The sequence below is a fragment of the Lygodium microphyllum genome, chromosome 19, assembly GCF_053477565.2.
Source record: "Lygodium microphyllum isolate KBCC chromosome 19, Lygodium_microphyllum_v1.1.10, whole genome shotgun sequence".
Lineage (NCBI taxonomy): Eukaryota > Viridiplantae > Streptophyta > Polypodiopsida > Schizaeales > Lygodiaceae > Lygodium > Lygodium microphyllum.
Window position 1 is genome coordinate 50645005 of NC_141153.1, and position 144179 is coordinate 50789183.

The window sequence follows — 144179 nt, forward strand, 5'->3', positions numbered from 1 at the left end:
ACTCGCATGTAACCTTTCAAAAACAAAAAGAAATCACAAAAAGCACGACACGTTCTTTTTTTGTTTAAAATTTTTAATTTTTTATTTTGAAAGGCTCATATCTCCAAAATCATAAAGAATTAATCCGAGCTTGTGAGACAACAAAATATTCTCCTCGATCTCTTCTTCAAAATCCATGAGAGGAACTTTGATCAAATTCTACTCCATTTGATCACAAATCAGCTTCTAAAATAGGTCATGGCTAAAAGCTAGAAAAAGTTTGACAAAAAATCTTCCATCACCATAATTTTTCAAAACACTTAAAATGACGTAAAAATAATTTCCAAAAACTATCTACACATATGTTAGAGAAAATTTCAATATGACTATTAGGCCATTATCACATATACTCCAAAAGGTTTCTATTTACATGTGTCTACCTCTCCAACAATGGTTGGATTTCCCTCCCATGAATCTTGCCAAACTCTATATTACATCTTCTACAATTATAAATATAAACCTACATCAAAGAAAATATATACGTTCTTTATATTTCTCATTTTTTTAAAGTGGAAAACCTCTGGAGCTTTAGTACCATTAGTTTCTATCCTTCATGCTTATGTAAACACATGGCCGATCAAAATTGTAGTCCATAACCTCACTAGCTATTCTATGGTAACATCTTGTTCTTGCTTTTCTAGATATATTCCTTGTAAAATCAAGAAATTATCCCTTCGAATGCAAATATTTGGATAATCTAACAATGGATACAAGACTTTGGAAAGCTAATAATAGTGCTACTAAATGTACCTTCTTGGTCAAGGGCCTTGCCACAAGTAAAACCTTAGTATCACCTACATTCAAGAACTAATTTAAAACCCATTATATGTAAATTTATCATGAGTAAAACACACCCTTTTCTACTCAACCTTTGAATATACCCAGTAGTGGCTCCCATTTGTATGTAAGAATGCTTTAAAAATATATTTTTAAAAATCCTCGTTATTGATTCCATGTGATCAACATATATATCTATGGATGATACTTGCCTTCCCCCTCCCTCCCTAAGCTTCTTGATAACACTTGGTTTAGTAAATATAAAGTTTTTCTCTCTCCCTCCCTCCTTCCCTCCCTCCCTCCCTCCCTCCCTCCCTCCCTCCCTCTCTCTCTCTCTCTCTCTCTCTCTCTCTCTCTCTCTCTCTCTCTCTCTACATAGTACACATGTCTGTGTGTACACACACACACACACACACACACACACACACACACACACACACACACACACACACACACACACACACACACACACACACACACACACACACACACACACACACACACACACACACACACACACACAGAGCACATATCATGATTCTCACTATTGTTGACTATCTATCCTAATGGGAAAAGGCCAAGGTAGTCAAGAATATTCAATCCACCAATTCACATATCATGATATATATTGTAAATATAGGACATCTCTTGAGATTTTGTTAGATAGAAGGCACCTTTGTAAGAGAATGAAAATTATCAAGTGCTTTGCATCCCCATACTATGCACAATGTAATGGGGTCAATAAAAGATAATATGAGAATAATCTTTTGTACCCAAAATATATTGAAAGCATCCTTTTTATGTTTCTTACTTTTTCTCACATTGCATGACTTGTTTTTTGTGTGAATAAATCAAAACACACTCTATTCTAATAGCTTTACAAAAATAGTGTTTTATCTTCTCTAATAAATACATAAAATAAATCTATTGCACATATGTGCACACAAAGTTGCACTAATAGGTGCATATAAAATGAAATATTGATAATAGTCTTCCATGCTATAAAATGTGCACTCCAAAATAGTAATTATGCTTAATTCTATCCAATTATCTACTCACCATAATGTAACACACACATTAGTATCCTTTCATCTATCTACCAAGTATAATACCATTAATGTCATACATGTGCACTCATGCGATAAGCCATAGATCATGTGATAAATAAATAAAATTCAAAATTTTAAAATAATCTCTCATTAGATTTCATAAATTATGTTTACCATGGTATTTTTTAATTATAAAATTGTGGATTTTATTTATTTATTGCATGATTCGTGGCTTATTGCACGAGTGCGCATGTATCATACCTGGTTGCATTATGCTTGGTACACAAATGGAAGAATACAAATGTGTGTGTTGTATTGTGGTGAGCACATACTTTGACAAAGTTGAGTGAAATTATTATTTTGAAGTGCACATTCTAATTCATGGAATATATATGTCTTACACTATATTATCAAAAGTATTATATTTTGTATGCATATATTTATAATATTAAAATAAGATTTTGTGCCAAAATACATTGAAAGCATCCTTTTTGTGTTTTGCCCTTTCCTCACTTTGTACGACTTGCTTTTGTGCAAATAAATCAAAACACTCTATTTTAATAATTTTTAAAAAATAGTATTTTTTCTTCTCTAATAAATATATTAAATAGAAATCCATTACGTATATGCATACCAAAGTCATTATACTAATAGGCACATAAAAAATATAACGCTTTCAATAATAATTTTTCATGTTATAAATTATATAAATTTCACATATTAAAATATGTACTCTAAAATAATACTTTCACTTAACTCTTTCTAATTATTGGCTCACCACAATATAATACACATATTAGTATCCTTTCACTTATCTACCAACAAGCATAATGTGACCTGTATCACATGTGTATACTCATATGATAATCCATAGATCATATAGTAAATAAATAAAATCTATAATTTCGTAATAAATTCTTTAAAAATATCATGATAAATATAATTTCATAATAGTATCATCCTAGATAAGTGACCTAATCCTAATTCTAATTTGTATCTATATAAGGGTGGGAGGCCTTAGTTGTATTTATCCTTTTGGTGCATCCAGGATGTGGAAGCTCTAGTAGTGTGAATATTGAAGCTTTCTATTGTCTTCTTGTATTCTATCATCTTGCCTCCATTATTGAAAATGAATGAGAGAGCACATGAGATGTGCATTGAGTGAGGGATAGCGGGAAAGTGAAGTGTCATATCATGTTTCTTGGGTCATAAAACCATCTTCGAGCCTTCAAGATTACTACAATGGAGGATGGATAGGATAGGTGAGTTAATCTAGTTTTCCATTCTTGCTTTCTTGGTTTGGAGAAAAGGATACATGGTTAGCTACAATGGAGTGTTAAGAGACACGATGAGAGATTACCATCAAAGTGAGTTTAAACTTCTAAAAGAATAGAAGTCCATGTAGTGTCTTAATTGTTGAGCATTTAGTCCAATATTTTTAAGCCATTAATGTCAATGGTGACATTAGAAACTAGACATGAATTGATTAATTGATGTTAATTCTAGGGCTAATAAAAGCTTAAGATAGCTTGGGTGAAAAGCTAGCCTAGTTAATTATCAATTGTCACAATTATTTTCTTTAACTAAATATACTAAAAACTTCTGATGCCAGGAGGCATATTCCACGGTGGATTCCGTGAGGTTTTACGGTGGATTCCGTAAACTTAGATGACCGGGGCTCATACACAAAGTGGATTCTTTGTGCGAGAAGTTGATGGGGACGCCTGTCCTTTTCGGGCGTTTCATTAATTTAGTGTGTACATGGGTGATTCCATAGCGGGTGATTCCGCAAAATGCATATTAAATTAATAAACGTTTATGAGTTTAGAGTGCGCACTCGTAATAAATTAAGGTTAGGATTTATTTCTAACCAGTTGATTTATTTATGTAGCTGAAGACTGCTAGTATTCACTTTTGTCGGTTTAATTGTATTATTTTACTAACGATTGTGAATGCTTCAGTTGATGTGTAGAGATAGCAGCAGTGGCGGAGGAAAGCATTGGAGTCTAGCGGGTTTTCGACTTTTGGATTATATTTTGATAGGCGCCACGCCTATATTTTGTTATGTCTATTGAGACATTGATTATTGATTATTATTTTGTATGCGCTTATGCGCCCGGATATGTTATTTCTATTTGGACATTGAGATTGGGCGTGCCAGACTCTATGGGCACCGTCCACTAGCTTTATTTTCCTATTTTTGTAGAAAGCAAACTCAAAAGCTAAAAGCTTGTCATATTTTTGTAATTGGGCTATTATTGAGCATGAAGATTGGAAATATACATAAAATACATGCTTTGTGAAGCGCTCACACAAGGCATGGGGGAGATTGAACCCAATTTGTCTCTTGCCTCTTGTCATGCATGCTTTTACATGGTTTTTTGTGCAAAAAGGTAGAGTTCATTGTTCTTGGGGACCTTCAGGGATTCACTACGTGAGCTATCTGCGACCGATCTGCGCACTAGTGGTATCAGAGCGGAGCAGAGATCAAGAGCTTCCAATCGCTACCAATCTCGAGCGAAGGCGGAGCTCCAGGAACAAACGGGCTCTACAGTCAATCTCATCGCGAACCGTCGATACAGGCAGACTTCTGGCGATCAAGAACCCCTGTTTCCACTGTCAGATCGCGAAGGACCAAGCTCTGCAGGGCGGAGGACCACGCAATCATCTCCATCAACAAGTTGTTGAAAACGAGTGAGAAAACTCTTAATCTTCTCAACTAAAAGCTTAATTACAAAGCTTTAAAAGCTTAAAGGAAGCTTAAGCTTCCCCAAATCTTTTCGGCGTGTCAGAGAGTGGCCCGAAAAATCCGCGCGGGGAAAAAAACGGACCCCCCTCCCCTCACGAAATTTACGCCGCCTGCCAAGCCTTTCATTAAGCTTCATAAGCTTAAGCTTAATCACTCAAGCTTAAGGCTTTCTGCAAGTTACACAGGTCAGATAAGTTCGCAAACTCCAGGTCTCGCACTTCTGAAGTTAAGTTCCGCAAGTCGACAGTAATCAAGTTCTGCAAGTTCTGCAAGTCGGCCTAAGTCCAGCAAGTCAACAACTCTGCAAGTCTGCTAAGTTTGCAACTCTGCAAGTCAGACTAAATCAGAACTGACTAGTGCTTAAAACTCATAGAAGACTTGTTCGTATGCAAAAATTCTGAACTGGAAAGTTGTTCGCAGCAAGCTATTCTACCTATCTACAAGTTCGTTGAAGTACTTTCAGCAAACGGAGATAGAAATATTGCAGAATTTCTGAAAATTGAAGAAGAAATACCCAAAAAAATACATAGCCTTGTAACCCCAAATTTGAGCTACGCTCATCCCGCTAACTGATTTTGAGTGAGAAAGGTTTGTTGAGTTTTACAGGATGACTACCCCACATATGGATGATCCTATGGCTGAAGACGACCTACCTGAGCCTACCATGGAACAAAAGCTGGATCTAATCATGCTACAATTGGAAGAAGAGCGAAGAGCTAGGCAAGCCTTGCAAGCGCAATTGACAAAGCTACAAGGAGCGTCCACTGATAAAGAAGAACCTCAAGCTGAAGATTTGATTCGCCGTACCATCGACGCCACTCTTGAAGCACAAACCATTCGCAAGGAATCCAAGATAAGTAAACGAAGTTTCAAGTTTCGCACTTTCAATGGCATAAGAGAAGGAAAGACTGTTTTATCATTTATTAGCCAGTTTGATGACTATTTCCATGAGGAAACTTATCCCGAAAAAGATAAAATCAAGTGTGTTACTAATCATCTGATAGACAGAGCATCACTTTGGTGGACTGTAGTCCGCAAGAGCATAGAATGTCCTGCTACTTGGGAAGATTTCAAGAAGAAGTTCATGCAAAATTTCCTTCCACCGCAATTTCATGAGAAGGCTGTCAAGCAATGGGATTTACTTCAACAGCAAGATCGTGAGTCTATCCCACAGTATACAGAGCGTTTTTGAAATGCACTCCTACAGCTACGCATGCTTGAAGACGTACCAGAGATGACACATAAGCGGAAGTATATGTCTGGACTTCTTGGACATTACTACGCTGAAGTGAACATGTTCAAGCCTGCTACCCTTAAAGACACCATCTCCTTAGCTCACGACATTGAAGATAAGTTATGCGGAAGAGATAGACAACCACAGCCATTCCAAGCCAACGGTAATTATGGATCTAAACAATTCAATTCTAATTTTAGAAGGTTTAATCCAGGTCGTTTCTCATCACCATCTTTCCGCAAGAATTGGCCTAAACCACCTGCATTACCATCCACTGCCAATCCAAATTCTAAGCCTATTCCACAAGCAAATCCAAATGTACCCCGACTCCCAGCCATTGCAAATAATGTGACCAAAGCCAAGCCAATAGTATGCTACAAATGTCACCAGCCAGGGCATCTCGCAGCAAATTGTCATTCAAAGAAGCCACCAGCACATATAAACTACCTTGGAGCTATGGACGAAGACGAGCATGAGGATATGCTGGATTTCACTGAAGAAGAGGATGATCCTACTACTACTTCCGACACTCTACCAGGCATGCCTACTCCACATTCATTATTGACTATGAAATGTATGGTGCATGGAAAAGAAAGAACTATATTGCATGATGACGGTAGTACCCATGACTTTATTTCAGCAAAATTGGTAAAGGAATTGAAATTGCATACTGTACCTACACATTATCGCATAAAAGCTGCATTTTTAGGCACTAGGTACAATGGCACACAAGAAGTACAAGATTTAGAAATTCAAATTGGTTCATATATTGAAAGAAGAAATTTCTTAGTTGTCCCATTACAGTCAAGCGACATTATTCTAGGAATGCCATGGAGACACCAGCATAATCCAAATATAGATTATTCCACACACACAATGAATATTAATTTTCAAGGAAAATCTATTACATTATTTGGTATGCATGCATCTCATATTTTTCCACTGCTTTCGCATACTCAAGCAAAACGTGCACTACGCAAGAATACTAAATCATATCTCATTTGGGTGAATGAATTGCATGCAAAGGAAAATCATATGCACCCTAGGCATAAGGAATTTCTTGCATATTTTAAGGATTGTTTTGCAGAAGACCTACCACCAGGTTTACCACTATCACATCCAGAAGACCATAAGATTGATCTAATACCTGACACACAACCACCTTGCAAAGCACCATATAGGCACAATCAAATAGAGCAAAAAGAAATCCAGAGTCAAGTTGAAGAATTACTAAATAGAGGCTTAATTCGACCTAGCAGTTCTCCATTCGGTGCACCTGTGCTCTTAGTCAAGAAAAAGAATAATACCTATCGTATGTGTATTGACTACCGAGCATTAAAAAAGATCACTGTAAAGAATAGGTATCCTATACCTAGAGTTGATGACCTTATGGACAAACTGCAAGGATATTCTATATTTAGTAAAATTGACCTTAAGTCTGGATATCATCAGGTGAGGTTAGATAGATCCGACATATTTAAAACTGCATTCAGGACACAGTTTGGCCATTACGAATTCTTAGTCATGCCATTTGGATTAACCAATGCACCTACTACTTTCAGTAGAATGATGAACCGTATTTTTCTGAAATATCAGTATTGTGTGATTGTTTTCTTTGATGATATTTCGGTGTTCAGTCAAAGTGAAAAAGAGCATTATGAGCATTTATCATTAGTTTTTTCAATTACTGAAAGAAAATCAATTGTTTGCAAATCCTGAAAAGAGTGAATTCTTTAAAACAGAAATAGAATATTTAGGTCATATTGTATCAAAAGAAGGAATTAAAGTTGATCCTAAGAAAATTGATGCAATATTGCATTGGCCTGTTCCTAAAAATGTACATGAATTACGCTCATTCCTTGGTCTTGCTAGTTTCTATAGGAAGTTTGTACGTAATTTTTCATTACTTGCATTACCATTAACCAAACTTCTTAAGAAAGGAATTGTTTATCAATAGACTGAAACTCAGCAGAAATCCTTTGATTTACTGAAACGTGCATTAACCAATGCCCATGTTCTACAATTGCCTGACTTTAACAGACCATTCTTTCTAGTTGTGACCGATGCTAGCGGATCAGGAATAGGAGCCGTATTAATGCAAGACAACCATCCAATAGCATATTCTAGTTCTAAGCTGAAACCCTCTGAGCTCAAATATTCCACTTATGACAAGGAACTGTTAGCAGTTGTACAAGCATTAAAACAATGGAAGCATTATTTAATGGGTTCAGAATTCATGATAAAGACCGACCAGCAAAGCATTAGACATCTACTTAGCCAACCCCAAATTTCTGACCGTCATATCAAATGGGCTTCATTCATTCAAAGTTTCCATCCTATCATTCAATACCAACCTGGAAAAGAAAATATAGTTGCTGATGCATTGAGTAGAAGACCTGCAATTCATAATATTTCTATCATATCTTTTGATTCTTTGATTGCTATGAAAAACACATATCACCAGGATATTACTTTTCATTCTGATTGGCAAAAATTAGTTCAAAATAACTTCATTCCTGTTGATTCATTGTCATATAATGATGGATTTATGTTTTTTGAAAAGAGAATGTGTGTTACTATTCCATTCCGATCTTTTGTTTTGAATGAAATTCATTGTCCCCCATATCAAGGTCATAGAGGTATCATTTCTACATTACGCATGTTAACTGAAGATTTTTATTGGCCGCATATGGATGCAGATGTATCTAATTTCGTTTCTGAATGTTTGATTTGTCAAAGAATAAAAAGACATCATGGTAAACAGTATGGATTATTAATGCCTTTGTCTATTCCATCTAAACCTTGGGAACATATATCTATGGATTTCATTACTGGTTTACCAAATACTAAATCTAATCATGACATGATTTGGACAATTGTAGATAGATTTAGTAAGCAAGCATATTTCATTGCATGTAAGAAAACTTTAACAGCATCACAAGCAGCACAGTTATTTTTGAAAACTGTTTTTACTAACCATGGATTGCCAAAAGTAATTATTTCAGATCGAGATTCTAGATTTTGTAATAATTTTTGGATCACACTGTTTGCAAATCTAGGCACAAAGATTGATTTCTCATCTGTATTTCATCCAGAAACAAATGGACAAACAGAAGCCACAAATAGCACTATTCTAGATCTTTTACGTGCATACACTATCTCTAAACCTCAGACATGGGATACTCATTTACATTTATTACAGTTTGCATATAACAATACACCGCACACATCTACAAACAAAGCACCTTTTGAAGTTATTTATGGATATAGATTATCTACACCTGTTGCATCTTTGTCTAATAGAATTCAGAGCGCTGATGATATTGCTGTTATGCATAATAGTATTTTTGATGAGGTTAAGGATATGATTGTTAAAGCCCAACAATCATACACCAAACAAGCCAACAAGAAAAGACAAGCTATGAATTTCAAAGTTGATGATTATGTTTGGCTTAGAATAGAAAAGCGTAGACTACAAAGTGTAGATAGACATCCAGTTGTCAAATTAGCTCCTAGATTCTATGGACCATTTAGAATTATTCATAAGATTAATGATAATGCATTCAAGTTAGAATTGCCATCTCATTGGAAAATTCATAATACATTTCATATTAGTTTATTGAGACCATTTAGAGGCCAATTACCTATCCACCCTGTTTATGAAAACCCACCTTTATTAGAGGAAGAAACTGAAATACTTGAACCAGAAGCCATCATAGACACTGACTACATGACCACTAGAACTAGCCGAAGGTACTCTAGATATCTAGTAAAATTCAAGAACCATCCTGTAGAGGAAGCACAATGGATGCACGCTAGAGACTTAAATGCTTTCCCCACTCTGTTAGCTCCACATTGAGCTAATAGCAATTGAGGTCAATTGCTATCCCACCCCGGGGGTATGATGCCAGGAGGCATATTCCACGGTGGATTCCGTGCCACGGTGGATTCCGTGAGGTTTTACGGTGGATTCCGTAAACTTAGATGACCGGGGCTCATACACAAAGTGGATTCTTTGTGCGAGAAGTTGATGGGGACGCCTGTCCTTTTCGGGCGTTTCATTAATTTAGTGTGTACATGGGTGATTCCATAGCGGGTGATTCCGCAAAATGCATATTAAATTAATAAATGTTTATGAGTTTAGAGTGCGCACTCGTAATAAATTAAGGTTAGGATTTATTTCTAACCAGTTGATTTATTTATGTAGCTGAAGACTGCTAGGTATTCACTTTTGTCGGTTTAATTGTATTATTTTACTAACGATTGTGAATGCTTCAGTTGATGTGTAGAGATAGCAGCAGTGGCGGAGGAAAGCATTGGAGTCTAGCGGGTTTTCGACTTTTGGATTATATTTTGATAGGCGCCACGCCTATATTTTGTTATGTCTATTGAGACATTGATTATTGATTATTATTTTGTATGCGCTTATGCGCCCGGATATGTTATTTCTATTTGGACATTGAGATTGGGCGTGCCAGACTCTATGGGCACCGTCCACTAGCTTTATTTTCCTATTTTTGTAGAAAGCAAACTCAAAAGCTAAAAGCATGTCATATTTTTGTAATTGGGCTATTATTGAGCATGAAGATTGGAAATATACATAAAATACATGCTTTGTGAAGCGCTCACACAAGGCATGGGGGAGATTGAACCCAATTTGTCTCTTGCCTCTTGTCGTGCATGCTTTTACATGGTTTTTTGTGCAAAAAGGTAGAGTTCATTGTTCTTGGGGACCTTCAGGGATTCACTACGTGAGCTATCTGCGACCGATCTGCGCACCAACTTCTCAAAAATGGATAAGGGCACCACTTGAAAAAAACTTCCCATGCAAAAGTTGAAAATGTTGTTTACAAGCTGGAAGGGGAGGGGGAAGCTAAATTTCAATCATGAGCTACTAGGGATGGGTGTTTTGACTTCTATTACCTACTTTTGGGATTGTTTTCCAACCATTGGAGACCATTTTGGTAAAGGCAACTACAAATTCTTAGCCTTGAGAAGTTGGTGACTTCTTTTGATGTACTTTCTCCTCAAGTTTATATCCTCTAATGCTCCAATTGTGGCTGATGAAACCATTCGGGGCTGGAAAACAAAGACAACAACTTTTTAGAATCCTAAAAGTGAAAAAACACCTCACTTTTGTCCTTCATGAAATACATCCATACATTGTATGATCATCAATAAAGGTTACTTAATACTTCTAGCCAACCTTGATGTAGCATTTGTAGGACCCTACACATTTGAATATACAACATCAAGTAAATGTTTTCTTACATATTTATAATGAGAAAATGCATGCCTTGTTTATTTTCCAAGTTGGCATGCTTCACAGACTTTCTGTACATCAGCCACTTTTGAACTTAGGTAAGCTATTCACAATCTCACATAGTTGCATATTCCTTAACCACTACACACTCAATATGTTTATGTGAAATGTCAATATCAATCACAAGTCATGCACCTTTTGTAAACATAATAGCCTTTGGCTTGATATGGTAGTTTGTCATAGACTACTCCTAGCCAAGTGCTACCAAGTGATTTGCAGAGGTCATAAGCTAGCCCCTTCAACACTCAAGTTGATTTTCAGCTAATGACTTGGGAGTTTCAACAATAAAGAGTAACCCACCAAGTCACAAGCATATACATTTTCCTAGTGCCGAAAAGTCTATCTGTTAACTTAGACTAGGTCTAGGCAACCCTTGTCAATTTTCCTATCATCTCTATTACTACCATTGAGCATGATAAGGTCTTTGCTAGTCCAAAAACTACAATTCCCTACTCAATACCTACAAATCTCATGATCCATATGATCCATGATTCTCAAGAAACCAATATTCTCAAAGTAGATATAGAGAGGGTCCAAAATTAGATCATTGGCATCCTACAATGACTCTAATTGAATTTGTAGTTAGATAACTAACCTCAACTGATGAAATAAGTTTTATACATTGAAAATTGTAGAAATTTTATTGAAATGAAATTGTGAGAAATTTCCCTTTATGAGCTCGACCCATAGCTCTTCAAACTATGTCTGATCATCAACACTTGTAAAAGAGCAAATCAACACCCGTTAGGATGCCATATTTTCTCACTTCAAGACCTATCATGTCTCCATGACTTGAGACCTTGAAAACTTATATAATTTAAAGTTTTAAACCTTCTTTGGTTGTAAACATCGATCGATAAGTTGAATCCCAACCATCAATAGCATAAATAGTTGATCCCACTAGTTACTTACCATTTCCACTAGCTTGTTTGCTCCCACATATTGCAACCAACTCTCAAGCTTATGATACTATATGAACTTTTAGAAACTTCCTAGAGAACATTAAAAAAAAATCAAACTGCATCTACAACAATTTAGAACTCATACATAGCAAATTTTTCAATATAATGCCTATTAGCTAATTTCCACAAGTTGCTCGCTCTAAAATATTGGAATTTCAAAAAAAATCAAAAAGCTATTAGAAAATAACTAGCAAATTCTTAGGCAATCCAAAGAAATCCTTAAATTATCCAAATTCACACAAATACTCCCACTTATTGTAAGACTATGTCTGATATTAATGTGGAGTCCTGGTGCATTCGAAAAATCCACATAAGACCAAGATTTTCAATGTATAATAAGCCATTCAATGCTTAGTTTAGGCTCTTTTTTTAATGCTATTAGGATTAGTAAATAAGATATGAGCATTCACACGTATAGGCTTTTGAGAATGCCTGTGGTTGATTGCAACTAGTTACTTGCCATCCCATGTCTTGCTAATGATATGCTTGTAATAAATGAAAGTAATGATGAAAATCAACCAATAACAATAAAAACTATGAAATTATCCGATTTTTACTTCCCTTCATGCACAAAAAATTCAAGAATATTTGTTTGCTCCTTAGAATGCACAATTGATGCCTATGTGACAAGAGAGGATACAATTTTGCACTTTTTCAAAAAAAATTATGAATAAAGAAAGTTACTAATCTAATCAATCTTGTCCAAAATTCTACTCTACTCAAAGAAAAAATCAACACACGCCCAGATTGGCTCCCTTCCAATCAGGCCATCCTAACCTATGACATGCAAGGTTTTTGCATGGAGCTAGTCATTGAAAGAAAGCCCATCTTGCTTAAGCTCGGCATATTCCACCCACATTATTCTACAGTTGAAAAATCAACCAAAGAGATTCTGATGTGTCCTAGAAATAGAATCAAAATGTAGATTGGTATCTATGACTTGTTGAACTTGAAGAAAAATATGCATATTGGTAATGCACTCTCCTTGATTAGTTTTCTTCCAGCCTCTCATACTATAGGATCTCCTTCCACAGAACCCTACTTACTCAAGTTGTTGCCTACAAATCCTAAAACTTCTCAAGGTAAGCAATAAGATTTTAAATAACATATAAAACAAGAGATGACTCACAAGTTGTTGTCATCTAGGATTTACTTATGAGCTCCCAAGCTCTACCAATGCCACCAAGCGTGCAATCTCCAAGCTTTTCCAATATGGATCCCACAAGTTTGCACAAGAGTGTGCCACCTTGCTCGATCTTCCAACCCATGCTAGTGCATTTCTCTCTCTATCAATCTCCCTCTCTCTATCAATTCAACATTTCAAGTACTGATTCTTTGTTATAAGAGGCTCAACCTTTTTGTCTCTCAAACTTAAGCCAAGCTCAAGAAGATGAGAATATGAGATAAAGATGCTTGCAACCAAGAGAAGGAACACCAAGAAGAGAGCTAAGTTGTGGCAGAAACATAGAGCTTCTCTTCCCAAGCTTGCATGCAATGGCTCAACTCTCTAGGAGAATAGGACAAAGAGAGTTGAGAGCTTGAAAAAAAAGATAAGCCTTTAGACCTGAACATCATGGAATGAATTAGTATAAGGCTTTTTTTATCTTAATTATGGGCCTTCTTTCTATAAATGCATAGGGCTAATTTCTAAGAGTACCCATGACCTAAGATTCCCTACATGCACATCCTCATGGTCCCTATTGACCTCTCTGACCTTCTCATTAGAAGTCCTTACTCTCTCCTCTCACATGCTTCTAAGTGCACATTCAATCTCGGGGAAGTTACTATATGTATATCCTCTACATCACGTGCATTCAAGGTCTATTTATAAATATCCTTATCTCTGAATTTTTTTAATAAAACATAACCCTTTTTTATTCAATCTGTAAACAACCCCTTTGTAAAAAATGTATAAAAATGGTATTTTAAAAATACCTTATTTTGAACCCATGTGATGCACACATATATTCATGAGTAACTTACTTGAGCATTCAATCAAATTACAATTTACATGTGAGCAAGCCTCATGCTCCAAAATAATCAAATTGTTTACAAAATTATGATCACTTATACTTACAATTCAGCATGTTTCCAAAATCTTTGCTATATTTGACCTTCTCCATTTTCTTTTGGCACTTTCCATGTCATTTGATTCTTATACTTTGAATTTTATGAAATTTCCATCTTGACCTTTTCTATCTTGTTCAAATTCCTTTTTGTTTTTTAATTTTGTGTATGCCCTTCACTGTCCCTGCTTGCTAAATCTACATAAGATTAACACTAGTATGCTACGAGACAATAGGAGAACAATTTATGCAATTTGAAAGATTTTTTAATGATTTAAAAAACTTTCAAAATTTCTTATGTGTTTTATTTTTTGATCAAAATCCTTTCTAGCAAAAATCCTTTCAAGTGAAAATTCTCTTGTTTTGGGTATTCACCCATTATTGGGGTCAACACCGATAATAGAGTAAAATAATGCTACCTAGACAACATCAATAGTGACCATAATTCTTCCATGAATAATCATTCAAAGATGCATCTATCAAATATTTGCCAACCTCATACTGATCAAGGAACGTGAGTGGTCATGTTTACCTTCACTTTTCTACTCATAGTGCTCAATAACTTACCTTAAATGGACTACAACAAAAACATACACTAGGTATTTAGCTCCCAACTAGCTCCATTACTTGCATAGCTTGTCTATTGAACATGATACTACATATTCAATGGAAAGTATCGTAGCCTAGTATATGATTGCAATGCAAGAATCTCATCCTTTTCACATTGGTGTTATTGATCAAGAGAATACATTTGCAAATCTTTTGGGTAATATTTCATCTTAGGAGAAACATTTGAAATCTTTTCAAAGATCCTCTAAAAAACTATCATTTTTTCATATCATTATTCAAAACACTTCTGCCTCCTATCCAGCTATGGGTCGCTTAATGCCACCTTCTTCAAACATTGACGATAGTGCTACTCTCCTCGACTGAAACTCTCGTTGTGTGTAGGCATCGCTAGTATCAGCAGCCATCGAGCTGTTGAAAGCCCACCACCAGGCCGTTGGATAGACATGGTACTGTTGAGCCATCACGCCACATCGTATGGCAGGTAGCTACTGATTCAAGCAACGATGCTAGGCCGTGGGAAGCAACCCCCAGATGGGATTCCACCACCATCGAGTATTGGTGCCACCACCTCGATTTTCTCGGGCACCACCCACCTCACTCCAACTCTCCACTATAGCCTCCCATCTCCAATTACCCTCTTTGCCCATGATCCTTACCATCTTCTCCATTATATCCCGAATCCTCTTGTCACTTTATAGTACCATCTTCTTGATACCAATAGGAGGGAGGAGCCACTGGCATTACAAGGAGAAAGAAGTCATCACCAAAGGAGGAGTCATCCTCGAGAGACATATTGAGGAGAAGAAAGGAGTGCAAAGGAAGTACACCTTAAGCCATGTATGACACATTTCAGCCGTGTAAGTGGATTATTTGAACATGAGTGAATGTCTTGAACTGGGCCTAGTTTGGAGGACAGCCTAGACTATGTGGTTAGTGAGGCCCTCTTATGTCTCTTAAACCGCTCACACCCATCCTATTTGCGAGGGAGAGTCAAGGGAAAGTGAGAGAGAAGAAGATGGCACCTTTACTGCAATTGGCTATATCTATCTTAGTTGTGATTGCTATCTATCTTAGTTGTGATTGCATTGAAAACCTTTGACTATGCTATCATTGAAGTCACCATTTTATATTCCTTTGCCTATGTCTCATTTAGAAGTACACTCGATCTTTGCATATTCATCCAATGCACTAAATTAGTAAACTACATATTGCACACTACACTACACCTTAGTACACTACATTCTAGTACATTGCACTCTAGTGCACTACATTGTAATGCTCTTAGCTTAGGTCACAACATCATCTCCAACACACTTATACACTTCAAGTTTCCCTTTTTTCTCTCTCAAAATCATGATACTCACTCTATTCACAAGGAAAGGTCAAAGGGGAATGAGGAGAGAAGAGGTTGCCTAGCAAGCACACCCAAGCACTTGAAAGGATTCAATTTAGATGCACAACAAAACGGAGATGGCACAAGATATGGAGGCTCAATCATTAATCTTCTTCTTTTTCATCTTCATTACTCACAAAGTACCTCACTAAAGTGATCAACACCTTTTGACTTTAAAGTCTCTTTGTATACAACTTCTCTTTTATTTAGTACACACATAGGATATCGGCTTATCCTACATCTTATTTCTCAACACTCCCCCTCAAGCTTAGAATGAGCTTGCAAATACAATACCCTAGATGCACTTTGAAATTACTCAAATTTATATTTACCCAATGCTTTGGTAAAGATATCTCTAACTTGGTCTTGGTTTTGATGTGTACCAAGTCTATCTCTCCGTCCATGAGTTTCTCTTTGATGAAATAATAGTGCATTTTAATATGCTTTATTCTTGGATGATAGATTAGCATCTTTTCGAACATGATGCTACTAATGTCATCATAATACAATATAAATCCACAATCTATCTCAATCTCCATATCACATAGAAGTAGTCTTAGCCATGTTTACTCACATGTTGCCAATGCTATACCTCTATGCTCTACTTCCACACTTGACAAAGCAATTGTGGGTTGCTTCTTGCTCCTCCAACTAACCATGGATGAACCAAATGAAAAAAGTATAAATATTGGTGGATCTCTTATCCATAATACTTCCTACCCAATCTACATTTGTGTATCCAAACAATGTAGACTTGATCCCTTTCTTATGGAACCAACCATAGCTAAATGCCTTCTTCACATACCTCAATTTTTTCCTCAATGCATCCAAATATGACTTTCATGGCTCTTACACGAATTGGCTTATTTCTCCCACAAAATACCTCAAGTCTAGTCTAATTATGGCTAGGTACCAACCATTTTCCTAAATATAGTGGCATGTTCAACATACTGTCTTAAGGGGGGATTCACTATATGTATATTCTCTATATCATGTGCATTCAATGCATATATATAAATATCCTCATCTATAATTTTTGGAATAAATATAAATTTTTATTTAATTTATAAATTATTCCTTTATATGGCACCCTTTTATATGTGAGAAATGTATAAAAATAATATCTTAAAAATCCCTTATTTTAAACCCATGTGATACACACATATATTCATGAGTCCATCATCAACTATCTTTATATTTTGGTCCAATGGTATATCAACTAGCTTACATATTGTCATCCCATGCTTCTCTAACATTTCCAATGAATATTGCTTTTGCACTAATAAAATTCCACGTGGAGTGTCAATCGCTTCAATGTCCAAAAGGTAGCTCAATAATCCAAGATCTATGATGTCAAACCATTTATGTAGCCCATGCTTTACTTCAATATTATCTCTTCTAAGAGCACTTGTTATGATGAGATCATCAATATAGACTAGCACAACCATCACTCCATCATCTGTGTGTACGACATAAAGTAAATAATTAGCCATGCTTTGTTGACATCCCGTGCTACATAGAAACCTATTGTTTCTCTTATACCAAGCTAATCTATGTGCTTGCTTCAACCCATACCATGCCTTCCTTAGCTTGTATACTTGAATTCAAATTATGTATACCAAGCACTGAAGGTGTCTTGACCATTCTTGCATGTTGTGGTGTTTTACGAGTAGTAATCAAGGAAAACCTTAGTCACAATCCAAAAACACGAGAGAAAAAGGGGTGTAAATAAATGAAAGACTTTGTTTATGAACAAAACTCAACAAAACAATTTTTTAAGCTTGAAGAACCCTTCCATACATAAGACTCAACTAGTTAAAGAATACAAAACACAAAGCATCAATTGTTGTCCTAGAAACAAATTTCATACCTCAAGGTGTCAAAAATCAAAAACAAAATTCACAAAAGGTTGTTATATCCTTGATGTGAGAAGCTTCAAATGCGCCAAGCTCTATATCCAATTTTACATTCAAGTGACCCTCCTCTCCTTACATAAGCAAATACCTTTTTACAAGAGAGAGGGCCCTTAGTTCTTAACTCTTCCCCCTTAAATAGTTTTTTTTTTCTTCCTCATACAAACATTACGAGTGTTCTTTGTTAAAAGCTTAACACTTTTCCTTTAACATTTTTTCTCCTTTATAAAGCTTTTGTGCTTTTGTATGCCACGTACACTAAATTTTTATCCAACTTTTGAGTTCAAAATTTTTTCTCTCTTTCACCACCTCTTCACGAAGCCTTTAGATCAGCTACTCTTCAACCTCCATTTTGAATACATGGTCATGGTATGTGCTCATGCTCACAACAACATTGTTCATGAGATGCTTCACATCATAATCCTCCATTGAAGAGGCATCATTGCAGTCATGTTTATCTTCTCAAGCCAAATCAATTAATATTTTCTCACTAAAGGGATCACTATAGTCTTGTAATTGATGTGGATCTCTTCAGCACACTACAACTTCTCCAGAATAACAAAAACATACACCCAAAAAAACCCTCGGCATTGAAATATGATGAACTCCATCCTCGACTATGAAACTCACAAGCCCTCTCATGGCCATGCTGTTCAAGACAACTAGCCCCACTCAAAGCGTGTCTTGTGCATGACATGTCCTATGAAAGTTGCCTAGTTTCTACCCAGCATTCAGTTGATTGTAATGGCAGTGCTAATGACACTTTCTTTAGTCACCATTGCTTCAATCATTTTTTACAAATACTAAGCCAGCATTGTAACATGTTTAACTCATCTCACGATTAGATTGCATGGCTTCAAGTCTCCGGGAAGGGGGGACTCACTCATGAATATATGTGTGTATCACATGGATTCAAAATAAGGGATTTTTAAAATACTACTTTTATACATTTTTAGCATACAAAAGGGTATCATATAAAGGGATTATTTACATGTTGAATAGAAAAGAGTTTTGTTTTATTCAAGAAAAATTCATAGATAAGGGTATTTATAAATAGGCCTTAAATGCACGTGATATAGAGGGTATATGTATATTGAATCCCTTAAGCTTTAACTATTGACAATTTTGCACAACTGTAGATCTTGCACCTACAGTGTTGGTCAAAGACTTGAGTTTTTGCTTTGCCAGAGCTACCTTAAGCACTATTCGGGCCACCACAATTTTTCTTCACTCAGTTTGTCAAGAAGTGGACTAGAGAGAGAGAAAGAGGAGAGAGAGAGAGAGAGAGAGAGAGAGAGAGAGAGAGAAAGCAGAAGAGAAAAAAAAACAATAAAAAGAAAGAAACCATAGAAGTTGTGAGCAAGATGGGAGAGAAGGACAATAATGTACTAATGTGTCAAAAAGATGAAAAAATTTGCATGTTCTCTCCTTTTATACCAATGTCGGTGTGACATGGCATAACATCAATATTATTTGCACACTAAATCCTTACTCTTCCCAGCTTCTTACAATCCATCCCATCCCAAATGTTTTTTCCCTAAAAAACAAACTTAAAAGACTAGAAAAGGATGGATAAAACAGAGTACTACTCTGTTTGTATAGCTTTACAAATGGAAAAATGAATGAAAAATGACTGACATATGGACTAAAATGGAAGAACAAGAGTAGATCTCAACTATATACATGATCAAGAATGCTTCAAAATTATATGGAGCCATAAGATCTTCAATTGATAAACTCAAAATTAAGTAGACAGCTTGTTGTGTAAACAGATCCTATTGGACTAAATCTGCCATAACTTTTAGTAGAAGTGTCCAAATGAAGCATGCCACATGTCAAAACGTAGCTCTTAAAGAGTACTTTGACCCTATGTAGGTGGCTAAATTTTGAGAATTAGGCACAATAAAAACTATTCTAAAATAGTGTGCTATCTTGACCCGATCTACACCAAAACTAGCTCCATAATCAATAGGCTTCAACCCCACTAATGTATACCTTAAGAAAGGAAACTCATCCAATATAGAATTAGGCCTCCAAGAAGCTTCCTCAAGTGGTAAACCACTCCATTTGATCAAATATTCCATGATAGAATGAGATCGAAGCTTCTTCTCACGCTGACCTATGACAGCCTCTGGGATGTACGGAATAAGACCTTCTTCATCAATAGGTGTGGAAGCTCATCAATTGTATCAACTAGATCACCATAGAAAGGCTTGAGCTAACTAACATGGAAGACATTATGAATCTTTGTAGAAGAAGGCAGTTCCAACCTATATGCCAAGCCTCCAATGCGCTTAAGGATCCAATAGGGACCATAAATATGTGAGCAAGCTATTACTAGATCCATCTTTCAAAGTGGAATACCTAGACTTGGGCAACTTCAATAAGACCAACTCTCCTTCTTGGAACTCTAAAGGCCGCCTCTTCTCATCAGCATACATCTTCATTTGGTCTTGAGCTTTCCTCAAATTCATCTTACATTGCTAAAGAAGGGTTTGTATTCTTTCCAACTCTTCTTTCCCATGAGGATTGATTCTTTAAAGATGATTGTGGGCAAGGGCACCTTATAGCCATACATAGCCTTAAAGGATGAAACTCCAATGCTAGGACGAGTGGAGTTGTTGTAGGCAAACTCAACCAAGTGTAACCAAGAATCCCATGAACTTTGGACATCATAGCAGAAGTGGCGAAGATAAGTCTCTAACCATTTATTTACCCTTTTTGTCTATCCATTAGTTTGTGGATGATAGGCCGTAGAAGGAGACAATTTAGTACCCATATATGTGAATACTGCCTATCAAAAGTTACTCATGAACTTTGAGTCTCTATCATGAACAATCACCTGCGGTAATCCATGTAGTCTAAAGATCTTCTCCATGAATTGACTGGCCACTTGTGAAGCAATAAATTGGGTCTTGGTTGGAATGAAATGAGCTACCTTAGTGAGTCTATCCACCACTACATATATACTATTCCATCCCTTTTTTGTAGTAGGTAAGCCATAATGAAGTCTATGGTAATATGCATCCATTTGCCTATAGGAATGGGTAATGGCTACAACAAACCACCGAGCTTATGAGTGCTATCCCTATTCTGTTGACAAGGCATACACTTCATGAAAAAGTCTTTGACATCTTTCCACATCCCTTTCCAATAGAAACTTTTATTGATCTTGTCATAGGTCTTGAAAACTCCAAGATGTCCAGCTAAAAGGTGAATAATGTAGTTCCTCCATAATTTTTCGTGTAAAAGAAGTAGAAGGAATGTCAATCTTGCCATTTAACCAAATAAGGCCATTTTTAAGTTGATAATGCGAGTTTTCTTCCATAAGACCTTGCTGTAATTTCTGAAAAATAAGGTTGAGTTCTTCATTCAAAAGATAAGCTTCCTATAGTTCTTCAATCCAATCACTATGTAGTTCAGTCATTGTTGAAACTTTGCAAGCCCACATACGAGAAAGAAAATCTTGCCATTTAACCAAATAAGACCATTTTTAAGCTGATAATGCGAGTTTTCTTCCATTAGACCTTACTGTGATTTTTGAAAAATATGGTTGAGTTCTTCATTCAAAAGATAAGATTCCTATAGTTCTTCAATCCAATCACTATATAGTTCAATCATTGCTGAAACTTTGCAAGCCCACATACGAGAAAGAGAATCAGCCACTATATTGTCTATACCCCTCGTATGAGTGATGTCAAAGTCATAATTTTGTAGTGTCGTTACCCACCTACACTGCTTAGGAGTAAGATTGGATTGGGTAAGGAAATACTTAAGAACCCTATGATCACTTTGGACCCTGAATCGGCTGCCATACAAATAATGGTGCCATTTCTTTATTGCATACACGATAGCCAACATCTCTTGGTCATAAACATTCATGGTCATTTCTTTATTTGTCAACTTACGGCTTTCAAAGGAAATCACTCCATGTTCCTATAACAAAACAACCCCAATGCCACGACCACTGGCATCACACTGGATGGTAAATCCTTTGGAGAAGCTGGGGCATACTAAGATAGGAGCAAAAGTGAGGAGTCCCTTTAACTGTTGAAGCTACTATCTACAAGAGCATCCCAAAAGAAAGCCTTCTTCTTCAACCCATTAGTAAAAGGAGCTGCAATAGCCGTATAATGCTTGATGAATCAGCAATAGAATGAAGATAGACCAAGAAATCCTCTAAGAGAAGTAGTAGTAGTGGGTGTTGGCCAATCTTTTATACATTGCACCTTCTTGGGAGCAACCTGTATCCCTTTTTCACTGACAATATGTCCCAAGTATTCCACTTCAGTCTGCATGAAAAAATATTTATTCTCCTTAGAAAAAAGCCTGTGATGTCTCAATACATCAAAAACCCTCCTCATATGTGCTAACTGATCCTGTAAAGTCTTACTATAAATCAGAATGTCATCAAAGAACACCAAGACAAACTGAAAGAGGAAAGGTTGCAAAATCTTATTCATTAGGCTCTGGAAGGTATCTAGAGCATTTGTAAGTCCAAACAGCATCACTAAGAAATGATTGAGCCCACCATCAGTCCTGAAAGCAGTCTTGACTTCATCACCCTCTCACATGCGGATCTGATGATACCCTTACCTCAAATCAATCTTCGTAAAGAATCGAGCCCCCTTGAGCTCATCAAGCAAATCATCAATCCTGGGTATCAGATATCTATTCTTCACTATGATCTTATTAAGATCCCTATAATCAATGCACATCCTGAAAGATCCATCTTTCTTTTTTACTAACAAAACTGGAGATGCATAAGGTGAAGAACTTTGTTCTATGAATCTCATCTCAAGAAGTTCCTTGATTTGCTTGGCTACTTCCTCCCTCTCACATTTGGATAATCTGTATCCCTCTCACATTTGGATAATCTGTAAGGTGGCTTATTGATTGTCTTTGAGTTGGGATCCAAATCAATAGGGTGATCTACTGCTCTCTTGGGAGGCAATGAAGTAGGCACCTCAAACAAATCCCTATACTCCTCAAGAAGAGCTGTCAAGGCTAGATGACTTGCTGAATTATCGGGCTGATCTTCCATCTCTTTATTCAAATGCAAAACAAACATTTGTGAATGCCTCTTGTATTCCTTTTTGAGTTGTTGAATGGTGATAAGCTAAAAATCTGATCTACTAGGAATTCCTTGTAAATGGATGAGTTGTCCACCATTGAAGATGAACTCCATATACAGCTGTGAGAAATCCATAGTGATTTTGCCTAATGTCATCAACCAATCACAACCGAGTACAATTTCTATAGGCCCCATTTCCAAAGTAATCACGTTTACTTTTGCTTCAAAATTTTCAGCCAGCTCTGTAAAGAAACCTGTGGGCATATTTGTGTGTTGATTTCTTCTTTACCATTGGCCACTTGAACTCTAATGGGTTGCTGTAAATCAGTGGGAATACAATTCACCTTGTCCATAATGAACTTATTCACAAAACTATGTGTATTGTCACTATTTATCAAAATGAACACTGCCTTTCCATGAATGTTACCCTTCATACGCAGTGTATTAGGGCTCTTAGAACCTGTCAAGCATCCATGGAAATGGAACAACTAGTGGCAGCAAGTGGCTCATGATAAGTCCCACCTGGGTCAAAAGAAACACTCCCATTGGATCAAAAGGAAAAGAGTCAGCTGGATCATCATTTTCAACATTAAGTTCGATTGCATTAGCTTCATCAATCTCATCTTCAAGATCCTCAAAGACTAACATACTCTGAAGCTTGGGTTTGACATTTTTGTATTGAAAGCTTCCCAATTCTCTACAAGTATGTTTTCCCTTTTTATATACCTCCACCTAGTACGCGTAAATCCCTCTAAATGCAAAGAAGCAAAATGAATCTTCGTGTCATCAGTTTTGGAAAATATGTTGAAATAAGATTCCATCATAGAGGTCCACTCCTCTAAATCACATGGTGAAGAAGACTGACCATTGAACTTGGCTAAAATAATCTTGTCTTTCAGGTCTCTTTCATGGAATGGTTGTTGTCCCAAAATAGACTAATCATGAGTGCCAAGCATTGAACCCCCAAATTGAGATGAAAATCTCCCAATAGGTGGCTGAGAACCACTATTCAATCTTCTCGTTGGTAGAGGACCACTACGAAGTTGAGTATTTATCCCAAAAGCTTGAGAGTTGGCTCCATTAAAACTGCCCAAATAGTCATCATGCCTTTGTGAAGTCTTGCCTACTTCATATTGGCTATTTGGGATGTCTCTTCGTCCAATAATTCCATGACCATGACCATTTTGGTTAGGTGGTTGAAGTGGAACTGAAGGCTCACAGTTTGAATAAGCTTTCTCCTTCGTTTCTTTAGATCCCATTTGCATTTGCATCCATTGGGAGAATTGAGCCATAATTTGAGCATTGGATTCCACCAACTTGTCAATAGAAGTCTTTCTTTGAGTCATTGAATCTGCTAGCTTCTCAATGGAAGACTTCCTTTGATCAGCAGATAAAGCCATCTACTCAACTCTTGATAATAGGTCCATATGACATTGTTGATTCCTTTGTTCATGTGCACACAAGATATTATTAAGTGCATTGATTTCTCCATATTGTTGAGGCTCTTTAGCGCTCTCTTGGGGTACATTCTCTCCAACATGGAGTCTTTGATTTGCTGAGCATAATCATCCTAGACCTTATTTTTGCCTTTATGCCCTGCCATAATAGTGCAGTCTTGTGGTACCCCCTGTCACAAAAATGGCTATAACTTGGGCTAGGAAACTTGATCCCAAAACTTTTTATTTCAAATCAAAGCTAGTAATGCCCTCTTCAAGATGAGCTATAGCATGCTATAACAAGTTTAGGATACAAAATTTTGTAACTCAATCTTTGAGTCTGAACTGTCCAAGCCGGCTCCCTGTTTTAACCAATGAATACCCTGTTTACACCCTCTAAGGTAAAATAGTAACCCCAAATGGCTACCAAACCGTGTAGAAGGCTAAGTAGGACCTATGGGTACCCTGTAGTTGGAGCCCCAAGACAAACACCAAGGAAAAGCCCTCTTTCCCGTTACTAACGTAGTCGCTTCCTCGGTTTTAAGAGTTATCTTTGCATCGGTTCTCTTTTTCCGTCTCCTCCGGCTTTTCTTTCCTATTGAGGTTGCGTCAAGGTTACTTGGCCCTGGCAAAGAGATGCCTGCCTGTTTTGTTTGAGCTCGCGTCATAACATGTAGTGGGATGGGTGTATCCTCACTGTCAAAGGTTTCCACTCCAAAAAGCCCCAAAGGCACCGATGGCATGTTGGCAGAGCTGATTGATGGCTTTCGCCTAGGACAGTCAGGAAAAAAATGTGTGATTCCACACTCTATGCATCGGAGATCCGCTTTGTTCTTGTTAGCTTGTTCTCATTCTGGGCAGCGTGATGAAATGTGGCCTGGGTGGCCGCAAGTCCAGCATGTGACCCTCCAAAGCCTCTGCCTCTTCCTCTTCCTAAAGCCATCACCAGCACCGACCGATAGTCCATCAGGACTGGGTTGCCCTCCTCGTCATAGGATATGTATGGGTTGACATATGTTTCTTCCTCATTAGGCTCCTCCACAAAGTGAACAGGAGCATCGCTAGATGGGTGGGTTACAAAAGGCCCTGGTGGTCTGGGTATACCAGTTGGGTTCATCTCCAGCCTAGGTACGACAAGTCTTGAGTCAGTCGGTGCTGGGAGAGCTAACTGGAATCCCCTCCCAAAGAAATTGGGTGGCCAATTACCTAAGTATGGAGGGTTGTACTGCTGCGTGTATGGGAATCTCCTCGGCATTCTGCAATGCACTGCATCATGCCTGAATCTATCGCAATTTGAGCACAACCGAGATCTAGGATCTTGGCACTCAACTGGGAGGTGATTGCCGCTGCAGTATATACATTGTACATGCGATCTCACAGGCTTCCTTACCAGCTCTTGCAACCGTGCAATCTTCATTCTCATTTCTACCATCCCCTGGTCGTGGTCTACACTCTTTCCCTTATCCTGCACACTAGCAGTTTCTTTTCCCCCCGAAGTAGTTGATCTCTCAGGGTCCCTCTAGCTTGCACTCTCTCGGTTGGTAGTCCTCATGCTGCGTTCCCTGGGTTGATCATCTATGCGTATTGCCTCCTTGAAAACTCTAGCTAGCACGTCTCGTTGCAAGGTGGAGTTACTGGCCAAAGCCTTGTAGAGCTCCTCACTCCGAATCCCGTTCATGAACATTGTAGACACTGCCCTCTCGGTAGGTCGCTCATTGGCAGGGATTCTCTTGTAGAGGCTACGCACCTGAGTGACGTAATCCCTAACGTCTTCCTTCTCCCTTTGATTGGTATTCATCAACCTAACGATGAGGTTATCCGAATACCCTGTCTCCGAAAACCTCTTGATGAAGAGGCCCTTAAGGTGAACAAAGTTCGTACGTCATCTAGACTAGAATACCAGGTCCTCCCCTTATTGCCTAAGCACAGGCTGAAAGCTTGAGCTCGCTGCGCAGGGTCAGTAAGACCGTTTGCCTCACATACTTGCTCGAACTGCTCCATGAAGCTGTACGGGTCACTGCTAGGTTCGTATCTAGCTAGTTGTTTTGCTACGATGGGGATTCTAGCCAGCCCTTTAGCCCCTTGCGTAACTCCCAATCCCGATAGTAGCGCAGTGGCTAGGGCAGTAGCGCTCTGTTCAACGGACGTATTATCCAAGAGTCTCTTTGCTACCAATTTGCTCAATGTCATGTCAGCCTCTGCTGCCTGTTCCCTCTCTACATTCGGTCCAGATTTGGCCGCTCCAGCTAGGTCTAGCACTCGTCTAGCGTCGTACATATCTACGTCTTGCTGTAGCCTTCTAGCCCTTTGCTCATGGTTGTAGGCAATTATGCCTTCTAGCGCTCTCTTGATTGCTCTTCTCTCTTCTTCCAGATTTGCTACCACTTCCTCTACAGGTCTGCCCTGGATCACGGTCCTAGTGAGTAGATCGTAGTTGTGGACCAGTTCTTGGACTGAAGTTGGAAATTCTCCTAAGTCTAATTGGTCCTCTCCTCGTTTGCCTCTTGATCCCGACATTGTTTCTACTTCCAGCTCTACGAGGTTGTCAATAAATCCAAGCAGCTCCGGCAGCGTCCAATCCTCTATATTGTTGCTTTCTGTGTCTTCGTGTCTTCTCTAGGTCCTACTAATAGGGCACTCAGGCACCTGTCTAAGTCTTGGGGTATTCTCCTACTAGTGGGTTCCTTAATGTTACTAGATATCCTAATGTGTTCCTTGTTATTTGAAAGCAGCTGCAATCCTTATTCACACGTTATGCTTAGTTCTTTCGTGGTGCTTGGTGCGAAAACATGATTTTCTCTTTTCTTGCAGTGCAAACTTAGTGGAACACAAGAGTGAAGTGCTGATGCAAAAAGCGTTTAATGCGAACTCCACTCTATTTCTCTCCACATTCTTAGCTTGATTTGAGTTCTAAGCTCGGTTCCCGGCTATTGTATGGTCTTTCTGAAGGTCTATGCTGCGTTTTCTATTTTGCTCTAAGTTTGATTGGTCTCTGAGGTTCTAATGGTCAAACTGGGTCTTGGGGGTGTTCAGGGTTGTGTCCTGGGGTCAGGTCTGTGGAAGGGTCAACTAAAGATCCTTATTTTTCCTTCTGGCAGGATGGTCCAATTCTAGTAGTTGGACAGCGTGGTCCGACTCCCTCAGTCGGACGGTCCGATTCTTGTAGTCAGACAGAGTGGTCCGAGTCGAGCAGTAGGACAGGGCTAGTCTGACTCCCTTAGTCGGACGGTCGGAGTGCCACGTGGCACGTCCGATCGGGCTGTCCGATTCTGGGAATCGGACAGGGCTGGTCCGACTCTAGTAGTCGGACAGTCCAATTCTTGGAATCGAACGGTCTGACTCCAGGACTCGGGTGGTCCGATTCTAGGAATCGGACCACTGAGACCTGGTCCGACTGCTTCTGGTGGCAGGCGTGATTTCGACGCGTTTTGATCCCACTTGACGCCTGCTACACACAATCACAAGAGACTTTCAAGATTTGATTAGGGCACTACTAAGAAGCACCAGGCTCACCTGGAGCAGCACAAATCGATGGCACCCAGAATCGTGATAGGGCTCCCTCTTCCTGGTAACCAGAAGCTCTCTCTCTCTCTCTCACAAAGCTAACTAGTGAAATGAGGTTTGTCCTGGCCTCCCAAGCCTCTTAAGGTCCTTTCCTAGCACTTCAAAGCCTTAAAGCTAGTTCCCTTTTCCCTGTTTTACCCAGAAATTTGAATCTGGTCCCCTGTTTCCCTGTTTCCAGCAGTAGCCAAAACCTCTGTTTTCTCTTTTCTTAACCTAATCTAACCTTAATCTAGTGCAGCCAAAAATGCAAAACAGAGATGCAGAATGGTAGTCCTACACTAATGCTTCCACAAAACCAAAACACTTACTTGTTTCACGGACTAAAGCCTCCTAAATCTCCTAGCTATCTCGAGTACCAGTTCGGGCTGTAAACCCTACTTCTATGCTCAATTTGATGCGTGCGGCGCTCAAGGCTCGATTCCATCTGTCCCGGCAACGGAACCAAAATGAAGGGGAGCTACAAGCTCTACCCCGAGACCTACGGACCACTTATCGCTCAAGTGTTTCGAACCGAGCGGCCATGGCTACCTCTCACATAGCCAACGTGCAATGCCTGCCTTACGGGTGTAGTGAGCTTACCTTGATGCTCGACCGAGTACCCTCCTCTTTCTTGCACACTGGTAGCTCCACGATCCTTGAGGCAAGCTCAAGCAACCTCAATCCCTCTCCCATGAGCTTCATCCTCCATAGCCACGCGTGAGACAAGAGAAGAGAAGAGAGGAGGGGAAGATGAAGAGAGAAGATGGAGAGCTTCTTCTCCAAGATCCCTCACTCTCACACAATCACTCCCTCACTCCCTCACACTCTCTCAATCCCTCTCTCAAGCACAAGCAAGAAGGCAAGAAACAAGATAAGAAGAAGAAGAAGCTTTGGCCACACACAAGAATGATCTTCTCATTCACTTTTTGAACTTTATATACATGCCCTACTTTTCATGGGCAGTCATCCCCTTTTTTACATGGCCGGCTATTAGCCTAGGCTCATTTCTCATTTCCCACCATTCTAATCTATCATATTCCCAACTAATGCATACAATTTGCATAGGAGTGAGCCTAGTGCTCTTTTACAAGGATTCGGGAGCGCTTTCACACTTAACGGTGCGCTTTTTACTCTTTTACTTTCCTTGGGCGACTCTAAGACTTCCTGAGGGTCATGCCCGTGCTTTTAATTTTTTTAGGGTCTGGTTACTAGTTAAGGCGCCTTTTTCTTCCTTTTGTCCTACGCCTTTTGCTATTTCCTTTTTTCCATTTCCCGCTCCTCTGTGCTGCGGTAAACACCATCAATAAAACAAGGAACATAAAAGAATACACCACTTTTGAATAGAAATTAATCACATAGTATTCATCTTCATTGTCTTCATAGTTTTCTCTCTCAATCTCTCATAGAAAGATACATTGTTTTGATAAAATTGGCTATCTCTGACTCTCTCTCTCTCTCTCTTTCTCAATAGTACATCATCTCTCCATTAAAATACTAAAAAATGGCACTTAATAATACTTCTTAGATCGTGGATGCACCTCCTAAGAGGTATGGGAGGTATGAAAGGGCACTAGAGCCACTACAGTGTCTCTTCATAGCTCATTACTGTCACTATCACTTAAGTCTTCTCTTCAGTCTTCATCAGCTGCTTCTTCCATTTTTTTTAGCTCTTTTGAACTTAGATTCATCCTTTCCAAAAGTTAGAAAACTTTTCCAAAGTCACACATACATTCTACAGAACACTTACAGAAGATCTACAGAACAAAACAGAACAAGAATAGAGCAGAGATAGAGCAGAGAGAGAGGCTCTACAGAAGGTCTACAGCACATTACAGGAGGTCATCAGAGAATAGCATATCCTTATAACTCATACTAAAACCATTCCAAACTATCAAAAACTATTCAGTAAGCTTTCAAAAGACAACCTTCATTAATCATCAATCCATGCTTCATACAGAAGAAAATCGGATCAAAACAGAAGGTATCAAAACCAATCAGAACCTCAACAGAACCTATCAAAACATCACAAAGCTTCATATTTCTACTAAGAATCATCATGAGCTTCCAAAATATAATCAATATCATCCAAATCACCCTCAAACATTCCCAAAAACAACCATACATCACTCAAAATCCATCAAAAATCAACCATTTAGACCTCAAAAACAACAAAAATCAATCAAAAATTCAGTCTTTTTCCACTCTCAACATATCCCCACACTTAGGAAGCGTCCTCACAACCTAAGGAAAAAAAGAATATAAGTTCAAGAAAGATCTCAATTTGATCTTCTTTAGTATCTTTAATAATCACTCCAAACCACGACCCCAACTTATCACCTGTATCTAAGAAAGAATACTAACAAAGGAAAGCATCGTTATTCATTAACACATCTTATAAATAATAGAAAGTCATGACAAATTTATAAAGGATATAAGAGGTTCCTCAACTTTGCATCATAGGCTTGACAAAACAACCATCTGAATGGCACCTTCAAAAAATATATCATTAAGAAGTATAGAAGATACATTCAAGGGTATCAGTGAAGATGATCCCTCTTGAAGGCTTGATGATTACGAAAGCGATCCATGGATAAAGACTCGTCTACAAAAGATTTTGGAGGATTCTGAAAGAATTGAAGGCAACATATCCATTCTAGCAAAACAAGGTATCTGCTAGGTAAACAAAGGGCATGAAAATATAGGACATCTAACTGTTGAGAATCAATGTTCACATTGACATTCATACAGAGCTTGGGAATAGCCTTTTGATCATTATGGGAATGCCTATGCATATATGCTAAGTACCAAGAAAAATGGGCTGTCAATCCCGTTGAAGGATCTAGAGATTGTGAATATTGTTGGAAAAAATGGAGATAATTTTGGTATGCTTGACTAGTAGTTGTCTAGTCTCCTGGAATTAATGGCCAATTAATATGTGGTCCCATGAGAGAATCAATTGAGCTCCATCCTCTTCTTCTTGGAATTTGTTGATCAAATCCTTCATACCCACTAACCAACTGAGGGGGTTGAGAAATAGAAGTGGTAGGAGATGGAAGAGGAATGAGTAAACGAGGATGAAGAGATGGGCAGGAAAAATCATAAAATGAGAAATAAGCTAAAGAAGGATTAGCTGAAAATTTAGGCGAATCAATTAGGAAAGGTGTTAGTTGATAAGCAGGAAAAGTAGAAGATATATGGATAGATGGAAAAGGACAAGGTGAAGAAGGGGAAAAGACTCGATCTTCAATGAAAGAACAATAGGTAAATATTGGAATTTGAGGAAAACCCCGAGGTTGGAAAAGGAGAGGTAAGATGGCTGCTGAGTTGGATTGATAAAAGTAAAAATAAGCATCATAGCGATGGGACATTTGTTGATAATACAATAAGCTAGGAAGAGAGGGACCTAAAACAGATCGTCAATGGTAGGCATCAAAGTAGGATGAATCAAATGGATGGTTCTTGGAAAGATAAGCTAAAATATCCACCCTCAATTGGTTAGCATTCTGCACATGTGTAGAGGTTGTATTCTATCGTTGGTTCAGGACTACTGAATCAACCATTGAATGCCATAAAGTGTCATGGCAAGTAGCCACTTTAGAAGAATAGCACTGGAACATGTCATCTATCCTCAACTCCAAATGGTTGACATACAAGGCACCTTGCAAGACCACATCCCCTACATACCAAGCTAGATCTACATCATCTGAAATTAATAGATCACCTCGTAGATACATATAACACAGCAACATGGTATCCATTGTCACAAAATCTTCAAAGACTATACGGACAACTTCTTTCAGCAAATCAGAAGACCAAGCTCCACTCCAACCATCCTGTGGAAGAGGAAGATCCATCGTTGAAAGCTTAATATAGAAGGCCAACTTCTGCAAACTGACAGTGGACAAAAAATGAATGGTCAGGACGAACATACTTCTGAAATTGCTCAAATGTAGACCATACTAAATCCATCCTGGATTGCAATCTTTCCACTTTAGCTTGAAACAATGGACATAATGTGGTATGTGTCTGGAGAACTATCAAGTCTTGCTGAGATATAGAAGGAATCATGGGGACACTAGGACTTGGAGGGATGGATCGTGACTGTGCCCCATAAAGTGGTGTTGAAATTGTATGGATCGCAAAAAGGAAATGGATCCACATCTATTGAAGTCATAACAGACTCCTCCAACGAAGTAACAGATGGTACATCAGGAGACAAAGAGGCTATTAAACAGATCTTTCCCAAGAAAACAGAGGCATAGTCCCTAATAGTGGGCACTGTAAGCCAACTACCAAAGGAAGCCAAGTCTTTGTCCATGGGAGAATACCTCCTGCCTCAATCCGAATTGACTTCTGAAACACTGTTAGCAGACTGTCGTCCTCTGTAACTTTGAGAGGGAAACCTCCTTGGACCGAAATTAGGATCAAACTCCCTAGGCTTTGGCCCACTGTCCCGCGTTGTCATTTTAGATTCTAGCAAGTTGAATCTTGTGTTTTCATCTTTCTATCTTTGTTCATGCATCTCTTTTAGACAACAAATATCCTCTGTATGGTTCTTCCTCAAACAGTATAAATAGAAGGCTCTAGCAATGGTTGGTTTTCCAGTACATTCAGTGGCTAAATGTCCTGCTTGATGGCACTTTTTGCACCATGTATTAGAATGCATCACATCTCTCCCAAACTCTTGATGGCACTTTCTACACCATGTATTAGAATGCATCACATCTCTCCCAACTCGCGCAAGAGTAGATATATTAGCAGTATCCACCTTCAGCATCTGTAGCTACTTTGTAATCACATCCATAAGCTCTTTCTTGATACTTTCGATTGAGTTTGATAAGTAGTCCTTCAGATTTTCACCTCCTAGAGTACTTGTAGTAGGGTTTTGGGAAGCTTCTGTAATTACTGCATACACTGGTTGGGTTGATCCAGAGGATCCTCTGTTCTGGTTCTGATTCAAAGCTCCTATTGAAACTTAGGGTTATTGATTCCATTTGGTAGGGTTCCACTGTTGTTGAGTCACCATTGGAGAAACTGTTTGAGGCTACTGTTGTTGAGGTTAAACCATCATTTGAGGCATTGTCATCTATGGCGACCACTGCGGATTAGGTGCACTGCACTACATCATTGTTTGTATTTAGGAATAGGGGTAGGGAACTGTCCCTGGGATTGCATTTTGTGGGTATGCCATTCTTGACATGGGAGGAGGTAAAACTCCTCTTCTTGGAGTAATTAACAACCTTGCATCAACTTCGGCATACAATCTTGCACCTTCCACTGCAGCTTGCAAATTGATTGGTCTTCTCAATTCCACGAACTTGCAAACTTCTGGTTGTAGGCCTTTGAGGAACACTCCTTTCTGGATGGCGTCATCCAAATGATCGTTAGTCCATCTCTTCAGGATGGATTCCATTCGCGAGACATAAGCTTCTGCTCTTTCTCCAGAGGACTGACTTAGTTTCATGAACTCCTCTGGCATCCACTCTTCAAAACCTTCATGCCTGAATTTAGTGAGAAATGCCATCCCATGTGCCAAAAGTTCCTGCTACTTGTCTCTCATACCATTGAAACATCGCGCCCTTGAAAGTGGTGGGGAATATTTCTAACCAATGCTTAGGGATTCTGGCATTGTTAGCCACACATGCTACCATAAACTCTGCTACATGAAGATCGAGGTCTTCATTGTACTCTCCCTTAAAAATTGGCAATGGGACTATATTTGCTGACCTATCATCAATATTTCTAGGACGAATCTAACTAGGAAGGGGACTTGAGTCGCCATGGGGACTTCTGTAAAGAGTGCTTTTAGGGCATCAAAGAAGGCTTCTTCTACAAGCTCATTCTCAGCCTTGATTCTTTCCTTCTCTCATCTCACGTACCTCTGGACTCGTTCTAAGGCTTGCCTCTTGATTGCATCATTCATCAGGGGGTTGGCTCCAACCAGTTGGTATGTACTCAACATAATAGAATCAGAGAGAGGCTTCAATTTCTAGATAATTCTCTGGCCAACATCTCTTCTACTTCCTTCTTTTCAACGTCTCTAAATTCGGCTACCACTATAGAGGGGGAGATATTCTGTTTTGAAAGTATCAAAACTCATTCTTCTTAGGATCGTTGTTGTGTTATCATCATAATAATGCCATCTTCTGATGGTTTCAATAGTGTATGTTGTAAAGAACACTTTGTCTACCAACTTCCAATGGGTTGCTAATTGGACAAACATAAGGTTGTTAGAACACCAAGCATCCCACGTATCTTGTTGTTGAGCATCCACAAACAAATTCCAACTCTTTTCCTTCTTGTTTTTGTCAACCTCCACTGACCATGACTCTTGAACCTTCTTCACGATCTCTCACTTGATGATGTCTGGAAACTTCTCAATGAATATCAAATCTTCCATGGATGGTCATTCTCTCTGTTTATGCTCTTTAGTTTGTTCCCAAACATTTTGCCACCAAGATGCAAGTTTTTGTTGCTTCAACATGAAGAGGAAATAGTCCACCACATAGAGCTTGCATCATGATGGTAATATGTTTCCACCATTGTGGGGTGAACTTCTTGTGGAAAGTGGCTTTAGCAATAAGAATCTCCAACTCTTCAATGGAAGAAGGAACTTTGCAAGGATCCATTGAATTCTCCTCTTCTTAGCAATGCCATTTCCTTCATTTTCAGCCTCTTCTGATGCTTATTGATGGCAAGTTTCCCCGACTATGCACCAAAAAGATAGAGCCCCAAGAGAGACACCAAGGAAAAGGGGATTCTACTGCAAGAAAATCTATCTTGTAACATCAATAAGATTTTATTTCATTATTTTGATGACCAAAATAAGGAAAACAACAAATCTTCACACAGCATCATAGTAGATATCTCCCACAGATTTTATAGAATCTATCATAATCTTCAACATCTTCATAGAATCCATCAATAGAACAAGGAACATAAAAGAATATATCACTTTTGAATGGAAATTAATCACATAGTATTCATCTTCATTGTCTTCATATTTTTCTCTCTCAATCTCTCATAGAAAGATACATTGTTTTGATAGAATTGGCTATCTCTGACTCTCTCTCTCTCTCTCTCTCTCTCTCTCTCTCTCTCTCTCTCAATAGTACATCATCTCTCCACTACAATACTAAAAAATGGCACTTAATAAATCTTCTTAGGTCGTGGATGTACCTCCCAAGAGTTATGGGAGGTATGAAAGGGCACCGGAGCCACTACAGTGTCTCTTCATAGCTCACTACTGTCACTATCACTTCAGTCTTCATCTCTTCATCAATCATCAATCCATGCTTCATACAGAAGAAAATCGGATCAAAACAGAAGGTATCAAAACCAATCAGAACCTCAATAGAACCTATCAGAACATCACAAAGCTTCATATTTCTACTAAGAATCATCATGAGTTTTCAAAACATAATCAACTTCATCCAAAACACTCTCAAACATTCCCAAAAACAACCATACATCACTCAAAATCCATCAAAAATCATACCATATAGAAGGTCATTAGAAAGCATTTAGCTCAATTAGAACCATTCAAAACCATCAAGAATCATTCAATAAGCTTCCAAACACTCTTAAAATCTATCAATCATCATTCCAACCTCTCTTACAGAAAGAAAACAAAACAAAACAAAAGCTAAACGGAACTAATTAGACCTAATTAGACATTCAACAAAACCTTTTAACACATCGTATCTCCATTGAAAAACATCATGAGCTTCTCAAACCTATTCAACCTTATCTAAAACATACCCAAACACTTATAAATCAATCCATCATAATTCAAATCATACAAAAATTACCCAAATATCCCCACACTTAATCAAGGAGCATCCTCACACTTAATCAATTAATCATCATTCAAAACATACAAAAATATCCCCGCATTTAATCAAGGAGCATCCTCACAACCTTAGAAAAAGAGAATAGAAGTACAACCCCAACTTATAACCTGCATTTAATAAAGAATTGCGACAAAAGGAAAACACCTTTATCTATTAACATAGCTTAGAAACAAAAAAGCATGACAAAAATTTTAAAGTATATAAGAGGTTGTTTTCACAATAATCATCTATCCATCATATAAAATCATGAAACAACATCAATCAACTTCTCGATCAGGTCCATCTTCATCTTCAACTGCATGTAAGAAGGATAAAACACCACATATACATCATAGAACATACACAAAACTCACATAGACACAAAACAATGTAGTCTAAATGGCACATGCTCCCAAAACATGGAGAGCAAAGAGAAAGATTTTCATTAAAAAGATCAATACAACCAAGAGAGTATCTACAGGCTATGTAGAATGAATATATTTTTTCTTGAACTTCATACTCATCTTGAGATGTTTTAGACACTTATTCTCATCCTCCTCATTAGGATTACTTGTCAAATTCAAAATACTCCTTGGAGTATTCAAATATGAGACTACTAATGCATAAAAGCAAGATATCGACAAAAATGAGATGTCAAGAGTACTGAGGTATCCTCAGAACGAGCATGTACTCTAGCAAATTGAAGATAAGAAGTAGAACATTGTGCAAAAGTGTCCCAAGACAACCCAAGAATGATAGGCCAATTAAACATTGGTCTAGTCAAAGAATCATTCAATGTCCACTACCATCAATGCAAGATATCACTATCATACCCAAGAGTATCCACATCACTAATTGTGGAGGAAGTTTTGCATAGTGAGATGGAGATGGTAAGAAAATGAGAGGTGAAGAAGTGGGTAAGATAAATCGTAAAATGAAGATATTTGAAGGGATAATGATGATGGGAAAGAAAGAAAAGTAAGTAAATTTTTTTGAATGGATTCTGTTGGAAAAACAGAGGGAATAGGTGGAACAACAAGAGTAGATTCAATAGGAGTACGTGAAGATGTAGGATGAGCAATAAATTGACAAGTAGTAAAAACTAGAATTTGAGGGAAGTGAGGATGGCAATACACAAGGGTAATCAATAAGAAATTAGAAATAAGATAGGATATCATGAGGATCATATGGATAGATGGAACATAAATAATCAAAATCTGGAAAGAAATCCTCAATGAACAAGGGATTGTTAGCAATATGGTTCAACACTTGGGATCGCAATGGCTTGATATTTGACTTATGAAAGACACTCCTTTGATGGTGAGGATCCAAAACATCATCCTTCAAAGGACGATGCCAAGCATAGCCTCTACACCACAATGTCTACTCATGATAATTCTTCGCGCCATCAACCAAAGTCATCTCAACTAAATGTACGTACATGATTGCCTATAAAATCACATCTCCTACATAAAGATTCATGTCCTCCTTCATGAGGGATGTGTAGATCTACTTGAAGATACATAAAAGATAATAACTAGGCCTCATGAGAGATTAACTCATCAAAAAATCTATTAAACACTACTTTGAGTAAATATGTAGACCAGATGTTGTGCCACCCATCCTCTAGAGAGGTTCTAAGTCCACATTACTCAAGGAAATGTCAAATGCAAAGCATTGGTGATGATACTTAATGTAGGAGGATGGTGGAGGTGACAATAATTCAACATAATAATGGAAAAAATCTTATTGAATACAATTCATATGATGTTGAAGGTGCTCTACCTTGGCAGAGAACCCATCACACAATTTAGCTTTCTACTACAATTGATATAGCTCTTTCTTAGAAGACAACAAAGAAGACATCATGAGCTAGAGGAGGAACAAAAAGAATAGAAAATTTCTAGTCAAGTTCTTCAATAAGCTTATTTTTTGAAGTTTCTTAGGAATGCTGCAAATTGGCCCTCACATATACCAAGCTTATGAGTTGATTCTATCATTTAGACAAGAGTTACATTTTTCTCCTTAGTTAAGGACACGTTCACTTCTTCTAAATTTTCAAATTTGGTTTCTAACTCCTTAATTGTGGCTTTTTGGGAATCCATCAAAGTTGCAGCTACAGTAATTTGTTTATGGATATCATTCAAAGTAGCCTTCTCATAAGCTAAATTCTCCAAAGCCTTGCTAAGCTGTTTGGTTAAAGAGCCCACTTTGTCCTACAATGAGGTGTGCACTCCTGTATAGATTGTTTGAAGACAAGAGGTCATGGAGGTCTCCAAAGCAGACTAAACACCAAAAACAAGCTGCGAAAGCATAGATCTAGAATGCACACTTTGCAAGGAAGGAGGAATCTGTGGATCCAATTGTCCTTCCCATTGTGCTGGAAAGAGGTTTTGTACAAGACAATAACCAGGAAAGGGAACTACTAGACACCTCAGTTATTGGAATATGTACCATAGGGGTTGGAATAGGGAGAGGATTAGAAGGACCTTGTGTACAACGCTTCTTTCACTGATGATTGTGGCATGGAGTACATCTGCTAAATTTGAACTAACTTCCATAGAAGGAGAAGACTATTGTGGAAGTGGAACACGATTAGGTACAAGATTGCCACTTGGAGGAGGTGTCAGATTGAATTATCTTCTATTTTAAAAAACCCATGGAAAACAATACTAATTTGACCCTTCATTACACACTAAAAATGCTGATCCATTTTAGCCAACAAAAAGGTTGTCCAACTAAGCTTAACCCCCTCAAGGATTCTCATAGATGCAATGATGAATAGTTCTCAAGACAAACACTTGGATGCAAGCTTGCCTGACATAAATCGATCTTGGAGAAATGTGCGTCACACAACCACAACACAACGAAAATACCAACAATTCGAAAACAAACCAAGTGAGATATATTTTCGTACCTTAACAACCTTGAGCCGATGCTCAACGCTTTGACACCCAAAAGCTCCAACTTCCAAATTGGCATGACAAGAGCTCACTCTAGCATGCGACCCTCCACTCTCCTCTCTCACAAAATACAATTTTAATCAAGGGGAAAGGCCTCTACTCTTCAATCTCCTCTCCTTATATAGTTTTCTATCCACACTCACATACGTTAGGCTTTTTGCTTTCAGCTTTTGACTTTTTCTTTTCTATTGCTTTTCACTATTTTCATTTTTTTTGCTCAATTCCTGTTTGCAACTTGTTTGGATAATAACTTCGTCATTTGAACTCCTAATATAGTTTTTCGAGTACTCAAAACGATCGGAACGCTCTGGTCGACAAGTCAATCTATCAAAAATGGGCAAAAATATTGATTTTCATAAATCCCATCATTTTTCTCCATCTTTTATCTTGGATGACTTATTCCCTTCCTTGGCCTATTGTTCTTGTTATTGCACACACTTTCAGTATACATGTCCTCTTTTTCTTCAAGAAATACTCGTTGATGATGTAAAATGTACGATCTTTTCCTTTGATCCTTGAGTCTTCAAAATAAATATTCACTGGATATGAACCTATTTTTTTTAATGCAGTGTGCCCTAGCAAAATTATGGTTTTTTTATTGAACTTCGTGCCCAATCATTCATGATTTAGAAAAATATGCAATGTTGGATCCATGACATGCTACCATTCAAACAATACTCACACAAAAAAAATATGGATGCACTGAAGATATTGTACCTAGTCTATCTACATGTGCCAGTGCGTCATGTAAAATGCAAACAAAATTCTTGATTATTTAGATCCTTATCCTCACCTCTCAACTCTCATAAAAAAGATATGATATACTCCACTCCACCCATCCAAAATCTCACAATCACTCTAGAAAATAATGGTCCTCAAGATGTTGACCAGATAAAAACAACCCATCTCACAATTGGTGGCGTCCTGCACGACCCTCTAACTCACCCAACCTCCTTACACACTCAACCAGAGGTTCCTAACTTTGTGATGAGCATCCCAAATACCGTGCGTGCAAGAAATGTGTGTGTTCAATGACAGGTACTCTCTCATGTGCGCGTGCATCTAAAATTTACTGCATATAGCAACAGCGGACCTCATGCTGTGCTAGTGCTCAATGATGGTGCAAAACATGCATAATCCCAACACATGGTATGGAAGTATTTGATAAGAATAGGAGACGACCCTGAGTTCAGTGCATCAACAAGTGCAACGTGAAGTGCTCGTGAACCCATTATCCCTGTGATGTGCAAAAGTCTCGACAAAAAAACATACCTAGCTCCTCAATATTCAGTAGCTATTGACAAACACAAGCTTCATCCTGTTTAAAAAAATACCAAGCTTGACCAAGGCTATCAAGTTTCACACTCAACAAATCAAACAAAATGATAGAAACAAATCCTAAGCTAGACAAACACAAGAAATCCAACTACGAAATAACAAAACAAACTACCATGTAAACAACTAAGCTAGCAAAAATCAAACCTAACTACTACAGTTTGACTAGGGCTTTTCAGTTTTCAGAAAAACACTTGACATATTTAGCCCTCCCCCTAGTCAGCAAACATTCATGTGCAGCAGTTGCTTTCATAAAATGATGCAACATTTATAAGCCAATCAAAAATGAAATCCAATGATCTATCCACCACAATCTTCTCAACAAACACAAATGGCACATTTCTCTCAAACAACTCCTTTACAGGTAGACAAAACTCATCCATGAAATTCTCATCAAAATCCTTGAGACAATCCTCTCCATCAAAGGAAAATACATCATCCTCCAAATTCTTCAGATCCCTCAAATCATAACCACACTAAAAAATATTCAAATCCCACAAATCCCAACCATAATTCAAAATCTTCATATCCCACCCATCCTCCCTAGGAAAGACCATGTTACTTTTAGAGTCTCTAAATAAAGTTTTGACCCTTTCTTTGTTGCCAATCTCAAATTCATCCACTGATTCATCTACAACTTCTCCTAAAGATACTATGTAAGGATCTCCTAACTCAATATCCAAATCAAACACAACATCAAAAGGAGTCAACTCCAGACTCATAACACCACAAAAACCAACAACATCCACAAATGGGGTCACTTTAAGACACCCAGCCACATCACTCAACTCATCAACAATACAAAATTCCATCGAGTCTTTCACACACAAAGAGTGGTAAACACCTTTCATAGTATCCTTACAAGAAACTTCACAAGAAACTGAAGAGACTTTTACCTCTACATCATCACGAATAACATCTTCACTATACAATAATTTTGGGTCTAAAACCTCAACCAAAGACTCCTTAACTACCAAATCCCCTACTACCTCCTCACAAACCTCTTCCAACTCTATTTTCTTGATTTTAAACCGCTCTTCCCTCAAATTCTCAATCCTTTTTAAAGCCTTACTCAAATTCTCTCTCACATCCTCATCATGTCACTCTCAAGATCCTCAAAACCCCAATCAGAATCATCACAAAAAACATCAAAACCTTTAAGAGAACTCAAAGAAGCTAAAAGACTATCAAATGAAGTTTTCTCTTCGTCATTGTTGCCTAAATCAACCAAACAATTATCTACACAACTATCAAGAAGCATGAGGTTAGGTGTACTCAACACAACATCATCAACACCACAAACAAAATCCTCTCCAGGGCTACTCAAACCATCACCAAATAACTCACAAGACTCAACTGAGTCAACAACACCAATACCAGAATCACAACAAGAGTCACAACCCAAAACCTCAATACTCTCTTGATCATCAAACTCACAACAAATCTCCACAAATTCATTAGGCAACAAATTCAAACCCTCAACTTCATCTTGAAAACTTACAGTTTCTAAGCCCTCCCCCTCATGGTCTTCTAACAAACTCAAAAATTCATCCTCTATTCTCTCTTCATCTTTCAAGCAATCAGATCCATCTATACTATCACCAAGGCAAACAAGCTCACTCTCGAAATTGTATTTACTCTCTTTAATACTACCACGACTATCAGAAATTTCATCACACCTTCCCTCATCAAAAATATCAAAACTTTCTTGACTCTCATCCACTCCCAAAGAACATGAAAACTCTTAGTCCTTGAAATCATATGGTCTCTCATTTTCTTCTTTACAACTCAGATCCAACTCTAGCTCATCTTTATAGTCCTCAAGCTCCAAAGTATCATCAGTTGATCACTCTTCTTTAATTAAATCACTAATCACTAAACTAGAAGTATTCGTGGTCAATGGGTATGAATTCACGCTCCTAGACTCTTCACTCCAAGCAGTCAAACAAGTTTTTTTCTCCTCAACCACCCTAGGGAGTTTCTCCTCACATACTTCAATTGATTTCTCACAAGTCAACTCATAACTAAGTCTCTTCTCCTTAAAAACTTTTCTCTCAACTTGCCTTGAACTCAACTTTTCCCTTGGTTCATCAAACCCTAACTCTTTTTTTCTTTTGGTCTTCCTCTCTTGATATTGAGCTATCTTCACCGCTTTCTCAAAACTCTTAGGGTTTTTTACCTCTAATTTTACTTTCCAATCTTCTAATTTCAACCCATTTACAAAATACATTATCTTCAACATAACTGGGGATATCTCACCTTCTAACAATGTTAAACTCCATCGATTCCACAATCTTTCAAACTCCCTAGCAAAGTCCTCAACACACTGATAATCTTTTTGAACACAAGTTTCTATTTTTGCCCAAATCTCACTTTGACTTTCTCTTTTTTTAAACCTAGATAGAAATGCATTTTTAATGGTCTCATAATCCAAATTTTGTCTCCTAGATTTCAAGCTTCTCTCAAAGTCAAGCAACCAATTTTGTGCTTCTCCTTGCAATTGATATCTAAAAATCTGGAGTTTATCCTCAAGATTAGTCACACTCTCTGTCAAACAACACAGCTCTGTTTTTTCTAAAAAAATTTCGAGATCTTCAGTATGATTACCATGGAACTCAGGAAAATTATCAATCATTTTCAACAATCACAAGAAATTAAAACAAACTCACATTCAAAATAACAACAATGTCAATTTCGGCACTCCTCAGCGGGGGCACCAAAAAAGAGATGTTACACGAGCGGTGATTGAGAGCAAGCCTCACTCACAACCCGATAACGAGATGTTAAGGAGTGCCGGTTGGGGTAATTGACTTTTTCGAATACACAACACAACTTGAAAAATTCAAATATTTGATAATACATCACAAGCCACATATAAAAACAAGACAAAACACAATGCCTCTTGAAGCTTAAAACAACTAAAAACCCAAAGAGCATCACACAACCACAACACAACAAAAATACCAACAATTTAAAAACAAACCAAGTGAGATATATTTTCGTACCTTAACAACCTTGAGCCGATGCTCGACGCTTTGACACCCAAACGCTCCAACTTCCAAATTGGCATGACAAGAGCTCACTCTAGCATGCGACCCTCCACTCTCCTCTCTCACAAAATACAATTTTAATCAAGGGGGAAGGCCCCTACTCTTCAATCTCCTCTCCTTATATAGTTTTCTATCCACACTCACATATGTTAGGCTTTTTGCTTTTAGCTTTTGGTTTTTGCTTTTCTATTGCTTTTCACTATTTTTGTTTTTTTTGCTCAATGCCTGTTTGCAACTTGTTTGGATAATAACTTTGTCATTTGAACTCTAAATATAGTTGTTCGGGTACTCAAAACGATCATAACGCTCTGGTCGACAAGCCAGCGCAGGCAGAATTACGAAAATCTATCAAAAATGGGCAAAAATACTAATTTTTGTAAATCCCATCATTTTTCTCCATCTTTTATCTTGGATGACTTATTCCCTTCCTTGGCCTATTGTTCTTGTAATTGCACACACTTTCAGCACGCATGTCCTCTTTTTCTTCAAGAAATACTCGTTGACGATGTAAAACGTACGATCTTTTCCTTTGATCCTTGAGTCTTCAAAATAAATATTCACTGGATATGAACCTATTTTTTTTAATGCAGTGTGCCCTAGTAGGAATATGGTTTTTTAAATAAACTTCGTGCCCAATCATTCATGATTTGGAAAAATATGCAATGTTGGATCCATGATATGCTACCATTCAAACAATGCTCACACAAAAAAAATATGGATGCACTGAAGATATTGTGCCTAGTCTATCTACATGTGCCAATGCATCATGTAAAATGCAAACAAAATTCCTTGATTATTTAGATCCTTATCCTCACCTCTTAACTCTCATAAAAAAGATATGACATACTCCGCTCCACCCATCCAAAATCTCACAATCACTCTGGAAAATGATGGTCCTCAAGATGTTGACTAGATAAAAACAACCCATCTCACAATTGGTGGCGTCCTTCACGACCCTCTAACTCACCCAACCTCCTTACACACTCAACCAGAGGTTCCTAACTTTGTGATGAGCATCCCAAATATCGTGCGTGTAAGAAATGTGCGTGCTCAATGACAGGTACTCTCTCATGTGCGCGTGCATCTAAAATTTACTGCATATAGCAGCAGCGGACCTCATGCCGTGCTAGTGCTCAATGATGGTGCAAAAGGTGCATAATCCCAACCCATGGTATGGAAGTATTTGATAAGAACAAGAGACGACCCCCGAATGCAGTGCATCAACAAGTGCAACGTGCAGTGCTCGTGAACCCATTATCCCCGTGATGTGCAAAAGTCTAGACAAGAAAACATACCTAGCTCCTCAATGTTTAGTAGCTATTGACAAACACAAGCTTCATCCTGTTTAAAAAAATACCAAGCTCGACCAAGGCTATCAAGTTTCACACTCAACAAATCAAAATGATAGAAAAAAATCCTAAGCTAGACAAACACAAGAAATCCAACTACGAAATAACAAAACAAACTGTCACGCAAACAACTAAGCTAGCAAAAATCAAACCTAACTAAAGTTTGACTAGGGCTTTTCAGTTTTCAGAAAAACACTTGATAACAACACATGCTAAATCACAAGCGAATGTGTGGAAGAAGATGACATTAAGACCACAATGAATCATCCTGACACATTAAAAAAATGAGGAAAAGGGAAAAGTATTCCTAGTAGTGTGTGGATACTTGCAAGGTTTGATATAGAAAATCCCATGTCCAAATAAGCCATTGTACAACAGAAAAATCCACATACAAAAATAACATGTCAACCAAGTGACAATTGGCCTCCCGTATGCTACAAAAAAACCAATACTAATACCATGGTTAAAAAAATAAAAAGAAGGGAGACAAGGAAGGGTTTGTTACTTAAGTGATTATGTGTTCGATTTTTTTCATGTTTTCTCTTTCTTTTTGTCTTTTTTTTCATTTTAAATTATTTTTTGTGGTGTTTGAATCCTTGTAATTTTGAAAATTGTGTATTAGGCTATGTTCAGAATTTGGTTTTTAGGTGTCATATCACATTTGATGTGAATGGAACTTGAAGTATGTTGATTGGTTTGTTTGATGATTTGTTGTCCATTGGGTTTCTTGTTTATTTGTCTTGCTTTTTTGTTTTCAAATAAATAAATTTGAGTAACCAAATGGCTACAAAAACATTAGGAATGTGAATTTTTTAAAAATAAAATTTTATAAACTTAAATAATTATTTTTAAATTTTCTCAAAATTTTCAAGTATTTTTTTCTTTTTCTAAGTTGTTTTTAAATGCAAATAAATATTTTTCAACATGTTTATATATATATATATATATATATATATATATATATATATATATATATATATATATATATATATATATATATATATATATATAGTTGTTTATAATCATGAAGAATTTTTTTGGGGATTTTTTTGCAAATTTTTCGGGATTCTATTGAATTTTCATGGAATTTTCAAGTGGGATACTTGATGGTGATAGATGTGTGTGAATGGTGACTCCATGATAGGAGTGAAATGAGACACGCGTCCTTGCATTTGAACAACGACTTATAACACATGAACACACGAACACAATCAAGCAGGCATGTGACCATGACCATGCTCAAAGACCAGTAACACATGAACGTGATCAAACATGCACGCATCCGCACATGAACATCAACAATCAAATACGTAAAAAATATGTCCAACACACACACCTGCCACAAACAGTAGTAGAAAAATTGATCGACACCACCCTGCACATCACATGGGTATAAAAATGGAAACATGATTGGGGGGCCCCAAGTTGACAGAATGGGCGTGATGGGAGGGTGTAGGAAACGTGGGTAGATGTGTGTGTATGGTGGTGTGTGGGGGGTTGGAGGGAAAGGGGTGGGAACATGGGTAAAAAAGGGAGGGTGTGGACAAGTTTGGGGGTGGGAGGATGCTAGCGTGGGCAGGGTCAAGGGGGTGGGAAGGGTAGGAGAGGAATGGGCGGGGGGTGGAGGGGATAGGAGTGGATGGAGGATAGATAGGAGTGGGCACAGGGGATAGGAGATGGGGGGTAAGGAGAAGTGGGCATGGGGGGGAGATAGGTGGATTGGGATGGGAGTAGAGGGTGAAGGGAAGTAGGGCAAGGAGAGAGATGGATGAAGTGTGGTGAGAATACGGGTGAGGAGGAGTAGGGCAAGGGGAATGAGCGGTAGGGGAGGAGGATGTGAAGGAGTAGTCGGACACAGTAGTAGAGTAGGCGACCGCGTGGTGAAGGAGGCATTCAGGTTAGTGATGGTCCATGGGGTGGTGTTGGAGGGCTAGGCGGTCAGTCGGGCGGGGCGGCCCAAGGAAGAGAGGGAGGAGGAAAATTTGTAGGAGGGGAGGGAGGAGAATGAGGAGGAGGAGGAGGAGAACTGGCAAGAGGGGAGGGAGAAGGGAGAAGGAAGGGGAGGAAGGAGAAGATGGAAGGGAAGAAGAGGGAATGCAGAGAGGAGGATCGGGGAGAGAGAAAGAGAGAGGGAAGAGAGAAAAGGAAAGAGGGGAGGGGAAAAATAGAACAATTGACGGGAGTTTCTTTTTTAATTATTTTTTAAATAAAAAATCTGTTGGAATTATGTGTTGTTTTTTGTATTAAATGAAAGCATGCTCCATGTCCCGCACACCAATGCAGGCAGGGATAAAAAAATTTGCATTGACAAGAATTGATGGGAGTGAGGGAGAACTCAAGGCAACTAAATGGGACAGCATGAATACCTAGCACATGTTTTGAGGCAAAAATGGACTAAGCATGTGACACAGTGTAAGATCCACTGATGGAGTTGTAGGATACAACACACCAAGGGAGGCAGCTTCAGAATTGCATCCTAAAAGGTCAGCTAAAGGATCCAACTGATCTGTAGTGCAGGGTGTTGCCACCTTCCCATAGCCAGCTTCCTGTCCAAGGGTGTTTGCTACCTTTTCTTATAACAAGGTTTGTTATGGCAGGGGATTTCTTCCTTTTCTCTGATTATAATAGTTTTGATTTTTTTTTCTCTTCCCTTTTTCCTACTCCTGAGGGTGTTTCCACCTTTTCTCAAAGAATAGGTCGGCATGACAAGGACCAAAGCCCTTTTCTCCCACGACTATCATATATTTAGGATTTTATCTTTTTTTAAAATATTATTTCCAAGAGGAGAATGGCAGGAACACCATGTATGAGAACCATCATCACCACCTCTACTAGATCATATGAGAAGGGAGCAAAGTAGGGGTGGGAGGTGGTTGTGAGGGGCAAGAAGAATGAGGCTACCTCACTAGGATAAGTAGGAGGACTATCAGGAGCGATAGAAAAAGCCTTACCAATTGACATGCAAGGGATAAAGGGGCTATTAGCTGTGATTGTCAAGATCCCTAGGGAGGATAATACTTATTTAGCCAATAGCCATTAATTAGGAAGGGATCATCAGAAGCATCAATGGATTTTATTTGAATAGAGTCATTAGAGTTGACAACAAGTACCTTATAGGGACCCACCTAGCATTGTTGTAGCTTTCCTAGGAGCTTGCCAAAGCTTGAGTCATAGGCCAAGACTAAGTCACCTTCCTTAAAATCATTATGCTTAATGAAGCTATCGTGTTAAGCCTTCCATCGAGCCTAGGTGGCTTCCAAACACTGTAGGGACATTCTATGAGTCTCATCCAAACGTTCCAAGTGTAGGAGATGGTGCTGCAAGAACTCATTATTATTGAGGCATTCTTTAGTAGCCACATGCAAAGAGGATAGCTCTAACTCGATAGGAAAAATGGCTTCTGTACCATACACCAATTGGAAATGTGTCTATTCTGTAATAGCCTTTTGAGAGGTTCTATACACCCAGAGGGCCTTTGTAAGTCCATCCTCTCAATCACGGTGATGTGCAACAATCGTCCTTTTCAGAATCAAATAGAGGATGCGATTGGAAACTTTGACTTGGCCCTTGGCTCTCGAATAATAGGGTGTGGACTTGCAATGGTGGATCTTGTACGGCTCTATCAATTCTTCTAGAATCTTGTTGAGGAAGTTGTCAAGAATCGCGTGGTGGGGGACTTTGCTTGAGTTGTTGCGCCAAACACACACTGTATACACAAGAGGAAGCTCACTCAAGGACATGAGAAGAGAGATAGAGGCCAAAATGTTTTCTCTTGCTGATTTTTCTTATTCTTCCACACACTATACAATGTACAAAAAGTATAGATAAGATTCAACATAAAGGAAAGTGGCCTTCTAAGTCAAACAGTGGATAACATACTACACTAATCGATTGGCACTATATCTTTGCCAGCTCTAGGTAGGTTTAACAACCTAAATATAATAAGTGATAAGACACTGACCATGTGAGTGTCATAATGACCACCAATATGCTAAGTGTAGACATGCGGACCCATCTAGCCAGGTAGTCAATCATCTCCGCACGTGTTGAGCTTGCCATCTGAACACTCCCTCTCAAGCTCAACTCTATCTCTGCAACTCCAAGTAATCTTTGAAACTTTTGAAGCTTCTCTACACCCAATGTCTTTGTGAAAATATTAGCTATCTCATCCTGTATGCTGACATATACCAAGTCAATCTCTCCTGCAAGTACCTTCTCTCTCACAAAGTGGTAGTATACCTCAATGTGTTTTGTCCTAGCATGGAACACTGGATTCCTAGCTAACTGTACGCTGCTCATGTTGTCACAATGAATGACAACTAGACCATCTCCCTGCACATCCAAATCACCTAATAACTTTTGCAGCTATACCACCTCACATGCTGCCATAGCAACACCTCTATACTCAGCCTCTGTACTCGATAAAGCAACTATAGGTTGCTTTTTTCTTGTAATAAAAGAGACCTAACTGTCCTAACTAAGGGGAAGGAGAGAGAGAAGGACTGCAGAAGAAGAGGGAGAGGAGAGAGAAAGGCAAGAAGAAGAGAGAGAAAGAGGGAGAAAGGAAGAAGAAGACGAAGAAGAAGAAGAAGCCATGGAAGCTTGAGAAGGTGAAAAGAGAGTTTCTTGATAATTTCTGTGATCCTCAAAATACCCTCTTACACCTTATATACCGTCAGTGTGACTGGTATGTTCCCATGTCATGTTCCCGTGATCCCCGTTCATTACAAACCATCCCGTCTCATTAAGTTTTTGTCCTAAAAAACAAGGGATGTAGTCATGGACTGTAAGGGTGTGCTGTAGGAAATCATCCATAACTTTGTGTGAGAAACTCCGAATGGGACACTTGAGGTGTCGTTATGGAGCCCATGAGATGTACTTTCAGACCATGTGGGTAGGGTAGGGCTGCAATCAGGTCAGGACCAAAATTGTTACAAAATAGAGGGCTGTCCAGGAATTACTAGTGTGTTGTCCTAAATGGTATGGCTGGAGAAAAACAGCCATAACTTCCACTAGGGAACTCCGATCGGGGCAAATAAGGTGTTGACACGGAGCCCTTGAGGTGTACTTTCAGCCCATGTATGGATTATGGGGCTAGAAATGGGCCAGGACCAAAACTGGTACAAAACAGGTGGCTGTCCAGATGCAAACTGTAGCCCAAAACAGGTGTCATTGTTAAGTTCCAGCCAATACGGCCTCCTTGAGGTGTGGAAATTCATCCAAAATAAATGCTGGGCGCTAAGAGGCTTCCTCTATTGGTAGGCCTTGCCATTTGATCAGGTATTCATGTATGGAATGGGTGTGGAGTTGCTTTTCACGTTGCCCAATGACCGCTTCAGGGATGTACTGGATAAGGCCCTCCTTGCTGAGACCATTTCCATAACTGCATACCTTGCCCTTCTTGCATTGCATCCACCATACATTTCCAAGTGGTACATGACACTACCAATGCATGTAGAGGGCTATAGACTCAAATGGTTAGGGCTGGGGCTATTCCATTAAATGTATCTGCACTTGCAATAATTCTTGGGCTCCGGATCACCGGGAGGTGGGCAAAGTTCCCCCCGGGCCAGGTTGTGCACCCCTTCAAGGTCTTTGATGGCAAGGGGGGTCACCCCTCTTTTGTCCATCCACTCGCCTGGCATCGGGTTTTTCCTCACCCGGAATATACATGGCAGACATTTATTAATTAAACACCCAGCATGAGATGCATTTCAAGAATCAAAATTTTGGGCTTTTCATGAAGTGCATGGAATTGGAATGGGGAATAAGGATAGAGAGCTTACCGGCAGTGACTCACTGCCTACTCACCCTTATACAATGGATTTTTTATCAATTCTTGGCTCAGCCAATTCACAAGAAGCCAAATGGGTTATGGGTAAGCAAAAATATAATCTCAATGAAGCTTCAGCATGTGTAAAATCCATTGCAGTGCCATAAGATCAAAGGAAAATGCCTAGGATTATTATTTAGCATGCATTCAATGTCTGGGACTCCTATTATCTACTTGGACTCATACATTCTCTCAAACAAGTGGATAGGATTCAACAAGAGGCTTAAACGGAGAGAATGAGAGCCAAGAATCAGTTATCTTGAGTATTTTGGAGAAGAAGACAGCCACTAATGCCACTTCAGTCCTTCATGAGAGCTCCACTTTTATCCCGCATGCTCCATAGCTCCAAAATGGTTGTGCTCCGTCAAGAAAGGGTGAAGTCAAGCTTGGGGCAAGATGGCTTAGGACCTTCCCATGAAGAGCTCTTGCTGAAATTGAAGCTCTACTCCCATAGCCATGGCTGCCCACAAGTGCATGCCTTCAAATCTTGCTTCTAATAAATCTTGAGCTAGGCTTGAAGAGGGACTCCCGAGGACCAAGAAAAGACCAAAATCTTCAGGATTTCTGAGCTTGATGCCAAGGTTCCATGGCTGCCATGGACTGCACCAAATCAGGGTTTCTTGAAGTGGAAAGGGGAGTCCAAGAGCTGAGGAGGAAGCCTTCAATGTTACCCAAGAGGCTTGCCAAGAGCCAGAAGTGAGATCAGGGAGGAGAGAAGGGTTGGGGGGGCTGTCCAGCAGGCCAGGAAGCAGCCCACCATTTTTTGCGCCACAAATTTCGAGGCTGCTCCTGGAGGCTCCAGACAGGGTAGACCAAGCTTGATGCTGCTCTAGATGTTGCTCCAGCTGAAGGGAAAGCATTGGGACCAGCCATTCTTGCTGAGGAAGAGGGGGAAGCAAGATTCCTGAGATTCTTGGGCTAAAGGTTCCATGGCAGCTTGAAGGAAGGAGGAGAGAGAAGGTCTTCTTGAAAAGTAATTGAGTTTTTGGCCTTCTTTAACTGTGCTACCCATCTTTTTGCCCAAAACCCTAAAAAACACTTGCATGAAAATTAGTGACGACCTGTCAAATTTGTTTGCCCACCTCCAGATATGTCCATGGTTCTTGGGAAAGCTCCAAGAAAGGTTGCCATAGTCTTCAAGAGGGCTGACAACCTACCTGAGTACTCCTGTGTACCTATGAAAGAGATGTAACTGGAGTTTCTAACTATGGGAAACTTTGAGAGCCCTAAATCTATGGGAAAAGAGAAGGATCAATGACAAAGCTTTGATACCACTTGTAATGAAAGAGACCTAACTGTCCTAACTAAGGGGAGAGAGAGAGAAGGACTGCAGAAGAAGAGGGAGAGGAGAGAGAAAGGCAAGAAGAAGAGAGAGAAAGAGGGAGAAAGGAAGAAGAAGAGGAAGAAGAAGAAGAAGCCATGGAAGCTTGAGAAGGTGAAAAGAGAGTTTCTTGATAATTTCTGTGATCCTTAAAATACCCTCTTACATCTTATATACCATCAATGTGACTAGTATGTTCCCATGCCATGTTCCCGTGATCCCTGTTCATTACATTGCTGCTCCATGTAACTGCTACATTACTAAGGGAAAACATGAATCCACTAGTAGATCTTTTGTCTGACATGCTACTAGCCCAATCTACATTTGTGTATCCAAAGACTTTTATGTCCTTACCTGCCTCATAAAAAAGTCCATAATGTAAAGTGGACTTCACATATCTCAATATACGTCTAACTGCATCCAAATGAGGCTTTCTAGGCATCTGCATAAATTGACTGATAAGACCAACAACATAGCTCAAGTCTGGCCTTGTGATAGTCAAGTAAATAAAACTCCCTACTATCCTCCTAAACATAGTAGGGTCTTCTATCTCATCCCCAACGTCAACACTCAACTTCACATTTTGTTCTAATGGTACTGAAAGAGGCTTACATACTATCATATCATACTTGGATAACATATCCAAGTCATACTGCCTTTGGGATAGCCATATATCATCATCACATCTGATCACCTCAATACCAAGAAAGTATCTCAGCTCACCCAAATCTTTCATCTCAAACTTCTTCTTCAAGAAGTCCTTATCTTCAACAATCCCATTGTCACTGTCACCTGTAATAATCAAGTCATCCACATAGATGACTATGATGACCAAACCTGCATCTCCCTTTCTCACATAGAATGAGTGATCAGCATCAGAAATACAAAATCCAATATTGACAAGATACTCTCCAATCTTGTCAGACCATGCTCTAGGTGCTTGCTTCAACCCATAGAGTGCTTCTTTAACCTGCACACATATGTGGGATACTCTAAATCCTCATAACCTATTGGCTACTCCATATATACTTCTTCTTGCAATTCACCATGCAAGAAGGCATTCTTAACATCCATTTGCTGCAAACTCCAACCTTTGGCTACTGCCAAGGCAATCACACATCTAATAGTTGCCATCCTAGCAATCGAACTAAATGTCTCTTCATAATCTATGCCATATGTTTGAGCATAGCCTTTTGCAACTAGCCTAGCTTTATATGTGCTAAATGAACCATCTACATTATGCTTGACTTTGTAAACCCACTTAAATTCAATAGCTTTCTTACCCTTAGGTAAGGGTACCAAATCCCAAGTCTTATTGGCTTCTAATGTAGCCATCTCCTCATCCATTGTTGCATCCCAATGGGCATGACCAATAGAATCCTCAAAACAAGTGGGCTCAACATCCTCAACTAGTTTCACCATATAAGCATAATGGTGAGTTTCATAACCTTCAAAACCAAATCTTTTAACAGGGTATCTGACCCTGCTAGATCTGTGTACCACTGGATCACTCAATGGAGCCTTTACATTACTATGAGCTCTTTGTACACCTAGTGTCCTGACTGAAGGAATACCAAGCTCATCATCCAAACTCTCTAAACCATTAGAATCTCCATCAAATCCCAAATGACTGGTAGATGCATCATTACCATCCAACACTTTCTTCTTTCCTTTGTCCTTCCCTGCAACACTTATAGATCCACCTGAAGATGTGGGGCTACTCCTTAGTCTCCCAGACCAAGGGCTCACTGTAGGTATAGTACCAGATGATGTTTCTGGTCCACTAAGACTCCGTGATTCTTGTTTTTCTTTCTGCACATAGTTGTCCTGATCATTATCATCATCTAATACATCACCATCAGGTGCATACTAGCTGGCCATCTCATAAAAGATAACATCCCTGCTCACTCTGAACTCACTTGTGACAAGGTTATAACAGCGATACCCTTTCTACTCTAAAGAGTATCCAATAAAAATAATTTTTTTTGCCTTTGGATCAAGCTTCTTCCATAGCTCATCTAGCACATGAACATATGCAACACATCCAAATACCTTCAAGCATGATACATCGGGCTTCTTGCCAGTAAGGCATTCTTCAGGAGTCATTCCATGAACTACAGCTGTGAGAGTTTTGTTCATAATGTAGACAACAGTATGGACAGCCTCATACAAAAAATGTTTGGACATATTCTTTTGAGCCATTAATGCTTGTGCGACTTTTGCAATATGTCTATTTTTTCTTTCTATAACCCCATTTTGCTGTGGGGTATACTTGCAAGTAAATTTCCTCTTTATCCCATGAGTCCTCAAGAAGCCACTAAACTCATTAGAGAGGTACTCTCCCCATCCATCTGATCTCAAGCACTTCACTTTTGATCATGTTTCTATTTCAACAGCTGCCTTAAAAGATTTGAAGTGCTCAAACACATCACTCTTTTTCTTCATGAAGTATACCCATAACTTCCTTGAACGATCATCAATAAATGTGACAAAGTATTTGCTGCCACCAAGAGACACATTCTGTCTAGGCCCCCAAACATCTGTATGCACTATATCAAGTATTTTTCTACTCACTTCTCTGTCATGCGAGAAGGGTTGTCTCGCTTGCTTACCAAATTGGCATGCTTCACAGACTTTATGCAATTCTGCAATTCTAAATGAAGGCAACCCTGTAACCAATCCTCTGGACTGCATTAATTTCAACCTTTGCACATTTGCATGTCCAATACATTTGTGCCATATTTCAATAACTGCAACTACTCATTTTCCTTTAGCATACATAGTAGCATCCATTGCAGGAATTCCAGCATCTAAAGTGAACATGCAGCCAACTCTACTTCCTTTAGCGACCAACCTGCACTTATCATTAAAGTCTTCTACAAAACAACCTTTTGCATTGAATCAGACTTGCAACCCCTGCTCTACCATTTGGCCAACATACACTACATTCTTTGTGATTGATGGCACATGTAATACATCTATTAGACTCTTTGTCTCGGTATCATACAAGGACAAGGGAACCTTTCCAATGTGTGAAATTGGGTGGCATGAATCATCACCCATATGCACATAACCTGGATTTTGTAAGTCCTGCATCTCTCCATGCATCTCTCCAAAACCATTCAACATGACTGGTCATATGATTAGATGCACCTGAATCGACATACCATACATCATCATGTGTCCCCTTTCTTCTTGTAACTGCATTCATCATATGCTGCATAACAAATGGATGCTCATTTTTATCTTCATTCTGTCGTGAAGACGATGTATAGTTTCCTTGCTACAATTTATCACTGCGAATATCATCCTTCTTAGCATAACAATTGACTGCAATATGACCTATTTTGCCACAATAATGGCAAACAATAGCAGAATTTCCAAAACCTCTATTCTACCATCCACCTCTTCCTCTAGAGCTCCCCTTGCCTCTAAAATTTCCTCGGCCTCTTGAAACTTGCATTTCACCAACTTGCTGATTGAACCTATTTTGATGGTTATCCCCATACCACCACCTCTCGAAGAGGATCTACCACGTCCCCATCCTGAACTTGAGTAAAATGCTTGAACTTGTTCACCATTTTTTTCAGATGAGTCACCATGCATATTGATCTCTTCGGTAATCATGAGAGAGCTCAACTCATCAAAATCTGGAAATGGCTTATGTATATATACTGAAGTAACAAATGATTTCCATGCCTTCTCATTGTTAAGGCCACTCAAAGTGGATGAAACCAAATCATCATCATCAGGCATAGCATCAATCGCTGCTAAAGCATCTGCAATGCTCCTCACCTTCAACACATACTCATTGACATACATTTTCCCTTTCTTCAAGGCATTCAACTCTTGCTTGAGTTGAATCTTTCGTGTCTTTGTATTTACTGAAAACAAGTTCTCAAAAATTGTCCAAGCTGCATGTGAAGTTTCTGCATTCCTGGTATGTCCCAACATCGTATTATCAATGACTGCAGATAACAAATACATCACTTTTTTGTCTTTCACATTCCATTCTTTCCATGCTTTTAATTCATCTGCAGTCGCGAAGGGATACCCAGCTCTGGCTCCATTTCTTTATCTAAAACAAACTCATACAGGCCCTTTCCAAGGAGGAAGTTCGTCACACAAAAATTCCATGAAGGGTAGTTGTTCTTGTCGAGCTTCTCAATAATGGGATTTTCACTATTCTCTGCCATTATCACAAACAAGGATACAACACAACAAGCTACTCTTCTGCAATCTTTCATAACACGTGCACAACAATACACCAAGCAACCTTTTTCACTGATTGCTCAATAGTACATGTAATATGCAACCAATTTGCAGATAAACCTTATGTATGCTTCCTGGAAACACCTCAAAAACTACAGATTCGAAATCTGTAACTTGTGCACCCACTTTCGGTCAATACAATCGAAATCACAGTGTACCCTGAAACTGATGTCCACAACCTTGCGGCTCTAAAATGGGGCCTGAAACAGCCTCAGATGCCCAAAACAATTGCGAAAAAAACCTTAAGGGCTAATCTACAGAATATACAGTGCTCTGCTTGCACACCAAATCTCATAGCAATCTGAGATTTTTGCTCTATCCTGCTTTCGATGCCTCCACATGCACTATCTAAGAGAAAGAGTGGAAGAATGGGAGAGCATCTTACTCATTGCTTGCTTGCTCGAACCTTGCTTCTTCTCCTTCACTTCAGCTTTCAAAATCAGCCTTTCTCAGTGGCATGACTTTGATACCACGTCAAGAATCGCATGGTGGGGGACTTTACTTGAGCTGTTGCGCCAAACACACACTGTATACACAAGAGGAAGCTCACTCAAGAACACAAGAAGAGAGATGGAGGCCAAAACGTTTTCTCTTGCTGATTTTTCTTCTTCTTCCACACACTATATAATGTACACAAAGTACAGATAAGATTCAACATAAAGGAAAGTGGCCTTCTAAGTCAAATAGTGCATAACCAACTACACTAATTGACTGGCACTATATCTTTTCCAGCTGTAGGTAGGTGTAACAACCTAAATATAATAAGTGATAAGACAATGGCCTTGTGAGTGTCATTAGGACCACCAACATGCTATCTATCTAGCTAGGTGGTCCATTATCAATGTCTACATGTGTTGAGCTTGCCATCTCAATAAAAGTGAGTACCTCTGTCACTTCCTAGCTCTAGGGAACTGCCAAAATGAGTGATGATGTTCTCTACAAGAACTAGGACACACTCTTACTATCATCTTGCTTGAGAGCTTTGGCTTCACACCACTTTATAGTCTGTACATACCAAAATATATCGAGTTTGCTTCCTTTCAGTTGGAAGATCAATGGGGCCCACGAAGTCAAATCCCCACTTCTTGAATGGCTTTAGGGGAAGGATGGGTTGTAATGGTATGGCATTGGTTTTGGTAGTAGTCAATGGCATCCTTATGGAGGGTTGACCACTAGTAACCTACAAGCAGAGCCTTTCTCATTGTCGCATCTCCTGCAAGGTGTCCTCCACATGGCTCCTCATGGCATGCTTTTGGAAGTATCCCAATATCATCTCTTGCCACACATCTTTGCGAAACTTCATCTTTCCCTCTCTTGTACCTAGTGTCACCTATACCTAGATAACCAAAATTGTAGTATACTCTAAAATTGTTGTCCATAACCTTATGAGTCTAAATGGGGTCTAGCACGACCTTAGATGGCCAAAAAAGAAATGGGAAGGCCCTAAAGAGCCTATCCTCAAAATATACAATGCCCTTCTTGCACATAAAGCTCACGACAATCTGAGATGTTTTCTCTACGCCCTGCTTCTGGTGCCTCAAGAGGTACTATCCAAGAAAAAAAGTTGGAGAATGGAAGAGCTTATTACTTTATGCTTGCTTACTTGAATCCTTACTTTTTCTCCTTCACTTCAACCTTCAAAGCTAGCCTCTATTAGTGGTACAACTTTAATACCATGTTACAAACCGTATGGTGGGAGGACTTACTCAAGTAGCTGTACTAAACACACACAATATACACAAGGAAAAGTTCACTCAACAATACACAAAGAAAGATGGAGGACAAAACATTTTCTTGAATTTTTGTAATTCTTATTTCATATAATTTTCAATGTACACAAAGTATAGATAAGAGATAATATAAAGCACAACAGACTATACTGATTGGTTGGCACTATAACTGTGCCAATTATAGATAGATGTAACAACCCAAATATGATAAGTAATAAGTTAGCAGTTATGTAAGATTCATAATAACCACTAGCATGCTAAGTCTATTTGTGTGGACCTGTGTAATCAAGGTGGTCTATCATCAATATTCGCATGTGTTGAGCTTGTTATCTCAACACTCATGAACTTAATGCTCTCTCTTTGTTTCTCTCTCTCTCTCTATGTACATACATACATACATACATACATACATACATACATACATACATACATACATACATACATACATACATACATACATACATACATACATACATACATATATGTATTTGACTCTTTCATACCTTGCTCCTCATTTCTTCATGTATATTTGGGCCCTTTTATAACTTTCTCTTATTTTGGAGGAGATATGGGACTCTTTGCTACTCTAATAGGTAGTTTTGGTATATTCAAGTATCTTAATATATACCAATCTACCTTTGGCCTACCTTTGTCTCCTTTCCAACGGCTATGATACTTGATCTTCACAATGGTTTCCATCTCTGCCATTACCTCCCTATTTCCTCAACTTCCAAGGGTTTTTTGTAGAAAAGGGATAGCACAAACACGTAGGTCATGATGCCTAGCTCCTTTGGGAGGGTGCCATTGAGCGTATTGTTGGCAAGATTAAGGTAAATATGAGGCTTCCTAGCTTGGACTAGAAGGCCAAGAAAATAGTGTAATGTAATGTTAAGATATGAATTATATTAAAAAGAAAAAGTAAACAGAGAACAAATAAGATGGGGAAGGCTCAATGAATCTCTCTATAACCTCCATCCATATTCGTGCCATGGCTAGTACTACTATTCTCAAACCATCCTATGACAAAATGCTGCCCTCTAACATACTACCACTAGCATCTAACCAAATGTGAGAAACTTGCAATCACCCAGTGTGGGTGGTATTGTGCTAGTGATGAGGGCCAAGGTGCAAGTGATTGATTCATTAGCATGATACCACCCAAGGAATGTTGCATATGGAGAGGTTTCTTGTAGGCAAGCCAATCCAATTCTTGCCATTAAAAGCCATACAAAAAACAATAAAAATAGGAAATATAACATTAAAAAAATGTGATCCTAAACTTAGATTGCAATACAACACATTAGAAAATAATACTCCTAAGTGATTAAATTATGAACTAATTGCCAAATAGAAAAAGAAAAATAATTCTAAGTAAGCAAAAATATCAAAAAAATTCATTTGGTCTCATATTTGAGTAGTTGATACTTGAATTTGTTCAGTGGTTTAGCACACTGTATATATTGCTAGTTTTTCTAAAAGAGCAATTATCATAATGTCACAAATGTTATAGATTACTCAAATTGTTTGGGCAATAAGTTGACTAAGGATAAATAGTGTATGGTCCTATCACATGGAAAAAAATTTGACGGGGAGAGGTCTATAGGACCTCATTACATGTAAAAATGCATGCCTAAACTTCTACATAGCCCACAGAGGAACAAAAAGAGGTCTACAAAGATTGGAGATGTAAACATAGAATTTTTTTACATTCAATATTTATATGCATTTTAGAAGTATTCATCCCACACATCAACTCAAGGAATTCACTATATGTATACTTTCTATATCATGTACATTCAAGGCCTATTTATAAATATCCTTATGTGCTAATTTTTTCTTAATAAAACTTTAGCTTTTATATTCAATATATAAGTAACCCCTTTATATGGAATGCGTTTGTATGTAAAAAATGTGTAAAAATGGTATTTTGAAAATCCCTTATGTTGAAACCACATGATACATACATATATTTATGAGTAATCTCCTTAGGCACATCAAGAAGGCTAGTACATGTAAATATGCTTAGAAGATCATATATAACTAAAGTAGAGATTGCATGTGCATGGCATGGATATCAAAGCATTAGTGATTTCATTACAAAGATAAAGAAAATGATAAAGAACAATGCTTTAATAAATGCATGTGTGGATTATGATGACTTGGTATTTGTTACTTTGAATGGACTTGGACCTATATACAAGTCCCTTGAAACCTCTATTTCTATGTGAGAGGTGGATCAATGCCCTAATTTGAGGAGTTGGTTGCTTTGTTGCATACTAAAGAAATAAAGTTGGGCATTAATTCAAGAGTTATCTTATGGAATGTATGTGATTATAGGAGATGATGCATTCCATAAGATAACTCACATTGGTAGTGTTCCTTTGGTGACTAGTAGGAGATGATGCATTCCATAAGATAACTCACATTGGTAGTGTTCCTTTGGTGACTAGAGATGGGATTGAGAATAAGCTTAGGGATGTTTTGTATGTGTCTAATATCACTAAGAATTTGGCTTTAATTGGTCAAAAGGCTAATAAAGGGCCACAAGTAAGGTTCAATAAATATAGATGCTTTATTGAGGAGTTTAGGAATGAAAAACCTGGTAGGTTGATTTATTGTGGTCAAAAGAAAGACAAGTTGTTTTCTTTAGATGCAAGAACTCCTGTCATACAAAGTTCTATGTATGTTGAGATTGTATATGGATAAGATATCCATAAAGCCATTTAGATTCACATAAAAGACAATAGGATGTTGAGTAATAGCGTTGAAGAATTAATCATGTTAACTTGCAATCTAGACAAGTTATTTGTGGGCTTCCATAGTTTGGCTATGTCAACTATGATCATGTTTGTGAGGCACGTGCCCATAAGAGTTCAAATGGCCAATGGTGAAGAAGAAATCAATACTCAAATATGCCCACACATTTCTTTATAGTAGCTGGCTGAAAATTATGAAGCAAAAGTAAACATGATAACCTTGGAAATGGGGCCCATAGATATTGTACTCAGTTGTGATTGGTTAATGACATTAGGCAAAATCACTATGGACTTCTCACAGATGTATATGGAGTTTATCTTTGATGGATAGCTCATCCATTTACAGGGAATTCCTAGAAAAATAGATTTTCAGCTTATCACCATTCTAACTCAAAAAGGAGTACAAGAGGCTCATAGATATTTTTTTTGCACTTGAATAAAGAGGTTGAAGATCAGTCCACAGATTCAGCAAGTCATCCAACCTTGAAAGCTCTTTTTGAGGAGTACAGGGATTTGTTTGAGGTGCGTACTTCATTGCCTCCCAAGAGAGCATTAGATCACCCCATTGATTTAGAGCCCAACTCAAAGCCAATTAATGAGCCACCCTACAGATTGTCCAAGAGCAGGAAGAATTAGCCAAGCAAATCAAGGAGCTTCTTGAAATGGGATTCATTGAACCTAGTTTTTCACCCTACGTACCTCCAATCTTGTTAGTTAAAAAGAAAGACGGATCTTTCAGGATGTGTATTGATTACAAATTTCTTAGCAAGATCATAGTAAAGAACATGTACCGCATACCTCGAATTGATGATTTGCTTGATGAGGTCATGGGGGCTAGATTCTTTACGAAGATTGACTTGAGGTCAAGGTATCATCAGATCCGTATGCGAGAGGTTGATGAAATCAAGACTTCTTTTAGGACTGATGAAGGACTCTATCATTTCCTAGTAATGTCATTTGGGCTTACAAATGCTCCAACTACCTTTCAGAACCTGATGAACAAAATTTTGCAACCTTTCTCTTTTAATTTTTCTTGGTCTTCTTTGATGACATTTTGATTTACAATAAGACGCTTCAGGATCATCTATCACACATGAGGAAGGTTTTTGATGTATTGAGGCATCACAGACTCTTTACAGAGGAGAGGAAATGCTCTTTCATACATACTAAAGTGGAGCTTAGGACATATTTTCAATGGAAAAGAAATCCAGGCTGACCCCAATAAGGTGCAATGTATTAAAGATTGGCCAACACCTACTATCACTACTTCACTTAGAGGATTTATTGGTCTATCTTCATTTTATCGTCGATTCATCAAGCATTATGTGGCTATTGTAGCTCCTTTGACCTGATAGGTTGAAGAAGGAAACTTTCTTTTGGGATGCTCTTGTAGATAGTAGCTTTAACTAGTTAAAGAAACTCCTTACTTTTGCTCCTATTCTAGTATGCCCGGATTTTTGAAAGGAGTTTACCATACAACGTGATGCCAGTGGCCGAGGAATTGGGGCTCTTTTGTTACAGGAGCATGGAGTGATTGTCTTTGAAAGTCGCAAGCTTATAAATAAGGAAATGGCTATGAATGTTTATGACCAAGAGATGTTGGCTATCTTGTATGCAATAAAAAAATGGGACCATTATTTGTATGGTAGCCGCTTCAGAGTTCAAAGTGATCACAGGGTCCTTAAGTATTTTCTCACTCAATCCAGCCTTACTCCTAAGCAGCGTAGGTGGGTAGCTACATTGCAAAATTATGAATTTGACATCACTCATATGAGGGACAATGACAATCTAGTTGCTAAATCTCTTTATTTTATATGGGCTTACAAAGTTTCAGTAATGATTGAGCTACATTGTGAGATTGGATTGAAGAATCATAGGAGGCTTATCTTTTGGATGAAGAGCTCAGTCATATTTTTCAAAAATTATAGCAAGGTCTCATGGAAGATAACTCACATTATTAGCTTCGAAATGGCCTAGTTTGGTTAAATGGCTAGATTGGCATTCCCTCTACTTCTTTTATACAAAAAATTATGGAGGAGTTGCATTCTTTGCCTTTAACTACACACCTTGGAGTTTTCAAAACATATGATAGGATCAACAAAAGATTCTATTGGAAGAGACTGTGGAAAGATGTCAAAGATTTTGTCATGAAGTGCATGCCTTGTCAACAGAATAAGGAAAGCACCCATAAGCTAGGCGGTTTCTTGCAGAATTACCCATTTCTATAGGCAAATGGACACACATTACCATGGACTTCATTACTAGTTCGCCTACTACCAAAAAGGGATGGAATAGTATATATGTGGTGGAGGATAGACTCACCAAGACAACCCATTTTATTCCAACCAAGTCTAGTTTACTACTTCTTAAGTGGCCAATCAATTTATGGAGCAGATTTTTAGATTACATGGATTACCACAACTGATTGTTTAGGACAAAGATTCAAACTTCATGAGTAACTTTTGGTAAGCGGTATTCACATCCATGGGTACTAAATTGACTCCCTCTACTACGGTCTATCATCCACAAACTGATGGATAGGAAAAAAGGGTAAATAAGTGGCTGGAAACTTATCTTCACCATTTTTGTTATGATGTCTAGAATTCATAAGATTCTTGGTTATACTTGATTGAGTTTGCCTATGATAACTCCACTCATGCTAGTATTGGAGTTTCACTCTTTGAGGCTATGTATGGTTATATAGTGCCCTTTTACGAAGAGTCATCTTTAATGAAAGAATCAATCATCATGGGAAAGAAGAATTGGAAAAAATGTAGACCCTTCCTCAGCATTGTAAGATAAATCTTAGGAAAGCCCAAGACCAAATGAAAATGTATGCAAATGAGAAGAGGCCATCTTTAGAGTTTCAAGAAGGTGAATTAGTCTTGTTGAAGGTGCCCAAGTCTCGGTATTCTACTTTGAAATATGGATCTAGTAACAAGCTTGCTCACAGATTTTATTGCCCCTACTAGATCCTGAAGCGCATTGGAGACTTCGTATATAGATTGGAGCTACCCTCTTCTACTAAGACTCATAATGGATTCCATGTTAGTCAACTCAAGCCTTTCTATAGTGATCCTATTGATACAATTGATGAGTTTCCACATATTGAGATGAAGAAGGTCTTATTCAATACATCCTAGAGGCCATCATAGGTCAACATGAGAAGAAGCTTTGATCTCATTTCATCATTGAATATTTGATCAAATGGAGAGGTTTACCACCTAAGGAAGCCTCTTGGAGGTCTAATTCCATCTTAGATGAGCTTCCTTACCTAAGGGACACATTGGTGGTGGCTGAACCTTACTGACTATGAAGCTAGTTATGATGTAGACAGGGACCTGACAATAGACTGTTTTAGAACAGTTTTTATTTTGCCTAATTTTTAGAAATATGCCACCTACATAGGGTCAAAGTACTCTTCAAGAGCTACATTTTGACATGTGGCACTCTTTGTTGATGGGACTTAAAATGGGCCGTCACTGGCTATCGCACTAGCGAGACCTCATACACAAAACAAACAACCCCACCACGCAGCCTCGTTGGCCAGGAGAGGTGTAGGGTATTATTTTATATCTATTTTTTGCATAAAACCAAAAAAACATGAACTATGAAACATAAACAAAGTGGAACTGAAGCCAAAATTCATGCCTTAGCTTTGTTATACAAGCACAACCACGAATCATAATTTTCTAGATTTTTATAACGCGACAATCATATTTTTCCCAATTTTTAGCTATTTTTCTCTATTTATTTGTGCATAAAAATACATTTTTTGATTTATGATCAGTGATTGATTATGACAATTGAAAAATGTTTTGTCTCAAAATTTTATCCCATGTGCATCTCTTTTCCCCACCCAAAACTAATAAAACCTTCATTTTTACACTAAAAATGTATTTTTCGGGCCATAATTTAATTATTACGACTATTTATCATTATGAGTCTGCATTTTTTTAATACATTGCCCTCAATCATAATACAAAAAATCTCCAAACAAATTTTTGTTCCATATGAATTTTATTTCAACCATCAAACATCAACAAAAAGCAAATTTCCTTTGTAAAAATAGCGCATACTGCTTTTTTGTGTGTTGCGGGTTTTATTATTATTATTTTTGGGTTGCCAATGGAAGCAAATCTTCAATGCTGAACATCTCCCCTGAGCCTTCTCTTGATCTTGGAGCAATTCGGTCCCTGCCGGACAAACATCCTTCAACCGATCTTCATTCTTCTTAATGGGCATGAACTGCCCCTTAAGGGGAGAGAGAGGGAGGAGAGAGAAAGACTAAAAAATGAGATTTTTAAATCCTCCATTAAAATGGGCAAGCTTGCAGCCATCTTGTTCCTCTCCTTGCCCTGATCAAGAATCTCCCTCTCTCTCTCCAAACGAGTTTGAATCGAAGAGGCAACCACGGGATAGAGCGACTCAGCTTGTCGAATCCCATGAACAGATCTGCACATAAACACAAACACAAAGAGCATCAAGATAATACAAAATAGATACACAACAAAACACATCATAGGTTTCACCCTACCCCTTGACAAAACCAAGGCATGAAATCCACAAGGAGTAGGCCTAGCATAATCTGACAGAAAGCCCAAAGCTAGTTACTAACCCAAAACTCCTAGAACGGCCACCTAGTAGGTCAACAGATCAGGGTCACTAGGATTGCCTTCTAAAACAGGTCTTTCAGTGGCCTGACAATGCCTTTACAAGAGGCAACAACTACTCAAACCTCCCCTAGACATACATAACCTAAACCTAGGACTTCATGCCTTGATTTGCCGGTCCCCAACAAGAAAACGAAATCCCTCACAAGTACACAAACGCATATAACATAAAAGAATGGTACTTGTAAAAGGAAATATATTACCTGGATTGGGCCGCAAGAAGCTTTGGCACAGCACAGTTCCACGTAATCTATCTGACACATCACTAAAACAGAAAGCCGTAAAATGCACTCGCACTAAATAAACAAATGGCCCTCTTGGTCTAAAATGGATAGGTCATTCTAATCCATGCAATACATGTTCCTCTTGGCATATACACCACATCCTATCAAACTAACCAGTATACCAAGGATAGCATACAATAGGATGGCTAGCCCCATGCTACTCATGCGAGTCAGCTAAAAGCTTGATTCGGGCCCTTTGTAGATCCACTAGCCCAAGCCTTTCTACTGATATCTTAGTACTAAGGGCCATCTCTTCTTGGGTACTATGAGCTGAATGAATGACATCATTAGTTTGATATAACTCATCTTCTTGGTCGTCATTCAAACGGATCAATTGTCCCAACTTTTCAGTAACTCCTCCTATAGGGAGAATCATGGATTTATGATCATTCAACCCTTCCCTATTTGGATCATTACATATATCAATGGTATGATCCAAACAAGGTAGAGCTTCATGCCTAGGCACATCACATAGATGTATCTCATGGCGGTCCCTATTGTCAGATGTAGCATTATGTCCTTTAGTCGCATCCTCTTGGGAATCCATCAAAGCATGTCCACATGCAATTCCTGGCCCTTCAGCCTCACATCCTTAGTGCTTCTACTCAGCATAGGTGGACCTTGGGCATGGTACACCTTCTTCATATGAGATGTCTTTACTTGCCTTTGTCCACTCTGCAATTGCCTATTTATAGTAACCATGCTCTTACTAATAGGAACAACATCTACTCGAAAGCATGACTCTTTTAAAGATGGCGATGGTCTCTTTAGAGTCTTTCCACTAGTATAACTAGAACCTCCCATAGGATACTTTGCCACACTCATAGACCCAATGGTTCTATCAATGTTACTGTCACAACTACCTCTCATGGAAGCATTGCAAGCCTTGATGGGACTTACTAGGCTTGGAATCTTTTGATCCCTAGGGGATATAATATCCCTACTATTTCCATTTTCTACTTGGAGATTTTGGCTACCAAGGTTCCCCTCATAGGCCGCCTTGGTATCAACAAGTGAGCTATCTCCGTGTAGAAATGGTTAGAAGCTAGGATGCACTTGTACTGAGCGGGGAAAACTCCAAAATTTTTCCCAACATCTCTGAATATGTCTCTCATAATCAATGGCATGCATCTTTGCTTCCTTTAGCGGCTTAGGATTCCGCATTCCCACTTGGATTTGCATGTTAATCTCTAAGCCACTCAAAAATAGCTCACATAGCACATCACCTGGCAATGTAGTAACTCTTCTTGGCCAAAGCCTCAGAATATTATCAAAGGCTCTAGCGTATTCTTTAACAGAAGGATAGGACTCTTTCCTAATCTGCATTAGCTGCCCTAAAACTTGGGTCATAGGCACCTTCTTTTCATATTCATCTAAAAATTTATCACATAGCTCCTCAAAGGATTTAATAGACCCCCTTGGGAGACTCTAGTACCATTTTCTAGCCTCTCACTTTAGGGTACTTGAGAATATGAGCATCTGATGAATATCATCATACCCACTTGCAAGGCAAGTTAGGCCGTATTCTCGTAAATGCACCATCGGATCCTCATTAACCGGCCCATGAAACACTGGGAGATCCCTATAAGGAAGAGGGCATTTAGTTCTTTTCTTCGGGATCAGCACTTGGGCAATAAAATCCTCGTAATCATGACCTAACTCTAGTGTCTTAGGGTCTCTAACCTCTTCCATTTCCACCTTTACTGGTGTAGGGAGGTTAATATTATCCTTGCTATCCCTTTCTGCCAACTCGCAGAGTGGTCTAGGGAGTCCTATAGCTCTTAGCATGTCATTCCGATCCTTTCTTAGAGGATCTTCCACATCTTGCCCCTTCCTAGGCAATTCCATGATGGCTTTATCTAGGAGCTTCTTCCCCTCATCAAAAGCAAACTTATTCTTGGCACTTAGGACCTGGGGACCGTGCCTTTTAAGCAACGGTTTTCCCTTTACAACTAGGGCTTCTAACATCCTTGTGATACATAAAATTTTGGCACGATGCCCCACCACATGGGATGTTTCAGCCATAACTGCATTCCACTATATGTCCACATTTTCCCATGGCACTACGGCACCACTGATGGGACCTAAAATGTGGACCAGCACTGGCTATAGCACTAGTCAGACCTCATACACAAAACAGACAACCCCACCACATTGCCTTGCAGGCCAGGAGCGTCTTTAATACACCAATGTACACTAAATAGACTTAATTATGCATTTGTAGCTGATATGTAGTCCAACGTTTACCTTCCCATATGCTCAGAGGGAGATTCCATAACATGTAGGCATAGTGCCTCGTCACACAAACATCAAGAAGCTCCCCTCGAACTGATTGGCGCGGTTCCATTGTGACTCTCCTACACCTCGCGGATTGGCCCCAAGATGCGTCACTCCAACATATAAGACATAATTCACAAACTCCGCTTTTTTCTTGTTTTGTACGATCCAAGAATATATAAATCCTCACCAAAACATCCCAAGAAAAGTGTACAACTGACCTACAGTAAAGGCTCCTTACCACTCAACGTATAAGACATATCCTAGGAAGACAATTGCTATGCAATCCAAGACTAATACCATATCATGCATAGTTCAAGACTTAATCAAAAGTGAAACTTCTTGGCCATGTGGTTTTTGAAAATGAAATAGAGCGAGATCCCAAAATGATTAAAGCTTTAGACTTCATTTTAGTGTCACCTCAAAATAAAAAGGAGCTTATGGATTTCATTCATAAGGTAAGATATGTCAAGATTCATACCTTTGGCTTGTTAGTTGCTCTATCCGTTGTAGATGGTAGCTCAGAAGGATCCTTTAGAATGGATAGTAGAAGCTAATGTAGTATTTTAGTAAGTCAAGGAAACTATAGGCCATACATCATCAGTCTAAGCACTTGATTGGAAAAGGGAATTCTTTTTGAACCCATGAGCTGGAGAAGATGCTATTGGAGCAACCCTTATGCAGTAAGGAAAGATTTAGCAATGCATGAGACCTATCTATTTTGCAAGTCGAGTGAAGTGAAGTTGCAAGCCAAAATAACTTATATTGAAATTGAATTGGTAATGATAAGTGTAATATTTGCATATAGGAAGTTCAGGAGGTATTTGTTGCCTAAACCCTTTACAATTTGGACAAGCCATACATTGCTGCCATAGTTAGTAAATAACTTAAATCTTTTGAGGAGAGTTATAAGATGGATTGTTGAGCTTGAAGAATTTCAGTTTAAATTCCAAGTTGAAGATTCAACTTTACCTAGAATAGTGGATCTTTCGAGTTATAAGGGGAGTTCATTCTTCTTAAAAGGAAAAATTGGGACAAAGAAGTTGAATGAGAAATCGAAAATTCCTTTTTGATGTATTTTGATGGATCATATTGAAAAGCACATCAAGCATCATGAGGAGGAATTAATACCATATTAGAGGATTTGGAAATCTCCCAAGTTTCACTTTCAAATAAGGAGTAAAGATTTGATCAAGTGGCTAAATCTTAATCCCATATTTGAGAGTGGGACTTGGGGGGATTGCTTATATAGTATCTAGGGGAAATTTCACCTTCAAGTAAGGGGATAAGATTTGATCATGCGTCCAAATATTAATCACATTAGGAATTCCCAAACTTTATGAAAGTCCCAAATTTCTGAATATGTGGTTAATTGTGGTTTATGATCCATGAGGAAATTTGATAAGAAAGGAAAGAGTTAAACTTAAGGCAATGAGTAACAACAAAGCCAAATATGCAACTTTGCAGGTAGCCATCTCACTTTGTCAAAGTATGTGAATTCCAAGGTTGAGGATTAGAGGTGATGCTCTACTTTTACTAAAGAAAATTCTCAGAGTGTGGGAAATCAGAAATCCCAAACTTAACAGAATGTACAAAAAAATACGAAGATATTTAAATCACTTTGAAGCTTGGGGTTTGAAACACATAGCAAAAGAAGAAAATCGAAAAGCTCATAATACTGCCCAAGTTACAATCTATCAAGTAGTTGCTATTAGAGTAGATTTTTCTTTGTATAGAGGAAGAGAAACACTTGAGTTGGAAGAAGAATTTCTTTTAACTAGAAACATATTGTCTCGTGTTCCTAAAGAAAAAAGTATGGATTTTAAAGAAGGGATGGAATGTATAAATGAGTAAATAATATTCTCTATGCTGAAGGAGTGGATTTGATTCTAAGAAGAGTACCTTGGAAAGAGATAATATATCATATTTTTGAAACAAATCATGGGGAAGCATGTGGAGAACATTATTCCTACAAAATCACACTTAAAAAATTTTTAACTGAGGGATATATGTGGCTAAGTACGCATAAAGATCTAAATCACTAGTGGAGATCATGTCATGAATGTCAGAGAATGAGCAAGAATATTCTAAAACCAAAACCAATAAAAATAATTATTGCTTATGAAATTTTTGAAAAATGAAAAATTGATACCAACGATTCTTTACCTCATACATTAAGAGAAAAGATGTATATTTTGATTGTACTTGATTACCTTTCCCATTGGGTAGTAGAAGCCAAAGCACTTAAAAACATCAGAGCCATTGATGTGGGAAAATTTATACATGAGTATATATGTTGTAAGTTTGGGATACCTTTAGAAATTTTGTCTAATAGGGGACGTGGTTTCAAAGGAGAATGAATTGATTATCAATTTCTATGTATGTGATGATTTCCATTCAAAGTGGAGCATTCCTTTGTGTTCTCTTGTTATTTTGATGAAGAATATGAATAATGTTTGAAGTTTTGTTGTGATAAATCCATGGGAGATTGCTATATGATGTTACATGAAGATTTGAGAAGATTGGTGTCGTTTTTTCTTCTTGTAGCTAATTAAAATATGAAGAACATGCTTGTTGATGATACAATATAGATTTTCTTGTAGTAGATTCCCCATTTTCTTGGTATTTCTCTTAGAGCTCCACTTAATATTTCAAGCTCACTATTCCTCTATAGCTTGGTGATAGAGATCTATCTTGAAGGATATGAGTAGAAAGAATATAGCTAGAAACACAATTCTCAATTTGAAGCACCAATCAAACAATGGAAACTCTTTTATCTCATGCATTCCACTCCATGATTCCACAAATAAAGCCTTAAAAGCTAATAAAAATGCTAGAATCAATGGATTTATCATGTTCCATGACAACCCAAATAAGCAAAGCAAAGCCTATTTTGAACAAGCATCTAAGTATTATAACTCCAATGACAAACTTCTCATTTCTACATATCCTTTGTAACCTCAAGTATATAAAGGCCCCTTTCTATTCAAGTTCTTCTAACACATAATCACATTACAAGTGACTAATAATTTTTTTCTTATTCAAAACATTAATACATACCTAGAAGGTACTATGAACACTATTACATGTAATACCATATAGTTTAAATGCACTCATCCCCATGGAGATGAGAGATCATTATATATAAATAAACCATATATACATATACAAATAACACTCTCATTTCATTATCTCTAAATGTGTAAAGCTTGGAAGAAAATCCAATCCTAACCCTATTATCCATTGTATGCACTCTTGCATATCCTCAAGTGTTTAGACATAAGCATGATTCGCCATTGATATATCTCTTGCCCAAAAACATCATGCTTTGAAGAAAAATGCAATTTGAATTAATTACCGTATTTCTCACACACAATGCTAACAAAGGGAAGAAGCATACTTTGGAAGACATCATGCCTATCTTGTGCTCATCAGGCACATACATAGATTCTTTAACTAGGTTTGAATTCTTTACTCTATGTAATTGGGTTCAAGCACTATCACTGCAGAATGGAGTGTGGTCATACTCAGAGTTGACACAGGTGGACACTGACATCCTACTCTATAGTCAATATCCGGTATATAGAGCTCAACATAGTCACAATGGTGAAACTAGATACCAAAGTGTACTCAACAGAACAAACCTAAATGTATAATGCCATATGAAAATACAATAAAATTGTCTCAATAGAGACAAAAAGTGATAATGACATAGCACTTGGGGAACAAGTAGTGAGGGATGATGTAACCTTCGTGAACTCAAGGAAACTTATGAATATAGGACAATGGTAGTACTACTACTAGATGTTGTGACTAATGACAATAAAAGAGCTAGTTTGCTACTAGATATCACTCTCGATGCACCAAAGGGACACACAAAAGGTCTAATAGTTGACCATGGAGCCCTTTTCCTTGCAATGCTAAGTTCCATTAGTGGATACTTGATCCCTTGATCTCCTAGATTATGTGATTCTTTGTCTCCTCCCTCCCTTCCTTATATTACTTACCTATTTCCTACTGCAACATTCTCTTTGCCCATAGGTCATAGTAGATGGTCTTCATTGCTTCTACACTTGTCAGCTCATTAATACGTTGTTGGTGATTCCTAGCTTTAAAGGCTAGTAAAACTACCATTGCCTTTAATACTAGCATGCACGATGGACTCATACCCACAAAATTACTTTCCAATGTTTCCTTCATTCTATGTGTGTCAAGTGTATCATCCTACCGGATTTGGTTTGGTGGGAAAGATGGGGTGATATATTATAATTATAAGGGCTAGAGGCGAGATGGGAGACAATAAGGGATAAGGGGGGTTGGGGTTTAGGGCAGAGGTAGGGCTAGGGGGTTGGTATTGGAGTGGGAGGAGTGGGTTATACTAGAGGTGGTGTTACTACAACCAAAGATTCATGTGAGTCAAGAGGGGAGTCTATGAGACATTGTGGTAGATGAGCTCAACTGCTAGCTTCTCTAGTTAGATTGCTCCAAGCTGGATTTACTATTCCAATTGGTCATGCTCAAAGATAATACAAACAAGCTGGACTAAACTCCATCAAGTTCTAGTTTATGCCTCGACTCGGCAATGAGAAGGGCATGGATGTGGTGCCCTTGCTTGAGGGAGAGGGCTTTGGACTCGGTGAGGGGAGCCTGAGAGTGGATTTTAAAGGCTATTTTTGAAGCGAAAAAAAGCCTCGAAGGCCGTCAAATACCAAACTTTCATACAAAATGAAATAGTTGTGGATCAATGAGCTAGAGTTTTCCTAGATGAAGTTTGATGCTGTGAAGCCAATGCAAGTCTCAGTTTGTCGATCGGAGTCCCTTTGACCCCCCATTTAATCCCTGCAAGGTTTCACGTTATGAAGCAGCTATTTGATCCGAGAGTCGGAAAGTGCGTGACGGTGACTAGGTTTATGGATTTCGACATCACAAAGCATACCATCTACACAGATCTCAAATCTAAGCACGTTTTCCCCCTCAAAATTTAAAAAACCACTTTGATGAAAGTGTGAACACAACAAAGTGAACTAGTTTTTTTGAAACAAAGATTAAAGCTTGTTTAAGCTTTATGAATGAACCAACACAACTTTTCATGAAACGTGGGGGGGAGGGGGACTGTTTCTTTTGGCGCCCCAAAATCCTCCATTTTTTATATTTTTTTAAATCAACAATCATATGAGGAATCATTAGGGCAGCATGCTCCACCATTTTTTTGCTCTTCATCACCACATAGATCATCAAATTTGATGTATTAAACAAATATCTTATTTCAGTATTTCTCTCTTCTCTCTTCTCTCTCCTCTCTCCCCTCTCCTCTTGTGGACTATTCTTATCGATCGATCTAAAAGAGAGGGGGAGGGGCTGAGATCATTAGTGACCGTGGAAGAGTGTCAACGAGCATGCAACATCGAAAAAGTGCATTATAATAAGTGATTTTATGAGAAAAATGTAGATTTTACCATTTTATGATTAATTGTTGTTTGAAATGGTTAGTAATGCTTGGATTTGATTGCCGATCCTTTGTTTGATCATTCATGTTGAAAGCATAAAAAATCAATCGTATAATAATTCTATGCAAAACATGCAAACCTAAGACTAAGCAGTTTAAGGAAAAATATGTGGTTTTTGGGTTTTTGGTATGCATTTGTTGTTCCCATGGAATGAAACATAATAAGAAAATCATTTTCTATAAGAGTAACCAATATACACATGAAAATCAGTAATTATCTATAATTTTTTATAAATAAATAGAGAAAAGTTAAAGAAAAATAGAGAAAATTAAGTTTTTGCATCATAAGAAAAAATAAGTTTAATATGTGTGGATGTATGATAGAGCTAAATCATGAGGTTTAACCTTAGTTCAGCCCCATTTCTTTGTTAGAGTGATTTTGTATCTCTTTCAATAAAGAAAAATATATTAAAAACCATGCCTTACACCTATCAATGAATGCAAATTTTTAAATAGTAGGGGATAGGGGGTTGTTGAGTGGCTAAAGTACCTTAAATGCTGATGTTTCATGATTCATATCATATAGGGTTTGTGGTTGTTTAAAAATTAAAGGGGCTAGTAGCATAAGGAAACTTGGTGCTGTTAGCCCTAAGCAACAAAGCATTATTGTAGAAAAAGAAAATCATGAAAAGAATTGTCTTCGCACTTTCACTTTTTTGATTTTCAATGAATATTCATTTGAGCGTGATGTTCATATTCACACTTGCATTGATGCACTTCATGATATTATATCCTAGATACATAGCACCTATTTGTATGAGTAATGACTTGATGCTGAGAGTGTGAGGTATCCCAAGCTGTAGGGATAGATATTCGGTTCCTTGGGGGTTATTTGGTGAGGTTTATCTATCATCTCCTAACTAATTTATCAAAAGAGTGGAATTTGTTTCAAATGTTTTTTATGTTCATAGTGTATCTTGGGGCCAATCCCCAAGGTGTAGGAGAGCCATAGTGGAGTTGTGGTGATCAACCAAGGGGGGTGCTCCTTGTGTGTATGCTATGTGGTGTATAACACCAACATGTTTAGGGAATCCCTTTGAGGTGGTGGGAAAGAATTATTCATGGGACTACAAAATCGTACAAACACAAAGTTGTTAGACAACACGTTTGGCTGCGAGGCCGTGTGGGGTGGTTCTAGGTGAGTAGTGAGGCCCAACTAGTGCCTTAGAGCTAGTTTTGGGCTCGTTTTTAGGTCCCAACAGAGTGGTGCATTTGTGAGGAACCGCTAGTAAGTGGACGTTTATGAATCTCAATCAATAGTAGGGACCAATATATTAGTTTATGCCAAAAGGCAGTCAGAAAGATTCAAAAGACCATCAAGTTGAATTTCAGAAGCAAGGAAGAGCTGAAAGGGCTAGATGGTGGGTCGAAATTATTAGAAGATATTCTTCACAAAGGAGTGGTCCAATATCCCTACAAGGGAGGGTCTTAGTAACCCTATCTTGACACATAATCCATTAGGAGTTGGAAGTTCTAGTACTTCCCCTCTTCCAATCAATCCGTCCACTTTGAGTAGAGTAATAGTTCCAATCGCTCAAAGTTCTTTAGTGAATCTAGTTGTTACTATGACACAACCCATTGCAATCCCAGTAGGGATGCCAAACTTGCTAGCCTTAGGGTTTCCTCTTCCCATTTTTAATGGGTTAGTAAATGAAGATGTGGAACTTTATATCAATGAATTCCAAATGCTTATGTTTAATTGTCGAGTTCAAGGTGGACACTTGATAATGTTCTTTGATATGAATCTAAAAGGATGAGCCGTAGTATGGTATCATAGCCTAGAAAGTTGGAACCATAACTAGGATTTACTTCTTGTTTGCTTCCTTTTGAAGAGAGTTTGCCCCTAAAAGAGGAGGTCAGTATTGGCTACGTGTCCTCAATATAACACATCAAAAACCTCACTAGAATGTTCATGGGTATGCTAAGAAACTGAAGGAAGTATTTCGTAAGTTGCAAACCTATATTCCTATTCTAGCTGCTACTCAGTTGCAATACTTTTTGAATGTGTTAGGCTTTAAAATTCAAGTAAAGTTGATTAGTGTTGCTCTTGCTAACATTAATAAGACTATTACAAGAGTAGAGGAGGTAGAATCACGATTACACGTGGCTTATACCTCTAGGGAAAACTAGAATTCAAGATTAGGGTCTGGAAATACTTTAGCATTGAAGAGGAATGGCAGTCAATGGATACCCATGAGTCCTCCTAATGGGAGAGGAAGCATGCTTCCAAATGTGCCCATGTTGCCAACTCTCCCCAGTGCGACCATGCCTATGGCTAGTCAGATGGATCCACCAAATATTAGATCGCAAATGATAAATCCTACCATTGCTCTAGGAAACCAACAACCAATTCCCAATCAAATGGTTAGTCCAATGGAACAACAGGTAGACAATCGCAGCTATGAGTCAAGTGCTTCAAATGTCCCTAGCAAAGTTAAGGATATGATGAAGCACTATACTGACATGATCACCAAACAATATAGGAAAATAGCCATTGATATCAATTTCCTTAAGAAACAATAGAATTTGATAGGGAATCAATGCCTTGAAGAGGGTGCCCCCTCAAGATTCGATTGTAAGCAATGTGGCAGCCAACATTTCCCTATGAATTGATAAAATGTTAAATGTGACATGTGTGGGAAGTTCATCCATTTAGCTAGTACATGTTGGAGTAAGATTAGCTCTCTCCAACAAGTTAAAAGCCAGGTCTGGTTAATCATCAATCACAAAGAAACAATCTTCACCAAGATAAAGGACCAAAGCAAATATTACAAATAGGGAAAGATATGGTAGAGGAGTTGCCTAGTCATAGTGGAGTTAGCATTATAGAAGTTGTTTATGTCAATGGCACTGAAGCTTCTAAACTCCCTATGAGTCATTATGAGAGGTCAAAAGGGTAAAGAAGTTGACAAAGACAAGGTAAAACCTATCGAGGGAAACCCTAGCAAGATGATAAGGGGACACAAGTCCTTAATCCTGATATGGAAGGCAACTGATCTCTCAAAGTTGTAGATGGTAAAGCCAACTCCAAATAGGATAAGAAGTTGCCAAAGAAGAAGGAAAAGGCCAAGAAATAGGCAGCCAAGTTGGTTCAAAGACCAAAGAAAAGAATCGTATGGTGAGAAAAGTGAGCTTTGCTAGCTATTATAAATTTGATTTTGAGTTCCCTTTGCGAAGATAAGCCAGATGTAAACCTCTTGTGGTTGATTAAGTTGCCTCCAAGAGTACGCAGAGAATTTAAGAAGATTCTTTGCAATGGGTATATCGTTAAGCCCTTGGGAACATCGCGAGTAGGAAACGATTGGTTTGAACATGCTAAAAACCATTGTCCAAGGGTAGCAGTATATATTGATAGAATATTAGTGGACCATGGTATTGTGGACACAAGATCCTTCGTCAACATTATGAGCTCAGAATTGATGAAGAGGTTGGGATTAGAAATAAAAAAGAGGCCTGCACAATCCTCTAAATGGTTGATGACAGTTTAAGACAACCTAAAGGTTGCATTACTAAAGTCCATGTGACCATTGCCAATGTGGAATGCATTCTTAACTTTAGGATCATTAGCTTTTCTAGAAAACCCAACTATCAAGTATTGCTAGGTAGGCCATGGATTTTACAAGCAGACTGTCACATTGATATACCCACTAGTCGGTTGATCTTTGGCAAAGGTGCTAGATGTGTAGTAGTAGATGCCTATCCTGAATCTCCTCAAAGTGAGAGAGTTCCTTTGTCCTCATCAGAGTTAGATATGCTAGATGCTCTATCTACTAGTGAGACATCATCTAGTGACAAATACGATGAGGGGCCCACTACAGAGGATATCCATCAAGTAACTTTGAATGAGCCAATAGAGGATCAAGAGAGGATAAGAGATGCAGATGTAATTGAATTAGAACTTGGTACATTGAATGATTCATGACCAATCAAATTGGGGTCCAAACTGAGCTTGGAAGAAAGGAAGGACTATGCGTCCTTGATTGAGAAATTTTGCGACATCTTTGCTTGGAGTTATGGCGAGTTGAGAGACATTCCTCCCAACCTAGTGGTTCACGCTATCCCCTTAAAGGAAGGAAGCCACCCTATGCTATAGAAAGTGAGGTGTAATCCTTTCAAATTAATGGACGGCCTATTCGAAGAATTGACAAAACTACAAAAGCTGGCTTGATACTTTCGGTTCAACACACAGAATGGTGTTCACTAGTTGTTATTAAAGAGAGGAAAAATAATCAGATTCAACTTTGCGTAGACTTTAGAGAGCTTATTAAGAAAGCGGTTTAGGATAACTATTTGTTGCCATTCATTGATCTGATTCTAGATCAATTAAAGGGGTAGGAAAATCTATTCATTTATGAATTACTTTGTTGGATACAATCAAATGGCTATTACGGAGGAAGACAAGCTGAAAGCAACATTTATTATTATCTTTGGTACTTCTGCGTATCATGTAATGGCATTTGGTCTATACAATGTGCCTGGTTCTTAGCAATGAAAAGCTTATAAGACTTTTGGTGACATCTCCCTAGCAGAGTTAAAAGTCTTTATTGATGATTTGGGGGCAGTCACCACCACAAGGGAAAGGTAGCTGATCATTATAAGGAAATATTTCAAGTGTTGTAGACAATTATACATTATTCTTAACCTACAAAAGTGTCTTTGGGGTGCCCTAGGGGTTGTTACTCGGCCATGTGGTTAGTTCAGTTGGAATTGCAACTAACCTTGAAAAGATAAAGGTTATAGTCATTGTGAGCCCACCGCATACTCCAAAAGAGGTACATGCCTTTCTCTCATCAATAGGATATTATCGAAGATTTATCAATGCAGTTGGCAGAAAGAGTGTTTCCATTGATGAACCTCCTATCTTTTAACTATATCTTTGAGTGGAATGAGGCCTATTCGGGAAAGTTACTATATGTATATCGTCTACATCGTGTGTGTTCAAGGCCTATTTATAAATATCCTTATTTGTGACTTTTTCTTGAATAAAATATAATCCTTTTCTATTCAATTCGTAAATAACCCCTTTATATTACATCCTTCTATATGTAAAAAATGTATGAAAATGATATTTTTAAAATACCTTATTTTGAATCCACGTGGTGCACACATATATTCATGAGTAACTTACCCAAGGAAGCCTGTCAAGTATCCTTTGAGGATGTGAAGCAAGAACTAGCAAAAGTGCCAATCCTAAAAGCACCTAGAAGAGGTAAAGTTTTTTATATATTTGTAGCAGCCACAATGCATAGTATTAGTTGCTGTCTAGCCCAAATTTGGGAGGAGAAATGGTACAATCCAATTTTCTTTATTAGTAGGAAATTAGGGGTATCTAAAGTCAACTGTACGTACATGGATAAACTATGCCATGGAATGATCTTTGCTATGACTAAACTTTGGCACTATATTCTCTAGGAGAAAGTAGTATTTTTTATGAAGGCAGAAGGACTTAGATTGTTACTGAACAAGTTGTAGAAACCTAACCGTTTAGCAAAGTGGTTAATCACTTTGCAGAAGTTTGATTATGAGATTAGGAGAGCCACCAAAGCTACAGGGTATTGTGGAATGTCTTGTGGATTTCAGGGAGCCAAAGGACTGGCTAAAGGAAGTGACAATTGAAGGTTTACTCAAGCTTGATATAGCTTCCATTCCTTTCTGATATACAGCTAAAACACATTATTTATCTACATGAGGATTTTGGGCTGCTTTATCAAAGTCTGAAAAGAGAAAGATTAAACAATAAGTATTACACTTTTTGATTATAGTGGGTGTCTTGTATTGGAGAGGAGTAGATGATATCTATCATCGAGATGTAGTACCTAATGAGGTACTATTCATTCTTGAGGAGTGCCATGATTCAGCATGTGGGGGACATTTTGCTGGATAGCTTACTACCCAAAAAGCTCTCCGTAGTGTTGGCTATTGGTGACCATCGATTTTCCAAGATGCTTTTAGTTATGTTAAGCGCTGTGATGTTTATCAAAGATGCGATGCGAGGGAGAATTAGGAATATAGGTTTTCAACTTACAAAATACTTCCTTTGGTTTCTTGGCATATCCTTGAATCTCGAGTAAGTTAGTCATGAATATATGTGTGCATCACATGGGTCTAAAATAAGGTATTTTTAAAATATCATTTTTATACATTTTTTACATATAGAAGGGTGTAATGTAAATAAGTCATTTACAGATTGAATAAAAAAGGGTTATATTTTATTCATGACAAATTCATAGATAAGCATATTTATAAATAGGCCTTGAACGCACGTGATGTAGGGGATATACATATAGTAACTTCCCTGAGCCTTGAACATTCTCGTGAGGTTCTTCACGTGTTATATTGAGAACACGTAGCCAGTACCTAACCTCCTCTTTCAAGGGCAAACTCTCTTCAGAAGGTTACAAAGAATAAAACTATCGTAGTTATGGCTCCAGTCTCTAGGTTGTGATACCATACTAGAGCTTTGTCCTTTTAGAGTCAAATTAAAGAACATCATTAAGTGCCCTTCATCGTGGATTAAACAATTGAACATTAACATTTGGAATTCATTGATATGAAGTTTCACATCTTCCTCTGCTAACCCATTAAAAATGGACAAAGGAAATCCTAAGGCTAACAAGTTCGGTGCTCCTACTCGGATTGCAATGGGTTGTGCCATGGTAACAATCAGATTCACTAAAAGGGTTTGAATGATGGGGACTATTATTCCACTCAAGTGGGCTGACTAATTGGAAGAGGGAAAGTACTAGAACTTCCTCCTCCTAACGAACTATGCGTGGGGGTCTAGGGTTACTAAGACCGCTCCCTTGTAGGGATATCAGACCACTCCTTTGCAGAGAAAATCTTCTCATAATTTCAGCCTGCCATCTAGCTGATTCAACTCTTTCTTGCTTCTGAAACTCAACTTGATGAACATTTGAATCTATTTCACGAAGCGGTGAACAGTTCTTTGGACAGATACTTGGATATAGACTTGCTCGACATAAACCAGTCCTAGAGGAACTGACATAGCTGCTTCCATATGGGAGAAGAGAAATCGGCAACAAATACCCCTAACTAATTAATGAGTTGGTTAAGGAGAAAGGGGGTAGAAGTTTCCTTCTTCATCAGTGTAACAATCTCTTCAGCAGTGAGTAACGGGTTACCGCTCGGCACAAATGAAGCAAAAATGGGCAAGGACAGTGCTTCACTGATATTAGCTATAGATAAACAGAAGGTGCGGTTATAAACCAAACTAGACTGGTTTTTGTAAGAAGCCAAGAAGGAGTAACAAAGTTTCTCATCCATAGATGGCAATGTGAGGGCAACAAATAGGCAGAGGCCTGCACATCAGATGTAATCTACCTCTAAAAGGAGGGAATAGTCATGGACTGCGAGGGGAACATGTTGTACCATAATCGGAGAGGTAGAAGTAGATGCCATTCAGACTATAGCAAAAAACCCACATACACAAAACCAGGAAGACAAAGAGAAAACCTGCAAAACCCACAAACAAAACCTCCACTAAGACCATCAATAGGAAATAGACTGAGGTCAAGACTGACTAGACCAAACCACCCCAAACAAACCACATCCTATGGAAAATTCGACATGACCTACGCATATATGCGACCGAAAGCTTCATGCGATGCAAACAATCAAGCACCTTGTATCCCCGTATCAAGTATGCAAAATTTTTAAAAAATGGCACACATACCGTAGCCCAGACACAAACTCAAAAAATCATGATTGAACCAAATATTTTGACTAAAAATAGGATAAACACCATATGGACCAAGGTCAGATTAATAATCCCAAATCCCACGTAATGTTCACCATCTTACAGTGCGGTGAAGTGGGTGGGTGAAACTAACGACTCATTTTTTATTCAATAATACATTAAACACAATTCATTGTTACATTAATCCGTTAATGCATGGTGAGTCGGAAACGTAGCCCAACCCCTCTCAGACTTGACACGACTTGACTTGATTTGGTCTCTACTGATGCAGTTCATTGTTACAATTACATGATGTGTGGCACTTGAGTGCATGCATGTGTGACTTCGGGGGGTTTATTTTAATTACAATTTAATGTGTCTATAACGCATGTGCATGTGCACTTGTGAATGGAGTTTACTTTACAAATTACATGAGTTAGGTTGCGAAGGTACACGTGCAACGACGAGGTTCTTTTTATAATTAACATTCGGTTCGTTTTAATTATAATTTTATGATGTGCATTTTGTTAATTGGGTGTGTGCAATGGTCAATGGATTTTATTTACAATTAATGGTGTGTTATGGTGCAAGTGAGAGAGGGAAAAAAGAAAGGAACCTGGCAATGTGTGGGTGGACACTCGCAAGGCCTGAAACCACGTCCTCCAAACTAAACAAAAACAATGATACACATGACCAAAATAAAGGAGAAGATGTGGATTGGAATTTTAGTGGGATATTTTGATTTGTGTGGTTTTTTTGTTTTTATTTTGTGTTGTTTTTTATTTTTATTTTTATATTTTTTAAATTTTTTTAAAAAATAGTAAATGAAAATGAGGGTTTGTTTCTGTTTGTTTCATTGGTTTGGTTTGTGTTGTTTTTGTGTATTTTGTGTTTTTTTTATAATAACAAAGAAACCAATTTGTCCCACTATGAAGGCTGAAAACCATTCTATTTCAATGTGATGGAAATGTTTTTATCATGTTTGGGAGTTTCAAAGGATGTGTTTATGATAATTACATTGTCATAAGATTTTTCCAAAAAAGAAGTATTTTCCAAACAATATTTTAATAAATTTTCATTCAAAAAAATATCGAAATGGAAAAGAAAGTGCATATGATTTTCTAAAAAAATTTGGATTTTTTTTATTTTTAGGTTTTTTTTTGAAATTTTTATCAATTTCCATCATTTTGTGAATAATTTTAGGAAATTTGAATTTTTTAGTAATTAATTAATGGCATTTTTAACGAAGATTTTTAAAAAACTGTGGGAAAAAGTTTTAGCGATTTTTTGTAAATTTTTAGATTTTTTAATGTTTTTTAATTTAAACATCTATTATTATTTTAAATTGATGTTATGATTTAAAAATTATTTTTCGAGTTTCAAAAATGAATACCCGAACGCACGTGTGAGCAGTCGCATGTGAACAATAGCAACTATGCGTGCCCACGAACGAGTCCTCACGCATCCTCGCGCGTGAATGCCCGCAAAGACCACGGACTCAAAGACCACGCACAGCTACATGTGAACAGCCGCTACGAAGACGCATAAATTTATGCAACATGGAAATAGCCACTAAACATGCCCGTGCAACAGCACCACGGCGTGGGAACATCCACTAGCCATCCCGCAACCACAAAAAATTACTGCTGTGCATGAAGGGGGTAGGAGTAGGGCGGCTTGGGTAGGGGTGGGGGAAGGGGGCTTAATAGGGGGTGGGGGAAGGGGGGGCTTAACAGGGGGTAGGGGAAGGAGGGCTTGGGAGGGGTTGGGTGGAAGGAGGAGGAGGAGGAGGAGGAGGAGGAGGAGGAGGAAGAAGAAGAAGAAGAAGAAGAAGAAGAAGAAGAAGGAGAAAGAAGAAGGGGAGGAGGAAGAAGAAGAAGGAGAGGAGGAGGAGGAAGAAGGAGAGGAGGAAGGAGAAGGAGGGGAAAGAAGAAGAAGGGGAGGAGCAGAAGGAAGAAGAAGATAGCGGGGAGAGAGAAAGAAGAAGAGAGAGAGAAGAAGGGAAGGGGGAGGAGGAAGAAAGAAGAAGAAGATAGCGAGGAGAGAGAAAGAAGAAGAGAGAGAGAAGAAGGGAAGGGGGAGGGAAAAAACCGTCGGGGGGAGGGGGTTTTGATTTTTTGTTTTTTTTTTCTTTGGTTTTTTTTGTTGTTTGTTCTTCATTTTTTTCAATTTTTTTATTTGAAAAGTGAGTGATGGGAGGTATTATTTTGTTTGGTGTTGTTGTTATGTATTTTGTTTTTGTTTTTTGTTTTTTCTTAATTTTGATTTGTGTTTCTCTTGTTTTTTCTTTGTTTTTGTTGTTTGTTTTGTTTTTTGTTGTGTGGTGGTTGTTTTTGTGTGTGGGTTTGTTTGTTTGCTTTTTTTTTGTTTTGTTTTGTTTTTTTGGGTTTTCTTTTTTGTTTTGTTGGTTGGTTTTGTTTTTTTTTTTGAAAGACCTATAAATAAAGAAAAAGAAAAGAAAGAAAGAAAGAATGGAGGCCGCCCCCGTCCCGCGCGCGTGCACGGGGCAGGGGTAAAAAAATTTGCAGTGAGACGGGAAGCAAAGGGGGCTAGGATGACGACAGGGAAGGCACGGCAGGGAAGGCACGGACGCCACGGGAGCATCGCAAGGCGCGTAAAAACAAAAACACATGCGTTCACGCGCAAGGCGAGGCGCGCAGGGACACAACAAAACAAAGAAAAAATAATAACTCACAAAACGTTCATCGGAACGTAATTTTGTAAAAAGGAAAAATGTGCCAAGTAACGAAGAGAAAAGGATGGAAAAGTACGACAGGATGTTTGTGGCAAAAGTAGGGTGTGCTCATGGAAAAAATGCAAAAAATGGTTCCGAAAACACATTCGAGGATTAATTTTGGAAAATCCACTTATCATAATGAAGTGCGAGAAGAAGGAAAAACGTGCAGAATAATGTGCTCAACAACCCTATCACATCAAAACATGGTTCCGACTGAGATAGGACGCATTCACATGAGAAAAATCCAAAAATCAAACCTGAAAATGGACTCAAAAATGAGTACGAAAAGAACCATTTGGTGGAATGAAGGACAGAAAAAAGGAAAAATGTCTGAGGGAAAGGGATTCATAGGGTTATCACATCAACACTCAGTTCCGGGGGAATTAGGAGGCGTTCACATGCAAAAAACACAAAAAAGACACCTGAAAACACATGGAAAAATTAATAACTAAAAATCCGACAGCCAGAATAGGGGGGAGAAAAAAGGAAAAAGGTGGGGAAAGGTTGGTTAGACACTGTTGTCAAATTAAACTGGAATTCTAGTGCAAACAAGGCATATGCACATGGAAAAAATGAGGAAATTACGCATGAAAATGTCTCGAAAACTCGCAAAAATTAATATCGGACCAATCATGCATCAAAATGACATGGAGTAGAAACAAAAAACGTCAAGAAAAAGGTGGTTGTCAAGGCTACCATGTTAAATCACAGTTTTGAAGCAACAAAGACACGTTCACATGGAAAACCATCTAATTTACGTGAAATGTCTTAAAAATTAATATCTTAAGAACCGTGTGTCGAAACAAGGGTTGGTAAGAATGAAAAATGGGCAGTTCAAGGATAAATAGGACTGTAAGGTTGGATTTGGATTCCGGTGAACGTAGGATGTGTTTACATGCAAAACGTCAAAACAAGGAATAAAGGGAAATAGTGAAGGAACGGCCCCAAGGGTTGGGTAAAGTTAGACGGGTATGTGGGAAAGAGACCCCATGAGGGTAAAAATAGGTTATGGCATACATGCATGATAAAATGGAGGCATATGTAGGGGGCACACATCATAGACGCGCAGGGATGCATCCCCACACTTAAAACCTTAACGGATAGAGTAAAATGAATCAAGAAAACCTAAGACTCATCAACCCACTAGACTCTAACATCCCCACACTTAAAAAATTACATACACTTGCAATCATAAAGATAGGGTTAGAAAAACTTGGCCCATTTCGCCGAGCATTGCAGTTGATGGTTGATGTCACATCCTATGTCGCAGTTGGCTCTGCAGGAGGTACCAAGGTGTCTTCATAGCATACGTCCAACGTGGCAGGGACCATGCAAAAGCACCTAGGGAGGTAGCTGATTGATAAAGCTCGTCTGGTAGGTTTCGTGGACGAAGGATAGTCTCTCAGCTCGTAGCACTCAGATGGGAATGAATGAGCAATCACTCGCCCCATTATTGATATCACTCGAGCTAGTATTGATGGTAAACCAGATCTCACACCCGGTTTAGAAATGGACAAGAGGAATGGTGTAGAGGGAGTATGCTAGGGTGCACAATTGATGGTGCATTAGTGTGTCCAACCCTGTCTGGCATAAGTGCAAGCAGGAAGGCCAGGGAGCCTTGTAGTGCAGTGTACAGAATAGGGTGACGTGTCCTGTGATGGCAGTAGAGACCCATCCCATGTCTATATAGGGAAACAGAAACGTACCTGACTCCAATTGTCGTAACGTCCCTCAATCTCACCTCTCGAAATTGATTAAGGAGAAACACCAGTCACACTTAGCCTACCCTCTATCTCACACTCTGTTGAAAGATACAGAGGGAAACCCATTCCTGAAACCCATTGATGTAATCCTCACATTCAGTTGTGCAGAGATTGTATGCCTTGTGCCCATTTGATGGTGCAATAGTGTATCCCCCCCATGTGCCGGTATACGGTGCAAGAAGGAAGGCCGGGGAGCCTTATGGTGTAGTGCACAGGAACAGATCATGCATTGTGCATTAAAAGGCCCAACCCGTGCGTGTAACACTCCATTCACACATCTCACCTCTCATTTGATTTGAAGGGAAAGACTAGTCACTCACCCCACCCTCTGTCTCACGCTCTTTTGATAGATATAGAGGGCAGCCCATACTCACGTCCCCATCCTGTTAGGATGAAAGCTTGTATCACTCAAGGGGTTGGTGATGAAGATCACGTCAGTTGTTGTTGTCACCTGAGTGTTGAAGATGATGCGTACCCAGGGAGGTAGCTGACACATCTGGTACTTTAATGATTTGTATGAAAGATCGTCTATTAAGGAGGGTAGATCATCTATTAAGGAGGGCAGATGACCACACCAAGGGATGTGGCTTCAAATTTCTTTTGGAAAGGTTCTGCTGGTGAATCAACTATCCTGAACTGCGGGGTGTTACTACCTTTTTCACAGTCAGCTTCCCACCCAAGGGTGTTTCCACCTTTTCTTGGAACAAGGCCTGCTATGACTGGGACTTTCTTCCTTTTCTTCCATAATAGTTTTTTTTTGTCTTAACCTATTCCTGAGGGTGTCTCCACCTTTTCTCAAAGAAATAGGCTGGCATGGTAAGGACCACAGTCCTTTTCTCCCATAACCATTTTATATATATTTTTCTTCTTTTTTTCTTTTTTTTTAAACTTTCAGAAGGGAAATGGTAGAAACACCATTTGTGAGAACCATCCTCTCCACCGCGGCTAATTGAAAATAGAGGATAAGAGATTAGGGGCAGGAGGTGGGCCGGAGGGGACAGAGAATTGCATGCACCTCTTCAGGAGTGGCAGAAGAACGACTATCAAAAGTAGCATCAGAAGAATTACAGTGCCACGCCAGTGGGGGAAAGGATGGGGTGACTGTGATTGTCAAGATCCCCAAGGAGAGAAGTACTTCTTCAGGCAATAGCCATTAATCAGGAAGAGATCGTCAAAGGCATCAATGGTCTGCTCTTGAACAAAACCAGTAGGGTTAACAGCAAGTACCTTGTACGGGCCCATCCACCATTGTTGAAGCTTGCCAAATCTCGAATCATAGGCCAGAACCAGATCACCTTTGTTGAACTCCTTGTGTTTGATGAAGCTATCATGGTAAGCCGTACGTCGGGCTTGCATGGCTTCCATGCACTATGGAGCTATCCTGCGAGTCGCATCTAAACATTCCAAGTGCAAGAGGCAGCATTGCAATGACTCATCATCTCCCAAGCGTTCTTTGATAGTCATCGCAAAGAGGGCAATTCCAGTTCAACCGAAAAAACAGCTTATATACCATATACCTGTTGGAAAGGAGTTTGTCATGTAGCAGCCTTATGTACCATACACCAGTTGGAAAGGAGTTTGTCATATAGAAGCCTTATGGGAGGTTCTGTACGCCCAGAGGGCCTCTGTAAGTCGATCATTCCAATTATGACAATGTGTGGCAATTGTTCTTGTCAAGATCGAGCAGAGGATGCAGTTGATGACTTCAACTTGGCCATTGGCTCTGGGATAGTAAGGAGTGGACTTGCGATGGCAGATCTTATACAGCTTTGTCAGCTCTTCCATGATCTTGTTAAGGAAATGAGTACCTGTGTCACTTACCAGCTCAAGGGGACTGCCAAAACGGGTGATAATATTCTCATACATGAACAGGGCTACGATGTTACCATCGTCCCACTTTAGAGCTTTAGCTTCACACCACTTTGTGACATAATCCGTACATATTAGGATGTATCTGTTTTGCGTCCGTCTGGTGGGTGGATCAATGGGACCCACGCAATCAATCCCCCACTTTGTGACATAATCTGTACATACTAGGATGTATCTGTTTTGCGTCCGTCTGGTGGGTGGATCAATGGGACCCACGCAATCAACCCACCACTTTGTGACAAAATCCGTACATATTAGGATGTATCTGTTTTGCATCCGTCTGGTGGGTGGATCAATGGGACCCACGCAATCAATCCCCCACTTCTCAAATGGCTTTAGGGGAAGGATAGGTTGCAGTGGCATGGCACTGGTCTTGGTGGGTTCCCCCATTCGTTGACAAGCATCGCATCTCTTGCAGTAGTCATATGCATCCTTGTGGAGGATCGGCCACCAATATCCCGCTAACAAAGCCTTCTTGGCTATTTCTTCTTATGCAAAGTGTCCACCACATGGTTCGTCATGGCATGCTTTCAATAGTATGCCGATTTCATCTCCTGCAACACATCTTCACAATACTTCATCTTTGCCTCTCTTGTATAGTGCACAGCCTAGCAAGGTGTAGGGGGCTGATTCTAACAGAAGCTTCTTCTTCTCACGGTTTGAGATGCCACAAGGATACTATTGAGTTGCCAGGAGGTTGGCTATGTCTGCATACCAAGGAGTAACCGTTTCGATTAGAAACAAGGAAGGATTAGGAAGGTCTGGATCATCATGTTCCTCTTCTGCAGTTTGAGGGATCAGTTGACGGATGATTAGCTACAACATGGGAATGGCCATGCTTAGTGACCACTTCAAAATTGAACTCCTGGAACAAGAGCAACCATCTCATCAGTCATCCTTTGACTCTACTTTGTTCATCAGAAAGGATAGGGCTTCATGATCCACGTAAAACTTGAAATGCATTGACAATAGATAATGTTGAAACTTCTCCAATGCAAACACCATTGCTAAGAACTCAAGCTCTGTCAACACTGTGTAGTTCCGCTCTTGGTCAGTTACTTTCCAATTTGCATAATAGATTTGCTGATCTAATTTAGAGGGGCCCTTTTGACATAGGGCAACACCTAGCCCTTCAGTTGATACATATATGTGCACATGGAACTCCTTTGTCTAATCAGGAGGCTGCAGGATGGGTGCTCTGATGAGGCACTGTTTTAGGGTATTAAAGGCTTCTTCATTAGTCCATCGGAAATCCACATCTTTCCTGAGGAGCTTGTGCAGAGGGGCTACCTTGGTTGCAAAATGTGCAATAAATCTTCTGTAGTAGCCCACATGGACAAGAAATCCTCCCATAAGGCGGAAATCTTCTCAATCTTCGCGAAGTTTATTGTAATCCCTTGTGTAGAGAGAATATGGCCCACAAGAACTCCTGATGAGACACCATTGTCAGGGTTGAGAGAAAACCCATACTCTCAGCATCTGTCAAAACATTGCTCTAGGTGTCCCCAATGCTCATGGATTAAGCTATAGACACAGAAGTCATCGAGATATACCTCAATGAGATCATGCAGATGATTCTAGAAGGCAACCATCATTACTCGTTGGAAGGTGGCAGGAGCATTACAAAGCCCAAATGGCATCACTCTGTAAGCATAGGTTCCCCATTCTATTGTGAAGGTTGTTTTGGATTGGTCCTCTTCTGCGATTTGGACTTGATTATATTGGTTGAATCCATCCAAGAGGGAATAGAGCTCATGGCTTGCCACTGTGTCCAACAGTTGGTCTATGAAAGGGATAGGAAAATTATCATTCTTCGTCTTCGAGTTCAGCTTTTGAAAGTCCACACATATTCAAAGTTTCCTGTTCTTCTTGGATACAACCACAATGGGCGAAACCCATTCACTGTTAGCCATGTGATAAATGAACTCTACTTCAAGGAGCTTTAATAATTCAGCCTTCACCGGAGTAGAATAATTGGGATTCATACACCTCTGTCTTTGTCTCACAGGTTTGGCATCAAGCTCTAGATCAATGTGGTGTTGACAAACTATAGGGTCATTCCCCTTTAGGTCTTTGTACAACCAAGTAAACACGTCTAAGTTCTCCTTCAGTAGGTCTCAAAGGACCACTAGTTCTTCTTCTAGAAGATTTAGACCCACTTTTAGGTAACGTTCAGTACCGTTAGTATCTAGGAATGTCACTTGCCTTTCACCTTCCACTTCACGGATAAATGTCCCGCGAATTGCTTCTTGGATAGAGGTCTGACTCCTTCAAGGAAGTAGTATCATCCTCTGATGTTCCACTAGAACCAGTGTCCTCCTTTGAACAAATGACTCATTTTTTTGTTGAGATTGCTGGAAGGGTATCGAAGCTTTGTTTGTTTATGTGTGAGTGGTGATTTCTTCTAGACTTAGGGATTCATCTTTAGAGGATGCGTCTAGGAATGCCACATAGCAGGGACCTTCTACTAGCTGTGGCTCTGATGGCTCTGGCTTCTGTTGACAAGGGGCATCATCATCATCTTTTCTCTAGAATGAACGGTTAGGGCGACAGGAGCCACTGGTGAACTTAATTTTTATACCTTTGATCTATTACTTATGCAGATTCTGTATACTTTGTGGTCCATTGGTCAACACAAATGGAACCATAGTCATTCCATCCAACACCCCGAGATCTTTGGCCTCTGAGGTCTCTATAGGGACATCAACAAGATCATCCGCTATCAAAGAAACTTCTTCATCTGCACTTCCATAACCTGCTTCTTTTTCTTCCTCATCATTTTCATCCTCTTCCTCTGGAGGCTCTGTCTGTGCTTTTGTAGAGGCTCTGTAAGAGAAGAACATGTCATCTGCCTCTGTGTTTGCTTTTGCTTCTACCTCTTTCTCTGGCTCTATCTCTGCTTCTGACTCAGTCTCTAGCCATGTAACAGGGAGAACAGTACATCCATGTTTCTATCTCATTGTTAGAGGTGATTTCAGAAGTCAATTCGAGTTGAGGCAGGAGGTATTCTCCCATGGAAAAAAACTTTGCTTCTCTCAATAGTTGGCTTACAATGCCCATTGTTAGGGAGTGTGCCTTTGTTTTCTTAGGAAAGATTTGTTTAACAGCCTCTTCATCTCCCAATGTACCATCTGTTACTTCGTTGGAGGAGTTTGTTCTGAATTCGATGGATGTGGATCCATTGCCTTTTTGCGATCTATACAATTTCAACACCACTTTATTGTCCTCTGCCTAGGGTTAGAGTGCCTTTGAACCAGTCTGTCCTGGCTCTTGTTTCAAAAAGCCAAGGTCTTCCCAAGAGCAGAGGGTATGAGGTCCCATAAGAATTTGGTTTGACCACCAAATATGTTAGCGAATAGTCTCTTCCTACCAGGGTTTTTTTTACGTAGTATGGGAGGATGCCCAGTGGTTTAATTCTGCTTTGGTCTACCAATCTGAAAAGCCACTATGTAGGTTGAATTCCTTGCAAACCTAGATCCTTCATTGTCACATCTGTCATTATGTTAACTGATGAGCCTCCATCAATCAATGCATTTGAAATAAAGCATCCTTCTATCCATACACTAATATTTGGAGTTTCAGGATCTAGGAAGGCATTAGCCACATCTACTTCCTTCACAGGTTGTGAGGCTCTATTGGACTTTGTTGTTGTTGGGGGAGCAAGCCTTAGGCCGCGTCTTCTTGTCAAGATGCTTTTAAATATCTTTCGGCAACTAGGAGACATCATCAACAACTGTCGGAATGTTAGGTTTGGTTTAAAGGTGTCTAGGTCTTTAACCAAATCATACTCTTTGATAGGATCCACATGGTTTTAAAATCGACTGGGAAATGGGGCCACGCCCACTTTTATCTTCCCTTTTTCTTCTAGGAGCGGCAACATCTGAGCTTCATCTTCATGAGAAGGGACTGCCTCATCCTCTATTTCTTGGACCTCTGGTCCTGTCTTTGCTTTTGTCTCTGTAGCTCTCTGTGGCTCTGTAGTATTCTATACTTCCTTATTCTGGATTGCATTGTTCTGTTTTTTCTGAGGGAGGTTAAACTTCACAGTCTTGGCAAAAGGAACGTTCTCTTTTGGAACTACAAGTTCTCCTTTCTTTGCTCACATTATTGTGGCCACTTCCAATTCCACCAAATTGGAAGAAGGTTCTTGGATCTTCTGTTGGGTATCAGAAGTAGATTTGATAGGAGCTGGACTCGGACAATCTTTTGCGGTATGGCCTTCTCCTTTGCATCGGTAACATTCCATCTCTGATCTCTGTCAGACTGTCGTCCTCTGTAACTTTGAGAGGGAAACCTCTTTGGACCAAAATTAGGACCAAACTCCCTAGGCTTTGGTCCAATGTCCTGTGTTGTCATTTTGGATTCTAGCAAGTTGAATCTTGCATTTTCATCTTTGTGTCTTCGTTTATGCATCTCTTTCAAAGAGCAGATATCCTCTGTATGGTTCTTCCTCAAATAATACAAATAAAAGGCTCTAGGAATGGTTGGTTTTCGGGTACATTCAGTGGCTAAATGTCCTATTTGATGGCACTTTCCGCACCATGTATTAGAACGCATCACATCTCTCCCACCTCCCATAGGAGTGGATATATTGGCGATATTCACCTTCAATGTTTGTAGCTACTCTGTAATCACATCCATAAGCTCTTTCTTGATACTTGTGATTGAGTTGGATAAGTAGTCCTTTAGATTTTCACCTCCTGGAGTACTTGTAGTAGGGTTTTGGGAAGCTTCTTTTATTACTGCATACACTAGTTGGGTTGATGTAAAGGGTCCTCTATTTTGGTTCTGATTCAGAGCTCCTGTTGGAACTTGGGATTATTGATTCCCATTGGTAGGGTTCCACTGTTGTTGAGTCACCATTGGAGGAACTATTTGAGGCCACTGTTGTTATGGTTGTGAACCATTATTTAAGGCATTGTTATTTGGGGCCACTGTCGATTAGGTACATTGTATTGCGGCACTATTTGCATCTGGGAATAGGGGTAGGGAACTGTCCCTAGGACTGCATTTGATGGGTATACCATTCCTGGCATGGTAGGAGGTATAAATCCTCTTCCTCGAGTCATTGACAACCTTGCTTCAACTTTGTCATACAATCTTGCACCTTCCACTACAGCTTGCAAATTCATTGGTCTTCTCAATTCCATGAACTTGAGAACTTCTGGTTGTAGGCCTCTGAGGAACACTCCTTTTTGGATACCTTCATCCAAATGATGGTTAGTCCATTTGTTCTTAGGATAGATTCCATTCACGAGGCATAAGCTTCTACTCTTTCTCTAGAGGATTGACTTAGGTTCATGAATTTCTCTCGCATCCGCTCTTCAAAACCTTCACGCGTGAATTTAGTGAGGAAGGCCGTCCCATGTGCCAAAAGTTATTGCTGCCTGTCTCTCATACCATTGAAATGCCATGCCCTTGAAAGTGGCAAGGAATATCACTAACCAATGCTCAGGGGTTCTAGCATTGTTAGCCACACATGCTACCATAAAATCTGCTACATGAAGATCGGGGTCTTCATTGTACTCTCCCTTAAAAATTGGCAATGGGACTACATTTGCTACTCTACCATCAATATTTCCAAGATGAATCTGACTAGGAAGGGGACCTTGAGTCACCATGGGGACTTTTGTAAAGAGTGCTTTTAGGGCGTCAAAGGAGGTTTCTACTGGAAGCTCGTTCTTAGCCTTGATTCTTGCCTTCTCCCTTCGCACATACCTCTGGACTCATTCTAGTGCTTACCTCTTGATTGCGTCATTCATCAGGGGTTGGCTCCAACCAGTTGGTCTGTATTCAGCAGAATAGAATAAGAGGGGGACTTTAGTCTCTGGAGGATTCTCTGGCCAATATCTCTTCTACTTCCTTCTTTTCAACATCTCTGAATTCAGTTTTCAAACCACTACAGAGGGGGAGATATTCCGTTCTGAAAGTATCAAAACTCATTCTTCTTAGGATTGTTGTTGTGCCATCATTATAATAATGCTAACTTTTGATAGTTTCAATAGTGTATGTTGTAAAAAACACTCTGTCTACCAACTTCTAGTGGGTTGCTAATTGGACAAATAGGAGGTTGTTAGTGCACCAAGCATCCCACGTATCTTGCTGTTGAGGATCCACAAACAAATTCCAACTCTTTTCTTTCTTGTTTTTGTGAACATCCATAGATCACGACTTCTTGAAGCTTCTTCACGATCTCCCACTTGATGATGTATGGAAACTTCTCAATGAATGCCAAATCTTCCATGGATAGTCATTCTCTCTATTTCTACTCTTCAGTTTGTTTCCAAACAATTTGCCACCAAGATGCACGTCTTTGTTGCTTCAACTGAAAGAGGAAATAGTCCACCACATAGAGCTTGCATCATTATGGTAATATTTTTCTGCCCTTATGGGATGAACTTCTTGTAGAAAGTGGCTTTGGAAATAAGATTCTCCAGCTCTTCAGTGGAAGAAGGAACTTTTCAGGCATCCATTGAATTCTCCTCTTCGTGGTAATGCCATTTCCTTCATTTTCAGCCTCTTCAAATGCTTGTTTTTTATGACAAGCTTTCCCCGACTCTGCAACAAAAACATGGAGCCCCAAGAGGAACACCAAAGAAAAGGGATTTCTACTACAAGAAAATCTATCTTGTATCATCAACAAGCTTTTGTTTCATTCTTTTGAGAACCACAACAGAAAAAGAACAAATCTTCACGCAGCATCATAGTGATATCTCCCACGGACTTGATAGAATCAACCATAATTTTCAATTTCTTCATAAAATCCATCATAAAAAACAAGATAACAAAGGAATACACCATTTTTGAATGGAAATAATCACATATAATTCATCTTCATTGTCTTCATAGTTCTCTCTCTATCTCTCATAGTAGATACATTGTTTTTAGGCATAGAACTGACTTTCTCTCACTTCTCTCTCTCACATACTCTTGCTCTCTCAATAATACATCATAGCCTCACTACAATACTCAAGAGTGGCACTCAAGTATCCTCTCTTGGTCATGGATACACCTCCCAAAAGGTATGTTAGATGTGAAGAGGCACCAAAGACATCATAGTGTCCTGTGAGATCTGGCTTCTGTCATTGTTCTTCTGTAACCTTCGGTGAATCTTCAGCAGCTACTTCTTCACTTCAATTAGCTTGAATAGAGCTTCCATTAATCCTTTCCTAAAACAAAAACACTTCCCAAAACATCTATATATCCAACATAACACTCAACAAAAACGAACAAAACAGACCACAGAGCAACATAAATACAAAACAATGAAACCACAGAACCTTACAGAAGATCAACAGACACCATAAAAACCACAAAAACCAAACCAAAACTAATTCAATATTTCATAAACCTTTGAACACAACCTCAACCATATCAACTACCAAAACAAAAACAAAATAGAAGAAAACAGAAGAAAATTAGACATTACAGAACCAAACAGAAAAAATTATAGAAGCCTACTGTATAGAAAAACATATTCTCATCAAAAACCATCATAAACCCTTCAAACATACTCAAAAAATTCCAAACACTTCAAAACATCTTCAAATTAAAATAATAAATCACCAAAAACAACCATTCAGCAACAAAAACAACAAAAAATCAACCCAAAAAACATATCATTTCAGCACTCAATAGGTTAAGAGAAAGTGCAAGTCAAAAGTAAAGGAGGTTGTTAAGGCTTTCTCAGAAAGAGGAAAGAGAGGATGGTGTGGCAAAAAGAAAGGCTATTACAAGCTTCCGTGAGTTCTATCTAGCAATGCTCTATGTGAAGTCAAGCCAGATGCGAACTTGCTATAATTAATATGGTTGTCACCTAATGTTTACAACAAGTTCAAGAAAATCCTATGAATGGATTATGTCATAGGACTTGCTAATGTCAATTGAGTAGGTAGTGAATGGTGGGAACATGTGGAGAAACACTAACCTAGGGTGTAGCCACAAGTTGATGGCATCTTGATAGAAAGTATACTAAGAAAATCCTTCTCTATCAATTAGGCAAGTTGGGAGGCACTTCAAGGCACCTCTACCACTAGAACTTCAAGCTCTAGTGAGTCTGATGATTGCTTGGTAGATATCCTAGCCGATTGGTTGATCTTTGGGCGTGGGTCAAGGGAAATGATTTTGAATGTTTACCTTGAACACCACTCAATGAAAGGGCATCACCTCCCACTACAAAATGCAAGGCACTTGAGGGCACCTTTGCCACCATTAGAACTTTGAGCTCTTGTGATTTTGATGAGGGTTCCACAATGGAGGAAGTCTATCAAGTGTGTTTAAATAAGCCGATAGGGGCAAAATATTGGATATGCAATGCCAATGTAATAGATGGGATCTTGGGATTCCTAATCATCCCTATCCAATCAAGCTTTGTACTATACTATCTTATGATAAGCAAGTAAACTATGTATCACTCATACAGGAGTTTAGGGATATATTTGTAATTGAAGGGGATTCCCACTTCTATTGATGTGAATACAATCCCATTGAAAGAACATAGTAATCTAGTAAGATAGAAGATTAGACAGATGCCTTTTGAGCTAAGAGAGTCTCTTTTTAAGGAATTGATGCATCTAAGGAAGGTAGGTCTAATCTTTCTTGTTGAACACATTGAATGTTTCTCATTGATTGTGATAAGAAAGAAGACAATCAAATCCCCCTATGCATAGATTTTAAGGAGCTAAACAAGCAAACAATGAAAAAGGACTACTATCCTCCTCTACCCTTTATCGACCAGATTTTTATGTTAGCAGGGCAAGAAATGTACTCCTTTAAGGAGGATTGCTTTGTGACTGTAATCGGATAGCCATAAGTGAGGAGGATAAGTTGAAAGCAATGTTCATTAAAGTCTTTGGTATCTTTGCATACCATGTCATGGCTTTTGGTCTATGCAATGCTCCTAGATCTTGGGAAAGAATGAGTGACAAGGCATTTGCCAATATCTCCCCTAAAGAGCTTATGGTTTTTATAGATCAATTGGGTGTGGCTACTAAAACCCCATGATAGAAAACTCATTGTTCTATGTAAGTTCTTTGAGCGTTGTCATGAGTAACACATAGTGTTAAATTCTTAGAAGTGTATATTTGGGGTCCCTTACAACTTATTGCTTGGTCATGTTGTGGGTGTGGCTAGCATTGTCACTAATCCTCATAAAGTTACAGTAATTGTGGCTATGAGGCCGCCCACTAGCCCTAGGGAGGTCCATATCTTTGTGTTGTTTGTGGGATATTTTCATCGGTTTATTAATACATTGGCCAAGCATTTATTATCTTTGACAAATCTCTTGATGCAAAGCCATGTTTTTGAATAGAATGAATAGAGTGCAGGGGTGTTTGAGGATGTTAAGATGAAATTATCCAAAACACCACTATTAAAAGCTCCAAAGAGGGGTGAGATGTTTTACATCTTTATAGCTGCAATGAGGCACAGTATTAGTTGTTTCATATCCTAGATTTGAGAGGTAGAGTTTAATAATTTAATCACTTTTGCAAGCTAAAAAATAGGTATTTAGGAGTTTCATTATAGTTATTTAGAAAAAGTGTGTTTGGATATAGTGTTCACCACTAAGAAGTTTAGACATTACATTCTTTTAAATGAGAGGGTGGTGTTTTTCACTAAGACTTAGGGTCTAAAATTATTATTGAATAAGCTTTAACCTCCTAATCGCCTAGCCTGATGTAAGTTTTACACCAATATTTAAAGAATCTACCATAATCCAACATGAATCAATCATAAAGCTCCAAGAATCCATAAAATCAGCCCCTACAAGCTTAAATAAGATTGAATTCATGAAGAATCAATGCCCCATGCTTGCTTGAACACTTGAATGTTAAAGATTCAAGCTTCTTGAAGAAAAGCCCCAAAATAATCCTTCAATATGAACTTCAAGTTGCTGAAATATTTGAAATGCCTTCAATCTCGAAGTCTATCCTGCTTCAAAATGATGGTAGAGAAGCCTTGAAGGTTAGAAAGAGCAAAAGATTGAAGAAATTGAAGATTTGAGTTCTATGGCTATGGGTGCCCTCCTGCTATGTATTAGGATTTTAGAGAAGAAAGATGAAGATAAGAGGCTTCAAAGGCTCATACCCTACTAAATATAATTCCAAGCAATGGTCGAAAGGGTAGGCAAGCTAGAGATAGATGAGTGTTGACTAGGAGAAGATGAGCAATAAATCAATGCAAAATGTAGTGTGAATCTCGGGTCTTGTTTAGATGATCCCCTGTGTGTAAGAGCTCAATCTTGGTAGTTGAAATGGTTAGTAAGAGATGAAGATTCATTGCCCCATGCTTTCAAAAGAAGATAGAATGGTTATTGAGAAAAAGAAGAAAATCTTTGTTTTCCACCATGAGAGCTTCAGCCAAAAGCTTGAAAGAGAGAGGAAAGAGAAAGCATGTCTTTAAAAGCAACTAAAGTTCTAACCAAGACTATCTCTATTCACCATGTCTTTAACCATTTTACCTCCAAAATAGCCGATGATTGATGCACAATCTACCATTTTATGTATGATGCCTCTAGCTTTGCCTTCAAGTACTCTAGTTAACTCTGACTAGTTGTCCTTGGTCTTCTTGGTCAGTGCAGTTGACCATTTTCCCAATTGATACCTTGTCCTTGAGTAATCAGAAAGTAATAAGACTTGTGGAAGGAAATCCAAGAAAGGATTGTACCAAATGGATCAAAGACCAATGCTCTGATACCACTTGTCAAGGAGAGGACTAAGAGTTGAGAGAAAGAAGAGCAGAAGAGAGAGAAAATAAGGAAGAGAAAGAGTGATGAGGAGAGAGAAAGACTAGAAAGATAGAAAATAAGAGAGTGAAGCTATGAAAGTTGTGAACAAGGAGGTGAGATGAGAGAGAGTAATTGTATTATAATCAAAGATGCCAAAAAGTACATGTCTCACCTCTTTTATATCTATGTCAGTATGATAAGGTATTATTAATAACTCTCTCTCACTAACACATGTATTCCTAGCTTTTCACAAAGGGATTTGAATATTTTTGTAGACATTGCACGTTACAAAGAGGTTTTGCAAAATCTCAAGTGGATCTCCCCATCTCAACAACTGTTCCCCTAGCAACAAGACTAGTCTCATTGCTAGGGGAATAGTTGTTGAGATGCGCAATCTCAACAACTGTTCCCCTATCTCCATTTTCACAGCCTTTGAATCTCGACATTTCCCAATCCAAATGAAAGGCAGATAGCCTCAACATATTAAAATGGTTGTATTCATGTTTTTTTTTAAAAAAAAGAGAAAATAAAAGACAAGAAAAGAAAAGAAACAAAGAAACAAAGAAAGAAAAAAGAAAAAGCACTCAGAATAACAGCACAACACCTAGGGGTCCTCAAATTAGGTACGTCCAGTGACCTTGGTCAGCTGGCTCCGTCCCTAGTCCCCTAGCCCTTTACACATCCCCCATAATTGTTCAGGGCACATCAACAGCAGGATATACCTAGAGAGCTTATCTTGCCTATGGTACACCTGTCACTCTGACCCATTTGCACGATTCCTTTTTTGCACTCCACCTTAGTACCATTGCAATCGCTCGTGGTAAGAAACACATGAAAGACCATGGCAAGTACACTGTACTCGGTAAGCAATACAAGTAGCCACCAACTACCAAAAGTTAAGGTGTCAATGAGATCAATTATACTACATTGTATTGTCAAAGCACACATGATGTCTCATACACATTTGTGTGTACTTATCCTCAACATTGACAACTTATTCCGCACCACTGAACCCTTGCTTCATCCACACGTTGCTACAAAGCACCAGACCATCAATCTTCTAACTATGTAATATTTACGTATGCACAGACACTCACATAATATCTAGACCACACTCTATACACAGTTTGGGTCCTCAAGTGCAGGGCATTTCTCTCAGCTTGCTGGGAGTTTGACATGTCTCCCAAACTAATCAAGCTACATCTTGTGCACGATAAGAAGACTAGGACTACCCCCAGGGAGAGACCATATCTGTGAGGTTTTCAATTGCAAGTATTGAAGACTCCAACGATAGTGTCATCAGTCCTTCATCAACACTCAACTCTGAACTCTTGTCCATTCCCATCATGCAAGCCCACCAAAGAGTCATCCTATGTAGAATCCCCACAAACCACTACCTGTGCCAGCCACTAGTGCAATTCCTAACAACGAACAACCCTATCCCCAACTCCAACAACCCTACCACTAGCCACCCACGCCAATAAAGTGGCCCCAATGACCTTCATCCATCCCACGGCCAGAACTTCTCCATGGCAACCAAAGACATTCCTTCCACCCATGTCTTCGGTGCATGCTAGAGCCTGCTACCTACGATGGTGAGTGTCATGGGACTGCCACTCGTCTAGGAGGGGGGTAATGTTAACCCTCAAACAAACAAGGTGGAAAATACAGAAAATCTAAAGTAGAAGGCAAGTCCAAGGCAAAGGTGAAATGGAAGACGAAGGCATACCAAAGAAGAATTTGGAAACACAAGAAGTGCAGGAAAGTCCTAAATCAAGGAGAAAGGCACATAAGAAAAGCGCAAGTCAATACTTTTGTAAAACAACGCAAGGCACACCATGATGTATTTTAAGAGCATTGGGCTCTCACCCTGCAAATTGTAAAGGTAGATGGGCGGCAGGAAGGAAGATAGGAAGATAGGAGGACAATGGGAAAAAGGGCCTAAGCCATGGCCGTGGCTGACCATGTAAAAAAGGGGATAAGGGGATGACCGCCCAAAAGGGATTTAGGGTTTTGTATATAAAGTTGAAAAGTGAATGAGAAGCTCATTCTTGTGTGTGGCCAAAAGTAGCTATTCCCTTCTTCTTTTTCTTCTTCTTCTTCTTCTTCTTCTTCTTCTTCTTGCTTGCTTGCTTGAGCTTGTGCTTGAGAGAGGGAGTGTGAGAGTGTGAGGGTGAGGGACCATGGTGGAGAAGCTCTACATCTTCTCTTCTCTTCTCTTCTCTTCTCTTGCTTACGGCAATGGATCTTGGAGCGTGGTTCTTGAGGATGGAGCTTGCTTGAAGCTTGCACTTGGATCATGGAGCTACCGGAGTGCTCGGGAGAGGAGGCAACTTGATCGGGCATGGAGATAAGCTCACTACACTCATAGAGATAGATAGCGCATCGGCTATGTGAGAGGTAGCCATTAGTGCTCAGCTTGGAATGCTTGAAATAATAAGTGGTCCATGGGTCTCAGTGGTTGATGGCCTCTACATTGATCTATATAAAAATGCTTATCATTTAAGGTTTCACATATAATTCTTTATATGAATTTCCTACATCATAATGCTAGAGAGAAGAATAAATATTCTCTCAATAGAAGTGTGCAATACCAAATATGAGGAGGGGAATTGGATCATTGATATATATCATTGCTAATATTGGGTGTGTATGCATTTAAGCATGAAGGGAGCTTTCAAACTAAAATAATCTACAATAGGAGATATATCGTAGCACTTTATTACTTAGCTTTCCTTTCCAAGTACAACTACTTTGTTATGGACCAAACTTTATTCTTGTTATTCAAGTATAATTGATAGAGGATGCTAAAGTGTGAATCGATTTTCATTGACTAAGATAGATGTGATAGTACAACTATGGGCGTTACTGTCATTTGAGAGAGTCGTAAGCTTGAAGTGTTGCAGATGGAAGATGACTGGTCCTTGAGTATAATGCATCAACAAATTTTGATGTTAATAAAGAATCCACTCGCTAATATCCAATTTCAAATTAGATGGTAGGAAGCAAGATTCAAAGCTTAGCTTCGAGTACAATTACATATGGAAAGTGTGTGGCCCCAGGCACCTTAAAAATTATTGAGTCTCCTTAAATATCCCAACTCCACATATTGTATTACCAAATGACTATAATTTTAGAATATTGGCTAATAGAATACACATACTTTGGAATATCCTACACTTGCAATAGAATACAAGTATTTTATGATGTCTTTCAATATCCTACACTTGCAATAGTTATTTTTCAAACTGTCATATGCTCATGCACATTATTCAAAAATATTTAAACATCTTTATGTGTATTCTTATTGTCTAAGAAGGTGCATACACATGTCAATCCAGAAAAAAGAGATATCTTCTCTAAATTGTATTTTTAAAATATGTATACATGCATTTTCAAATTGAGATAAGAAGCATATGCATTAACACCCACTAAGGGGAGGGAAGGAATGTAGATCCCCTCCAAAATTAGTTGATAGACTACTTGTGTATTCTCACTTTTATAGTGATTTCTTTAAAACATATGTGCATGGTTTTTAAAAAAAATATGATGCATACACACCCACCCATGTGCGAGGGAAGAGGAAAGAAAGAGAGAGGGGGATTCCCATATGACATTAGCTAATATATTAAGCAAGTGTCTCTTTAATATATTCATATATGTCTATTAAAATTTTAAAGAAGTTAGTCAAAGACATAATTTGAGATTGTGTGTGAACAAGCTTTTTGAGATTGCGTGTGAACAAGCCCTTTTCATTTTAAAAGTTAGGGTTTTATGATAGATATAGTTTAATTTTGGTTTCATTGTTTCATTTTACATACTCTCTCTTCATCTCTTCACATCTAGCATATCCCTCCTACCCTGGGCAATTCAATATATGTATACCCTCTATCTCATATGTGTTCAAGGCCTATTTATGAATATCCTTATTTGTGAATTTTCTCTTAATAAAGCATAACCCTTTTCCATTCACTCTATAAGTAACCTCTTTATATGGGACCCCTTTTGTATGTAAAAAGTGGGTAAAAATAGTATTTTAAACATCCCTTATATTGAACCCACACGTGATACGTACATATATTAGTGACTGACCTCCCCGGGCCTCCTACATCTTACAATGGATGCTTGCATGTACTTTATTCACTTCAACCTTCTGGTAGCTCAACTAAGGATCTTATCATTCACTTATCTATGACTTGTCTTTGCTTTTCTCTTTTTGTAGATCATCAATATGAATTGACTCATAGAGTACATCATTAATGCTAGAGTAATTGAGACTCATCATTCCTCCCATGGTCTCATAGATCTTTTCAACATGAATGTCCTTTATCAAAGCTGTCATTATGCTCTTGGCAAAGAGTCTTATACATCAACTAGAATATGCTAATATTAGGAGCAATGTAATATGCCCTAATTGTCATATTGAACTTTTTTTTGAATGTGCATAAATAGTGTTCGGAAATTATTTTTAGGTAATTTTAAGTGTTTTAAAATTTTTTGGTGAAAGTAAAAATTTTGTCAAATTTTTTTTAACTTTTAGGCATAAGACCTATTTTAGAAGTTGAGGTGTAGTCAAACAAAGTAGAATTTTGTCAAAGTTCTCCTCATGAAGTTCCAATCATCTTACTAGCTCGATCCAATTCTTCACCATTTTGGAGATATGAGTTTTTGATTTTTTCTTTAATTTTAAATTAAAAAAAATATTTTGGACTCGTAAAGTTGTTTTGGTAGAAAAGTTAAATGAATAATTATCTTCATTGTCCTCTTCTTTTAAAAATCCAAGATTGAGATTGTGAATGTGAATGCAGTTGTGATTGCGATTGAGATTGTGAGCAAGTGAGCGATTGAGAGTGAGATTGCCATTCTATCATATACATGAAGTCAGCTTGGGGAGGTTCAAGCTCCACATCGGAGTGCAATTTTTTATTGTGCTATCTAATACTTCTTTGCTTTCATCAAACTCTAATACAAATTTCTCTTGCTGTCTTTCTACTAGCGTCTCTCTCGAGGGGGGGGTCCACCTTATAGAACATGTAAGATACCACGTGAGCTCAAATGAAAGGGTGTAGAGCATGTAAAAAAGGGTATTGCTTAATATCCTTTGAACACACATTATACATATGATTTCTTATAGGTGGACTCCCCAAGGCATCTCTCTGCCAGAATTGTGTTGATTTTTATCAAATTGTGACTAGTCGTGTTGCAAGTGGTATCATAGCAAATCTGATCTATGAAGATGGAAAGCTTGGAGAAAAGAGTCAAGGAGCAAGAAGAACTCATTCAACATCTTCTTGTGATTTGAAAAAAGAACAAGCCAATAAAGAAGCTACAAAGACATGAGAGATCCTTATGGATCTAGAAGGCGAAGTAAATAGAACTAACATGGGCGGATCAATTGAAGAGCCACCTCAACAACCTCGATCACAACAACAAACAAAGAGAAGAGAAAGATCTTTGAAGCACAGTTTGAAGATCTTGAAGATTTCTTTGCATTGGGAGATTTCTCTAGAGAATCTAAAGTCAAAATTATGATTCTCTGACTACGAAGTGTTGAAACCTATGATGGGACTCCTATATGCAAACTAGAACTCAAGTTGGTATGAGGACGAAAAATGGGTCTAACACTGGCTTTAGGGCTCTAGCCAAGCCTCCTAAATTCACCTAAATAACCCCATAGCCTTGCGGCCAAAGGAGCATATAAACAATATGAACTAATTTATCGAAAGAACGTATTTGTAGATACCATATCTAGATTGTAGTCTAACGTGATACCCTTCCCGACTCCAAGCAAAAGGGATACCCAAATATATTGGTGGCTAGCACCTAGTAACACAAACGAAGGAAACACCCCCCAGCATGCATATGGCTATGGGTCCACTACGGCTCTTCTACACCCCAGTGATTAACCCCACGATGTGTCATCTCAACATATAATACATACGCAATATAGTCCTCTCTTTTAATAAAACATTTCACGAGATAATATAATCCTTACCACATTAGTCCCCAAAGGAAACGATAACACTAGACCTACAACTTAAGGGTTCCTTAGACTCAATGTGATTCAATTGTTTGAAATCAAGTGCTATACATCTAGGAGATAATTCTCTTATACCATGTATGACAATGCGGATGCAAGGTGAATTACATATGTGCTCAAGAAAGTACACTTATAAATTAATTAGTGTGGATGTGCACAAACAACTCTTTCATGATTTCACTCTAGCGTATCGCTTTGTTTTGCTAAGGTAGCACTAGAATAACCCGTGTTACTGACACATTAAGACTTAAATCAAATGCATCCTACATGCTAGAATATGCATAAAATCAAAATTCAAATGATACTTAACTCCCACAAGCCCCTTTCCCTACCGTTTAAGATTTTGCATTCGATGGGTAGATTAAAAGGGTATTCCATGTATATTTTCTTTATGTAGAAAGTGATAAACATGCATATGAGTTCCATGTGCACACTGATGCGTCAATTGAAGGGCTAGATGAAGTCTTATGCCAAAAGGGTCCCTCTAAGTTAGATCAACCAATCCATTATGCATGCCGAAAAGTAAACGATAGAGAGCAAAACTACACAGTGATGGAGCTTGAGTGTCTAGCAATGGTGTTTGCTTTGGAGAAGTTCTGACATTATCTACTGTCGACACATTTCAAATTCTATGTGGACCATGAAGCCCTTTCCTTCATGATCAACAAGGCCAATGGAAGGGAAGAATGATGAGATGGATCCTTTTGTTTCAAGAGTTCGACTTTGAAGTGGTTACCAAACCTGGTTGCTCTCATGTCCTGGCTCATCATCTATCGTGAATCCCTCAAAGTGATGATGAAGAAGAGCAAGATGATCCAGACCTTCTTGATGCTTCCTTGTTTCTAGTCAAAACAGTTACCCCATGGTACACAAACATAGCCAACCTCCTGGCAACCCAACAATATCCCCCTGGCATCTTGAGCCGTGAGAGGAAGAAACTTTTGTTGGAATCAGCCCCCTACACCATGGTAGGAGGTGCTTTGAACAACCCTCTCTACGTGTGGCCATCAATGAATGCTTGAGAGATGCCAAGTCCCTGCAACGCTATCTCTTGCACTTGGAGTGTCTTGATGAGATCCATAAAATGGTCCTATAGTGCATGGAAGCCACACAAGCTCGTAGAAAGGTCCATCATGACAGCTTGATCAAGAAGAAAGAGTTTAAGGAAGGCAACTTAGTCCTCGCTTGTGATTCCCGATTCGACAAGTTTCTAGGCAAGCTTCAACAACGCTGGATGGGTCCTTATAAGGTACTTGTCGTCAATGTGAATGGCTCAGTCCAAGTCCAGACAGTCGATGCTTCAGATGATCCCTTCCTTATTAATGGCTATTGCCTCAAGAAGTATTACCCCCCCTGGGGATCCTGACAATCATGGGCAAGAACTTCCTCATTCTTTGCACAATGGTCAAGAGGGCTTTACCCAATGCTCCTGATAACCCTCTTGTTGATCGTGATGATATGGTTTCGTCCTAATAGCCCCTCGCAGCCACTTTCCCCTCCCCCTAGGCTTCTTTTTTGATTGATGCAACAGAGGTGGCGAGGATGGTTTTGATACATGGCATCCCTCCCATTCGTTGCTTCAAATACAATAAGAAAAAGAAGAAAAATAAAATAAAAATATATCGGTAATGGTAGAAAAGGAATTCGGTCCTTGTCATGTTGACCTATTCTTTGAGAAAAGATGGAAGAATCCTCGTGAGTAGGGTAAAAGGGAAAAAAAGAGAGAGAATAAAAGTAATAAAATAAAATAAAATTGTCATGGGAGAAAAGAAAGAAATTCCCTGTCATAATAGGCCTCGTTCCAAGATAAGGTGGCACATACCCTTGGACAAGAAACTGGCTGTGGAAGAGGTGGTAACACCTTGCAGTCCAAGATCACCGAATCTCTAGCTGAACTCTTGCAGACGAAGTTTTTGAGCCACCTCCCTTGGTGTGCTGAATCCTCTAACCTCTCCAGTGCTTCTAGTTCCTACAATAGGCCAAGTTCCTAACATGCAATCCGAGTACCAAACTTGTTGGCTACCTCCTTGGGTGGGCCTCTTCATCAACCAATCCATATTGACACCTTCAACAAATAAAGTTGATCTTTATCGACAAACTTAGAGCGTTGTGAGCTTTCATCCTAACGGGATGGGGATGTGAGTATGGGCTGCCCTTTGTATTCATCAACATAGTGTGAGACAGAGGGTGGGGTGAGTGACCAGTCCTTGCCCTTTCTATTTAACAGAGAGGTGAGATGTGTGAATGGACCATTGCACGCATGGGAGATGGGCATGTCAATGCACAAAGCATAAACTTGTTTCTGTGGCATGGCACTATTAGGCTCCCTCACCTTCCTTCTTGCACTAATGGTCGACACAGGGTGGGATGCACAGTTGCAACATCAATTGTGCACAAGGCATACACCCTCTGTTGGGGGTAAAGGTGCCTCCGCCTAGCCGCACGTGTATTACTATACTTTACTACACTGACAGTACCCGCCACTGCACATTGCAAGTGGCCGGCGCCCGTCATAGTCACTTATTCTTTATTCTTTTAGTGACATTTTGAATAAAGAAAGGCCCAGCCACACATTGTGGTTGTTGGAGTTTCCACTTTGAGTTTCTCTCTCTCTCTCTCTTGCTCGTTCTCTCCATCCGCCATAGCTCTCATCACCAAGCTTCTTCCTCCTCGGTTCTACTTCCCTTTCAACTGGTATCAGAGAAAAGGCATTGGAGCTTCCCTGGCATTCTCTTTAGCCTGGATTTGAAGAGCTTCAAGTGGAGCTTCAATGGCAGCCATGGCACCTTCATTTGTAGGTATATTTTGATCTCCCGTCTCCTCCCTGATCTTCCCGACCTTCATTTGGCACTTTGAAGGGTTGTATTGGAGCCCCCTGATAATTGCCAAGTTCTTAGTAGCACTGTTGAAGACTCCCTAGCCCCAAGAAGAAGCCATCGCAAAATACAATACATTTTTAGGGGATTCGGCTGATCCACTTCTGGCATTTCCAACTCCTTTCCCGGCTTCCCGGCATTGTTTGCAAGCTTCACGATCATCTTTGGACTCCTCGACATTGGTTCTTGGCTCTCGACGATCAATACACGTGCTTCCACCTTCAACCATTGCTATATACACAGTCCCAGGATTGTCAAAAACAGGGCAGCACTTGAAATTTGATGTTTGATGCTTCTTGGCATTGCCCGTTTGATGCCTATTGATGCTCGGATGTTATGGGATGCTATGTCTATGCTTTGGGACTGATTTGGAGTGGATTTGGGAACCGATTGAGCTTTATTTGACAATGAATATGTTTATGTAATATAGTGGACTAAAGCTCATTTAATTGGTGTATGCATTGGTTCTTGGATACGGGTTGCTTACCGTCTATTTGAATGATCATACCGATGTATTTGGAGATTGTCAAATGCTTTTTTTTTTTCAGAATGCTTTTGAGCTTCGATTAGGCTGCATCTTGGTCGTCATTCACTGGCATTTGGATTGAGTTGGCATGCTTTGGACCGGTTTATGCCTATTGTCACTGCTTGACATTTAGGCCTCTTGCATTTATGCTTTGGTCAGATATGGTTGCCACTTGGTTTTCCCATGCATGATAGCCACTTGGAGTTTCGTCTTTGGATGTATTTGAAAATTTTGGACCTACTGGGCATTACATTTGATTGTCAATTACATGCTATTTGAATGCTTTCAAGCTTATGCTTTATGGGTCTGAGATAGCTTGGAATTTATGCTCTGGATGTACCCTACTAGGATTTGGAATGTTTGATGCTATGTACTCGATATATTTGAGCGTTGCTTGCTCTATTTGCATCTGAATTTACTTCCAATGGAAGCCTCTTGGCATATTCAAATGTACATAGAGTTTTACTTACACTTGAGCTTGATCTTGTGGGACAGTTACATGCATTTGCTCTCTTGAGAGCTTTATGTCAACAATTATTCTGTAGTGGGCTGAGCTCTGAAAAATCCTGGGCGTCCGGCTTGGCATCCTGCATTGGCCGGTAACTCGTGTCAACCCGCACAACTATCTGAAAAATTATGAAAAATTAACAAGTGTTGCTCGGGCGCCTTTAAAGCACTTTGGCGCTTAAAATCGTCCTAGATCGAGCCGCCGCCTTTGACGTTGAATATTTTTCCCTTGATATTCATAATTTTTAGCTATTTTTAAGCACTTCTCGGCACCAAAATTCTGCTGTCATTGGCGACCACGGGATAGGGCGACTCAGCCCGTCGAATCCCACGAACATATTTGCATAGAATCAAACAACGCAAGCATCAAGCTGAGACAAAACAAACCTATAATAAACCTCAGCACAATGCTCACCCTACCCCCTGACAGAACCAAGGCATGACATCCGCAAGGAGTAGGCCTAGCATAATCTAATAAAAGTCTGAAGCTAGTCACTAACCAACCGCTCCAACACAGCCAAACTAAAAAGAACTGTCAAAGAGGTTGCCCTAAGTGGTGGGCTGAACTGCCTACCTAACTAAGGACAACACAACTAGGAGCTCCTACTAGGCGAGGACTCCTATAGCTTGATCAAGAGGTATATTCTGGCAGCACATTTCTTCTTTTAAGGTTTTTATGGTTCATACTCGGGTATGTAAAAAGGAGGGAGCTGAGCGTAGTGACCCAAGGAGAACAGGGCATCGGCCTCAGGTCCTGTCTCGGTACCCAAGAGCCTACCAAGCCCTCGCAAGGCGACACTTAATCCTTTTTTAACGCTCACTTTTATTTTCGCTCCAACCTTCCTTAATTTCTTCTTTTCCAGCAAGATACCACCCCTAGGAAGACAAGGCATTGGCCCCGGGTCTGACTCGTCCCCAAGAACCTACCAAGCCTCCACAAGGCAATGATCATTTGCTTATAAGTTTTTCTTTCTTTTCTTTTCTTTGATAGGGGTTTGAACCCCTTTTTACACACCGTCGTATATAGATTTATTTTCTTGAAGATATTCAGAGTTTCTTGTCCTTTATCCTCATTTTTCTTTTTTCGGCAGGCTTCTCTAACGGCCTCACAACTAATAAGAGCACCTAGAACGGCTGCCTAGCAGGCTAGCAGAACAGGGTCACTAGGACTTCTGTCTAAAACAGGTCTTTCAATGCTTAGAAATGTCTTTACAGGAGGCAACAACTACTCAGACCTCCCTCAAACATACTGAACCTAATCCTGGGGACTTCATGCCTTGGTTGCCGGTCCCCAACAAGAAATGAAAAACCCCTTTAACAAGTACAAAACACATATAACAAACAACCACAATACTTATAAAGGAAAGATATCACCTGGATAGGGCCACAAGAAGCTTCCACACAACAAAAGGCTCCTTCCAAGCTCTTCTTCAAACCTGTCTAGCACAGAACTCAAACAAGAAACCATTAACCGCACCTGCACTAAACAGACAACTGGCCCTCTTGGCCTAATGAAATAAAGCACTTCACTACCAAACTGAATCGGCCCTCATGGCCTAACGAAATAAAACAAAGTAGCACCTACACATCCTTCCCTGGAATTATACAGATATACAATAATAGACTCCTTTCCAAGGAGGAAAAACAAGTTCGTAGCCCTAAACTAAATGCATAAGGTTATGACCCATCCCTCCTGCATATATAGCAAGAGGCGTACGCATAATATGTTGTCTAATCAACCTATGGGTCCTAGATAATAATGGTAGATTGGTCTTGGCTACTCGTTGCATCACCCATATCAACCATCGTCTGCCATATATTGCATGTTCTGATAACATACCCCACAAGCGACCGGGTCCTATTTCATCATTGACCACAATATCCAAAATAGGACCATAATTAAAGAAGAGATCTCCCTCATAAGCAAGATTTTCTAATGAATCCGCAAACTGATTCCAGTAACATGGAATCAGCTGAAAAGACACTCTCTCGAACTCCTCAAGTAAGGTCATAGCAGTCCGATGATACATACAAAGAATGGGATTCCGCACTGTGTATGTCCCATCTAGCTGATTCAGGATCAACTGGGAATCCCCTTTTACTAACAATCGACGAATACCACCTTGTTTGGCAATATGCAGTCCCGTAATCAAGGCTTTATACTCCGCTATATTGTTAGTGAATCCTACCCCGAGATAAGCAGCTAACTTCATTATAACTCTACGTCGGGGATCCCGGATTACTACTCCCACACTTCCCTTTTTATTAGGGCCCCTGGACGCTCCATCAAAATATAGTGTATACGTCCACAATGGGTTTACACAGCTGGCCATCACAAACTCCTCTATTCGTAATTATGGTAATCAAAGTTTAGCATGTTGAGAGGATAAACTGACGGCTCCATCCCACCTTCTTCATTGAACTCAACAGGGATACTCGTCAACAGGCGTAAACAGTGATGGCAGAAGACTTTGATCTCCCACACAAAGGTTCCGTCTTCTCGCTCAATCACCTTATATTCTTTGCTCCACCAGATGAGTTTCCCCTGATGGTATCTTTGCTCCAGATATGGGTGCTTCAAATAAGGGATTAACCGACCCATCCACGTCTTTTAAGCTCTTTTCCACAGGTCTCAGATCATTCTTAGCATGGACCTGCAATGCGATTTCTTTGTATTAGCAGACTCAGAAATAGTAAGGTTTAATCTTATTAAGATTAACCTTATTCTTAAACTCTACTCCCTGTAGATCATCTAATAGGGCTATAGACCTATTCTTCCCTAACCTAACAATCTTATAGGGCCCATCCCATTTAGGCTCCAATTTTCCTGGGAAAAGCTCCCTACGCGCATCATAATATAAAACCGATTGTCCTTTCTTAAAGGTGTACTTCTTTGCTTTTAGGTCATGCAACTGTTTCATGTGACGTCTAGCCACCTCTTGATGTAATAGGCCTTGCAACTTAAGTTCATCTAGGTGTGCTAAGGTCGTAAATCGCTCTAATAGGGCGTCCTCATTACCCAAAGAATGGTTTATTGCAAATCTAATGGTCGGCAACTCAATTTCTAAGGGTAAAACGCACTCCTCACCATAAACTAGTTTGAACGGCGTGTGGCTAATGGCTCGCTTGAACGTGGTATTATATGCCCATACTGCCACATATAGCTTCTTATCCCAGTCACGTTTCTTTTCAGATACGACTTTCGATAGGATACCCACAAGCTGCTTGTTGGTACTTTCAACCTGCCCATTTGCATATAGATTATAAGGAGTCGTTTTGTTGTGCTTGATTTGCCAAGCCTCTGTTAAGCTTTTGATCACCGTATTCAGGAAATGGGTTCCACGGTCTGACACTAATTCTTCGGTGGACCAAAATGGCATATTATCTGCTCTAAAAGGAAACTAGCAGTTTCTTTAGCATCATCTTTCCTTGTTGCACGTGCTTCTAACCACTTTGTGAAGTAGTCAGTTGCTACAATAATATACCTCTTTTGCGCAGTCAACGACGGAGTAATAGGACCCATAAAGTCTATTCCCCACTTCTCAAATGGAAGTATCGCCATAATAGAGGTGAGTGGTCTTTTCCTATTCTCTCGACTATCATGTCGTTGACAAATATCGCATCTCTTAACATATGCAAACGCAGCCTGAAAGATGGCATGCCACCAGTAACCTGCTCTTAAAGCCTTCTGTGCTATAAGCCGTCCCGCAAAATGACCTCCGTAAGCGGAATCATGGCACTCTTCCAGAATGAATGGCACCTCGTCAGGCATCACACATCGGCGATAGATGTCATTAACCCCTTTCCGATATAATGTACCTGCGATCAAAGCAAACTTTAATGCCTGCTACTTAATTTTCCTTCTCTCAGCTTTAGATAGTTCGGATCCAGCCTCTCCTGTCGATAAGTAATGCATTATTGCAGCATACCAGGAGGGAATAGACGCCGTATCTATCTTAAACAACGACTCCATGTCACTACCTTCAGCCATAGATTCTTTCGGCTCCCCAAAGTCCACAAGACATTCCACGATGCCTTGCAACCTTGGTGGCTTACTCCTGATTTCATAATCAAACTCGTGCAAAGTGATTAACCACTTCGCTAGACGATCAGGCGGCTGCAGCTTATTCATCAATAATCGAAGCCCCTCCGCCTTTGTAAAAGCACAACTTTCTCATAGAGAATATAATGCCTGAATTTCTTGGTCCCAAAGACCATCGCCAGACACAACTTCTCCATGTAGGTATAATTGATCTCGGATACCCTCAGCTTCTGGCTAGCAAAAACAATCGGGTGATACCACTTTTCTTCCCAAATCTAAGCTAAACAGCAAGCTGATACTTTTCATGGTGGCTGCTGAAAATATATAGAACATCTCACCTCTTTTAGGTGCTTTTAAAACGGGAGTTGACCAGCTCCTGCTTCACGTCCTCGAATGCTACCTTACAGGGGTCGCTCCATACAAACAAACAGCTAAAGGATAATAGATTTGTAAGCGGCAACGTTCTTTCTGCCAAGTTGTTTATGAATCTATGGTAATAACCAACCGAAGACAGAAAGCTATGAACCTCTTTCAAAGTGCATGGTGGACCCATGGCAACTATGACTTTGACCTTCTCGAGATCTGTCGCAATTCCTACCGAACTGACCACATGGCCCAGCAAGAGCCCATACGGTACACCAAAAACACACTTCCGTGGGTTTAGAGCGATGCAAAATTGCCTACAGCGCTCAAAGCATTTTCTTAAAATGTTCAACTGCCTTTCCCTCACGGTGGCGGCCCTTAAGTCATCAATAAACACCTTCAACTCTTCAGGGAATATGTCACCGAATGTCTTATCTGCTGTTCGTTGCCACGAACTAGGCGCATTGCATAAACCAAAGGCCATCACATGGTACGCAAAAGTACCAAAGACAGTAATAAAAGTTGTTTTCAACTTGTCCTCTTCTGCAATTGCCATCTGGCTATATCCTGCAAAGCAATCCATAAATGAATATATCTCCCTACCCGCTAATTGATCCAAAATCTGGTCAATAAATGGCAACGGGTAGTAGTCCTTAACTGTCTGCTTATTCAGCTCCCTAAAATCCACACATAATCGGATTTGATTATTTTTCTTCTTTCTGATCACAACTGGTGAGCACCATTCCGTGTGTTGCACAGGAAAAATCAAACCTGCTTTTCGAAGCTTCTGTAGCTCTTCATACAGCCCGTCCCTGAGTTCAAAAGACATACGCCTTACTTTCTAACGCATAGGACGACTTCCTTCCTTCAACGGAATCGTATGAATGGCCAGGCTGGGAGGAATGCCTCTCAGCTCATCATAACTCCAGGCAAAGATATCCCGGAATTCTTGAATCAAGGACACATAGTCCTCCCTTTCTGCTGAGCTGAGCATAGAACCTAATTTAATTGGCCGCGAATCATTTGGCGTACCAAGGTCTAGCTCGATAACATCTGCATCTCTTATACGATCTTGGGCCTCTATCGGCTCGTTCAAAGTGATCTGATAGATGTCTTCCGTGGTGGATCCCTCTTTGGACTCATCACTCGATGATGTCTCACTGGCAGATAAATCCTCTAATGTCTCCAATTCTGTGGAAGATAGAGGAGCTCTCTCACTCTACGGGGACTCAGGATAGGCATCAATCACCACGCGCTAAGCACCTCTGCCGAATATCAGCCGACCGGTGGGTATTTCCACTTGGCAGTCCGCTTGCAAGATCCAAGGTTGTCCAAGTAATACTTAGTAACTTGGACGCCGTGCAAAACGAATCACCCTAAAGTCCAACAGGCATTCTACATTTGCAACTGTGACATGGACCTTAGTAATGCAGCCTTCCGGCTGTCTCAAACTATCATCCGCCATTCTGAGAATTGTGGAGGTATCTTTCTAGATCACAAGACCCAACCTTTCCATCAGTTCAGAGCTCATAATGTTAACAGATGATCGCGTGTCGACAATGGCATAATCTACTAATATCCCATCGACATAGGCTACAACCCTTGGGCAATGCTTCTCAGCATGCTCGAACCAGTCATCACCAACTCGCGCAATACCCAAAGGTTCTACGATATACCCAGTACGTAGGATCTGTCTAAATTCCTTGCGTACTCCTAGGGAAAGCTTAATAAGCTGTAAAAGATTCACATCTGGCTTGACTTCGCAAAGAGAGCTCGCCAAATCGAATTCACAATAGCTCGGCAGAGTTCGCTTTTCACGCCAAACCATCCGCTCTTTAGGTCACTGAACTGGCTTTATTGCCTCTTTTTTAACTTTCATCTTCTTCCTTGGTGGTTCCTTATCCTTCTTAGCATCGGCTTTACTCTCCACGGGCTTCAGAGGTCCCTCTTCCATGGTAGGATCCAGAACTTGCATTCCTTTGTCGCCTTGTTTAGGGTTTCCGTCGACAGCAGGCTTATCCTTGTCGGCCTCTCTACCCTTTTGACCTCTTGTAAGGACAGCTCGCAGATTAGAGGTTTCAGCATCATTAACACGCACAGCCTCAATCAAACTAACCCCACTACCACTAGGTAGCTCCTCCACTGTAGTCTTTGGTCGTTGGAGTATTTGTTTAGGCCCGTCTTCTCGCTGGGAATCATTTCCTTGCGCACGATGATTAATAGGTCCTGGTTGCCGACTACCTCGCTGGAGGGAACTAATCTTACTCCAGCAAGTGGCTGCCAAATGGCCGGATTTTCCATAGATGTCGCACTTGACATTTGGGCAATTTCGTGGATAATGCTGCCCATCACACCATTTGCAGCTAAACCTCGAAGGTGCACCCTCATCCGGGTATCTACTTCCTATCAAATTTTGTTGTTTTTTAAGAAAGTTGACATCAACGGCTATTTGTCGATACTGCTCCATAATCATGTCGGTATAATGCTTCATCATGTCCTTAACCTCGCCAAGAACATTGGAAGCGCTCGACTCGTAGCCTTGATCATTACCCTGTCGTTCCATCGGCCTAACAATTCGATTAGGCACTGGTTGTTGAACCACAAGCATGGTATTAGGATTAATTGCCTGGCTTCCACCATTTGGAGCCATTTGACTGCCCGTAGGCATCGACATGCTAGGGGGAGCTGGTAATAAAGGCACATTCTGCATCATGTTCCCTCTCCCATTAGGATTAGCCATTGCTATCCCTTGGCTACTACTGCCATTGGCCATCGCCATATTATTTCCCAATGCTAGACCTATATTCGAATTGCCTCGAGAGGCATAGGCTGCTTGTAGTCGGGATTCCACTCCTTGTGCTCGTGTAATGGCAGTATCTATATCCCCCAAAGGGACACTACTCAATTGCAACTGGTTATTAAAGTCCAAACCATGCAGAAAATATTGCAATTGGGCAGCTGTGGGGATAGGAATAGAGGTGTCCAACTTACGGAAAACCTCTTTTATTTTCTTTGCATAAGCACGAATATCCTCGTGTGGTTCTTGGCGGGTCATGTTGAGTACACACAACCAATATTGCCCACCCCTTTCAGGGGCAAACTCCCTTCGAAAAGCTCCATAAAATGAATCAATATTCAATATGCTTTCGGCTTCTAAACCATGATACCATATGGCAGCTCTTCCTTTGAGAGTCATGTTGAAGAACATCATTAAATGTCCTTCTTCTTGGATGCGACAGTTAAACATCAGCTTTTGAAACTCCCTGATGTGGAGTTCCACATCTTCCTCAACTAGCCCATTAAAAATGGGTAGCGGGTAACCTAGAGCCGGCAAATCCCTCGTTCCTACAGGATTTGCTATGGGTTGCGCCATAATGAAAATTGGATTTGCACTAGGAATAGGGGACGGTGGGGTTACACCTCCCGCACTTGATATAGACTGACTTATGGAAGGAAGGGGAGCACTAGAGCTTCCACCTTCTCCTAACTTACTGCTTGTGGCACCAAGACCACTAGATCCACTCCCTCGTAAGGGTTCAGCACCGCTACGCTTAGGGGAGTATCTCCTAAGAATTTCAGCACATCGCCTAGCTCTCTCGTCTCTCTCTTGCTTTTGAATTTCTGTTAGACGATGCTTATCGATGAATAACGGGTCAATCTCAGTATCCTTTGGTATAAACTGCTAACTGGTCCCTAGACAACCAAGATTCGAGGACCGCCACTTCTAAGCGGCTCCTAGCAAACGCACCACTGATGGGACCTAAAACGGGCCGGCACTGGCTCATGCACTAGCCGGACCTCTATCATGCGCTCAACAACCCCACGGCCTCGCGGCCAGGAGCGTGGATGGCACATACATCATCTTCCTAAACATCTTGCATTTGTATCACGTCTTGTAGTCCAACTCTAACCCAATTAACACTCCTCAGAGGGAGTCCCTAGCACATTGCCAAATAGCACGAAGTACAAACATAGGAGGTCCTCCAACGGCTGAATGCCGCAACCTCACTGCGACTCTCCTACACCTTGGGGATTGGCCCCTCGATGCGTCGCTAAACATATATAACATACGCACACAAACTTCTCTCTTTTATGATCTGCGTATTTCCAGGAGATATACCATGCTTCCTCACTTTACTTTCCCCTTAGACCCAACGCCTAGCCTACAGCTTGGACAACCTTACTCACTCAACGCTGGTCATGTCTCTAGAAAGCAATTGCCATGCATCCAGGAGGTATTGTCTGATACTTCTTAAATTTCATGCTTCATGCAAATTGTGAATGTCCATGTGCTCAAACAATTAAGAGAATCAGTATTGGTGCTTAGTGCAAAAGCATTCTTTCAATGAATTTGACTATTGCTCGTATGCAGCGTTGCATGAACGTAGCACCCCTCGTGCTACTAGGTTCTTAATTTTAATTAACGACCGATCTATATGATACGCATAGAAACTAGCAAGATTTTCATCATTTCATTCAGCATTTAAACACCTTTCATACACTCTACCCCCTCACCCGTTTAGGTTGTGCATGGTGCATAGGTTTAGGGTTCATTTTCCACACTTTTATTGTATAAAAAGCCATAAAAACTCATTAAAACATAAAGGTAGGGCTGAACTGAGGCTAAACCTCATACTTCAAACCCCCCATACATCCACAAACATGAATCTTATTTTTTCTTAATTTTTGGCACTCAAAATCCATTTTCCCCTATTTTTAGTGGTTTTTCTCTATTTTTCTTGTATTTTTTGCAATATTAAATGACTAAAAATTCAAAATGAGTTGTGGGCTGTGGCCCTTAGGTTCATTTGCAGCAAAATCACAACTTTAGTTGGTGTGTCTTATTATATTTTCTATTTATATCTCAAAAACACCCAATTTCCCCATATTTTACGTGTTTTACATGTTTTACACTATTAATTTCATCCACAACACTTATGATTTTCTGATTTTCTGATCATAAACAGTTGGAAGACATTGGAAACAACATTATTATGCATAATTATCTCATGGAAACAAGTATTCATGAAGCAATTTGCATAAAAACACCATTTTTCTTTGTAAAAATGAGATTACCGTTCTTTCCGGGTTGTGGGTTTTTTTTTGCCATATCTCGGGACTGATTTCCAGCCACCATTAATGCTCATGATAGTCCACAATCAGCAGTCTTCAATCTTCTTACACCATGGAGCAATCCGGTCTTCATTTGACAAGCATCCATCATCCATTCCTCTTCTTCTTCTTCACCACATGAATCTGCCTTTAGGGGAGAGAGAGAGAGGAGAGAGAAAGAATGAAATCAGAATTCTTCACAGAGACCGTCAATGGAGGAGCGAAGCACGGCGATAGAGTCATCATCCAGGGGGGATTGAAGCTCCATGATCACTTGGGTGGGTTGTGTTGAGCAGCCATGATGCCTCTCCATCCCTTCAAGCGAAATTTGCGCCCTCTTCCTCCACGCCTTCTCTCCACGATTCTTCATCTCTCATTTGCATGAAAGTTTCGTGCCACATTTAAATTTGGGCTCCCAAGGGTCACTTGCCCATTTTGGCCAAATTTTGTCTACCCCTTCGCATCTTGACCGGTTTCTTGGCCATTTCCCCGTTCGGACTCGGAATTGAGCTCTAAAAAATCCTGGGCATCCGGCTTGGCATCCCGCATTGGCCAGTAACTCGTGTCAACCCACATGACTATCTGAAAAATTATGAAAAATCAACAAGTGTCGCTCGGGCGCCTTTAAAGCACTTTGGCGCTTAAAATCGTCCTAGATCGAGCCGCCGCCTTTGACGTTGAATATTTTTCCCTTGATATTCATAATTTTTAGCTATTTTTAAGCACTTCTCGGCACCAAAATTCCGCTCTCAAAGTCTGATCTTACCTGTCATTATTGTGGGAAAGCAAGACATATTAGGCCGCAATGCCATAAGATGTGCGATGATAAGCGCAAGGAAAAGGGAAAATAGAAAGTGTAGGAAAAGTCTTCTGAGCACAGTATTGTACGTACAAAGTCCAGTGTGAAGATAGAAGAGGTTAATGTCATGTAGGCCACTGATTTAGATGAGGATTACATACTTGAAGCTTCTTCATGCGATGCCTTACAGGCTTCTGAGACACATTCTATGTATGCGCAGTGCTAGCTTTTGGATTTGGGTGCGTCATTTCATGGACACCCTGTAGAGATTGGTTTCATACCTATCGTACCATCTCTGGTTCTGTGCGTCTTGGTGGTGATGACAGGTCTCTTGACATTATGGGCATTGGAGATGTTAGGCTGCAGTTCCCTTCTAGCAGTTCTTTTGTTTTGCATGATGTATGCCATGTACCTGCGTTGACTCTCAGCCTTATGTCAGCTAGATAGCTTGATGATGCAGGGTATTTTGTGTCTTTTGGAGACTTTGCATGGAAGATTACTCATGGCAGGCTTGTGCTTGCAAGAGGTGCAAAGTCTGGTAGCCTCTATCCCTTGTATCTGGAGCTACCTTGGATCATGTTTTGTCTGTGGGTTCTATCCCCCATGTATCCCTTTGGCATGCTCGTTTGGGGTATATGTCCCTTAAAGGAATGAAAATGCTCCATGCTTTGCAGTATCTTCCACCTTTTGACTCTTCGCATTTTGATTCTTGTGATCATTGTTTGTTATGGTAGGCAGACTAGGAATACACATAAAAAGTCTGGTAAGAAACGCATGGGTGAGCCCTTGGCTCTTGTGTACTCAGATGTATGTGGCCCATGCCCTGTCAGTCACTAGGTGGGGCAAAGTATTTTGTTACTTTCATAGATGATTACTCACGTAAGGTTTGGGCTTATCTCATAAAGAGAAAATCCGATGTCTTAGACACATTTTAGCATTGGCTTGCATTAGTGGAGAACTATTCTAGGAATAGGCTGAAATGCCTAAGGTCAAATAATGGAGGTCAGTATGTGTCACATGCTTTTGAGCAGTTTTGTGATGAGCGGGGTATTAAGCATCAATTGACCGCCCCTTACACCCCTCCCCAGAATGGTATGGGTGAGTGTATGAATAGGACCATTCAAGAAACTGTCTGTAGCATGCTTAGCCAGGCTAGCTTACCGTAGCAATTTTGGGCTAAGGCAATTACTACTATAGTGCATCTCATTAATAGGTCACCTAGCAGTGGCATTGACTTTCAAGTTGCAGAGGAGGTATGGGCAGGCAAGCCCCCTTGTTATGATGATTTGTGATTCTTTGGATGTGAGGCATTCTGCCATGTGCCCCAAGACAAACGCAATAAGCTGGATCCTAAAAGTGTCAAATGCATTTTCATTGGCTATGGAGATGTAGGAGAGATGGGTTACTGTCTATGGGATCCGCAGGTGCGGAAAGTGATCCGCAGTCATGATGTCATCTTTCATGAGGACAAAATGCATATGCAGCCTGAGAAAGTGGTTGAGGTACATAGAGTTATCTTTCAGGAGGAGCCACATGCTCCCATACAGCCTGCTTCACGGCTAGCTAGACAGCATGCAACATCATTTGATGCTCATGGCCCAAATGTTAGACATGTTGATTCTAGATAGGATGTTGGTCAGGCAGTAGAGCCTAGGTTGAGATGTTCTACTAGAGATAGACGACCTCCTGACCATTTTGTGCCCTCTATGGATGATGTACTGGTTACAGATGCAAGAGAGCCTCTCACTTATGATGAGGCTATGCACAGGGGTGATTGTCACTCTTGGGAGAGGGCTATGCACTCTGAGCTTGACTCATTGCATAAGATTTAGACTTGGGATTCGGTTTCCTTGTCTCAGGGTAAGAAGGCTTTGCCATGCAAGTGGGTGTACAAGCTGAAAAGTAATACCCCAAGCCGGCATACAAGGCTCGATTGGTTGCTAATGGCTTTAAGAAGAAGCATGGTGTTGACTTTGATGAAGTCTTTTCTCCTGTGGTCAAGATGACCACCCTATGCTTAGTCTTGGCTTTGGTTGCACAGCTTGACTTGGACTTGTACCATATGGATGTCAAGATGGCTTTTTTACATGGGGACTTGCATGATGAGATTTACATGGAGAAGGCTAAGGGCTTTGCAGACCCTGGCAGGGAACACCTAGTGTTCAAGCTAAAGAAGACTCTATATGGCTTGAAGCAGGCACCTAGGGAATGGTACCATAAGTTTGATACATTCATGCAGTCATAGGGCTACAACCGCAATGCTATGGATCCGTACTTATACACGAAAAAAGCCCATGATGGTTCTTTACTGATTTTGGTACTCTATGTGGATGACATGCTTTTAGCAGGGATAGGTCATGAGGAGCTTGATGCTCTTGAGGCTCAACTCAAGAAAAGCTTTGAGATGAAAGATCTGGGATAGGCCTCTCATATACTTGGTATGCGCATTACGTGTGACAGATCTCAGGGACTACTCTATCTATCACAGAGGGAGTACATTCATAAAGTCCTTGAGCACTTCCGTATGCAAGATGTTAAGCCTATTGGCTGTCCATTACCTTCTCATGTGAAGGTTTCACAGGCCAATTGTGCGCAAACAGATGAGCAGAGGACGGAGATGGCCAAGATTCCCTATGCATCAGCCGTGGGCAGTCTTATGTATGCCATGATAGCCACCCATCCAAATATTGCTTTTGCAATTGGGGTTGTGGCACGTTATATGGCTACAACTGGCAAGAAACATTGAGATGCCATGAAGGGTATCATGAGGTACCTAAAGGGCACAACAGATATGTCTATTTGCTATGGTAGCCAAGATATAGGAGTAATGGGGTACAGTGACTCTGATTATGCAGGACATGTAGATAGTAGGAAGTCCACTTCTGGCTATGTGTTCATCTATGTTGGAGGGGCTATCTCTTGGATGTCCAGGATGCAGAAGTGTACGGCTCTTTCTACTACAGAGGCCAAGTATATTGCAGCCACAGAGGCTTGCAAGGAGGCTATCTGGTTAGGCCATTTGATTGGAGACCTTGGTATGATAGATGCTATGCCTACACTGCATTCAGATTCTATGAGTGCCATTCAGTTGGCCAAGAATCCGGTCTTCCATGCGAAGATGAAACATATTGAGGTGAGGTACCACTTCATTTGCAAGGTCATTGAGGACAGGTCTGTTGACCTTGTCAAGATTCCGATTGCTAAGGAGAATCCTGCAGACTTGCTCACGAAGAGCCTCACTACAGAGTGCTTTGCCTTCCTCAGGAGATTGATGGGTGTTGGATGAGATGACGTCTTTTTCCTCATCCTATTGTACATGTGTACATGTTGTACTATCTTTTCTTTTCTTTTCTCTCTCACTAGGATAGATTCGCCTTTAAGTAGGAGGTTGTTGGGGGTAAAGGCGCCTCTGCCTAGCCGCACATATATTACTACACTTTACTACACTAACAATACCCACCACTGCACACTGCAGGTGTGGCGGGCGCCTGTCGCAGTCACTTATTCTTTATTCTTTTAGTGACAGTTTGAATAAAGGAAGGCCCAGCCACACATTGTGACTGTTGGCATTCCCACTTTGAGTTTCTCTCTCTCTCTCTCTCTCTCTTGCTCTTGCTCTCCATCCGCCATAGCTCTCACCGCCAAGCTTTTTCCTCTTGGGTTCTACTTCCCTTTCACCCTCTGCACAAGAGAAAGTAAGGATAACATCAACGGGTTTTTAGTAACGGGTTGCCTCCTATATCTATCAACAGTGCATGAGATAGAGAGGGGGTAGTAACCATTGCACTGTCACGCTCAGTCCCCTCTCTATCTCATGCTCTGTTGATAGATATAGGAGGCAACCTATTCTTGAAACCCATTGATGTTATCCTCACTTTCTCTTGTGTAGAGGGTGTATGCCTTGTGCACAATTGACAAAAATAGAGCATGAGATAGAGAACGGGTTGCCTCCTATTCAAATTATTATTATTATTATTAGTTTATATATATATATATATATATATATATATATATATATATATATATATATATTCTCCCCCTAACTACCTCTCCCACGTCTCTCTCTCCCCCCTCTCCCCCTTCCCTCTCCTCTCTTCTTCTCTCTCTCTCTCTCTCTCTCTCTCTCTCTCTCTCTCTCTCTCTCTCTCTCTCTCTCTCTCTCTCTCTCTCTCTCTCTCTCTCTCTCTCTCTCTTTCTTCTTCCTCCTCCTCCTTCCTCTTCTACTTGCCCTGTTGCCCTGCCTTGGGCTGTCACCCTGCAGCCGCCTTGCCAATCTCTCTCGCTCGCCCGACACTAGTAGCCACCCACCACCCTTACCCCCCGCTCCCTTGCTGACGTTTGCCCCACCCTACCCGCTGGCTACCTCCCCCGTTGTGTATGCCACATCGTCACCCGGTCCACCAACGTAACCCCCCCCCCCCCCCACTATCGTCACGCCATTGAAGGCTCCCCGATCCATCGTCATCGCCACGCCGTCTACCAATGTAACCCCCCCACCCCCATTATTCCCCGCCCATCCACCAGAGTAAACCGCCCATTGTGCCCTGCCCGCCCACTAGTGTACCTCCCTCCCTACCCATTGCCCCCCCTCCCACCCTACTCCCTGCCCATTGCCCCCCCCCCCCCCCCCCCCACTGGTCCCCATTCCCACCCAATATCCCCTTTCTCCCCAGCATTCCAACACCGCCCCAAGCCCCCCTTCCCACCCCTTCAATCTTCCCCCCACCCTCTCCACCACCACCTCCCCCTAAGCCCCCCTTCATACCCACCACTCAAACCCCCTTTCCCACCCTTGTAACCCCGCAGAAACCCCCCCTCTTTGCTGGCCCCCTTTCCCACCATTCCCCCAACCTGTAGCAACTCCGTATAGCCTATGGTCCCCCCTTTACACCCACCACTTACACTTCCACAAAACAAGCTTACGGGTGATTGCGGGTGTTCGTACGCGTCCGCGGGGGTCTTTGTGCTACGTCCTCACGAGTGTTCATGCGCGAGGACTCACATCCGGCCTTGTCCATGCAGTGGTGCATGCTCAGCTATTTCAACATAGCCGAGTACCAAATTTTTTATTAAAAAACTGTCAAAAATCCTTAAAAACACATAAAACCATTTAAAAATACCTAAAATTTTATAAAAATGATTAAAAATTATATAAAAATAGATAAGCAATTTTTTGTGAAATTGAAAAATTTTTGGAATCATTTTTCAGAATGAAATAATGGAAACTGATTTTCAAAAATTCAAAAACTCAAAAATTCCTTTCAAATATATTTAAAAATCAACAAAATTCATTAAAAATTTCATAAGAATAAAAAATTAATTTCAATAAATATTGAAAAAAAATCTGACCCTTTTCTCATGCTGGTGAATGATAAATTGATATTCACTTTCTCAATTCATCACTTAACGTTTTTTATTCATTGATAATCATTTTCAAATGCTAAAGTACTTGAAAGTTTACCAAAATTTTTGAAAAATGGCTAGTCAATTCAAGAAAAATTTCAGTAAACTTCTTTTTAATATTTTTCATCTTTGAAGTTGTTTCAATCACAATTTGACCAAAAAAAAAACAAATAACCAAAAAACCAAACAAACAAAAAACAAAACCAAAACAACATAAAACTTCAAGCATACATATTTAAATACATCCACAAAATCCACAAATTAATTTCTCACCACCATATTTAAAAAAAAAACACAAAAGAAAAACCGATGAACAACTCCAACATGAAAAAAAAAAAACAAATCACACATGATTTATCCCCAATGCCAAATTTTCTTTTTCTATTTTCCTTGCTTTTCTATTTTTCTATTCTCCCCTGTGGTGTTAGTAGTGTTGGTTTCTTTTGCATTTGATAGGAGGTAGACCATTTCCTAGTCACCTTGCTGTTATCACCTGTGGATGTTTTTGTTTATTGGCATTGACTAGACGATGGATTTTTGCATATCAAACCTTGCAAGTGCCCCCACACCGCCATGTTCTTTCTTCTCCTCTTTTCCTCCTTCACATGCACATCAACACACAAGTAATTGTAAATAAAAATCACCCGATCATTGCACCCACAAAATTAACACAATGCACTTTTCTAAATTTTTAATTACAATGAATCTGACCGTTAATTATAAAAGGAACCCCTCCCATTGCACGTGCACTTTGGCAATATAAACCACCTAATTTCTAAAATTCATCCACAGTGCACATGCACACGCACTATTGAGACACAATTAATATTTGTAATTAAAAAAATAAACCCCCCAAAGTTACGCATGCATGCACCTTGTGCCAAAGATCAAGTAATTTCTAAAAATGAATTGCATTAGTAGAGACCCCCGTCCCAGTCAAGTCAAAATGAGTGGGAATGGGCTACACAAACGACTCACCTTGCATTAATGGATTAATTTAATAATCAAACGAGCTTAATTGATAATCTAACAAATGAATTCAATAGCGATCGCCCGCTTACTTCACTGCACCTTAGGTATACGCTATGTTTTTGGGGATTGGGATTTCTTAATCAAAGATATTGGTCGTATTGATCTGAGTTATTTTGATAGTCTAAATTTGTGATTCTGTTTTGAGTCTAGTTAGTGTCTGGGATGATATGGTTTGCTTATGGGGTTTTTGGGTGCCTGATTCTTTGCATACCATGAAGCTTTCGGTTGCATGAATGCGTAGGTCATGCCGAAATTTTTCCGTAGGATATGGATTGCTTGGGAGGTCTGGTTTGGTCTTGTTTGTTCTTCTATTTATTTGTCTTGATATTTTTCTTAGTGGTGGTTTGTTTGGGTTTTGCTGGAATTTTCCTATTTTTGGTTGTGTGTGTGGATATCCTATGTAGTCTGAATGGCATCTTCCTCGACTCCCATGATTGTGATCTAGCATGTGCCATTGCTGGCGCATGTCTATTCCCTTCTCTTGGAAGTGGATTGTATTCACCATGCTAGTTGTTGTTCATTTGTAGCGCTTAATTTTTCACCAGAGGGTAACAAGCTCTACTACTCTTTCTTGGCGTCATACAAAAATAGTCTAGTTTGTTCTATGACTGATGCTTATGTCTCTCCACTACCAATATCAGTGAAGCGTAATGTTTGCCCCTTTCTACTTCCTTTGTACCTAGTGGTAATCAATTATTGACCATCAAGGAGATCCTTTCACTTCTTCAGAAGGAGACATCTACCCCTTTGGTGTCCAGCAAAATTATTACTAGTTTTGGGGTTTCTTTTGCTCATATGTCCTCTCCGATGTGGAAGCAACTCTTCCAATTCCGGAAAGCCTTCTTCCAAATGTCTTTCCAAGGAGCTTTTTACCGCATATTTATGGATCCTTGAGGGAGACAAGTTTAATTGGGCTGCATTCATGTTGGCCAAGATGGATCAACATTTTCAATGAGTAAAAAAAGGTAAAGGTAGTAATGTTTCTTATGGTGTCTTCCTTGAAAAGATTATTACCTTTTCTCCTTCTTCTGGTGGTATGCCAGTGGTGGGCTGATCCTGCTCCTCTTTCGAAGCAGCCTCCACCTTCTCTTCCATCTCCTCCATTAAAGCTGCATTCAGATATGGAGGATAAGCCCCCTCCTAGGTTCTTTCAAACTGAACATAGACATACCATAGGATTATCTAGTCCCTCTTCAGCTTCGGTTGCAAATCCTCCTGTGCAAGACCCTACCCCTACTGTTTCTAGCAATTCCCTCTCTTCATTCCTATCTTGTCCTAACTTATTTGCTTCCCAAAGGGATGGACAGCTAGATTAGCATATTCTGTCTGCTTTATAAACGATGCTGGCTAGATCTTTGTTTTCCTAGTTGATTTTTTCTGGTGTCCAATCTACATTGAAGACTTTCCTTCATGTCTTTAGTCTGTCTACACAGGGATTTATAATTCATTGCAAGACAAAGTTGAATCCCTAACTAATTAGTTGAGCAAAGCTTTGGAGGACTTGACATCTAAAAAAGCTACCCTCAGTGATATTAATATATAGATGACTCATGCTACTGCTTTGATGGATTCCCAGCAAGCTCAAATCAAAGAGTTAGAAACTAAAGCAACTACTTTGGAAGCTGTGAATGTGGCTTTAACTCAAGAAAAGAATGTAGCTATTGAGGACATGATAGAGTCCTCTCGTAAGTTGGGTACTTGTGAGGGTGAATTGCAACATTCCCAAGACACTATTGAATTACAGAAGAAGCTTATTGAAGAGCTTAACCAGAAAATTGATGTTCTCTCTATCCCTCCTCCAGCTCTGGTAGTTTCTTATATCTTATCTTCTATAGAGGAGGTTGATCAGTTGCAGTAAAAGGCTAAGCTGTGTGATGGGTCTTCTGCTAAGATAGAATGCCTTCAGCAACAAATGAATTATGTGCAGGATGACTTTTCTCGTTATGCTGAATTGGTGTCACCTCCCCTCTCTTTCTGGATTAAGTATAATCAACAGAGGCTTGCCTTATATATTTCTCTAAGCAATGTGGATTTGGAACCTCCAAAGGATGCATGGTCAACTCTATGGACTGCAAATTTGTTGAGAGTTATCTTTGATAGATTTGTGGATGAGTTAGTTTCACATGAAACCCAGTTATTATCTTTTATGTATCTCACAAGACATCTACAAGTTCTTGATGAGAAGGATCTGAATGTTTATGTGGGGGATGTCATTTTGCAAGCAGTCATGTATGTTCATTCCGTGGAGCTCTTATTAGCAAAAAGCTTAAAGACTTATCATCAGTAGACATCTTGGTATAGAGGGCATGCTTGGCATCCACCTTTGGAGGATGATGCTTTAGAACCTCCCCATTTACAAAGTGTCTTTTATAAGTCTGATATCCAGCCATTGCAAGCTCAATTGTTGAGCTATATTGCCGATCATCCATTGTTTACTGATTCCTTTTTCTGGGCCCTTAATTTTTGTTGTTCCATTTATTTGTTGCATCCTACTGATCTTCTTTCTTATTCTCTCATGTCCTATCACTTTCCTTTATATGTTTCCCTTCTTTCTTCTAGCCTTGACACTATTCCTCTTTTATCCTTTACTCCTTTTGGATTCCCTCATATTCTTGTTTTTACTATTTGTCCTTTTATTGCTGATCCTACATCGTCTCCTATTCCTTCTGAACTTTCTCATATAGTTCCTCCTATTCCTTCTGTTTTCTCAGTAGAATCTCTTCAAACGTTTTTGCTGAATTATCCATCTTTTCCATCTTCATTATCCCTTCACTTACCTTCATTTTATGATTTGTCTTATCCACCTTTGCAGTGTTCCCCTCTTATTCCATTACCATCTCCATCTGATTCTATTAACCTTCCTTCCCAATTTATGCTGGATACACCTGGATATGACAGTGATATTCTTCACAAAAGGCAATGGACATTGCATGATTCTGTAACAGGACCAATGTTTAATTGCCTCTTATTCCAGGGTCCTGGGAGACATCTGCTACATGTTCGACTTCTTATCTTCATTTTTCTTGGGTGCATGTTCAATTAGAGGATACTGCTATATGCCTTGCTGCTCACTTTTGTTGATATCTTGCTTTCATGCATCAGAAATCTCATCTGAATACTCGAAAGAGTATCATGTAGTTGATCATAAATCCAAATGTGGATATGACTGTTGCTCTAATGGATGTCTTATATTACTTTGCACAGGCTTTCCCTACTAGGTTCCTTATTTTGATGGAAAGGATGTGTTGTTTATAGTTCCTGTAGAATATACCTCAATATTTTGTAGATGAGAGTAAAGATCTTGAGCATCTTAAGCTTAGCATGCACTTTAAAAAGAAATATCTTTGTCCTATTTCGAAGTGAAACATTTTCCTTGTTGTATCCTCTTTTCTTAATGAAAAACTTTTTTTGTGCTCTCCATTTTTGGGGGCATGTGCCATTCAGACTACTTGGTATTGTATCTGTGTGAGTTTTGTGTATGTTCTGTATTCTATGTAGTGTGGTGTATTATCCTCTTATATGGAGTTGAAGATGAAGATAGACCTAATTGAGCAACTGATGGATGGTGGTTCATGATTCTATCTGATTGATGGATGGATACAACCTTTTATATCCTTTATGAATTTGTTATAATTCGCTATTGTTTATAAGATGTATTAATGGATAAAGATGTTTTCCTTTCGTTGTATTCTTTCTTAGATACAGGTGATAAGTTGGGATCGTAAATGGGTGGTTTATTGAAGATACTAAAGAAAATCAAGTTAAACTCTTTAATGAACTTGTACACTCCCTTATTAAGTGTGGGGATATGTTAAATGTTGAATTAACTTGTTTTTTGGCTGATTTTTGTTGTTTTTATGGGCTAAATGGTTGATTTTTGATGGATATTGAGTGATGATTGATTGGTTTGGAAGTGTTTGAGGATTTTTTGGATGATATTTATTATATTTTGGAATCTCATGATGATTTTCAGTAGAAATATGAGGCTCTGGTGATGTTCTGATAGGTTATGTTGAGGTTTTGATACCTTCTATTTAGCTTCTATTTTGTTCTGATTTTCTTTTGTATGAAGCATGGATTATGATTGATGGAAATTGAGAATGTTTGAAAGCTCATTGAATGGTTTTTGATATTTTGGAATGGATTTAATATGAGTTATGTGGTTCTAATGCTTTTTGTTGACCTTCTGTAACGTTCTATTGAGCTTCTGTAAAGCCTTTGTTTTTGTTCTGTTCTATTTTGTATGCTTCTATAAGTGTTCTATGGAATGTATATGTGACTTCTATCCTTGTAAAGAGGTGAATGTAAGTTCAAAAGAGCTCAAGGAAGTGGAAGAAGCAACTACGGAAGACTCAAGAGAAGGCTGGAGTGAAGTGACAATGATGAGCTATGAGAAGTCACTGTCATGGCTTTGGTGACCTTTCATATCAAACACACATTTTGGAAGGGGAATCCACGACCAAAGAAGGATTATTATGAGTGATTATTGAGTATTGTAATGAGGAGATGATGTACTATTGATTGAGAGAGAGAGAGAGAGAGAGAGAGAGAGAGAGAGAGAGAGAGAGAGAGAGAGAGAGAGAGAGAGAGAGAGAGAGAGAGAGAGAGAGAGAGAGAGAGAGAGAGAGAGAGAGAGAGAGAGAGAGAGAGAGAGAGAGAGTCAGAGATAGCCAATTCTATGCAAAACAATGTATCTATCTATGATAGATTGTGAAAGAAACCTATGAAGACAATGAAGATGAATACTATGTGATATTTTTCCATTCAAAGTGGTGTTCCTCTTGTGTTCTCTTTGTTGGTTGATTAATTCTATGAAGAATATGAAGAGAAGGATGAATTTTGTCAAACTTAAAGCCGTGGGAGAATTTTTTTCTATGATGTTGCATGAAGATTTCTTATTCTCGATGTTGTTTTCTTTGCTTTGATTATATAAAAGATGGTTGTTGATGTTACAATATAGATTTTCTTCCAATATAGACCCCATTTTCTTGGTGTTCCTCTTGGGGCTCCATTGAAGGAGAGAGAGGGAGGAGAGATAAATACTAAAATCAAAGATTTTGATTCAATGCATTGTTTCCCTTGATTTCTAAAGTGATTTGAGAGCAAAGAAATTGTTCATCTTAGGCTCAACAGGGCTCCTCTCTGTTCAGTTGGATTAAAAAACTATTTTATCAAGAAATGAGGGGGTACAAAAAAAATGGCACCCCTCCCCCCGTCTCCTCATGTTTTATTTTGAGCCTCTTAAGCTTTTTTTAAGCTTAACCACCAAAAAAACTAGTTCATTTTTGAGTGTTCACACTTGACTGCAAGTGGGTTTTGGTCAAACAGAGGGGAAAATGACCTTCAATTTGCAAACAGACTAGATAGCTGGCTTCATGGTGTCAAAAACTATCAAGTTGGCCTTTGCCACATGCTTTTTGGCTTCTAGATCAAGTAGCTACTTCATAACGCCAAACCTTGTGGCAATTAAATAGGGGGTCAAATGGACTCTTGCGTTGGATTCGTGGCGTCAAAATGCATCTAGAAAAACTCCTTCTCCTTGATTTGCAATTGTTTCATTTTCCATAAAAATTTGCTCTTTTATGCTTCCCGAGGTTTTTTTGGACATGAAATAGGCTCCAAAAATATGCTATCATTGGTGACCATGAGATAGGGCAACTCAGCTCATCCAATCCATGAACTAGTCTACACATAAATAAACCATAAAGAGCATCAAGCTGCTACAAAAAAAAAACACAAATAAAACACGAACACAGCCCTCACCCTATCCTTTGACAAAATCAAGGCATGAAGATCCATAAGGGATAGGCCAATCATAATCTAACAAAGATCCAAAGTTAGTCTCTAACTATATGCTCCAACACAAACCGGCAAAAAAGAACTATAAAAAAAGAGTCATCCTAAATGGTAGTCTATTCTGCCCACCTAACCTAGGACAACTAGACCAAAAACTCCTACTAGGTGAGGACTCTTATAGCATGGTCTTTTATTTTCAAATACTTTTGATTTATCATTTTGTAATACTTTAGTACTTGATATTCGAGCATATAAATAGGAGGGGGCTAAGCATATTGTGATCCAAGGAGAATAGGGCATCGGCCTTAGGTCTTGTCTCGGTACCCAAGCTGAACCTACCAAGCTCTGCTCGTAAGGAGACACTAAATCCTTTTTCTTTCACTCACTTTTATTTTTGCTCCGACCATCCTTATTTATTTTTCTAGCTAAATGCCATCCCCATGAAGACAAGGTTGCTAGACTCGTCCCTAGGAACCTACCAGGCCTTCACAAGGCAATGATCATTTGCTCTGGGAATTTTATTTACTTAATATACTTTTTCCAAGGGTTAGAACCCCCTTTTACACACCTTTGTATTTTGTACAAGATTTTTAAAGATATGTTCATTGTTGCATCTCTTTCTTTTATTTGACAGGCTTCTCTATTTGCCTCACAACTAGCAGGAGCTCCTAGAAACACCTGCCTAGCAGGCTAACAAGATAGGTTCACCAAGGACTAATCTAAAAAATAACTCTTAGAGTGTGCGACAATGTCTTTACATGAGGCCAATTGCTCAAACCTTTTCCAAGTATATCAAACCAAACCTTGGGACTTCATGCGTTGACTTGCTGGTCCCTAAAAGAAGGAAATTCCCCACATACACGTATACATATATGGCACAAAGAGAAATAACTTGTAAAGTAGGGACATCACCTTTACTTGGCCAAAAGAAGGTTCTGTGCAGCAAGAGGCTCGCTCTAGGTACTCCATTGAATCTATTTAGTACAACACTAAGATAAGAAGCCATTAATTGCACCTGCACCAAACGAATATGCAGCCCTCTTTGCCTAAAGATAATGTGTCATTTTAATTTACCAAACACATGGTTTTCTTTGTATATACAATTGCATCACTACAAGATATAGGCCTTATACCGACGTTAAAAGCGACGAAAATGTAAATTAAATTTTTTTTTTCCATCTTCGCAAAAAGCGTCGTTATTGGCGATGCCATAGAATAGTTGGTATTAGCGTCATTATCAGTGTCGCTATTTGCGTCGATATCGACGCTGATAACGACGCTCTACGACACTAATAAGGATGCCAATAACGACGCATGCAGGTAATTTTGCGATGCTAATAGCGACGGTAACAGGGAAAAAAAAATTTGTGACAGGGGAGCAAGCTGCCCTGCCACATATATTACTATGTGCTTTATTTGGACCATACAAAATAGTTTTTGCACTGTGTACAATGCTCGTGTAAACAAAAACAAAGTGCACTTAAATCATAACACTGATACATGAAATAAATACATGATCGCATAATGAAAGAGACTAGTACAATCATGGCAAGATATCACTACTACATAGAAAATGTCTACATAGATCAGGTGACCAAAAAAGAAGGGTGTATGAGCTCCAGGGATCCAAGGGCAAGCTATACATCCTCGCCATCCGAAAGCTCATCCCGCCGCAAAGGAGCATCAAACGGACTCTGCAAAATAGAAACAACTACACATTAGTCCACCATACAAGAATGCATTCTAATTAAACATGGTAACTATAGACAAGAAAGATGAGTAACTTACAGGGCCGTCGCATCTATACAATTGGTCGATCAATGCAGTGAGACCGTGTCTCTCTGCATATCGAGTCTCAAGGCCGCGGTCGAATCGCGATTTGTAATGGAGTGCTGCAAAGAAAACAAAATACTAATTGTTAGAAACATGATTGTCAGTACAAAGGATATTGCAAAAAAATAAGCAAGAAAAACAAAAGAAAAACTTACAAAGTCCTCCAGATATGTCATGTGGTCGCCACTCCTAAGATGATGGACCGCTCCGGCCTCTAGTCGTGCCCTCGCCGCCTTGTGCTACTGACTCCAATGTCCTGGAGAATCTGTAGCCTCCTCCATCAATTGACGCTAGTCGTCCGCGTCTAGCCACTCGGGCTTTGCAGCCCCACTTTTGAGTGCCTTTCGTGCGTCCAATCATCTGTGTGACATATATGCACGCATGCAGTCCATCATCCAGCCCGTAGAAAATCTATCTGCTGTGGCTGGAACTGAAAACTCCTCATGCAAGGATGCTATTATGTAATTCTTGCTCCCTTTCGATATGTTTTTCCAATGATCTAAGACATTGTGCCGAAAAACTTGTTGGCACAACTCTCTCATGCGAGCCATCACTCTCCTCTCCTCATCATTCATGATGATGGCTCCTGACCTATCATCGACAAGATAGGCATATCCCTCTAGGGTATGTCTAAGATGGGTCCTCTCCCACATGCGATCATGCTCCTGGGCATATCCGGGAGACCCTTGTACATTTGGTGTACCAACCGGGGTAGTATCTATCGGTGTAGCACCCATAGACGGCTGAGCGAAAGTCGGAGTAATTGGAGCAGACGTCCCCATAGGTGTGACAAATCCTGGAGGTGATGCAACTCCAACAGAACAACGAGATGGACACACCGCATCCGTGCCTCCACAGCAACCACCTGAGCCATGCTTCCTAGAACCGCCATGAGAGCGAGGAGTAGCACTTGTATCCCATGCCGACCGTGGGCTCACTGCCTCCATATCTCTACAGCATCCCCCTGACCTTGAAGCACTCTTTTCCTTTGGCCCAAGTCTGGAGCATCGACCATGTCTGCTTGAAGATGAAGCATCTGATCGTGCCGAAGTAGATCTAATAGAGCGGCCTAACGATGTCCGAGAGACAGCTCCTGGTCCACCGCCATGTCTTTGAATCTCGCCATCTGATCTGAAGACATGTGCATGAAGATATCCTGCAACTCCTCATTGCTCATCCCTCGACTCATCCTGATGATCTAAGTATCCAAAAAGGTCACCTACACAGACAAAAAATGATGTTAGCATAATTAATTTAAATCATACAAACACGGTAATATAAATCCTAAAAAAATGATATCACTTAAAATGCATATCTTATGTACCCTTATAAGCGATTAGTCAACGAATTAAGTAAGTGGATACTCCAAGTATGAAGTATCCTATGGTCCCATGTCAATCTCCTAACACAACTCCGCATACACTGGAAGGTCGATAGACATGTCAGCACAAAAGGATGAGTCCACCTCGTTCTCAAAGAATTCTTGGACTCCTGTATTTCCATCATTGTTACCCGATGCTGGCTCCTCTACATGCTCCAAGCTTTTGGTGGTCTCCACCCCTTGCAATATCGACCCCTCTATTTGCATATTTGGTGCGCAGATCGGTCGCTGTATGCTCACGTACTGAATCTCGGAAGGTCCCCAAGAACAATGAACTCTACCTTTTTGCACAAACTACAATGTAAAAAGCATGAACGACAAGAGAAAGAGACCAATTGGGTTCAATCACCCCCCATGCCTTGTGTGAGCGCTTCACAAAGCATGTATTTTATGTATATTTCCATCTTCATGCTCAATAATAGCCCAATTTACAAAAATATGACAAGCTTTTAGCTTTTGAGTATGCTTTTACAAAAATAGAAGATAAAGCTAATGGACGGTGCCCATAGAGTCTGGCACGCCCAATCTCAATGTCCAAATAGAAATAACATATCCGTGCATATAGACGCATACAAAATAATAATAAATAATCGATGCCTCAATAGACATGACAAAATATAGGCGTGGCGCCTATCAAAATATAATCCATAGGCCGAATACTCGCTAGACTCCAATGCTTTCCTCCGCCACTGCTGCTATCTCTACACATCAACTGAAGCATTCACAATCATTAGTAAAATAATACAATTAAACCGACAAAAGTGAATACCTAGCAGTCTTCAGCTACATAAATAAATCAACTGGTTAGAAATAAATCCTAACCTTAATTTATTACGAGTGCGCACTCTAAACTCATAAACGTTTATTAATTTAATATGCATTTTGTAGAATCACCCGCTATGGAATCACCCATGTACACACTAAATTAATGAAACGCCCGAAAAGGACAGGCGTCCCCATCAACTTCTCGCACAAAGAATCCTCTTTGTGTATGAGCCCCGGTCATCAAAGTTTACGGAATCCACCGTTAAACCTCACGGAATCCACCGTGGCACGGAATCCACCGTGGAATATGCCTCCTGGCATCAGGGCTCGCCCTTCCCTCCCGGGCGCCTTGATGAACTCTACCTTTTTGCACAAACTACAATGTAAAAAGCATGAACGACAAGAGCAAGAGACCAATTGGGTTCAATCTCCCCCCATGCCTTGTGTGAACGCTTCACAAAGCATGTATTTTATGTATATTTCCATCTTCATGCTCAATAATAGCCCAATTTACAAAAATATGACAAGCTTTTAGCTTTTGAGTTTGCTTTTACAAAAATAGAAGATAAAGCTAATGGACGGTGCCCATAGAGTCTGGCACGCCCAATCTCAATGTCCAAATAGAAATAACATATCCGTGCGCATAGACGCATACAAAATAATAATAAATAATCGATGCCTCAATAGACATGACAAAATATAGGCGTGGCGCCTATCAAAATATAATCCATAGGCCGAATACTCGCTAGACTCCAATGCTTTCCTCCGCCACTGCTGCTATCTCTACACATCAACTGAAGCATTCACAATCATTAGTAAAATAATACAATTAAACCGACAAAAGTGAATACCTAGCAGTCTTCAGCTACATAAATAAATCAACTGGTTAGAAATAAATCCTAACCTTAATTTATTACGAGTGCGCACTCTAAACTCATAAACGTTTATTAATTTAATATGCATTTTGCAGAATCACCCGCTATGGAATCACCCATGTACACACTAAATTAATGAAACGCCCGAAAAGGACAGGCGTCCCCATCAACTTCTCGCACAAAGAATCCTCTTTGTGTATGAGCCCCGGTCATCAAAGTTTATGGAATCCACCGTAAAACCTCACGGAATCCACCGTGCCACGGAATCCACCGTGGAATATGCCTCCTGACATCAGGGCTCGCCCTTCCCTCCCGGGCGCCTTGATGAACTCTACCTTTTTGCACAAAATACAATGTAAAAAGCATGAATGACAAGAGCAAGAGACCAATTGGGTTCAATCTCCCCCCATGCCTTGTGTGAACGCTTCACAAAGCATGTATTTTATGTATATTTCCATCTTCATGCTCAATAATAGCCCAATTTACAAAAATATGACAAGCTTTTAGCTTTTGAGTTTGCTTTTACAAAAATAGAAGATAAAGCTAATGGACGGTGCCCATAGAGTCTGGCACGCCCAATCTCAATGTCCAAATAGAAATAACATATCCGTGCGCATAGACGCATACAAAATAATAATAAATAATCGATGCCTCAATAGACATGACAAAATATAGGTGTGGCGCCTATCAAAATATAATCCATAGGTCGAATACTCGCTAGACTCCAATGCTTTCCTCCGCCAGTGCTGCTATCTCTACACATCAACTGAAGCATTCACAATCATTAGTAAAATAATACAATTAAACCGACAAAAGTGAATACCTAGCTGTCTTCAGCTACATAAATAAATCAACTGGTTAGAAATAAATCCTAACCTTAATTTATTACAAGTGCGTACTCTAAACTCATAAACGTTTATTAATTTAATATGCATTTTGCGGAATCACCCGCTATGGAATCACCCATGTACACACTAAATTAATGAAATGCCCGAAAAGGACAGGCGTCCCCATCAACTTCTCGCACAAAGAATCCTCTTTGTGTATGAGCCCCGGTCATCAAAGTTTACGGAATCTACCGTAAAACCTCACGGAATCCACCATGGCACGGAATCCACCATGGAATATGCCTCTTGGCATCAATATTGTCCTCATCTATGCTCGAAATATCGCTTTGATCATATACTCTCGCACTTCGGGGAGTTGAAGGTATAACATACCACTATCGAGGTTGTCGAGTGTTTGGATAGAAGATTACTTGTTCAAAAACACGTACAAGAGAGATTAAACTATTGTGACGTGCCATGTCGTAATACAATTAACAAACAAATGAGTTCATGCACCTGTTCACGATGGGCCGGCAACACAAAGGTGTCGTGCAAATCCGTCCATTTTTTTTCAGAATCTATTTCGAGAAATCCATATGGACCTCGTCGAATTGTTGCTCAGCTCCTTCAAGTACCACTTTGAACCACTGCACATCGAATAGTATCATGGAGAAGCTATGGTAATCCATCGTAACAATACTTTGCAAGTTTTCAAAATACTCCATCTCATCTATAATCATATTTGGATCCATTGCTCATCGTCGTCTCTCTTGCTCGAACCTTGCCATGATACCACAGTCCATTGTGGAGCGCATTTTGTCAATACGCTCCACGGGAAAATGCCCTCCGCACGACCACATTGCACTATATATTTTATACTGTACATTGAAACACTCAAATTAGTTGTCGCATATAAAATATAGATATGACAAATCCTAAACACATCATCACCTTTGGACTACATATTCCCCTCGAGAATTCCCACTCCTCAATTGAGATCTCCGCCCCTTTGCGAGACGCTACGGTCAAACCTCCATGCAATCATCGCGTTGACATGAACCGTGACATCTCCTCCATGCCCTCGGGATATCAAATCAGTCAATGGCACGTACTACGTCGAAATTCAGATCGCGCTTCCTCTCGATCTTGCCTAGCTTGCTAGTACCTAACGAGCCACGTCTCCATAGAGGTATGGTGCAACATACAAAAGAGATTCACCTTCTCCTCCATTGTAGCATCCATTCTTTTTTCTACCCCATTTCCAACCATCACATCTCCGGTCAGTCTATCATCGTCCTTTAGCGACCATAGCATTTTGTTGTCTGGATCCACCGTTGATAGCTATTGTAAAATATGCACTAGCGCCTCAGACACCAACCAACCTTCAGCCATGCTACCTTTTGGCCGAGCTCATTGTGGCACAAAGTCTTTCAGGGTTTTCATGAAGTGCTCCATGAAGAACATCCATCGTGTATGGACAGGTCCAACAATCTCCACTTCATCTACAAGATGCACAAGAAGGTGGATTTGTATTGTGAGCATGCTAATAGGAAGACATTTCTCAAAGAGACAGACCGTCTCCACTACTCCCCGCCTCGCGAATTCAATAGAGGACGTCTTAATCTCCTTTTGTGAGATCCATTGCACTAAAGTCAACAAGCTGTAAATGGCCCCGCGTATTTCTGGAGTAAGGCATCCTACGATCGCGATCGGTAGTACAAACTGCCACAAATGAGAAAGCATTATGAACAATGGCTACACTCCAAATAGCAAAATGCGCATGCCAATTACAATCCATTCGTAGTACAAACCTGACATATCTTATGCCAGTCATGGGATCTTAGCCATGATAATTGGTCATCTTTAGAAAATGCAGACATGAGAGAACGCATCATACCCGTCGGAGTGCGGATAGACTTGACTATTTGCTTCACAATGTGCTCTTCTTTAGTGGACAAAACCTAGGGAGTGCGAGGTAGCTGCATGCGACCATCAGCACTCGATTGCGGCCAAAGCGCCTCCATCTTGCCTACCTCCTTCAAATCCATTCGTGCCCCTATAGTGTCTCTCTTTCCTGTGATGTGGTCCCATAGCAAGCTACCCACATTCTTGAAAATATGCATGGGATCCAACAAGTGGTTGATCTTTAAGTGGGTCCAATATGGAAACTCATAGAAAACTGAGAACCGTCGCATTCCGTTTGGATGTGACTCCGCGTGGACCATTTTCAGCTCGCACTAGCTTTCGGCATTCATACGTGTTGGAGGTCATTCAAGAAAATCTTCCCTGAGTTCATGACCCTCTGGCAAGAAAGCGGCCATCTTCTTCATGGTCCATGACCTTTGGGAGTCTAACAGTGGCCCGCATAATGAACATGCATGATAACCTGAGGTAACCAGACCTATTCCAACACCTCTATCCAATGAATACAAACTTAAACGAGCTATGATAGATATTACCAATGAGAATGGAAGCCTATTTACCTGAGCACTCTTCGAATCCCAGAAAGTCATGCATCGTCTATATGAGAATGGCTCAAATATTGGCGGACTGTTGACCATCGCGCTTGCTCATATCTTGCATGGTGACCCCCTCCTCCCACAAAATCTTAAGCTCATTGACTAATGGACGAAGATATATGTCCATATTTTTGATTTTATAGCGGCCAGGGATGAGTATGCTAAGGATGAGATGTCCTTTCTTCGTAGAAAGCCATGGAAGGATATTGTAGTTGACAAGGACTATAGGTCACACACTGTAAGAAGTTGAGCGGAGACCGAATGGGTTCACGCCATCCATTGCAAGACCGAGCCAAAGATTCCTTGGCTCTTGGACAAAGCCTAGGAAGGTAGAGTCAATGTGGCTCCATGCGCGTGAATCCGCTGATATTCGTTGAACTCCATCTGTGGACCTATTCTGCGCATGCCATGTTGTCAAGCTTGCCATACCAGACGTAGGAAACATGTGGTTTATGTGGGGGATAAGCGAAAAGTATCTAAGAACTTTTTGAGGGATGGTTTGCCCTTGCAAGTCCTGTCGATACATGTGAGCACCACACTTTGGACATGTCTCCATAGTCTCGTATTCTCCTCGAAACAATATGCAATCGTTGATACATGCATGTATGTTGTTGTAGTCCATGCTAAGCTTTTGTAAAACATGTCGTGCATCATCACGAGACTCATGCATGGTATTTGCAGGTGGTAATATATGATATTTCAGTAGCCTAAAAAAAATCATAAAATACCTTGAAAAAACACAAATGTTTTTAATGATAGTTCCGAAAAGAAATCAATGAAGTGTACGTACAAGGTACCTGAACAACTCGGTCACACTCGCATCACTCCACCCGTATTTTGCTTACACACTTAGGAGTGCAAGTAGTGTCTTCAGACAAGATACTAGGCACCCATCATATAATGATATGGATGCTTCCTCTCTAAGCGAATCAGAAGTCTCAACATCCATGGGAATCAATGCATCGATCATTGCCTCTATCTCAGGCTCCAAGTTTGTAGGTAGGTTGGAAGGCTGCCAATCTCCTAATCTGGTATTGACGGTATAGATTGGATAGTACCTTCCAAGTGGTGGATTGGCTCAGGCACTCCATCCATCGCACACCCACGAACTCTTCTAATTGGCCGCAAAGGGTGCACTCCTTCTTGGGACGAGACGTCACCTCCCTGGATAGAAAATTTGCCAGCCACACCTAATCTTCTTGTATATGGTATTCAATTAGCTTGCGAGTACAATGCATGATTGATATTAACTTTTCTTACCGTTTGCTAAAAATCCAAGATCGCCTGATCAATGATCTCAGATTGAAACTCGCCGAAGTGTCATACGTGTTCTATAGACAATCGACGTTTTCGTCTAATTGCCAGCTTGCATTGAGAGCAAGGACATGGGACATGCTGATTAAGATACGCCTCGCGATCTTGAACAACAAGGCCTTCATCATTTTCCATTTTGTCTACGTTATGACAAACAATTTGTTTTTGTTATCATTCTTTTTTTCTTTCTTAAATTGTTTGAGAAGGGATTTCTTCTCTTGTAACTCAGCAAAAATTAACGTATGTAAAGTCTCCACCCACCCACCCACAAATTAATGTATATATGGAGTGTTTCCCGTCTCGTGGTGTTGCACCGGGCCTCGCCACCACTCTCTCTTTGTTTTTTATCCATTCATTATCTCCTCTCCTTCCATCTCTCTCTCTTTTTCTGTTTCTTTATTATGCTGTATGTTTATTCCCTCTCTCTTGTTCCTTCTTCTTTTTTCTTTTTCTCCCCCTCTCTCATTTTCTTTAACGATCACGACCATGACCACGATCATGACCATGACCATGACTATGACTACAACTACGACCACGACCACGACCACGACCACGACCACGACCACGACCACGACGATGACCACGACCACGACCACGACCACGATGATCACCATGACTACGACTAGGACCATGACCACGACCACGACCACGACCACGACTACGATCACGACCACGACTACGACTACGACTATGACGATGACGACGACGACGACGATGACCATGACCACGATCACGATCACGAACATGACCACGACTACAACCACGACCACGACTGCCACTACCACTACCAGTATAATAAACAAGAAAAGAAGAAAAAATAACCATGACTACAACCACGACTACCACTACCACTATAACTACCACTACCACTACCACTATAATAAACAAGAAAAGAAGAAAAAAAACAACAACAACAACTATTACTACTACTACTACTACTACAATAAAAAGAAAAGAAGAAAAAACTACTACTACTACTACTACAACAACAAAAAAAAATAAGAAAACTAAACAATAATAAACAAGAAAAGAAAAAAAGCTACTACTACTACTACTACTACAAATAATAATAATTAGTTTCCTTTTCTCTCTTCCTCTCCCTCTCTCATTTCCTCTCCCTCCCTTACCCTCTCCCTCTCTTTCTCTCTTTCCCTATCAGGTTTAATGTTTTTTTTTCTTTTTCTCTCTCCTCTCCCTCTCTCATTTTTTTCTCTCTCCTCTCCCTCTCTCATTTCCTCTCCCTCCCTCACTCTCTCCCTCTCTTTCTCTGTTTCCCTATTATGTTTAATTTTTTTCTCTCTCCTCTCCCTCTCTAATTTCCTTTTCTCTCTTCCTGTCCCTCTCTCATTTCCTCTCCCTCCCTCACCCTCTCCCTCTCCCTCTCTTTCTCTCTTTTCCTATTAGGTTTAATGTTTTTTTTCTCTTTTTCTCTCTCCTCTCCCTCTCTCATTTTTTTCTCTCTGCTCTTCCTCTCTCATTTCCTTTTCTCTCTTTCTCTCCCTCTCTCGTTTCCTCTCCCTCCCTCACCCTCACCCTCTCTTTATCTCTTTCTCTATTATGTTTAATGTTTTTTCTCTCTCCTCTCCCTCTCTCATTTCCTCTCCCTCCCTCACCCTCACCCTCTCTTTCTCGCTTTTCCTATTATGTTTAATGTTTTTTCTCTTTTTTTCTCTCTCCTCTTCTTCTCTCATTTTTTCTCTCTCCTCTCGCTCTCTCATTTCCTTTTGCTCTCTTCCTCTCCCTCCCTCACCCTCTCCCTCTCTTTCGCTCTTTCCCTATTATGTTGAATGTTTTTTCTCTCTCCTCTCCCTCTCTCATTTCCTTTTCTCTCTTCCTCTTTCTCTTCCTCTCTTACTTCCTCTCCCTCTCTCCCTCTCTTTCTCTCTTTCCCTATTATGTTTAATGTTTTTTCTCTCTTTTTCTCTCTCCTCCCCCTCTCTCATTTCTTTTTCTCTCTACTCTCCCTCTCTCATTTCCTCTCCCTCCCTCATTTCTTCTCCCTCCCTCACCCTCACCCTCTCTTTCTCTCTTTCCCTATTATGTTTAATGTTTTTTCTCTCTTCCTCTCCCTCTCTCATTTCCTCTCCCTCCCTATTATGTTTAATGTTTTTTCTCTCTTCCTCTCCCTCTTTCATTTCCTCTCCCTCCCCCTCTCTTTCTCTCTCCCTCCCTCTCCCTCTCCCTCTGCCTCTCTTTCTCTCTTTCCCTATTATGTTTAATGTTTCCCTCTCTCCCTCTCCCTCTCCCTCTCTCATTTCCTCTCCCTCCCTCTCCCTCTCCTTCTCTTTCTCTCTCATTTCCTCTCCCTCTCTCAATACACACGAATTATACCAAAAACAAGTAAAAGAGAGAGAGAAAACACAAAAGCAAAGCAAGAATGGACAATGCACTCACCATAAAGGCTCGAAGAAGGGTTTGGCGGCTCCTTTTCGCGACGCCAGCTCCTCTTCGCCCTCCGTACACCTCTTCCTCTTCTTCGCGAATGGCGGCGGCGGCGGTGAGAAGCCTTCTTTTTCCCTCTTTCTCTCTTTCTCTCCCTCTCAAATGTAAGATGTTCGCTCTCCCTCTCGCTCTCCCTTTCACTCTCTGTTTCGTGAATGCACGCAAAATAACGCGCTCGGGTTTCGGCCTACGTTTTTTTTGTCTGAGTACCATCGCTATTAGCGTCACAAATGCGACGCTAATAGCGACGCTGCTATTTCTCGTCGCAAATGGCCATCACTATACCCTCATATCCTTGTAGTGCATCCTATCAGACTCTAACCAAGATAAACAAAAAAATGACACAAAATGTAAGGGCCTCATGCCACATATGCAAGTTAGCTCATTGCAATTTGATAATCAAAGTTTGAACTTGGGATTTTATATATCCACAATTCCAAACCTTTCCATTGATATAACCTTGTTGTGGGCTATTCCTTCTTAGGTTCTATTAGCTAAGTGAATGACCTCATTGGGCTCAAGTGTCTTGTCATTTCAAATAGACTGGTTCCAGCTTCTTAGAGAACCCTCTTGTAGAGAGATCTACGGATTTGGGCTCATTCAAACCTTCTCTATTTGGATTATTGTATGTGTCCTTGTTATAACCCAAGTTATAACCCAAACTAGGTAGGGTTTCAATCCTAGACCCATCACATAGATGCATCCCCCAGAGTGGTGCACATTGTTAGATGTATCATTATAGCCTTTGGTCTCATCCACTTGGGGATTGACCATGTTATGTCCACTTGAAATTCTTGGCCTTTCATCTAATACACCATGCACACTTTTAGAGGTTTTGGGCCTCCAAACCCATCTCATTTTTATCATTGCATATCTTGATTGGATGCCACCACCTTTTCTATTTTCATATTGTTTCATGATGACCGATCTATATTAGCTCATATGTTTCCTGTCACTTTCTCTAAATCAGATCCTTTTACTAGATCCAAACCTAGATGAGTCTTTACCATTATAAACCCTTGGTTTCCTATCACTTGGACTCCCAATAGTTGAGATAGCCTCCACACAATCGCATGCATCATCTACATTTCCAGGGGTCATCTCATTCACATAATTTTGTTCCAATTTCAGACCATTCAGGGGTTACTTAATCACTCTACTTCCCTCATTAGGTCTACACAAATTTCCATCTAGCTCATGCCTTTTAAACATAGGATTGGCTACACTAGAATGCCACGGTTGTTGGGCCTTAGGATCTTCATAGTTAATGCTAGGATTCTCCCTAGTATGCCTCTCATTTGCTCCTCCAGCACCACTAACATTCAAGAAATGTTGCCAATCCTTATGAATTTCAAGGGTGTAGGGAAAACTCCAATAGCTCTCCCAATACCTTTGAATATATCTCTCATAATCACCAACTTAAACCTTTGCTTCATTCAGTGACTTAGGGTTTCTCATCCTAACTTGAAACTACATGTTTCTTTCCAAGCCATTGACAAAGAGTTCACCAACATCTTTTGGTAATTGACTGACTTTCCTTAGCCAAAACTTCAGAATGTCATCAAAGGCTCTTGTATACTCTTTGACAGAGGTATATGACTCTTTTCAAATCTGTATAAGTGTCCCA